The sequence below is a fragment of the Centruroides vittatus genome, unplaced genomic scaffold (assembly GCF_030686945.1).
Source record: "Centruroides vittatus isolate TY-2023 unplaced genomic scaffold, ASM3068694v2 contig_1159, whole genome shotgun sequence".
In the NCBI taxonomy this organism is placed as follows: Eukaryota; Metazoa; Arthropoda; class Arachnida; order Scorpiones; family Buthidae; genus Centruroides; species Centruroides vittatus.
The window spans coordinates 361303-477811 of NW_027120745.1; the positions used below are offsets into that span (position 1 = coordinate 361303).

At 29.5% G+C, this 116509-nt stretch overlaps 3 protein-coding genes across 4 annotated transcripts; 1 reads left to right on the plus strand and 2 right to left on the minus strand.

The window, feature by feature from the left end:
- Positions 1 to 3890: 3890 nt before the first annotated feature.
- On the minus strand, positions 3891 to 71591 carry wds (WD repeat-containing protein wds). The gene is made up of 14 exons (XM_067276371.1): positions 71334 to 71591; positions 63883 to 64054; positions 62956 to 63052; positions 52864 to 52937; positions 44239 to 44328; positions 44078 to 44167; positions 39803 to 39886; positions 32166 to 32221; positions 31213 to 31259; positions 25815 to 25890; positions 20686 to 20719; positions 14424 to 14498; positions 5688 to 5775; positions 3891 to 4696 (listed from the first exon to the last, which is right to left on the minus strand). Exons 2-14 carry the CDS (start codon positions 64018 to 64020, stop codon positions 4596 to 4598), a joined length of 1050 nt encoding a protein of 349 aa, XP_067132472.1. The 5' UTR covers positions 64021 to 64054; positions 71334 to 71591; the 3' UTR covers positions 3891 to 4595.
- A 4765-nt stretch (positions 71592 to 76356) lies between these two features.
- Positions 76357 to 105522, plus strand: LOC136980265 (DNA-directed RNA polymerase I subunit RPA49-like). 2 transcript variants are annotated; one of them, XM_067276354.1, is made up of 12 exons: positions 76357 to 76487; positions 78393 to 78508; positions 80306 to 80382; positions 83575 to 83666; positions 86812 to 86852; positions 90350 to 90491; positions 90573 to 90674; positions 91277 to 91367; positions 94518 to 94657; positions 96390 to 96480; positions 103713 to 103835; positions 105312 to 105522. In XM_067276354.1, exons 1-12 carry the CDS (start codon positions 76427 to 76429, stop codon positions 105448 to 105450), a joined length of 1215 nt encoding a protein of 404 aa, XP_067132455.1. In that variant the 5' UTR covers positions 76357 to 76426; the 3' UTR covers positions 105451 to 105522. The 2 variants fall into 2 exon arrangements, with proteins under 2 accessions (XP_067132455.1, XP_067132462.1); XM_067276361.1 differs by lacking the exon at positions 76357 to 76487 and adding an exon at positions 80084 to 80216 and having other exon boundaries at positions 78391 to 78508.
- A 5308-nt stretch (positions 105523 to 110830) lies between these two features.
- Positions 110831 to 112830, minus strand: LOC136979896 (zinc transporter ZIP3-like). Its single transcript, XM_067275928.1, has one exon. It carries the CDS (start codon positions 112424 to 112426, stop codon positions 111377 to 111379), a length of 1050 nt encoding a protein of 349 aa, XP_067132029.1. The 5' UTR covers positions 112427 to 112830; the 3' UTR covers positions 110831 to 111376.
- Between the last annotated feature and the right edge of the window lie 3679 nt (positions 112831 to 116509).

Consider the following 116509-nt stretch of genomic DNA (forward strand, 5'->3'; position numbering starts at 1 on the left):
GGTGGTTTTAAAAGCGGCGTAAATGGAGAATTAAGTAATTTTTTCACAGAAGAAAACAAAATAATTTAGATATAAAGTCTCGTATAGGCTCGAGAACACGAAAAAAGTTTTGGAATTGGCCGATAACGGTGTACGAGTCGTACAATCGAGATATACTGATCGTCGAGTGGCCGTTTGGGAGAAAGTACGTGCGGATCACCGCGTCGAAAGCGGTAATTAACGAGGAAGTTGTTCGATGCGCACCACTATCGGCCGCCATGTCGGGACCAGATCGATAGGTCGGCGCGTAAAGCATCCAATTAGGCTATTTTAATCGAGAATCGCGCCTTATTTCTTGGGGTGGCGGATTGCATTTCGGGCCGATTTTCGTATAGTTTACACTTTAAACTTAATTCCAAACCATTTCCTGTATTTTCCGCCCGATTTTCAACGCTGGACTTTTTGGTACGAGACGTCATTGTCTAGTAGTTGGTCTTTCTTGCGAAACTTTAGGAATACCGAAATGTTAGGTAACGAATGGGGAAGAGTATGCAAATTCGTTAGCGAGTGTTATCGGAAGGAAAAGCCAAAATTTCCCTAAAAATGCATCAGGCCTATACAGTTTACGGATAGTTCCTAAGATGCGTCTCTTTACACCCGCCCTAGTTACGCTTTTACCGGACCTAGTTTCAAATGTTGACTGATTTAATAATAAATATTTCTTTTAAGAAATACCCGTAGTAGTAAGTAGGAGAGATTTAAGAAAACTAATATATTGTTACTGATGGAACTATCTTCGGGTGTAATATTTGTGACGTGAAGATGTCTGTTGATGAAAAGCGCAAATCAGAACGTGTACTTTTCGTCCTGGAAACGAGTAAACGGAGACGAATTAAATTAAAATAGCGAGAAAAAACAAACTTTTATGTCAAAATCTTTGACAGAAAGTAGTAACAGCGCCGCTTCCCGAAACGAATTCTTTTTATCTTTGGCTTCAGCATTCTTACGTTCTGGGGTTCCTCTAAGTAAAAGCAGCCATTCGAGTCTGAAAAGTTTTCGGAGAGAGGGACTGGCAAAAACGTTCCCGTTGAAAGTACTTTGTTTGAACATAACATTTTCTTAATCAGTAATGTAAAGGATATTATTGAATAATCCTGTTTTCTTTTTGTTTGGTGGACGAAACAAGGGAAAAAGTGTGATGCTACGCGCGCCATTTAATGATGCCCGCGTGAAGCCGTGGTCGGATGGCATTAAATACAAAGACCAGCTGCCCTAACAGAACCAGCCCCTAACTCGGCTTTCGGGAATTTAAAACCAATGTCTGTCAATTTGAATCTCATTTCACGCATAACAATGCCTTTCATTTGTTACGTGAATTAGTGTTTTGGGACATTTCCGAAATAAACGTGTTTACGTGCTAAATGAAAAAGTTTTAAAGGCGGCTCCAGCAAAAGTCGCTGTGTACTATGAAGTACAGCATTTTCCCTGCCATTTGATGCGGTCGTCACAAGGCGGGGAGAGTGGATAAAGCCCGATATTTTCTATTGCGAAAATTTTGATTCTGTTGCAATTGGTCAAATTAGGAACTTACTTGTTCTCGAACACTAGCGTCCAAACTATCCCGTGTGTGTTCATACAAATTCGTTGTTGATACAATCGCCGAATTAGAAAGCATCTTCAAAAAGAAAAGCGGTGGAAACTGTTTTCCTCAGTAAGAGATGATTGATAGATTCGACAAACAAAAACTCGAAGTGTCTCGCTAACGATAGACTTAAAAACGACGGAGGAATTTATTTTGAAAGATATAACGAATCTTTCAAAATAAATTCCACCATCTTTTTTAAGTCTATCGTTAGCGAGACACTTCGAGTTACATTTCTTCGAAGTAAATCACGTATCTATTCTAATCGCCGATTTAAAAAAATGATACGTACAGCGTATATCGGGTTTCGGAAAAATAAAATTGGGTATAACCGATGATGACTGAATTATTTTCTATGAGAACACACTATTCAAAATACAAAGTATAAAATAATCTTGCCTTGGTTTATATTTTTGTATACTATTTATATATACAGTACTCCGATAATCTGTCGGAAAGTCGTTCCATTAGGGACAGAGGAATATATATAACAAATATACGAAATCGAACGAGTAATTTATTGTGACATCGTCACGTCGGGCTGCAATTTTTAATCATAGTTTTTAGTTTAAAATATGTTCTCCACCTCAAATTAGTGGCGGCTTGCCCCTATATATTATACTTTTCCTTTAAGGCCAGGAACACACACGCGTAAAATTGTGTGGCAGAAAACTGAATCAGAAATCAGCTTTCAGTTCAGTTTGCTTTTATGCCAGAACACACATACGTAAAAATTCTGGCCGAATAGGAAACATCACTGCCACTAACAGTGCTAATTTTATTAATTTTTCCTCTCATATATCTATCCCTTTATACCTTCCATTTTTTCTCAGCTTCCTCTGCTATAATATAGAAAACTTAAATTAATACACTTGTATTCCGAATTCAAATAAAGAACGTGTGATCTAAACACTAGGCCTATATATCGATTCTACTAAACCTACCTGTTATTTAAAATTTTGCACCTATAACCATCCGCAAACGTTGTTTAAATACAGTGTCTTTATACGTGACACTGATGTGGTCGAACAGATTCAATAAACTCCTCTATTTAATTTATTTTTTGTTTTTTTTCGAAACCGTCGCAATTATAAGGTTAACCTCATCGCCGCCATTGTTAGAATAAAAACCACGTGTCGACTTTGACGTCACAGAAAAGACTTCTCTTTATTGGAGGAATTTTGGCGTAAAAAGTAGAGATATGCTCTACTCTTTTTTTCAGTTCTGTTTCAGCCAAAATTTCAGAAAAATTTTTACGCTTTGTTTTATGCTAGATTTTACGCCGAATTTTACGCAAGTGTGTTCCTGGCCTAACAATAGAGTGGTGCCCGTCATATAATACCTTTCGGGGGAGATTTTTGAATTGAAATAAACTAACTTCCAGTTTACATCGGTAGTTAGTTTATTTCAATTCAGTAATATATAGTGAAGAAGTTCGTATCCAGTTAATCTGGTCTCGGATTTCATCTAAGTCCGTTCTCGAGATTAAGGAAAGACAGACAAACAGACAACTACGGTGGGAATTCACGTCTACAATTTTTTTCAAATTGCGACCCAAGTATTCGGCTAATTCTTAGTTAACTGTACAAAAGTACACTTAACCAAAAAGTTTGCTTTATTTATAATTGCAAAATTAAATCGACAATTTTTCTATTAAATACTATTTTTATTAACATCATAAATTTGCTTAATTTTATAAACATTTTAAAAATTAAGACAGATCCATCAAATTTCAAGTACATTAATTTGAAATAAACATTCTTAAAATTAATCCTTAATGATTAAATATCCGTATTTAATTTTTTGGCTAAGTGTACTAATAGTAATTATTTTACCAAATTTAAATTAGAATAATATACATTTTTAACTGTAATAAAAGGTGAAAAATTATTTGTAGTATTGTTGATCCATCCGGTCGTCATTCGAAACATACAGCATTATTTACATATATTTTTTTCCCCATTAAAACTGAACAAGAATTAAATTAGATAACCTTTTCAATTATTTATCACTTTAAATAATGAATTATATCAACATAACAATGTTAAATGCACAAGCAAAGAGTTATCTGAAAACTTGTATCAAAATATATAAAAAATATTTAGATATTCTGCCTGAACAATGAATAGAACAAATAAAGGATGATATCCCTCCTCATTTTTGATTGAACAGTAATATATAGCGAAGAAATTTTTCTGACAAAACACTTATATGTAAAGCCTATTCGATAATTTTCCGCTTAAAATATTTTTAATTACGGCTTGTAGAGTTTTTGCAGGTAAGAAACTAAATTTTATTTATTTCAAAAATAAAAATCACTTATTTGAATTATGGACAAAATTGTACAACTTTAATGCAACATCACATTAGAAATGATTCTCACAATTTAAAAACTTTTTGGTGAAATTTGATTTTTTACAAAACTCGGGAGATTTTTTTTCCGGTCCAGTTCTTAAAATATTTATTATATGTATATTGTTCTTTTTTCGACAAACTAAAAAATGTACACTGAACCCCTTATTAATCCGAATCATTTAAAATATGTTAAATCTAAAATAACTTTTAATTATACATATATAATATATATTATTAAAGTTTATTTTCTATTCAGAGTACAGCAATAACCAGTTATGTGATTTAGATTAACCGAATTTAGTGTACTTCTTTCGAAATGTTTATACCGTGTCGTTTCGGTTTGTCGATTAACGATCGTTTAAAATTCTATCGTTTTTTTTTCCTATCCAAAAAGCACAAATATTGTGAATGAAGAATTGATTTATTCTATGTGCATTTCTTCAAAGTTGGTTTGATAAATCTTACATGAAAATACAATGTTCAAAATTATTTGGTGATTCTGTGTTGGTTTAAAATTAGAATTTTATTTCTCTTGTGATTGTCCTTGGCTTTAATTTATATTTTGCTCGGGGGCATATGAAAAATGATGAAATTTATGATTTTATTCCAAAATATTTAACTATGTGTCGCTCTTCCATAGTTTGATAGTTTTGTCGTTTTCCAGAGCAGCCGAGGCAATGATATTTTCTGTTGGATGGCAGGCGGTACACAAGACCACGTCTGCAATGTAAAATATTTAAATTATTAAATAATTGAATTAAAAATTTTTTATTTATTATATTGAAGAGATGCATCTTTGAATTTTTGATCTTATGTAACTTATCATCTATATAAAAGTTATAATATTACATAAGTGAATAGTCTCTAATCGTCGTCGGTAATGTCGCAGTACGTAGATCGTTAGTAACGTTACTTGAAATATGTAATACTTCGTTAAAAAATCATTTATGTTATTAATAGTTAAAACTCGGATCCTAGGAATCTTATGTATTAGAAACATTCGTATTCAAAAGTAAAATTATTCGGCTTTAATTGGCTAGTTTGCCAATTAAATTTAAAAACTGAATTAACACTAATCTTAAAGTTGAATTTGATATTATTGGCACATTCAAACTTAGATTTTAACCAGCAAAATTCCTTGATGTTAATTTTTAAGATTCTATAGTTTATTATAGAATCTTTATTGCAAGAGATGTCGTCTTATCGGCCTCGCCGAACACTGCACGGTATAAAATATTAAATATTTGAATAAGAGAAATAAAATAAGTTAAATTATTCATTTTATGAATATAAAACTGTTTATTTATTAGAAAACATTTAGTAAATTAACACTTTCTCAAATTTGGTATTAATAAAGATTTATTTAAAATTACTTTTTAAATCCTTTCCAGATTTCTATAAAATCAAAAAAATGTATTATTCTTCATAATGATACCTGATAGCATTTGTAATATCTAGTCAACAAGTGTTCAACATTACTAGAATTTGACAACCAAAACTAATTTTTTTAGCCTACAGGTCTTCAGAAATATTAAATCAAGGAGTAAATGACATCTTTCGCACACTTTCGTTATAATAAAGAATTTGGTGCTGGAATGTTTTAAGTTTTAAAAACAAACCTTGAAAACCAGAAACAAAAAAAGTTCCACTTTTCGAGGAAATGCATAAATCTTATTTAATAAAACAATAATGTTATAAAATATAAAAATACCTGTATGTCCTTGAAGTCTTTGTACAACTTCTTTTGTCTGAAGATTCCAAATATATACCATATTGTCCTCTGAACCAGAAACAATCCACTAAAAATATTTAAAAACTAACATTAATGCCAATATGAAAAATTTATATTTAAAAATCTAATATAACATTTAAAAATTAATTTCAGATAATAATGAATGGTATGCAAATTAAAAAATATAATAGATTACACATTAAACAATGACACTTTCAAACCATTCTTATTTCATGGTCTACATCAATACAAAAATTAAAAAAAAACTTATAAACTAAGTATTAATTGGCTAAAATTTAGTATCAAAACACCAAATTACCGATTCAAAAAACTTAATTAATTGACAGTTGTCCAATCATATGTTTAATTGTTTCAGTCAGTTATAATAAAAACAGTTTTAAATATTTCAATAAGTATTGTAAGTATGAAATTCCTCACTCATGATAAATTAAGTGCTTTAAATTAAGCCTTTTTAAAAAACTGGTAGACACAAGTCAGTTTTGGTTTTTCATAAAAACTAAGTTTAAAATAAAATTAACAATAATCTGAATAAATCAGATCAAAAATTCTAAATAAATGCATATAAAAAAAAAATGGACTGAAAAAGGAAAACAATTTTAAATGCTCTTAGTAAAAAGTGTTCAAAATAAAAAAATTTGATCATATATATCAGGGGTGGCCAACAAGTCGACCGCGGCGACCGGTCGACCGCAAAGGCTTTAAAAGTAGCCCGCGAAGCCAAAGTTGAACAATTTGTTCTAACTTAAATAAATGTTTGAAATTCTTAATTCTATAATTTAATCTTACAATAATAAATTATTTGTGAAACATACACATACTGTTTATATTTATCCTGATAAGATAAACAATGTAGTAATACTGAACGCGCTCTGTCGGCGCTAGTTGGTAGCTGTGTGGCCGCGTGTCTCAACTTGCTTTTTCTCTGTAGCGAACATAGACAGGGTGCATATCAGTATCAGTGTGTGTTAGAGAGTTAGATAGTAAAGTGACAGCCAGTGAAGTGACAGTCAGTGATAGCGAACAGAAGTAAGTATGTTAGTTATTGTTTTAAATATTCCGTAATAATATCTTTAGTAGGTAAATTCTAAAATAATATTTAACCCTATTATTTTAGAATGAATAATCCAAGTACAAGCCGGAAAAAAACGTATCATTATCACAGTAGATGGGAAGAAGATTATTTCTTTACTATGATGAAAGATAAATGTATCTGTTTTATTTGCAATGCAACAGTAGCTTTGTCTAAGAAAGAAAACGTTAAAAGACATTATCTAACAAATCATAAAAATTACGAAGAAGATTATCCACGTGGCACTGCGTTAAGAAAAACAAAAGTGCAACAACTGAAGGCACAAATAACTGCACAACAAAATAGTTTTTTAAAATACAATACAAATTCGAAGACAGCTACGATTGCTTCATTCAAAGTTGCTGAAACTTTGATTAAACACAACAAACCGTTTCAAGATGGGGAAATGTGGAAAGAGGCATTCATTAAAGCTGGAGAAGAATTGTTTCAGAATTTTAAAAATAAATCTGAAATAATGACATCAATCAAAAATATGTCGTTATCGCGAAATACAGTTATGCGTAGAACAGAAGGAATGAGCCGAAATCTTGAAGACATTTTACATGAAAACATTAATAAATGCGTTGTATTATCACTGCAGTTTGACGAATCTACGGACTATATCGGTACTGCACAATTATGTGTTTTTATTCGAATGGTTTTCGATGATATGTTGGTTACAGAAGAATTATTAACTATTATTCCAATGCATGATCGCACAAGAGGTCAAGATATCTTTGATTTATTTAAAAATTATATTGCACGAACAAATTTTCCAATCTGCAAGTTGGTATCAATAACCACTGACGGGGCTCCAGCAATGATTGGCAACAAAAGTGGCTTCGTTGCTTTGTGTAAAGGTGATGATGACATTCCAAATTTTATTGACTATCATTGTATCATACATACTCAAATATTATGTTCAAAAGTGTTAAAATTCAATCATGTTATGGATGTTGCATTTAAAATTGTAAATTCCATAAGATCTAAAAGTTTGTCACGTCGTCAGTTTCGCGCTTTGCTGAATGAATGCGGTGAAGAACACAATGAACTGTTACTTCATACTGATGTAAGATGGTTAAGTCGTGCTACATTTTTAGCAAGATTTAGAGAACTTCTGCCACAAATAACCTCATATTTACAATCTAAAGGTGATTCATATCCGCAATTAAATGATCAAGAATGGCTTCTCGATCTTGCTTTTTTCTGTGATGTTACTGAAAAATTAAACCAATTAAATCAGCAACTACAGGGTAAAGGTAAAACAATAATACATATGATTAGCATTTTGAAGTCATTTAAGGAAAAATTAAATATGCATGCAATGCAACTAAAGCGTCGTGATTTAAAACACTATCAAAATCTGGCAGATGAATCTAAAAATAACAAGACTGTTGCTTACGACAAATATGCTGATGTTATTGGAATGCTTCTAAATGAATTTGATAGAAGATTTCTCAAACTAAGTGAACTTGAAGATATTGCCTGTTTTTTATCTTACCCATTTAATGACATCGACGTTGAAAGTCTTGCTCAGAAACTTCACAATTTTCTTAATACTACAAATATAGCAGAATTAGAAGAAGAAATACTAAATATTAAATGCGATATAAATCTAAAATCAATGGTTTCAGATAGCAATTTTTGGAAACTAATAAGCAAAGATAAATATCCAAATATTTGGACAATTGTTGCTCGTTTCAATGCCTTCTTTGGCTCCACATATTTATGTGAATCCGCATTTTCTTATATGAATGCGATCAAAACAAAACAGCGATCGCAAATAACGGATCTACATTTAGAGTCATGCTTAAGAATTGCTTTAAGTTCATATGAGCCAAATTTTGAGAAACTTGCTGCTCTTATGCAATGCCAGGTTTCATCCAAATAAAAATTGTATGCTTAAAATTTGTTTTGTTCGTATTTATTTCTTGACATTGTACTTTTTTAAATTTTAATAAATATTGTTGGAATTCATAAAATAAAAAATATGTTTTGTTCGTATTTATTTCTTAACATTGTATTTTTTTAAATTTTAATAAATATTGTTGGAATTCATAAAATAAAAAATATATCGTAGGCTTAGATTGCAAACCTGCTAACTCATATTCAGCATATTTTGCACAACTTTCTTAAAACGCATAAATTTTTTGCTTGTCACGTGATTTCAATGAAATAGGTGCATAATAGCGGTGTTTCATAGCCAATGTAAGGTGTTTTTCTCTTTCTAATAGTGTGAAAATGTAATTTTTGACCAAAAGTGGAGGTTTGCAATTTAAATCGGCGATATAATGACTTCTTTAATTATCTTCTAAAATTTTAAAATTATTTGCCCATATCCATAGTCGACCGCAGACTATATTTTATGGAAAAAGTAGCCCCTAAAAGCTAAATGTTTGGCCACACCTGGTATAATACTTCATGTATCAAGAGAGCTACTGAAGAGATCAAAACTTATAGTACTCTTCCTAAACTTTTCTGGCAATGAAACAGAAATTTAAGAAAACCAGAAAGGAAATCTGATAATTTTCAATTATACTGCAATATAAAATTTATAACAACAAAAACTTAAAAGGAGTAATTTTATTTATATTTTGTAATATATTTTAAATAGGTTAATTTACCATAATTCAATTAATAACTTAAAAACAGACTAGTTTAATTCTTATAACATAGAACACCACATTAAAAAGCAATAATATGATTATTATTATTATAAGAAGAAAACAACAGGCATATTTGAGGTTTAAATGAGTTTAAAAAGTTGTAAATATCAATGAGTAAAATTTGCAGTCTCATCACATATGACATTACCCCATCTCCCCTCTTGATCTTTGACACTTACTCTGCTGACCCTGTGAACAGTTTCTTTCCTGTGTACTGGCTGATTTTCACTATTTTACAGTACATTCTCCTGATCATTACAAAAAATTGACTAAAGCAAGGCAAACAGTGAAAACAGTTTGATTTCTGTGACATTAAACAATATTTTTGTCAGTTTTGCAAACTGCGGGTTTCAATTTGTACGTATTATTACATTTAATCTTATGTGTGCATGTTTTACAGAGATAAAATGAAAAAAAATTTACCACCAAGATGAATTGATGAATTTATTCAACTCTTCAATAAGTTTGCACAATTCATCTTCATTATAATTACATGACATATCTAACTTTACTCACATAATTCTGAGTGTTTATACAATATATCTTGCAAAATATATTACAAAACTTCAAACATGCCAAATGGCTCCAAACAACCATTTCAAATTTAAAAGGAAATAATGCCATTTGGTGATAACAGACTATTTATCTACATCATGTTACAAATGTAATATTCCTTGGTTTAAAATGTAATATCTTGATATATCAAGAATATTAGGTCAGTTTAAAAACAATATGCAAATATAATATGCGAGATCCGAAATTTTATCGGATTTTTCTAAATTAATTCTAATGAAATGAACAACGGAGTTCGTGGGAATTTTTATAACCCTCCTTCCCAAAGATAAACATTCTCGTGCTGTAACGACTTAAAGTTTATACTTAATGTCCGAATTCGTCATTTGTTTTCGTCCCGGGAACACCTATAACCTTTTTCGCCTACAATAATCGATCACCTGACCAATTTTCCCAGCCTAAAGCTATAAAAGATGCTTCCCCCTCAGGGGAGTCTCTTATCGAAAGCCAGACTAACACCATCGCAGACAGTCCCGAAGAATCTACAAAGTCACCACTGCTCTGATCCTCAATTACTCGTGTCAAACACGTTCAGTCGCAAACTTTTATATCTGTGCAAGTCTTGGATATTCATGAACAATTATGGAATTATCTGTGTGCCGTTAAATGAACTCTAACCGACGAGAAAACCTAAGAGAGGTATGAACTGAACCAGTAAGCTCTTTCTCGAACCCCTGCGTGAATTAGGAAAATTAGTCAAAGCCAACGTATTTGTATTTGTCCATTCTGTTAATTCAAATAAACCTTGTTTTATTACTTAAAAGGTGTCCTCTTTGACTTGTATATCACTTTCGCCTTATTGTTGACCCCATCTCACCTCCTCTCACCACTCACCTGACATAAAGAAAAAGAGTCCCGACCCTCGGGACCATAAATCGTAAACTAGCCATCTTGACAAGTGAGCAGGTCAATGACCTGTTGCCGGAAAAGGAGGTGATGACTTCCTCCTACCTCCCCGGCAGTTCACAAATATTACATTCACTGCAAGTTGTGTTAATTAACGAAAATTGGTTAATGTAACTCTTGGTGCCAAGATGGAGGTGCTTCCGGTAATCTCCAATCCGAGTGTCGTGAGGTAATAGCAATAGAGGGAGCTATCATGTAATTTACTGACGTAATACCTAATGACATTTGACGTAACGTAAAAAAAGAATGTGAAAGATTATGCAAGTTTGTAAAATATGACGTGGTAGACAGTAGTTTTTTGTGGAAATATGCAAATTAACAAGTAGGTAGATGATACTGACAGTGTTGCATTGTATCTATAGTGGAATTTTTGATTTTTATTTTTTCAGTTTTTCCAAAAAAAGTTAAAAAGGTAAATATATTGTTCTTAACTGATAGTATTTGTGAATTTGATATAAATAACAACTAAAAATGTTAATTTTTCAATTTTTTTTGATAATTTTGTGTCTAGTAGTTATGCAGAAATTAGGTCCGGTGAATTTTTGTTAGGTCGAACTCTCCATAAATTCTAATAGACAGATGAAAATGAATATTTGAAATTAGCATGGGACAATGATATTCATAACAGCTTTAAATTTGCTTTAAAATTAGGACTACAACAAACTCATGCAAAGTGCTACTCGTGTGCTAAAACATGTAAATTATACTATAGAAGTGACTTAAAATCATGTTTTCTAAGATTTGTAAAAGTGGTAATAAGTATTCAGCATACGAAGGAAACATTCAAAAGCATATTTGGCAATGTCCATTTTGGTCGTATTTTGTCTTTCGTTTGCCCTCAAATTGTTTGAAATTTACGGCAAAATGGAATTACGGCTTTCGGCACTGTCCAAAGCATATGTCTGATCGAATAAGTATAAAGAAAACCAGGAGAGAGTTTCCAATTTTTCGCAAAACAATTGGTTGCGATGTGTCCAGAGACTGGAAAAACTCCGAAATGGTTTGATCTACAATATGTTCCGTCTGCACTACTTCCGAACTTTAATAAGAAGCAAATACTGAAAATAGAGAAGGAATAGGAAAAGGCAACAGCAAATGCGAATAAAAAGGCAGCCGAACACTCCTCTAAGGTTGTAGCAGAAACGACAACATTAGGGAAGAAAGGACATGCAAATATTGAAATTGGAATCTACCAAGCTAGGGAAAAAGTAGGATCAAATATTTAAAAAAAATCATTAACGTGAGTATGTTTTTTTTATTATCAATATTTTATCTTAGATTATTATATTTTCGGAGACACGTGATCTCCGATCAAAACAGCGCTAAACGTGCATTCTCCAGGCCAATCCAAGATGGCAACCGGAAGCGCCGCCATCTTGGCACCAAGGGTTACATTAACCCAAAAATTTAATAGCAGTGCCCCATATATAGAAATAACAATGCCAAATTTCAAAATTTTTGGTTCAACCAATTCTGAGAGATAATGCAAAGTAGACACCAATACATGCACAAATTTTTGTAAGTTTTTTTTACAATTTTTGGATTTCCTTTGAGTCCAAAGACTTAGAAATCAAAATTTGACCAATCACCATATTTCACTATTTTATATTCTATAACAGCTAGAAAAGTAAAAATTAAGGACCTAAAAAAAAAGCCATCCAAAATATTGAACTTATGTTATATTTAAATATGGCCAACAGTGAATCCCATAAAATATCAAAATTGACAGTCTCCCTGATTAGTCACCAGAAAAAGTCTTATGATAATACTGAAAGTAAATTCAAGTAATACAAGAAATCCTCATTAGTTCAAAATTTGAGGAATGAAAAAAATCACAACTTCAAATTATCAAGTTTTGAATTATCTGAAATTTACATATTTTTGTACAATATACCAAATGCCATTTAACTGACGTTTATTAAGAAAACAAAATACAGCTACATATACAGAATGTTATTTTTGTTCATATAAAAATATGAAGGTAAACAGCATGTGTCTTGTGAGAACCTCACAGGTTGCGAGATAAAGTTTTATAAAAGTAAAGTAGAATTCTTCAAAATGTAATCTATATTATTTTTAAACTGGCCCGAATAGTAGTAAATTGCACAAATGTAGTAGCCTAGAGCCCTTCAAATATCTCAATTTGCTACTTGAAGCCCAATCTTGCAATCCCAAAAAAACAGCTGTATTTTACAAGTGAAAAAAAAAGGATAGCCACGGATAAGGTGAACCCGAATATATGTTACCGTAAAAGCAAAGCCATATCGACCAGATTAGAGCTTTTCTTGGTCTACTGTTCTCTTATAGTAAGGAGGAACTTTGATCTAAATGAACGAGTTAACATACACATCAGAGTTTGAACAAAATTTTCACTTCAAATTTCAAAGTAGCTATATTTTGAACTAACCAAATTCCTTAACATGTAAATCTCTTCATCCTTGACCTAGACAAAAGTACAGTTATGAAGTAATGGGATTTTGAACTATCAGAGTTCAAATTAAAAGAATTTCCTGTAATGTCATTTTCCCGTGTACTAGTTTAAAATTGCGCAATTTTTATGCCATAATAATTTTATTATTGCTTTTTGTAACCATTTTAAAAGCAAATAATGTTTATGAAAAATGAATATTTTTAGACTAAATAAATAAATCCAATATCAGCAGTTTGTTATGACCAGTTAACAGGAAACAAATGTAGTGTGTATATTTACAGTACATACATGTATAATTTTTAATAAACCTTATTATCAATATATCTCTACCTTATTGGAAATAATAAATCATTTTCAACATTAATTTGTAAACTTTTTGGTAAACAGAATAATTTTGAATATTTCAGAGCCTAATGATTTCTATTTTTTCTGAGTTAGACATGTTCGTCGACTGATATGGAATTTTAGTCTAATTTAAGCAGTTCTGATAAATTTAAAAAAAAAACCAAAGTTTAATGGAATTAAAATTTTTTCTATGTATACCCATTTGCATTTAGAATTTAAATAAAGTATGAGAACTAAGTATATAATCATTCACATGCCTTAATTTTTTTCAATTTAATTAAAGTTTAAGAAATAAAATATCTATTATAATAATAAAACAAACTGGAATATATTTAAATACTTTTACTTAGATTTTTCTTTTTCCAAAGTAAAAAGTGAAAATATGGCCAATGGTATTTACAGTCTGCCATATTTTAACTTTTTATTTAATGTACTATTTTGTGAATTTTGGCAAGAATGCCAGAGGACACTGTTTTTTATTTTAGCATTTTATTGTGGAGGAAGAGCCTTAAAAGAAGTCATATCCATGTTTATGAATTTTTGTAGACTGTCACTGGTGTGTTAAAACAACAGATAAGAAATGGAAGAAAAGTTTTTTTGTATATATGTAATATTTTTATATTTATTTAAAAAAATCTTTCATGACAATTCTTGTTCTGCCATGAAAATTAAAATATTTAATAAATTGGCAATACAATTCATACCTTTCCTCCTGTAACAGAAAAATTTGCAAATATACAATACTTCTCATTCTTATGTCCAGTGTAAGTTTTCAAACACTACAAAAGCAAAAAAAGAAAAAAATTGTAAACAACATTAAATACCTATTTCAAAGCAATTAGTATTATTAAAGGTGAAGATTCTATATTAATTCATTGGATTAGTCACAAAAATAAAAAGAAATATTAAGATGTGTAAAATTTACATATTAAAAATTTAAATAACAACAATGTTTAAGAGGGAAGGAAAAAAAAGCTTTCAATATCAGTGAAAACTTTTTAGAAAGGAAAATGTTAAACAACTATTTTAATATAAGTATATATTTAAATAATTAAAATTTTACATTACAAAGAATTGAGTATAATAACTGATAGAATAAGAAAGATAAATATAGATTCAAATAAACCTTATTTGAATGGAATTCCATTTTATTGTTTATATAATACACAACTAACTATTGTTAAATCATTAATCCTTAAAGTAAAAATTTACAGGCAAATTAATGTTGATTAAATCCCAGTTGTCAGATTAAAAAAACAGTTACATTTCTATACAAAGTCAATTATTTGAATCTGAATGGATGTACTGCCTTATAAATTTTCCTATACAGAAAACAAACATTACATCATATCACACAAATTATGTAAGGCAATTGAGCTTCACACGATATTAACAGCAATAAATAGTTGATAATAAATACATTCAACATTTCTTTATTATTCTTATCAAATACTTAATGTAAACGAGTTGCTATACATACGATTTATTTGTAAATTTATTGCACTTAATTTACGGTACCTGTTTTCAATAGTTCTCACATAATCCAATTCCTATCTTAAGAACATGTTTTCAAAGTAAAACGCTTCATCTAATGATAAAATGTCTTTTTCAGAAACATTAGTGTTTTGATAAAATACAACTTCTATATTACACTGATAAATTTTTGTTATAACTTATTTTCTAGTTCTTCAATTAGTTTTTGACTTATTTATAAATTCTTTAAATTTAATATTCTCCAAAAGTTGAAATCTGATAGCCTGCAATCCAATGCAAATAGAATCAGATTCCTTTTGAATAAACACAGTCTCCAAAAATGTTTCCAATAATTTTATTGAAGATGAGTTGTCATATCTCCCTATCACTTTTAGTCTTCTATAACCTGTATTTTATATTTAATTAATCATGAAATTGTGCAAATTATCTTTACAATCTGAACAAAAGTATTATGCTAAAAAATTAGAGCATTTTTCCTCAAATTTTCCTTAAAATTTGTACAGATATCTCTTGTATAATATGATAGTTATGTTCCGAAGAAGCACCACATTATGCAAATCCATGCTATACAAAGCAAAGGACTAGTGCAAAACAGGATTAGGTTACAAAAGTTAACAAAACAGAATAGTATACTTTTGTTACTAAAAGAAATGTGTTTGTTAGTTAATTATTGATTACTTTAATAATCACAACTAAAAGTGCTATATTACACATTATTAATTTTCGTTAAATGAGGGCATTTTCTTTTTACAAAATGTCACCATCTGAGTTTTTTCATTGATTTTGGTCAAAAATATCAGCAAATGTCTTCATTTTTCTAATTTTTATCATAAAAAAAGTTATGGATAACAAAATAAATTGTTATTAATCAAAAATTTGTTCTAGTGAGTTGTATTTGTTCAGCTGAGTACTGACTGATGTTTTTCCAGAATTTATCACTAATACCAAACAGTTTGAGTTGGAAACAGTTTGATTACTGAGACACTGCTGTATTTCGTTCATTTTTACAAACGATTACAGTAGAGCGTCGATAAGTGGAACCAATTGGGGACTGGGGTCCTTCCAGTTAATGATTTGTTCCAGTTTCCGACTTTGTACGAAAAAATACATTAACCTGTCCAATGTTCAAATTTTTCTCCGTTGCGTATCACTTCCTGTTGAATTTTTCTCCGTTGCGTGTCGCTTCGTGTTGAATTTTTGTCGATTTTAAGCCTAACTAAAATTTTTATAATAATCATCGAGGCTATCGTATCGTTAAAAATTATTTCTGCATTTTGTACAAACAAAATAAATATATTAAAGAATATAAAAAACATGAAAATTATACTTTAGAAGTAAATTTAGTATCAAAAACATTCGATTCAGCACGACACAGTCCGACTGAAAATCATTCCACTTTCCGGCCATTCCACTTACCGACGTTCCACTTATCGACGCTCTACTGTACTTACCAACGGTCAAAAGAAGTTTAACAACACTTATCTAAACATGTTTAATCTTTGAATTTACTAAAGTTTATTTAATCTAAAAACAAAACATAATGACAGTTTTAAGGACTAAAGTCTAAAAGCAATGACAACACCAACTGGTTGATAGGAAAGCTAGGATAAGGAAAACAAATTGTACAATTAATTTTCATTAAAGTACATCTGACAAAAGGCATTAAACAAATTGAAAATTTCAATATTCTAGAATCCATGGGCAAATTTGAGACGACACTCATGCTCACTTGAAAAAAAATATCAAACAACAGTTTGCACTTAAATTTTGTATGGAGGATTTCCCAAATTCTCTAACCATGGCAGAGCAAAGCGAGAAAGCAGTGTTGTACTAGGGATACTTGTATTTGTTTCTTGACATGCAAAACTTTCATTTTAGGCTCAAAGATTGAAAATGCTCACTGAGTAGGAAAAGGACCAGAATGCATTGTGGCTTCACAGAAAAAGCTACAAGAAATTGTATCCCCTGTATAATCATGATGCATTCTATCATTTTAAAAAATGACAATGTGAAATTTGTGTAGTGATGAGTTAAAAATGACCACACACAGCAATCCAACAATGTAAGCATATCACAATGCACTGTTGCAGAAATATCATGAGGCACTTTATATCACATACATACATACAAAAATCTGCCATTTTATTCTTATTAAGAAAGAGTAAGTTAAATCAACACCAACTCTGTCATTCATCAATTCTGATCTGATGTCAGATTAGTGAACACATCTGAACTTTATCAATTAGGCACCAAAGAAAGCCAATTTGAGCAGTGAGTTTAGAACCAAGAACCAAGAACAAGAACTTCATTGATGTACACGATGAGCTCTCAAGTTCACTCAGTCTGAAATATAGTCTTGCAGTAGAGCTTTGTAGAGCAATTTTGGGAGATACTGCATGAATAAAAAAATCCAGCAATAAGTTGCTTAACTTTCCTGACATCATCTGTTAAAGTCTTTTTTAAATAAAATATGATACAGTAATACCTTGGTTTTCATTCACTTCGGTTATCGTCGGTTTTCAGTTTTCGTTGATTTTTTCACAAAAAATTTGTCTCAGTTTTCGTCGATTGTCTCATATTTCGTCAGGGTGTTCAAGTGACCTCACTGCTAATTTTGTGAAAACAAAGGGCAACCCAAGCATTTTCCGATGCAGTGTGGCATTATTTCTTGTTGTGTGAACATTACCACGTGACGGCCCACCATTGGCCAATGGTTCCATTTCCTGAACACTGAGAGTTCAATTGTGGGTTTGCACTTTGCCAGGGCAGACTTGCAATGTGAAGTTTTCTGGGTTTTCTCCATGTCTGTAACACCTGAATAGGGACCAGTTACCCTTAAATGGATTTCCCGGAAGGCATTATTTCCCTAGATACGACCATCATAAACACATTAAACTACTATTACATGACAATTACATCACACTTTACCACAGGGCAATATAGGCTAGAAGCTCATGTCCAACTAGCTTCTACAAGACAAGACATTACCCCACGTGTCTAGCCAAACAATTCCATTACTTTCATCTTAATGCTAATTAGTCTTTTATGTTAATTTCTTATTGCTTTTAGTATTTAACACTATATTAATTCTCTATAAAATGTGTTTCTGGTATGTATTTTGGAGTGTCTAGAATGAATTAATTGGATTTAAATTAATTCATATAGAAATAATTGCCTTGGTTTTCGTCAGTTTTGGATTTCACCGATTGTTTTCAGACAGATTATCGACAAAAACTGAGGTATCACTGTATATTATAAAATGGCGAAAAGCTCAATTTTCAGGGTAGGGATGGGTTTATAAAAGAAATTATAAATGCTAAGAACAAGTAAAATCATCATTAAGTCTGACCCTATTAATAGCATCGATCCCCCTAATAAACTTCCATGCAAAGTTTCAGAAATTTGACAAAAAGCATAGGAGTTAAGCTTCAAAGAGGTGAACAAAATCATGCCCCCCATACACTAACATCCATACATACAGCAAAAAAAATCATCCTTGAATTTTTTTTGCATTTTGACATTTCAAAATGTGCTGAGTCCAAAAATGTAAAAATCTTGGGGGGATCATTTTTTGACCAATTGTCATACTTTCCCTCTTATAACAGCCAGGAAAGTAAAAGTGCAAATGTCTTTCAAATGATTATTCCAACTGTAATTTTAAGTATTATTCCAACAGTTCCTGTAAAAATAACTGAGCTAGCCATTGTTCTTGATTATTTTGCATACATAATCATATCCAGAACTACCTGTTACCATAGAATAAATGATATGATTAATGAGTCAGTCATTTTTTAACAGTATATACACAAATTTCACATCATGGCATTTTTTAAGATGCTATAACATATCATAGCTCTTAATAAGCAACCAGGACAAAATTTCTCATTGTAACTGTTTCTGTAAAACCACAGTGCATTCTGGTCATTTTCCCCATTCATTGAGTGTTTTTGATATTTGAGCCTAACATACATGAAACATGAATCTAACAAACAGAAAATCCACACATTATAATCAAATTTTGAAAAATCCTTATCATTAAAACCTTATAGCTAAAATGACAGTAGAATATCAATCATCCAGCTGTGATTATCTGGCAAGATCAGCCATGACAGCTTTTTTTGGTATAAACAAAGTACAAGATTATTTTTATAATTCCTTTGCACTTTTTATTACAATACAGTACTATTAAATAATATTGTTGTGTAAAAATGTGATCACAAACATTTTCATAAAATTTATGGTTATTCTACTGATAATGTGTCATGGTAATTGCAGGCATCTTGCCAGCTTACTTTTGCTGAAAATTTTGTATCAAAACATTTTTATGGTACATGTGATACAGCTGAAAAGCAAATCACATAGGGAATGCACATGTGCTTGACCATACAGAAAATGTCTGATCTTTAATCTTTGTTATCTGGTTTTTCTTTCATCCAGCCATCTAGCTGCCACATTAAGCCAGATAATTACAAGTCAATTTCTATATTTTACATGATACAGTAATGATTAAGTTTTAAACTAAGACTCTTACTGAATCACACATTTTGAATTTTGCATAAATGTACAGAAGTTAAACTATAGCATGGACAGTTGATTTTCATAAAGAAATAAAGCTTGTTGTACTGGTCATTAAAAACCAAAATTTAATTAAAACATACAAATACAAGAATGTATAAGTGAGACCCAAAAAACCCAGAATTCTCTTCTGAATGGTGGGCTTCTTGTAGTACAAGCTTACCATGCTAGGTGAGTGTTCAATAAACCCATCTACCCAGTTTACCAGATGGCATTGTCGAAGCTACATTTTGCAACAAAACAACTTTTTCAATACTCTTTCCTATCTGTTCCTTTGATGTGAGAAACTGAATTCAGAAGTTGTTACTCCAAGTCAAATTATTAACCAGAGTTTTTATCTGAAAGTTTTGAGAAGGCTGCATGATTTTGGAAGAAGTGTCCCAAGTTGTGGCAAACAGGTGACTGCATTTTGCATCATGACAGTGCTCCTGCTCATATCAAGCTGAGTGTTCATCAAATTTTGGCCAAAAACAGAATGACCCTGTACTTCATCCTTCCTAGGATCTTGTCCCCATATAAACTAGTTTTGCTTTCCTCAGACAAAAGAAAGTCATCAAAGAGGAAAGATTTTCCAATGTGGAAGAAGTGAAAACTAAAGTAGCACTAAAATAAAGCATCAGAATTGATGAATTCAAAACCTGTTTTTAGCAGTAGAAAAAAGTGTCTTGATATGTGCATTACATCAGAGTACTTTGAAGATGACTAAAGTTTAAACAGTTATTTATAAAAAATTGTATTTATTCTTAAATTCATATTTTTTGTTCTCCCCTCATATGTTTTAAAATAAAGTTCTCTGTAAATAAAAGCAAACTTCAATTTCACTAATGACTAAAATACAGTTGAACTTATAACAGTTGTTAAAATAATATAAATGCCAAAACATAAATCAATACTTACTTTTCCTTTGCTGTAATCCCAAAGTTTCAAAGTACTGAAAAGTAAATAAGTAAATTATTTTTCTAAATTAACATAATCATCATATAATAAATATATTTTTTAATTTTATAAATTAACTATTCCATAATTTTATGAACTTTAAATAATTAAAAAAATAAATTCAATAAAGTTTCTTATTACATTAGATTACTATAAACTAATTTAATTATATTAATATTTTCCTATCATTAAGAAAGCAATAAAAGATTATGTATATAGTCTGATATCACAAGATTAAAATATAATTTATTTATAATCATGTAGTAGTAAATAAAAAATTGAAAGATCTATGTTTTGAAAAATACATAAAAGTCATCTTAAAATTTTTAAAAAATTTATGCATAATTGTGTGATAATTGTTTCAATATTAAAATGATTCTACTACAGTAGTAAACAAACATTCTTGTATTAAACTGTAATTTAACCACATTATAATAAAAATTACTTATATTAAAATCAACAAACTTAAAAATTACTTTTTGTATACTGTAGTTAATACATTTTATATAATTTTATTACTTTGGAATGGAAGCAGAATTTAGCAATAAATGCTTTGGTCCTATGATTAGTTAAATGATATAAAGTGACCAAATCTTGAAATAAAATGCAGGATGTCAAGCTGATGACTTGGACATGTCAGACGAGTCATGATTAATCAACACCAGGATTAGCCATCAGTAATTGGCTAATTAAGAAAATGTCTATTGTTAATCATTCTTGTGCATTCTAAACTATATGAATGTTTTTCAAAGTAAAGTTTTTATTCAATTTAGTACATATTTTTGCAGTAGATTCAATTAAACTTTAAAGTTAATGACATTAGCTTTGAACAGGTGAATGTATAATATTTGAAGTTTGGTATTCTTGTTTGAAGCAAATTTTGTTCTAAAGATGTTACAGGACATGCTTCTTCTCAAAGAAAAATGATGGGCACTGATCAGTTAAGGTGGAGCTCACTGGCTTATATTTTAATTCTTAACATAATATGTGAAATCTGGAAGTTAAACCCCTACATTTCTAAATTATTTCACTCCTGATATAAAACTGCTTAAATCAACAAAATTCCATAACCAAAAAAAATGTTGACCCTTGATGGGCAACTATCGTCCCCTATCTGTCAATAAGACGTTATTCCCTCGCAGCCGGTAGATCAACTTGCACGATAATTTACAGTTAGCATCCGAGCTTGTCGTTTGTTTTGAATCCTGGGAACACCTATGGCCCTAATTGCAATCCATTGTAGATCACGTGACTGGATTTCTCATCAAAAACCTATAAAAGATGCTTCCTTCCCCCCTAAAGGGCTCTCCGATCGTCTCTCCAGTACGACGTGCACTGCGCCATCGACCGGACCCAAAAAGTTTCTAAGTTTTTTTTTAGTGCCAGTGTCCAGACTCCAACTCCATTCACCGGAGTCAGTCTATTACGGAAGTTATAGAGGTATAAACAAATATTTGTAAACTCTCTCTCTCCGGACCCCCTTTTTGTATATGAGGGTAGAAGTGTAGTTTTGTTTGTTTCGATTTTAATAAATCTTGTTTTGTTATAAAATGGTGTCTTTCTTGACTGTCGGCTTCGTCTTATTGTCGACCCCATCCTTCCTCCTCCTCCTCCTCCACTCACGTGACACGTAATGCGCCGTCGATGTAACAGCCATCCTTGACAAGTGAGTCACTGGAAAGGGAGGTACGACTTCCTCTTACCTCCCTGGGGTCTCACATAATACGTCTTGATAAATTAATAACTATATTACCAATTATTTTAAAAATTTAACAACCTGTTTATGCACTAAGCTCCAGCACTCCAGATATTACTTGTACATTTATATTGGTTCCAAGTCTTTTTACTTTGTTAGAATGTAATAGTGCAGTTATCAAAGAGTCAGACATTTCTAGAACTGAGTAGGCAATGGGACAGACCACCTAAAAGTTGGACATCTGGTCACCTGAATTATTAGGAAATCATTGAAAAGAAACTGCCAGATTAATAATTCCACTTTTGATATTTATTAAACTAGTACAGTGGAACCTCGGTATACGTCTGCTTTAGAATACGTCCTGTTTGGAAGAAACAAATTTTGCTCAGTATACAACTTAATTCAATTATACGCACCATCTATGATCAAGTAGCACTATCGAGTGTACTAGACCAGACTAGACATTTGTGGTCTCATGGTTTATAACTTTGTTAAATTTCTTCTGATTTTAATTTGTAAGTGAAATTTTATTATTTTTATTAATCATGAATTGCAAAAAAGGCAAATGAAAAGCAACAGAAAACTAAAAAAATGACTAGAATTACAATAGAACTGAAAAAGATTGTTGAGAAATATGAAAGTGGCACAGGTGTTCGAGATTTAACTGTTGCATGCCGTATTCCGAGAACGACGATATCGACATTATTGTTAATCGTCTACTTGGACTTATTAATAAGTAAAGTCCAAGTAGACGATTAACAACAATATTAGAATTTAAGGACAGTAAGGCTTTTACAATTAGACGATATTGACAATTGCAAAAAATAGACATTATTAAATCTGCTAACGTTGCGAAAGGGATTTAATCAATTTCTAAACAGATTATTAGTATTAAGGAGAGTTTGATTTGATTTGATTTTGATTTAATGATTTAAATAATATAATACAATATACTGTAATAACTTTAAAAATCTATAATAAAATTTATTTTTTTATTAATGTGCTCAAACAGTGTTTAAATTATTTTACACTCCATTAATATATCATATCAAGAGGGTTTTTTTTTACATGAGAACGGATTAATCATTTTTACATTACTTCTTACGGGAAAGGTTGGTTCGGTATACGTCCTATTCGGTATAAGTCCAAACATCAGGAACAGATTAAGGTCGTATACCGAGGTTCCACTGTACTACTATCGTGCTTTTTCCAAAACAACATTTTGATTTAATTCTGCAAAGAACACTTTAGACTTAATATCAAAAGAAATTCAATATAATATTTGGGTTTTATTACATTACATATCACATTTTTCTAATATGGAAAGAAGCAAAATGACAAGTAGAATACATCTTTGAACACTCAAATCGAAATTTTATTGAAATCATTAAAACAAAACTAATCTAGTTTTTATAGAACTGAATTTTAAAGTTTAAAACATGTTTCTTATTTTATGAAAAAAAAAAATTTAACTTTTCTAAAAACTGTCAGATTTTGATAACAATTTTGAACTAAAATTCAAATATTTGTTAGTTGTTCATGTATTACTTTAATATAGCATTAAGACCAATGTCAATTCAACACTTTAAAAATTTTGGAACTTAAGTTTCCCGAAAATTAGAGGATCTCTCTTCATAATCTTATGATGACGATTTTGCATTTTGAGGAGAAACTTGAAATGAGGATAGTATGAAAAGCCAAGATTGGACATCTGAAAATGGAAGAGAGACTGCAATAGTGAAGCACAAAATGAAAAAATTTGCATAGTAGTAGTAGTACACATATAATATCACTTCAATTAGACATGTCCTACACAGTGTGGAAAGTGCTGCATAAAAAATAATTTTGCATTTTTATCCATACAAGATAGTCTAAAATCAAAAATATTTCTGACGATAAATGGAAAATTTTGCTTTGATATTCATAACTCAAATGATATGTGGTAATGATACCTAAGGCCGGAAAATAAGATTCATTTTCATTTGCGTGGTGATGTGAACACAACTTCCATATTTAGTCAAACAAAAATTCGTACATTAACAAGTTCTGTTGCACTCAAAGGTATGGTGTAGTTTCACAAATCATTTATCACCGGTCCTTATTTTTTGACAAAAACTATACATCTGAGCCAGTAACATGTTCTGCTGACGTCATTAGATACAAAAACCAAAACCATTCTCCAAAGCTGTCATTCCAACATTACTGTAGAGAAATAACTCTAGAATAATAGAAGAATAAACAGAATAGAACTTATAGAAATAAGAACTTATAGAAGAATAGAACTTATAGAAATAAACATTACTGTCTAAATACATTATCTTTATGCAAAATGGTGGACCCCACATATCTGCTTAAATGTGCAAGCCTTACAGCAACATTTTTCACACAAAGCAATTAGCCAATTATTTTCAATGTCACGGTCACCACAATCAACAGATCTGAACCACTGACTTTTGGTTATGGACCCACCTAGGGCCTCATTTATCAAGACAATACCCCTAACCTACTGTAGCTGTCTTAAAAAGACAATTTCAAAACATTCAACAAGTCCAAGCAAGTTAGTTGCATTCCAGCAAGTGTTGTGCACAGCAAATGATGTTTTTAGAGCATGAAAATGGAGAGCACAGAGCCATATTGATATAATATAACTGTCAATTCCACATTTCATATCTATAGCTGAAGTAAAATTATTGCATTTTGTTTTTTAAATCCTAAAATTCATTAGAAAACATATGTAATAAACACATTAAAAGGGATAGCAGTACCAAATTTTGTCTTAGCAGCTAAACTTTGAGGTAAAATTCTTTCCTGAAAATTGAAAAGGATTGCATTTGACTGAGATTTGGCAATGGTTCTTTCTACAGACTGAACACCTACTCTTTCATTATGATCATCTTGTATTTTATATAATGCCTATTTGCAATCCAATTTAAAAATCATGAAACAAAGCAAATCCACAAATTCTACCAAATACTTTCATTATAGGAGATAAAAATGTAAAAATCATATTTGATAAATTTTTGCAAGATTAACACATTCTGGAGTTCAAATGATCTGAAAGAATGAGGAACATTTTTGCATTATATGTAAAATTTTGTTTATAATATACAAGTGTGTGTATGAGTGAAATTGTTACATCAATCAATTGTATATTTGATCAACACATCCAAATCATTTTCAAATATCATCCAAATCATCTTTATAGCTTGTGTGATATTAATATACTTTTTTCAATCTATCAGCATCATAAATTGTCTCAAATGCATATTAATTTAACAACAGAAATAAACAACTATCATTTATATATATATATATAATGGAACATTTACTAAATTAACAGAATACTTATACACTAAAATGATATCTAGATGAACAAGGTGAAAAATTTACTTACTTATCTAAAGTTGCAGCCAAGATATATTTTCCATTTGGTGAAAACTTCACAAAAGATACAGGAGGATTATCATCATCTAAATAAAAGAAAATTATTTAGGCAGTCAATAATTTATCTCCAATAATAATAATTGATTATTCCATATTAAATAAATGTAAATTCCAAAATTATTTAAAATTATGAACTTAATTGTTATATTTTAATTATATTAGCAAAATAAAATTTTATCAAATAACCAAAAAGTTGTTCAGTGTTTTAATAAAATAAAAAAAAACACAACTTCAGAAATTTTCATGTGTTTTATTCAATAAAATAAATATCTTCACAATTCACAACTCTTCCCAATGAGATACAGGTTTGTAAATATTTCTTTATAAAACATTTTGTCTTTAGAAATAAAAACTTAGCAACCTCTACTTCAATATACAGTGGTGCCTCGTATAACGTACGCCGTGAACAACAGACTTTCTGTTTGGCCATTACGTGACTTGAGCAACGGACTGGCTGCGAACAACGGACTTCCCGGCATAATTGGTGACTGCTCCATGGGTGCGTTCTTTAATAGCGGTCGTTCTGCGTCTCCGCTACTATGGGAGTGCGCTGCTGTTTGTAGGCATTTAGGAACGACGGTGAAAGAAAGAAAGATGGCGGCGCCCGCACTATCGATAGTATCGTGATGGAGGAATCTGTTATTCTAAAATAAGAGCTTTAAAAGGCAAAAGAAGGGTCCCAATTGTAAAATTTAACCATAAAATGGATTATTTGTTGAAAGAGCATTCAAAATAGCCTCGAAAAAAAATTCGTAAAGACACTTACATCACCGCGTGCACTAACTCGCGCTTTCACAATTTCTAAATTCTCATTCATAAAACCACATAATGGACCCGGAAACGAAACTATCTGAGCCACGGAAGACGCCGTGTTGCTTTCCACCGTAAACTGCTGCTACAAGCGGCCGTTTTTGCCGTTCGACGGCGCGCACTCCCACCAGAATTTAGGAACGCGCTCCGCAGGAATTTTTAAACAAATGTCGTTACGCGGTGGAATAAAAGAACGCACCCCTTGTTCATTTTTTTTTATAATACAGTATGGTTATCTTATGCTGCGGAACGAATTAGATGTTTTAATATGTATTTCTATGGGAAAATGCGTTTCATATAATGGCAGTTTCACTTTACGGACGTGCACCTGGAACGGATTAAGTACATTATATGAGGCACCGCTGTATTTTATTGTAGAACTGTTTCATTTGTGATTGTATAACAAATAAAAGTAATAATCACTTGACAAAATGTCAGGAGAATATGGAAGATGAAGTATCTCCCATCCTAATGCACAAATCTTTTCATGGGTAAGTTTTGTAATATGAGAACTTGTGATGTCCTATAAAAAAAGCACTTCTGATTAATTGGTCTTGGTTGTTTCTGAAATAACACATCCTGCACAAGGTTAAGTTGCATCATGTAGATCTTGGCTGTAATTGTTTGGCCCATAGCAAAATCTCATGTGGACAATACTGGCCACAGTCTACCACACACAAAGCAAGTGGGGATGAAGCAGTGTATTTGAAGTGTGCAGTACTGAACCATTTGATAACAACCAATGATGAGTTTGCTTCCTATTAGAGTACATGATACACTTTTTTTTGTTACAAGTGAGCAAGTAATTCAAAAACAGCTTGTTTTTATGACAAGAAAGAAGTGAAGAACAAACTGATAATATTTGAAGTATATCATCATCTGATAATGATTACTGAACCCATTTGCTTAGCTTAGTTTCCACGATTTTTCTAGTTGTTGCAAGTGCAGATGAATTATTCCATCAATTTACATTAAACATTTTTGAAAGTTCTTGACATGTCAATGTAAAATTATTTTTAACAGCAGCATGTAATTTTTCATTATCAATAATGAAGTCTACCTGAATGTGGTGCTTCTGTGCAGTATATTCTGATACCTTTTCCAAATGCATCTTATAGGATACTTCTGCTGTCTTTGAACAAAGTTTAAATTTGTAAAGCAAAGAAGCCCAAATTATGCTAGGTTCAACCAACATTTTAAAAGAATTTAAAGTCTCAGAAACATACCAAATTAAAATGCACCAACTGATTGATTCATATCTGTGTGTTATGGCATGCAGAAAAAAATTCATTCTACAAACCACTACAAGTTGAAACAAGTCTTTGCTATGAACTCTAACATAAACAAAACAATCTTCTTTGATTACAAAACATATCAGGTAACCAACTTCAAACTAAGACAATAATTTGTAAATTTCAAATAGATATAGTTGTTACTTCCTTAATTTTAATAATTTTTAAACGTGTAATGATTTACAAAAGATGTTCATATCTTCAAATAAGCCCATCTTAACTCTTTAAGCACTAAAATTTTTGTTTTTACTATGTAATTGTAGACTGAATAGTTTTTACTCTAAGAATATACTTTAGTGGGGACATATGGTTTAGTTTCTTCCCAGTCGTGGAACAGTTCAAATATATTATTGAGGAGGTTGCCATTTGTAAAGTTTTGTGATACTTTGTTGCTATTTTAATGTCATTTAAAATTATGTTAATTTAAAAAAAAATTATGTTATCTTTTGTATATAATGAGAAATGCTCATTCTTTGCTTTATATATTTTTATGTTGCATTTTAAATACAATTATATTGATGTTTTTTATAGCTATTAATGTGATTTTTTTAAATACAAACTTAAAAATTGCTAACTTTTATATATATAATTCGAACATAATTAATAAATAATATTTATTATTGAAAATTTACTTTTTTGATTACTTAATAATAAATTTATAAAAGACGTTATTAATTTAAAAAATTAAAAAATCCTTTCATTAAATACGATAAGTTTCAATAAAACATTTCATATATAATTTAAAAATATCGTAAAAAACATTAAAATATATGCAAAAATGAATATAACATAATTAATGATATAAGGTAATTTGCATTATAACGATAAATAATATATTAAAAAAATAAGATTAATATAAAAATGATAAACAAAAAAAGTAAAAAAAAGTGTAAATAGCATTTCATTCAATACATTATTATTTAATCTATATAAAATATATACAAAACAACAAAGATTTTATAAACATAACCAACTGACATTCGATTTCACCCTTAAATGAAAATGAACTCAACCAAGCAGGAAGGGAGTAGACAAAATGTAAACAATTTGTAAAACGAAACCAGTAAAACAACTTTTTGTACGGCCGACTTCATCTCGAACCGATTAAGCCGATTTAGTCCGACTTCATGTTTTAAGAGTTAATACCGACAAATCTTTATCAGATGAAATTCTAAGTTATTTTGAAGTGTCACAATACAAATATCACATGTATGTCTGACATCCAGACTGGTCAGATCTCCATGATTTTACCTAAAATTTATATTTCATGTCAAGAACTTCAGAATTTACTTACAAAAATTACTTCAGAACAATTATGATAATCAAACATTAATGTCAAAATAAAATACTCCTATTTTTGCTATTATAAAATGGCAAAAAGCTCAATTTTGTGAGTAGGGATGGGTTTATAAAAAAAATTGTAAATGCTAGAGTAAAATCACGCCCTATTGGAGATACACATGACCCCCTTTAAAGGTCGAGAGGTGAGGAGATAATCAAAATTTAACAGCATCAATCCCTTTAACAAACAAACCTCCCCCCAAAATTTCAGAAATTTTTGACAAAAATCACAGGAGTTATTTGGCTTTAAAGAGGGTGAATGAAATTGTGCTCCCCCAACACACAAATTACCAAAATTTTTTCTTTGCATTTCTCTATGTTAAGATCCCAAGTCAGAAAATGTAAAAATCTAGGGAGGGGGTCATTTTTTGACCAACTGCCATACTTTCCTTCTGTTATATATAACAGCTGGAAAAGTAATATATAAATTGTTTTTAAAATTATATTAAAATTTTCTATTATACTTTTCTTGCGGAATCTCATTTTTGGGACCCCTGTCTCACCTTAGAGAATTTTACTATTTTTAAGCTACTTCTGTAAATTTAAGAAACTGTAAAGAAACTGTAACATCAAACAAAAGAATAATTTCCTTCTAACAAGTTAACAACTATATATATATATATATATACTAGCTGACCCGGCAAACGTTGTTTTGCCATATAAATTATTTCTAGGTAATTTCTAGTGTAGACAAAAAATAACTAACTTATTGTAAGTGTGTAAGGATGTGGTATATGCGTGAAATAGGCATGGAGCGTTGTGAACGATGAGGGAATATAAAAATAACAAATGCCAAACATTATTATTTTTAAGTTATTATAATTTATTTTTTAAAATTATATATCATTAATTAATTACGACAGCAACACTAACAAACAATATCAATTTCTTAATGCTATAGCGTGAACAATATTTTTTGTTAGCTCATCTTTAGCTAACACAAACAAACTGGATGGTTTACCCACTCGAGAGCATGCCACGTATAATTGTCCGTGTGAAAAACATGGCGTGCTCAAATCTAAGCCACAAATAGACATCGTTTGGCCTTGGGATTTGTTGATAGTCATTGCAAATGCCAATCTAATCGGAAACTGAATACAAAAAAGATGATAATTGATCAGTTATCGAGCGGAATGAAAAATGATTAAATTACTAAAATGGCTATTAAAAAATAGGGGTTGGTGATAAAAGGGTAAAAATTTAGGGTTGTATGTATTTTTTAATGCCACATTATAGAAAAATAAAAACAAAAAATTTTGTCCAAAAATTAAAAAAAAGGTTAAGGGTCAACAACCCTTATCACTTAGGGGTATGAAAAATAGATAGTAGCCGATTCTCAGACCTACTGAATATGCATATAAAATTTGGTAAAAATCGGTAAAGCCGTTTCGGAGGTAGTAAGGTAACTAACATTGTGACACGAGAATTTTATATATAAGATATATATAATAGCTAAATGAAGATTAAGTGAATTAAAAATGCTTATTTTAATTTACTCCTAATTTTATTTTAATGCCATCAGCACTTATAGAAATTCAATTTTTTTTTAAGTTCTGTCAAATATGCATGATTATAATATATATTCTTCAAGTCTATTCTGAAAGCACATTTTCTAATATGAAATTTCAAAACACGGTTTCAGTTTAATTAAAATAGTCACTATTGAACTGTTTGCAAAATATAATGAAAACTCAATCTCAAATCAATCATTTTTGTCAAAAAATTATTTTTCCATTTGCCTTTGTACTGTGAACTGAATTTTATAATTTTATATTATGCAAAATAATAAATTTATATAATATTGGCTATGTTCTTATAAACTAGTTTATTCAATATTTAATATATTTATATTAAAACAATAAAAATGAGAAATTATTTCTTATTTATTTCAAAATTTAAACTTACCTATCAGTGTTTTCAGACATTGTCCTGAAGCAGTATCCCATATACGGCTAAAAATAAAATATTTTTTCAGTATCGTCAATTACATTAATTTTCATTTAATTCAATAAAATGATTAAATTTGCATTAATAAAAATTGTTATATTCGGTAAATAAAAAAGATAAAGTTCAGTAGACAATTGTCAATTTTTATCTTAAATTTTTTAATCTTATCTTAGTTTAATTTGAATGCCAAGATAATTATATTCAGGAAATTGTCTTTACACTGATTTATATTTTGCTGATATAATGTCACGATATCAAAGACCAAACGGTTAAGGTGCTTAAGACATTAGCCTACTGTTCTGCGAGACCTGCAATTGAATCCAGGCAAGCAAATTCATGTCCCAGATACATCGAGCTCTATCCCTTACCACCTAACTGCCCTCAATTGTGGGTCTTTAATTACTATAAAAAGATTTCCAAGACATTACGATTTAATAAATTAGAGACTGTATATTGAGAAAGTCCGACGTGAGTATTTCTGAAGCATCTCTATTGTGCAATGATAATAAATTAGTGGATAAGGTTTTTAAATTAATGAAAAATTTTCAAATGTTCCACTTATTTATTACAGATGTTAAAGTGTGATCATATCAATATCCATGTGTTTCTATTGTTCTTATAAAAATTTTATAACATATGGCAAAAAGAATTTTTTAAAACTTGTAAAATTACATAAAAAATTGTTTGCATCAATAGTATATAAATGAAATGTTCGAAGTATAAATAATTTCATACGATTTCATAGATATACTCTTCGTAAAATTATACACGTTAAAGAATACACTTGATAGATATAAATAAAATTTATGCATGTGTCGACTCATCTGATCAGGACTTAATTTTGGAGAAAAGTTTTCATATAAATCTGAAAGCAAACTAGGAAATAAAATATTAAAAAATCATGAACTTACCATAAACCATCATAGCTACTTGAAACAATGAGGGATCCATCTCTATTAAAATGTACCTACAATGAATTACATGAAATCTTTAGCATACATAAAATAATCAAAATTACACTACTGATAGGAGTCAATGGGGGAGAACATTTTATGGAGGATAACAAAATATTAAAAGAGAATATTAATATCAGTACCTGATTGACGATTCTATATAATATATTTTTTTAAAAGATTATAATGATCAATTTCTTGTATACATCAGTGTGGTCCAACTCAAAGCCCGGGCCAGACCTAACCTTCAGCCAATCATTGCTGGCCTGCAAAATACTTTTTCTACAATATGCCAATACTTTTCTTAAACAAAACTGGCTCTCACCTTATGTTTGAAAACTGTATCCAGCCCTTTAAAAATATGGGCCACACTGGCATTTGTCATGCCCAAATAACCAGATAAACTTTCACTCCTAAATAACAAAATATATAGGAATTTGATCCTCAAAATTGGATGAAATTTTATCAAATGTGGGATAGATAAAATAATATTACTGACAATTGATGAAACCAAATCAAATGATAATTTAAAAAATTTCATCTAAAAATATCCTTTTTAGTAAAATAATCATATCTTGGTTTTTAATTTCATAAATCACAGTTGAATATTAAATGCATAATTTAGCTGCCAAAACAAAAAAATTAAGTTTCTCTGTAATTTTTAAATGATTAATAAAAGGGATTATAATAGTAAATCAACTAATGAATAATGTTTGAACTAAATTTAGTTCTTTAAATCACAGATTCATAATTATAAGAAAATATTTATGTGATATCTGTTAAAAATTTTATACACATTACTATACATGTAAACCAAGAATTTTTAATTATCATTTTCGCTAATAAATAAAACTGAGTATAAATAGATAATTTAAATTAGATAAATATAAATTATTCATATTTAAACTTACATAAAACAAAAATCTCATTTGAATCATCATCAATTTATAATCTATTAATGCATTATATACAAGTATATACACTATCATACTAATAAATTATATTATTTCTCCATGACAGTTAATAGATAATCTACTAATTCAATTCTAAAAAACAAATAAATGTAGTTTAAAGAAATTTATCAACACATTTTTCTTCCTTCTAGTTTTGAAAATTTCTAGTAGCAATTTTCATTAGAATGTTAAAACAACAATTTGTCAAATATCTATTTTATTCCAGATCTCATGAAATCATAATAGAAGCTCACATTTTCACATTGCTATAGTTATAAAAAAAAAAATTGAATTCATTTATATTTATAAACCGTTCAAGACTATCTAACGAATAGTTCATCTTATTGTAGTATTAATATTTGTTCTATTTTCTTTACTGTTTCTGTATCTGTATCTTAAGTTAATAATACCGCTTGATCCGACAGCGTTCTTTCTTATTCACAGTAAAATTATTTTAGCTACAGTAGGACCCCAATTACATAAGGTTCTGTCTTATCTGAGGCAAACCTGTAAAATGAATATTTACAAATTACAGTGTAAAACAACAATAATTTGATACATAATGATTTGTTTCTGCTATATTTTATCATTTAACTTCAATGTGAGAAACCATTCATACTAAAATGACAAATTATATTATTGCAGTTATTATGTATATTATATGGTACTTTGCACATTAAATTATTAATGGTCTCAAATAACTAACACATATCTGACTATTATACTAATATGCATTTTGATTATCATTTAAAGCTCTCTTCAATTGGCCTTTACTGGTCAAACTATAACTTACATAAAAATCCTATCACCACATCAATTACTACATAATTTTTTAATTTTAATTTATTTTATTTTTAATATACAATTTATAAAATTATACATTCTTTCACAAATTCTATGCATTATACAATCTCATTTGATGTCATCAAAATTAACATATCTTGTATAATAACTGGATACTGATGTTTTCAAAAGACTGTTTCTTACTTATTCAGCTTTTACAATATTCCTATTAACCCTGTATCTTACCATTGCATCTAATAATTAAATTACTTTTCATTTTTAGATATCACTATTTTGAAATAATGACAACCTAATTTTTTCCTATTATATCAATATCTTAACAAAATTCGACTGTTGCAATAGTTAACGTTTTTAAGTAAATTATAATATAAATCAAGAATATGAGAGGAAAATAATTATTTATATAATTGTGTTTCCTTTGAGTTTTCACACAGGTTATTTACTTTAATTTTTTCAATCAAAATGTTAATATAATAAAAAGAAAATTATATGATCTTTCCCAATTATTTCCATTGAATTGTTATTTCACAACTGTGTAATATTAATATAATATCTTTGATCATTATACATGTAGTTATTAGATAAATTATTAATAGTCTGAAATGTATAATATAGCCTACGATATTAAGTTACATAAATTAGTAACAATATACATAAGAATCAAGTTGTGTTAATAGTCAAAAACAATATTAAAATGGTTAACAAAATTACAATAATACAATAGTTTTAAGAACAAAAATGTATTAGGAATATTATAAATGTAAAAAAAAAAATTATTCTTATAAATAATTAAATTCACTAAAGAATGAAAAGAAGCTTAAAAATGCAGCATATAAATCTTATATTCATAATTTTAATTGGAAATGTCTAGCCATTTGTTTTATCCAGGTTTTCAGTTATCTCCATAGTGGCATCAAGTTCACATTACCTCAGATAATCAGGGTTCTACTGTATATGAAAACAAGAATTAACCATAGTAAAAAATTATTTATAAAGTTAACTGTGGTTCGACGTTCAGTCAAAACAAAATTTTCATACCATTAAGCACAGTAAGAAAATTTTTCTAACATTTTATTGAAATAATAAAAACATGCAATATTAATGGAAAGGAAAATGTTTTTTCAAAATATGCAAACAGATTTTTTTGTGATGCATACAAGGATACTACTACACCATGTTCTTAAATTTTATTGAATACATAACAAACTAACTAAAAATAATGTAATATATGGATATTTGCTATGTATTTTTACTAAATTACATCTATATCTTAAAAATATGTTACAAATTTGTTATATAATCAAATGAAATATTTCCTATTAGAAAATTAAATTAAGATGGTTAATCCCACTTATGTTTAATTATATTCCTAGATAGTGAAAAAGGCATTAAAGATATCAATTGTTACTTATTCTCCACATTTATAACTTTGTTTTCCATAATCTAAATGATTGACTTTTTAAACCTATCTTTCAAGAGAAAATTAAAATCTGGACTGACAGATGGCAAAATATATTCATCCAGAATATATTTGTTAAAACAAAATAAAACAATCATCAAAAATGGATGCAATTATTTATTCAGATTTCAGACCAATTTAAGCAGTCAAACATACATGAGAATTCAAACATCACCTTAAACAAAATGGAATAAATTATATTTCATTGGTGGAAAGTGCATTACAGACAACAGACTGGATAGCAAAGTCAATGAAAAATGGGTCTGCATCAAACAATAGGCTGTTCTCTTAACATGCAAATTAAGGAGTACTGTTATTCTATCCGAAAGGATTTGTCAGCCACAGCATTAGAGACATTTTACACCAAAAACAACTTACAAGTACTTATCAAGCCAGTCTCATACATCCAATTAGGGATGGGACCAATTCAAAACATCTGGAGAAACCAAAAATTTACAAAATTACTATTCAGAACACTACAATAAATTAGAGATGCTGAGATATTCTCTAAAGCATGGAGATCAGTGTTTGAAGTACACCCATAATTTAAATCTTAAGTTTAAAAAAATTAACATCAGTGTTTTCCACCAATGAAAGAATCATGCAATTTTGTTTAAAGTGATGTTCATATTTTCATTTGTGTTTGACTGTTTTTCAACCTGATAAAAATTTTCAACAAATTTAAATCACTTAGTACGGTATATTTGATGGATATTATCAGTGTTGTTTCGTTATTTGAACTGTAACAGGAAAAGGAAATGATTTAGAGAGACATTTAAATGCAGTCACAGATGCCTGAAATTGTTAAAGAACTAGGATTTTCTCATATGATAAGGAGTGTTCCAGGAATATACAAATGATAGCAAAAAACAAGCATCAGACAAAACTGCAAAGGCACCCAGTCTTGAATTATCTTGGGTTCCAGCAGTTGGCTCACATTGTATGTTCCCAGACATTATCTCAAATTGCTTTCCATTTGGATGCAGAGTCCAGCCAGACATCAATTTATAGTCTATGCAATGTACAGTACATTTCATTATTTCAGTTTCAGGAGCCAGAGATCAATGAGCATGTCACTGCATGACATTAAGCTCAATACTTTGCTAAGCTAAAGAACATTAAAATCAGACTATTGAGACTATTGATGATTGACAATGAGTAGTCTGAAGCAATGCATCTTAATTTAAACTTTATTGTGCTGACAGGAGACTGCAGATGTGGTGCCAATCCTATAAAACCATGATTCTGCATGTCAGGTCAGAACAAGACAAGGTGGTTGGCCTTGGAGTGTCTTCATGTGGATACTTTTGGGACCTTGGTATGTACCAACCACTCAATATATCTCTCAAATGGACCTCCAAGCCAACCATTTATGTCCATCCTGCATCCCTGTGAAATTAATATCTATAAACAAGACAACTATTCAATGCACAGGAGCCAGTCGGCTAAACAACATAATTTCAGAAGAATTCTGCTGACTTGGCAAATTCATTGTAGCAATCTAAAAGCCCTGATTTAACTAACATTGAAAATCTCTGAGGATACTGTAATGAACAGCATTAGGCCTGTAATCCATCCAAACCTGAACAAATTAAGGATAATTGTGGAAGAAGCATGGATCATCATACCTGTGAAACACTTTTGGAACCTTGGCATGTTACAAGGCGTGGACTCAACATCTAGGCCAGAGGGGCCCAACACATAACTGTGTAACTCACCCCTAATTCAATGGCACTTATTTTTATATAAATATATAACAAATTTGATTGATTTAATTTGATGCAAATTTTGAAAAAGCATTCAAATATCTTTATGATTACATTTAAAATACTGTTTAAAATAATCTGTTCCAAAATATTGGCAATATTGATAATTTACATTATAAAAATAGAGAATCAAATGGATTCCCTTAAGCAGTGGTCACACCATGTGATTTCCAGCCATGCAGGCAACCACAACTGCAACAAGCGCAAGTCACGCACATTTTCTCGTGGTCACACAATGTTCCCTGGCGTTACAACTTGGAAATACGTGATCCTATAATAAAATTACAGTAGCTTGTTTTAGACTTCTTTCGTGAGTTTAGCTATATTTAAAACAATATTGTCATTATCAAACTAAAAACAATCAACATTTTATATCCAGAAATCTAAAAATGGTACTTACAATCAATGCCGAGACTGTCACTTATCTCATGCCATGCCTGTGCTCTTTTATCCTTTCTTTGATAAAATGAAGAATTAAAAATCTCACCAGGCATTCGTGAGACTGAATTAGCTCAATTAATCTTGATTCTGTTAAACTATCCATCATCTTGCTTTCCGCCATTATATTCTAACTACAGTATTTTCAATGTTGCCATTGTATGACGTGGCAAATAGATGTTTGTTGATTGGATGCACGTTTGCAATTGGCATGAGTAGAACAAACTTTTTGTTTCTAGTTACGGTTCAGTCGTGCCGATTTTCAAAGGGAGTTTACTAGTTAACGAGAACAGCCGTTACGGTTGTAGTTGTTTGTGTGGCTGGAAATCGAATGGTGTGACCACGACTTTAGAAAAAAGTGTTACATATCAAACAAAAGCAACATTCTTGATACTAAAAATGGCTTTTGAGATTTCTTTATGTAAATTAATTTTATTCAGATGCTACAGAGCATTTAAAAATTTTTGGGATGATTTACTCTAAACCCTACTAGTGCAATCTAATGGTCATTGTTGATATGTACCAGAAGCATTTAGCAATTAAACAGTATATGTAATAAGTTAAAACTGTTCTAATTTTATATTAAATACTGTTATGCCCAATACATTGATATTCCAATGAAACCCATTCAAGTAAATTTATCAAAACAAACAAAACAGGATGTCTGTCATTATGGCATAATTAAACAGAGCAATATATGAAGAAACCAGAATGCATTTTTGTTTGTTAAAGAAGTCTCCATGGGCATTCAGACATGCATCCCACTTAGGGAAATAACACATACCATCCACATAGAATTGGTTGGTCATGAACCATTCAGTGACTGCTTCCTTGACTTCTGCATTAGTTAAACCATGTCATTTTTAAAGGTCCAATGAAATGGTGACAGATTGTGGGCTAGGAAGGGTGGTGCAGAACTTCCTAACCTTCTTGAATGCTGTGCAGGATGCTTTAGCACATATTAAATTAATCACAAATTTTATTTATATATTTATTTAATAATTTTGATGCACTACAATGCTCGACTGTATGTTGCAGTCAAGCATTATTGTGTATCAAAATCACACATGATAGGATGCCTGCCTGGTCTGCAGCTTGTCCAATGTTGGATTATAGCAGTTGGCATTTATGCTCATGTGATGGTCTTTAAAGTTCACCATTAAAGCCCATGCAATGTCAAAAAATGCAGTCATCATAACCTTACAGACAGAGAACTGACTTGAATGTGTGCATTGGTGAGCCAGGGTGTTCCATTGCATGCTCACTTGTCTACTGGATGGCTCAAAGTGGTGGCACCCTGTTTCAAACTTGGACAGATTCCAAATAACTATGCCCATGTTTTCACTACTCTACACCAAAAACAAAAATTTGTGAGACAACTGAACTTCTCCCCACATGTTCATTGATGTATGTTTATCATGCCTATGTGATATAATTTCCCCTAGCACCGGACCTCGTGACATGGCACAATTGGGCTTTAATTATATACTAAGATTGATTAAATGATTTTGTATCTTTATGTATTATAAGTGTTAGTGAAATTCCCTATTATAAAAATTTCTAACTATGAAAACATACATGAAAAATAAATGCATAAAATTTTATTACTGTATATTCTGATTTCATCAATTCAAGAAAATAGTTTTGCTAAGTATCAACCCATACAAACAATACAATCTAAAATATCTGATAAGTTTCTAAAGTTTTTTCCCATTTAGTACATAATCTAGTTATAAAATCAGTATAATTCAATATTGTATATTTTAGTTTTAACAAAAAAATTCAATATCAAAATAATTTTTAACTCAGATGAAAAATAAATATCATCTGAAATCTATAATGCCAGGAATACTTTTTTATTCTTTTTTTCTGTATATATTTTATAATTAATATCATTGTAAACTATATTTTCCTACATTAACACCTATTACAAATACATTAACCTATTTGAAAACAATTATACAACTACAAATTAGTACTTAATAATAACTACTATTAAATTAATTACACAATTGATATTAAATTTATGTCTATTTAACAGTGTTTTTAAAATTAATATTACTTAAACAAAGTATTTTAGTTTATGTTTATAATTAAATATTTTAAAAATAAGATTTTTATTGCTAAAATAATTATTTGAAATGACTATTCAAGAAATTAACAGAAAATACATACAGCTGAAACAGGATCTGAATGAGCTGGTAAAGTTTTCAAGCATTTTCCAGTCTTCACATCCCATATTCTAACACTTTCATCAAACTAAAAATAAAATTTTAATTTAACATTTGTGTAGTAGTTAATTTGTTTGTTGTTTCATGATAATTTTAAAAAATTATTCAAGTGGAACCGACTAACAAATGAATTTGCTTTAAAAAAATGTTTTTGTGAATTAATGCAAAGACTTCTAGTTAATTATGATGATTGCTTCTTCCTATTTTAAGTATGTTATAGATAAAAAGGAGAGAAAAAAACCTTCATTTAAGGACTTGTTACATCAAGGAGAATTAATGCACAAAAAACTAGAGGATGATAATCATTTTTCAGATATTTATTATAATGAATCTTAGGTTTTTAGGATTTCGGACTACTAACAGATTTGTTGCAATAAATATCTGAAAAATGATCATCATCCTCTAGTTTTTTGTGCATTAATTCTCCTTGATATAACGAGATCTTAAATGAAGTACGGTTCTCAAGAATGTTTAGAAAACTTAATATTTTTGAAGCTTTTCAATATTTTGTTCAATTGACAAATCAGGGTTAAAAATTAAAAATATCTGCTAATTGTCCAGCAGATAAATCAGACTTCTGGTTGTCCTACAATGAAACCAGTTGTATAAATTGAAAGATGCATTTTTTTTTGGTATTACAAAGTAGTTTATTTTTTTTTATGTAAATGCAATAGTTTTTATAAAGCATTTTTTATTGCTCACATACACTTTTCGTCGATTTATTAGTTATATTTTATATAATAGCGGATGGCCCAATGTTGCTCGAGCAAAAAAAATTACAGTAAAGATTAAGATCCAGTTTATTTCTTATTTCTAACCATTCTATTATATAATAATATTTGATTTATATAGCTATAAAGATTATCTTATGTAACGATTTATCACACAAAGTGACCAATCTAATGCATTTTAAACAAACATTCTTTAAATTATGTTTGGCTGAGGAATAAAGAATTTTTAAAATGTGTTAGATTGGTCACTCTGTTTGATAAACCTTTATGTAAGATAACCTTTGTAGTTATATTGTAGTATTTGATTCTTCAAATACTACAATATAACTACACTTGATTCTTTGGTACTTCAAAGAGTTAGAAACTGAAAATTTTTTCTCCCGCAATTTTAAAGTTTCTTTTTACTGTAATTCTAGTTCTTTGCTATAAGTGTCATATATTTTCTGAAAGCGTTTTTCATCCCAATCAGGAATATGTCAAGTTTGTAAAATTTGAATACATTTTTGTAAAATTATGCAATTTTGAAAATTACAATTTTTCGGGTTGGATTTTCCAGACCTTCTGGACCGATCAACCAAAACCTAACTTGGAGTTTATATTGCACTACCTATGTGAAAACACCTTTTAGAATTTGGGGTCTTAGGCCCATATTTAACGAGATATCAAGCCAAAAATAATCAGAAAAATAACCGAAAAATAACCAGACTTCTGGTTATTTTTCGGCGAGCTATAACTTCCTTCTGGTGGACCATTTTCGAAACATATTTGGGCAGTTCTTAGAAGACATCAAACATGAATTTTCCTGAAAATTTCATAGACTTAGCTTCAATAGATTATAAATTATTGCAGTTCTACTGTTCAAATATTTCCAAGTTCAAATATTTAAACTCTGAACCCTTGAAAAACCACTTAAATCATATTTTGTGCAGGCTGGTAACCCTGTATTATGCAATTTTCATATTTGGCAACACATTGTATTAACTACGTGAGATGTATGCTCTTGTAAATACTGCATTTATAGAAAAGTTATTGGGCTGCAATTTGAAAAAATCGTAGACTTATCAATTCCCACTATCATCCATCCGTTCATCACCATCCTTCCTTAATCTCGAGAATGGAGTTAGATAAAAGTTGAGACCAGATGTGGAAATCATGAGAGAAAGACCAGATTAACTGTATATGAACTTCAGATTTGTATTGTAAGTCACATTATTTCAATTCAAAAATTTTCCCCCAGAGTTAGATACATAACTAGCATGACTATTGCTAACAGAAAAAGTATGATGTACAGGGGAAAAACACTACTACACCCTACGCAGGCAAATGCTGTGCACTACCTGTCATAGTAATGGGGCATCTATTTTGCACTGTACCATTGTCGTAGTAATTAAGTGAATATGATATAAATTTTTGAAAATATATCCTTTTTGTAAGAATTATATTTAGTTAATTAAATTCGTTATTTGTTAAATTTTTTCCAATAGACAGTGCTACATGTAAAGACAGCAATCAAACATAGACAGAATTTAATCTATATGTAAAACCCAATCGATAATTTGAGGTGGAATGTACGACATTGATCTAAGTTAGAAGTATGAACATAAATGCCAAGTTTTGTCAAATGGACTAGGTGTGTATAACAAACAAACATCATAAATGAAGATGTTAGGTTTATACACATTTAAAAAATATATTGAACATTCCACAATCTACGAAGTGTTTATTTACAATAAGTGCCAACTTAGAAAAAGAGTGTCTAGATCCTTACTGGATATGTCCAAAATTTGTCAAAAAAAGACTTTAAATGTAATTTTACTTCATTAAAACAAAAACATTATGTTAAAAAATTATACAAATAAACTAAATGGTTATAGTATTAAAAACCACATCTATAATCATGCACTAAAAATGATTATTATTAAAAAATAAGTATGTACAGTACATAAAACTAATGACTAATTGAATATTGAATAAATGACTGAATAATGAATTAAAGAATTCAGGTGTTAGTTTTGCTTTAATGATTAATGGGTGCTGCTATTTATGAAATCTATGGCTTTTCTGTATTAAAAACACAGTACAACTTATTCAAAATGAATAACAAAAATTTGGCTATTTCAGAAAAATTATATTTAAGAGAAAAATTCTCTTATATGACTGAAAACAAAATTTAACACCACAAAATGTTTAATATTAAACATTTATTTTTAATTTAGTAATATGTTTCAGAAAATATTTTATTTTAGTCAAATTTATAATTTAAATGCTACAGAAAGTAAAAATTAATATGAGACAATATAAGTCTTCAAAGTTTATTATTAATTTAACAATCAATGTTCTACTGTCGATTTAATTCTATAATGTGGATAAAGTTAGGTTTTCTATTTATTTTTCCGTTATATTACACTTAAGCCTGACAAGTCAACAAAAATACTTTATCTTTATGAACCAATAAGTATGTCATGAATCACACTGCACAAGCTGTAAAGTGTAAAAACTGATTCTAATACTGTCTGAGTTACATATAACTCACAAACAGAAAAAAAAATTAAAAAAACAAATTTTTCATTAAATTAGAAAGGATTGTTATTTTATTTTTTGTAATAAAAACACACCAGTCCTCAAGGAAAAACTTTCTAATGTAAGGTATAGTATGATAGTAACAGCAATATATTTACAAGTGCTTATTGTTTATTGCAGGGGTCATATCACAGAACCAGTCAAACAGATGTATATCAGACGCAAGCTATATGCATTATTATTCAGTAAATCAAAAACATACTGTAATAATAATAATAATAATAATAATAAACTAATAGAAGGCCCTTTTGTTGCCAGATCTTTATGACTTTTAAATGGATGCGGGGATTAAAACAAAAATTCAAACAAGATGTCAAACATTAATTTTTATAAAAGAAATCAATATCGTGGGCTGGATATTAAGCCTTAATGAGCCGTATCCAGCCCAACAGTTTGAGACCCAATTTAATGTAATAAAATATGCATAAAGCACAAAAAAATTAAGAAAAAGAATAAGGTTGCAGACCAGACAACTTTTCAAATACAGTTAGTACTCCAAATAAAATTTTGGTTGCCTGGGACAACTAAACAACTGTTAATTTTCAACAATGCAAATGATTATTTTATCCTAAAAATAATGATTATGATCTATCATTTGCAGGCTTCAAATGTAAATCAGATTATTAACATTTTTAATGTGCAGAGCTATATAAAAAAACTGTATTAGTCTTGATAATATCCATAGATATTTACATATCATTTAGCAAAACAATGTTATTGATAAATATCGATAATTTTATGACAATGTATCAAATAATGAAATAAAAAAGTAGTATAAAAAAACTTTTATTTGGAGATAATTTTAGTATCTCCAAATGAATCCTGATAGAAAACAAATAATAATATTTTATTTCTCAAAAATAATAAATAAGAAATTTAGTTACAAAATTTACAAAATGTTTACTTACAGATCCAGACACAATAAGATTTGATTGAGGATTGAAGTTACAACAAAATACATAATTGCTATGACCTTTCAGTGTTTTCAAACATCTTGCCTATAAAAATAATAATTCACACTGTAGTTTAATAAATATTATTTTTAACAAACTTCTAAAAGTGTACTTACTGAACTGACTTCCCATATTTTTAAAGTTTTGTCATCTGAAGCACTGACCAACAACCTGCTATCACTTGACCATGCAACATCAGATATACCCTATAAAATAAATTAACATTCAGATATTAATTTATCATTTTAAATAATTTTATTTAATATGATAAAACCAAACTTAAAAATTAATCTTTCAGTAATAATTGAAGAAAAACCTTTTTAATCTAAGCAATAAAAAAAATTTTCAATTATTTCAATATTTCTAAAAAGATATATTTTTACAAATCAACTTTTCTTAATCTTAAACTACTTGTTCATGATTACAACCCTCATTTTATACAGTTTTGGTTTAACAGTGAAAAAAATACACACTTCATTTTACATGACAGTGCATTATTTTAAAATCATCTTCAGTATTTTAATTTTATCAATGAATATTTAATAATTACAATATCATAATAATTAACATAGCCTAATCACATCACTGTTACTTTCAACCGAGAAAAGATTCTCCGTTTTGTATTACGTTACTTTTTTATGGTTACAGTGAACCTAAAAATATACACTGTGTGTGGCATTAACAGTTTATTTCACTAGCACGATTTCAATAAACTTATGTTCTTCATCTTCAGGTGAATGAAATTACAAATAAAAAGTACATTCTATTTTTAAATTTCATTTGCCTTATGACGATAAGTTTATTTTCACTAGTGCTTTCAACAAACTGTTAACGCTGCACTCGCAGTATATTTTCTTTGTTTTTGTGTGATATTTGGGTGAGGTTAAAGTTATATCGTGTTCACTGTAACCATTGAACTTACCTGTTAAATTAAATAGACTGTCTTGTATTAATAAAATTTATCAATCAACATATGTGGTAAAAAAGCTGATCTCAGAAGTTATTAATGGAGTAATGGAAAATTTTTTAATAAAAAGAAATGAACCAAGGAAGCAAGCTCTCATGCTATTCATCTCAATGTAAAATGGAGATTAATATTTATATGGATTTCAATTTTAAATACAACCAATCTACCATGTAAGTCAAGGGTGTGTATTTCATAATACAAAGTTTTTTATAGTAAAAATATTGCATACATAAAATATTGTTTCAACACATGATAATTCTTTTTTGTTTCTATATTTATTAATAATTGTTTAATTCAAAAAATTACTACTGCTTTCACTGAAAATAAAACATATTTGAAGTAGATATTTAAAAAAATTGCACTCTTTTTTAATATTCCTTTGTGAATCCTGATTTGTCAGTTTTACTTCCAGATGATGTTCTTTTACTAACCCCTCTCTGTACAGACTTGGAACTGGACAAAATCACAAGCACAGATAGATAAAAATTATTACTTTAACCCTAAACTGATTCCAAAATGTTTAATGTGTTAATTGATATTTGAAAATTCAAATATCAATTATCATAGTTTTTGCTTTGTAAGATGCACTTTTTTTGTACGTAATATTTATAGGGCCCATCATAATTTTCAGATAAGCCAAATGCATCTTATACTGTAAAAAAATTTTTTAGGAGGGGGGAAAAAAATATATCAATGTAAAAGATATGATGAATACAATACAATGGTGCATCTTATAAGGTTAAAAATACAGCAAATATGGCAATTAGACCACTTATTTCTTTAAGTTGATTTTTATTTGTTTTAAGAATAGTAAGAATAGATCTTATTTAAAATCATTTATCCATATGACAATTGTAAAAGCAAGATATTTGTTGCCTATTTCAGGAATATGAAAAGATTTTGTTGTAACGTTAATAATCAACTATATAATAATTAGCAGATTTGTGTACCCTGGATTAGCCAATTCTTTTGTTTTTCTGCACTTGAAATATATAAATAATATATATATTTATTATTATTCTGCGACTCAGGTACAACACACTCCAGGCAGAAAACATATGCTACAATTTTAAAAAATATTGTTGACATATAAATGAAATCAGAGTAACAGTTAATAAATCCTTTAAAAAAAAAAAAAAAATGACAATTTTTAATTGTCTACTCACAATTTCTGTGATTTCTGTAAATAAAAATAAAAAGATCCAAAGTAGTTAATTATATTGCCTTGCAAATTAAAAGATAATTTTATAAATTTCCTGGGATTTCTGAAGAGAATGGTTACAGACCATAAAATGCATTTCCACTATAATATTTATCATTTCCAAATGTAAATATTTATGTAAATGATTCTTCCATGTGCAGTTAACTGCTTTGTGATGACCCCCACACACACAAAATCTGTAATGCTTATTCTGTACACTGCAGAAGGATTTCACACATTTTTGAAGAAACTTTCAAATAGAACATCTTTTACATGACAGTTTAATGCAGACAGCACTTAGTAGACTCAAAGCAGAATAGTCACAAGCACTAGTAGCAAATTGGCTTAATGTTAGCTCATCCATAGTTCATAGGCTTTAGCATCACTTCCCAGAGACTTATAATGTTTCCAAACCTTCAAGGAGTCATCTCAAGCTACAACAGCAAATAAAGACTAATATCTGTGCCTAGCCATTCTACAACAATGCCAGATTACATTCCCTTAATCATATGCAGAAGGTTTCATAAAATGTCCTTTTCAACCTTGCAAACCTGTACATTGAACATCCTTCTCAGCACAGGATAGTATGATTAAACTTGTCAAGAGAACAAGTTAACTGAACTGAGGATCAATGATGCACTGTATTCTACAGACAAGTCCAAATTTGCTTTGAGACATGACATTAGATGTAGTGATTTGAATAGTAGTAGTATTTAGTACAAGGTGCCATCTTTCAAACATAATTGGGATTGGCTCTTACAGAGAAGACAGAACTATGGTATAGGCAGAAGTATCCTCAAGCAGTCATACTGATCTCTATGTGGTTTCGGCAGGTTGTATAACAACTTGGAGGTACAAGGACAAGATCTTCACAGACCAATTGTCTGACCACATGCCTATATAGCAGGCAAAAGTTTCATTTTATAGGACAAGACAACTCCATAGAGCCTAGTACTTGGAAGAAAATGTGTTAACCCAGCGTTTTCCAATCTGTGGAGTGAGAGAGTATTGCAAGGAGGATGCACAACTTTTACCAAATTATCATTTTTTAATACAAAGTCATATCAATGTTGAAAAAATGAGTCAGCAAAACAGTTATGCCTAATTCTCATCCCTCATCCGAACAACTCGTGTATGACTGCTAAAAATCCATCCACACTCTTGCTGAAACGTCTCAACAAGAGTTGAGCCCCAGCAAACAATATGAGTTACTTTATTTAGTAAGGTATATTTTTTGTAAGCCATTAAATAAATTATAAGGACATTATTTATAAAATTAAATTGTTACAAAAATTGAGGAATGCAACAATTATTTTTTGGAAAAAGAGGGGCAGAGATACAGAAAGTTTGGAAACCATTGCATTAATATTTTATGGAGAATTGATGGAGATAATGAAAGATACTGATGGAAGTGTTAACAACAATTATATATAGATCTGCCAGCATCTTTGTCTTCTGTATCCACTCAGCATGTAAACAAGATGATTTATCACATTGTCCTGTAAAAAAGTGACAAAAGTACAATTAAGAGGTTACTAACATGACAAAAAATTTTTTTTGAGTAACTGTACTGTGTAAAAAAATTGTCATAGATTCAAGACAGCAGCCTGTAATCTGCACTATCAAATTTGAAAGGCTTTTTAGCACAGTCCAGATTTTATGTACTGTAATTTCCTGCACATACATACAATAAAAAACTTTAAAATATTAATTGAAACGTAAATAATTATACATTTTATGACATCACACTTCCATAAATAATACAAAAAAAGAAAAAAAATCCATAATTCAAGTAAAGGAAGATATCTATTAAAATATTTCCTTTTTAATTTTCCGAATATTCTGATGAAAATTTTAAACCATTTTTTTTATTAATTTTACTTATTAACTAAATATAATTGTTTATTATATTACTACCACTACATAAAAAGAATTTGAAACAAAAAATTTCTTTCATTATTTTACTTAAATTATTTATGTTTTTTATAAATTTCAGTTAATAATATTTTAAGTTATCTTTGTGTTCACATTTACTGAGTTATTCAAATAATCAACATGCAAAATGCACATTGAATAATTTTAAATAACACATGTTAATAATAATTTTAATTCTTGTTACTATTCATTCATCTTTGATGCATTAATTAAGTAAATAACAAAACAGCAGAATGATTCAATATAAATTTAAAAAATTGTATGGAAATAAAACCTTCAAAACAAAATGTGTAAAAAAACTTCTAATTAATAAAATCCAGTAAAAAATTACTTAACCAGTCTGGACAGTTGTCATATGGACAGGAAGATTTATCATCATCTGTCCATATCATATATATATATAACTGTCACATATTTTTTGTGGAATTTTTAAAATAATTGTCATCCAGGCTGGTTACCTACTTTTTTACTAGTTTTTATTAATTAATATACATATGTATGATTTAGCCATCTCTGAAAGACATTTTATCGTACATGTTTTACATATTGAGATAAATAAGAGCCTGCAATTAAAGGTTGACTCTTCTGTAAGACTTTTGTTCCCAAAGAATCAGAATCATATAAGAAGAAAGATTAACATTTTACGATTTTGACAGTTAATTTTAATTAAATTTAATTGTTCACAATAACTTAAAGTTTAATTTTTTGATTTTAAATCAAAAAATAAGGTTACATCATATGTAATAGAAATAAACACACAAATTATCTATATTTATACATTGCTCATGCACACATATATAAAAATTATTATTATTATGTATATAAATTGCTGATTTTATATAAAATCAATATCAACAAAATCAACAATTAACCCAACTAATAAATCAAAAATAAACTTAGTTCAATCAAGAAATGTAACATATCGGTATAAAAAGAAAAGTCTTGTTCTAATTCACACCATAAGTTGCCTTGGTATGGCCTGTATGAATGGACATTCTGCTGATTACAATGTGTACTATAAAACTTGTGATCTGTTATTTTTAAATTAGAACTTGAGTCAGACTGCCATGTTATATATATATACTGGACCAATGTTCATCACCTCCCAGATTTGATCACAGTGGTAGAGTGATTTTGAACTGCTTTTGTTATCCAACCAGTGATATAAATTCCTGGGCCAAAATTTGATAACAGACTTGACACTGCTTAGTACCCAAAGAATGGAAAGAATTTTAGAAAATCCTGTAAATACTGCAGGCCATGTCAAATTTTAAATGACTCAATTTCATCTCAATTTCAAAATTATAAATAAACGTTACTATTACATTATTTTAACAATCATTTATTAAAAGCTCTTGGCAAATTATCTTTACTTTAAAATTACAATCTAATAATATAAGCCATCGATCACATATCAGTTTATCTGTAACAGTATGCCTAGAACGGCCACTAGGGGCACCACTAGCTATTATTTAAATTAACAATAAATTCAGTTTTTTGCATAACAATATTAAAATAATAATAAATGCGGATTTTTGCATTTTTGACTGCATTTTAGTAGGGTATGCCACGAGAATGCACATTAAGAAAAGATTTTTAAAAATTCCTCCCCCGGGAGAGAGGGTTAAGGATTGCCCTGAAGAACTCTGCTTCTACTGTACTATTTTAGATGCAGTTTGTGTTTTTGACTGTGTTTTAGTAGGATACATCATGAGAAATTTAGTATATTATTATTTTTATTTGTATTATGAATTTATTATTTATACCACAGAATAACACCACTGCTGCTAGAATGCCCACTAGGAGGCATCCCGGGCTACCAGTTACTATATAATGATTGCAAAATTGAGGATTTTGAAATATTACAATGTAATCTCAACACCAACATGTTTTTGCTGTGATAGTATTGAGGTGTCAGTGTTGAGATAATATGATTACAATTAAAGCGTGGAGGTTTTTCGGTGAATGATCTAAACCTAATCAGAGAACAAGTATGTACTGATCAAACAATGACTATTTTATCCTAAACAAAAAAACAAGACTTGTTTTAGAGGAATCATGATTCAGTGACAAGGTTAATAAGAGAAACCAATTCTGCTTTTACATTTTATAAGGATTTTTATACAAACAGTTAACAATTTACTTTAATGTGTGGTTTACATAATTCCCAATAAAATCACTTTCATTTCAAATAAAAGAATTTCTAATTCAGTTTCATTTCCATTCAAGCAAAAAATAGTTGTGTCTGTTAAGCATGCATTTTCATACACTGATGATAATGGTTTAAAAACTAAAAAATTAAAACATAGCAAATATTGCTAAACAATAACAATTTATTGAAACATTAACAATTTTTCTTCATTTGTTGAATAATGCTATAATTTCTTCTTAAAAAAAAGTTTAATTCCTAACAGACAAACTATTACGAAAACCTCATCATTGACCTATAATGACCGCTTTTAAGAAAAGTAGTTTTTGCATTGACCCATTATGTACACAGTACTGTGTGTGTGTGTGTGTGTGTGTGTGTGTGTGTGTGTGTGTGTTGTGTGTGTGTGTGTGTGTGTGTGTGTGTATTTATTAAAAATTATATATTTTTATACTTGAAACATTTTGAGAAAGAATTTTTTAAACTTGTAAATGACTGGATTTATTAAATAATATTAAAATACTCTATTGTATATGTCTGTATGATATGTACATAATTTGCTCATAGACACTTTTTCAAACTTTCATTGACCCCATTGGGAAATCAACCTATACAAAAATGCATATAAATTGGAAGAAAGGTTTAAAAATGATTTTGATATGTGGTCTACATACATAGATGTACTTATGTATGAAATTAAAATTATGTGAAATTTGCATCTTTAAAAATATTTAATGTGTACAAAAACCAACCATTCAATTATTCAGATATGAACATCAATACATAAAATAGAAGGATTTTAGTTTTACTTACCGTCTCTTTCCACAATTTTATTAGAATTCATTTTTACAAAACAAAACAGAACATTCAAAATAAATTACATAATATTGGGTTGGCCAATAAATTCATACAGTTTTTTGCTGATAGCTAGTTAAAGTTAGCTCTGAAAAGCAATTATTAGTAGTTTTAACATTGAAAAAACATTTGTTTCACAACTGATATTTCACTGACACTTGTCAAAAATAAAGCCTGATGATTAGTTGTTTTGTGTGTTTGTCAGTATTCCAAAGATGAGTGAACAAAAACGTGCATTATTGACACATTATGTTTTTTATTTTAAGTCAAAAACACAGTGCAAACCTGCAGAAAAATGCAATGTGTATGGTAAGGATGCCATGAAAGAACGTGTGTGCCATAAGTGATTTGCAAGATTTCATTCAAGATGCACCACAATCAGGTTAGCCAGTTGAGATCGACGGTGATCAAATAAAAGAATTAGTCGGCAGTAATCCACACTATATGATGCGAGAGATATGATTATTTCAATATTTGAAAAATATCTGCAGTGTGTGGAAAATCATCTGCACCAACTTGGATACACCCAGCAAGCCTGATGTTTGGATTCCACACAAACTTAGTGAAGATAATCACACCACTCACATTTCCATCTGCAATTTGCTCAAAAAGACATGAGGAAAGTGATCCATTTCTGCAGCAAATAGTGATGAGGGATGAAAAGTGGATTATTTACATCAACATCAATCACAAAAGATCATCAAGAAACACAGCAAACTGCCACAAACCACTTCAAAAGCTGTACTTCATCAAAGCAATGTCATGCTCTCGATTTGGAGGGACTGGAAAGGTGTTTTGTTTTATGAACTGCTTCCAAAAAAACAAAACCATCAATTCCAACTTATAGTGTGACCAGCTGGACAAATTAAATGCAGCAATTCAGGAAAAGCATCCAGAATTGGTGAATTGCAAAGGTGTCATCTTCCACCGTGATAACTGCCCACATATTGTAAACCTGGCAAAAATTGTTGGGAGCTTAGATGGGATTAGCTCAGCCTCCATATTCACCTAATCCTGTCCCTTCTGATTACCACTTGTTTCGCTCCCTTCAAATTTTTTAAAAACAAACAGTTCTTTGTTTCTAATGACATAAAACAGTACATGAAACAGTTTTCATCCCCCTCAAAAAAAAGACGACAAAAAGGTACTCAATAAAAATAGTGAATATATTATTGAATAAAATTATTTTCTAAAGAAAAATGACTTATTTTCACCAAAAAAAACCACACGAACTGGCCACCCTATAGTTCATTATGGGTATTACTTATTAATCTTAAAACTCACTAAGAATAATCTTGTATCACAAAATTCAATGTAAACTAAATAATGGCAATAAAATACTGATAATGCCTCAAACAGAAACACATAATGAGAGCAGAGTAACCCTCTACTTGCACTTTTATTTTACTAGTGGAACTAACTTTTCACAAATTTCACCTCAAAGTAATTTGTAATACCAGGATTTGGATATTGCAATTGGTGCTAAAGAACATTTTTTTTTTTTTTTGGAAACCAAGTTTGGATTAAAAAATTATGAGAAGCATTGCTGGCTTCATTAAAATTATATTTATAAAAGAATCATCTCAACAGAAATGTTATAAAAGAAGAAAAATGTTTAAAGATGAATATCTTACCAGTTTATGTCCAGAAATAGTTTTTTCAAATTTTCCATCATAGGCACCCCATATCTTGATTAATTTGTCAGCCGCTGAAATACAAAATATATACAATATAAATAACATTGAATTTTAAGCAAGAAGAAAATTGTTAACGAAACTTTTTAACCTTTTAATACTCCTTTTGTTGAGTCAAGTGTTGAACAGAATTCTTTTCTCACTCTATTGCTTGATACACAGATTGGACAGAGGATTTATCAAGGCAAACAGAGGATTAATTGTGGTTTCTGTTCATTGAAAAAAATTTTGAACTGAAAATACATGGCTATCTTAAGGTCGATTACGATAATTTTTTGCAGATTACATTTCCTATTATAATCCTCATTTATTTACACAGTGAAATTTGTTTTATTCTGTAATCTTTATAACAGAACTTTAATAAATCGAAAGATCTTAAACTAAAAACAACTAACGTATGAATTCGGGACTACAATTAAACTGTACTGTTCTAAAATTTCTGTAGGAAGAAAAAAGATCTATGTACATGCTTTCAAAAATTTGTAGTTTTATAAAAATAATCACATGAAAAAAAATTTTATGATAAAAATTCTAAAGTCACATCCAATGAAAAACTGTTGTCATCAATAAAACAATTAGAAAAGTACAAATAATTATCAGTTTTTAGATATCTAAAAAAGTAGTTCATGTAACATTTTTATGATTTTTATATTTATCTGCAATCTGATAAACAAACAAAAAAGATGCAAACCATCAACAAAGTGTCAAATTAAAAAAATACGTTAAAAATTGGCAGTGAAAACTTTCAAAATCAAGTTAAGATTATATGTATGCATATGTAAAATTAAGGATTAAGTTTTATATATATAGAAACCATTTAAAAAAGTTTAAAGTACTGTACATAAGATTTCTTAAGTATTTCAGAAATGAAAATATCAGCATGGATCAACCCTAAAATCTATCAAGATATGTTCAAGCAATAATCTCAAGTATATTTGCTTAAATTTGAGACAAGAATTTCATATATTTACAAACACATTATTGTTATAGATAGAAAAGAAGTTATAAACATGCAAAGGGAAGAATCTTCATACAAATGATAGTAGCATCATAAATAAGATAACTGGAAAGATTTGAATACAAAATGGGAGATTGGTGAAGAAGAAAAATAAAAATAATTACACTTTACTACATTGTTACATTAAAAGCCCATTTTTATATTTATTATTATTATTTCACTATGCCAATTACAAATTACTGCAAATTATATAGTATATTAATAAGAATATATATTTTATATCGTTAAAGAATCATTTTTGTTTTTACTAACATAATTCTTGGATGTGCTGTACTTCTTTGTTAAAATTTGTTTTAATTTTAATCAGCCAACTTAAGAAAATTTTAAAATTCTAAACAATCCATTTTTATACTAACATTTTGGACAACTGATGACTAGCTTAGTATTGATTGTTGAATGTTTTCTACAACCCATAATTCTATTAACAAGTAAACATCTTTTTCCAATGCTATACTTGTTCAAGAAAGCGTATATTCAAAACATGTTATATATGGTGATATAAAAACGTAACTTATATACCGAATGTCACAAGATTACATTAATTTTTATAGTAAAATCATTTACATATGTAAAAAATTATTATTAGGTTTAATCCAAATTAATTCAACTAAATGTGGTGTATTCAAATACAAGAATTGAAAATTATTTGACTGCAAAAAGTTCTTATTCCCACAAATTCATGCTAAATATTCAAACACTGCTTGGATATGATCCTTATCAGCTCACACGATAGCAAACAAGCCAATTTAATTACCAACAACCAGACTCATTCTGCCATCAGAAATTCTAACTAATACAGAGATCAAGTAATTGTGATCTAGCTTTGAGGAATTTTAATACTTTGTGTACTTCAATTCTTCCAACAACATTTTAATATACTTATTCTCAAATGCTTGGTTCTACTTAATTACTAACTATTCCATACAAGACAAATTGGCAGCACTGTATAGGAAACAGAAGCTACAAATTATATTTGTTTCTTATTCTTAAGAATTCAATGCTCAAACAGTATTCCTGAGAGTTCAATTCTTAAAAGTATTTGATCCTGTCCCTGATTAATTCTAACAAAGACTAATATTAAAAGACCTGTGTCTATATGTCCCCTTGTCATGTGATCTTTGTTTCTCTGAAAAGTTTGAAATCATTCTCAGAATATAGTTATGCTTTGAAATGACCATTATACCTAGTCTTACTGTACAAAATCCTTGAAGTTTATACAAGCTTGACAAATTACAAGCAAAATGTGTTGTTACAAAAACATTATTCATGTTACTGGTCATAAGCAATTTTGATGATTACGTAAAGTTACTTATAATCAGTAACAAGCTACAAGTATTATAAATCATAGCTTTTTAACTTAACAGGTATCTAAAGAAGTGATTTCACTTATTTGTCTACAAAAATGGAATTTTAAATTTTCCATTTTATCCAGGTTAAGTTCCATTCTTTACAATCAAAAACCCTCTTCCATTTCTATGTTGAACCAGATCTGCTTATAGTAAAATTTAACAAAAAATTTGTTATGAAGATTTTAGTCAAGTTTCTATTTTATTCGGGATCCATTTTCGACAAGTTTTACTATAACTGCATGCATCAACAATAATATTCTGTTATAATTATTTTAAGGTTTAGTTTTTCAATTTTTTCGTCACAGCATATTCATTTAAGAAAATGAATTCAAAAAATAATTTGCTCTCAAAATTTTTGCAACCTATTTCATATGTTCAAGCATCATTTGACTCTGGAGTTCTAGAAAATCAAAAACATTATTATTGAACCAGAAAGAAACTAACTAAAATTTATAAATTAAAAAATAATTCATAAAAATTTGCTATTTTCTCAAAAATAGCACAAATGATTGTTCCAAAAGGCATTCATAGGGACATCAGAACAATGTTCTAAAATGTAATTGCCTTAAATCATGAAGAACACCAATGAGAAAACAAGGTATTTAATTTACCAATGGATTAATATAAATTAAATACATTGTTCTCATATTAGCATTACAGTAGGGTTTTACTGTTTATTACTGTAGAACTTTACAGCAAGCATTTTAAATAAAAATTATCAAATTTTATTATGATTTATAACTTTCATATCAATGAATAAAACAGTGGGTGAAGTTGAAAAAATACTAATATTTACAACCCAGTTAACGGCATCTTCAGATGTGAACAGAAAAATTAACCAAGTCAAAAGTGTTCCTTCAAGTTTCCCAACTGTTAATCCTGAATTAATAAATACAGTCTTTTAACTACAATGGCCAGTTTATCCTTGATGTATCAAAAAATATAATTTCCAATTTTAAAAAAAAGTCAATATATTTAACAATTATTTGTCACATATTTTAGCTTATATCTGTCCTATAAGACGACCCCCAAACTATCAATGGCCTATGAATTTAGTGTAGATCAGCAATCATCATCTGGGTAATACGGTAGAGAGTCGTTTATCCGAATCAATTGGGGACTGGGATTGTTCGGATAACTTATTTTTCGGATAACCGATTATGTACGAAAAAATATATTAACCAGTCCGATGTTGAAATTTTTCTCCGTTGCGTGTCGCTTCGTGTTGAATTTTCGCCGATTTTAAGCCTAACAAAAATTTTTATAATAATATCGAGGCTATCGTATCGTTAAAAATTATTTCTTTATTTTGTACAAACAAAATAAATATATTGAAGAATATAAAACATAAAAATTATACTTTAGAAGTAAATCTAGTATCAAAAACGTTCGATTCGGCATGACACAGTCCGACCGAAAAGCTTTCGGATAACCGGTATTTGGATAAACGACTCTACTGTAATACTATATAGCGTATACGGAATTATGTCCTATTCATAATTTTTCGAATGAACAAATTTTTTCTGCCTTGCTATTGTTGCAAACGTTCACACTGATTCAGGAATTTGGGTAATGACCTTGACTATTCACAAAAATGTTGTATGAGCTATTCTATTTTGTGGACACGCCCTACTCTCTACTAGTAAATAATTACGGTTTGTCCATTTTTTTATAATGGTTTTAATTTATATAAATTTCAATCTAATTTTTTTGTATCTGTCCTATAAGACAACCCCAGATTTTGGGGGCTATTTTTTATGATTCAACTATCGTCTTATCTGAGGAAATATACAGTATATGCATAGTTTTCTTAATCATTCTTACAATATTACCAACTTTGAAAGGATCTATATAGCAGGTTTTTAGAACTATAAAAATGGATGCATTTTAAAATAGAAAAGCACGAAAGTGGTATACATGCGGAGAATCTGGCAGCCATGTTTAAGATGCCAAAGTCCTTGTTCAACAAGGACTAACAAGAAGCAATAAAAGCAGCAAATATAGCTAAAGGTGTGAATGTTGACCTCCAGGAGATTGCAAGTTACTGAGATAGAGAAATCCTAGTTTGGATAAATGAGAAGCAATTATCTGGTAATGATAATATCTCCAAGCAGATTATTTGTGAGAAAGCCAAGCAGCTGCTTAGTGACCTTAAGAAATGGGACTTCACCATGCCTCACTAAAGTACGATAAATGCAATTTTCATTTTATTACACACTATTTACATATTTTATTTATTTTCATGTTTTAATTTATTATTTAGGACATTTAATTGTGTTATTTTTACCTTAAATTCTGTGTGTTTGCTATTTTAAGTTTATCAAAATGGGTATTATTTAGGGTCTGGAATTAATTCACTTTCCATTATTTCTAAAATGGAAAAAAATTAATTTAGACTTTGAACAATTCAGAGTTTGAATGGCCTTCTGGAACAAATTAAATTTGAAACACAAGGAACTGCTGTATTGGATGATTCTCATAAAAATCATTACTTAATTAAATGTAATTTTCTAATGTCACTGTTTCTAATTGGTAAATTACAATATTAAAACATTTGAATTATACTTTGTAGAATTTAAATATTTCTTTTAAAATTAATGAGCAATTGTTGTGATATCATCACAATGCTGAGCTGCAATTTTTTGTCATAATGCTCTTGATTTTAGTAGTGTCCTGCCCCTGTACATCATACTTTTCCCATTAACAATAGTCATGCCAGTCATCAACTATTCTGAAGAAAATTTTTGAATTGAAATAACACACCTTTCAGTTTGAACTGAAAGTTCATATATAGTTAAAATTGGGCCTCCTGTCATAAGCTTTCCATCTGGTCTTGACTTTCATCTAATTTCCATTCAAGATTAAGGAAGGATACAGATACCAATGGAAATTTATAGATCTGCAATTTAAAAATTGCAGCCCAAAAACAGCCTAACAACAAATCCTGAACTTTATAACAATAAAATCATTAACCGCCAGATTAATTTTGGTTTAAAACTTGGTTACCTTTAGATCAAATTACTTGGATTAATATTAATAGCAAAGTTTTAGCTCAAAATCAATCAGACAAACTTTTTAATTATAATTATAGAATCATTAAGAAATTTTATATACTTTTGTCCACATTTTGATAAAATATGATCATTAATGCTAGTACAAAAACCATATATTTTATTATTGTTTTTCTTGCTTTTTCAAACTTTACCATTTTTTAAAAAATAAGCATATGAAATTAAATTTGAGGCACTTCAAATTAAATTTAAGGGTCATCTGAAGAAATGAAGTCTATGATAAGTCATGGTTTAAATCTGCCTCTGCTCAGATCTAAACCATGACTTTTAATATGATGAATATTGCCTAACAGTCCCTTTGCCTATGACAAAAATAGTGGTATAGAGTTTAACATAATTAATGACTTAGGTTAACCTTGTTTCTTCAATCAACCCAAAACTTTAACTTATAAAATTTTAAAAATCAGTTCAAATGTAAGTTACAACTTGTATTCTAAAGACAACATAACAAGAAAATAAAATTTTAAAAAATTGCTTTACTGGAGCATTAAACTTAGAAATAATTCAAATTCAAGTAATTTTGGACTTTGCTTATCTTCAAAATACGCTTAGAACACCATTACCATAGTAATAAAAAATTAAAATACTAAACAAAATTTTTCGTTTTGTATTATTTTAATAATTAGTTAAACAAATTAATAAAAAATTAAAACATGAAAACAAAATTGGAATACTGTTACTATGGAAATGCATAACAACAACCTTCTCACAACAGTAGCATTTAAGCATTTCCTGAAGATGGATAAAAAACTCAGAAACAAGTCAGTAAAAAAAAGTTTTTTTGCTCCAGTAAAAACAATATATATAAATATATATGTCTGAAGTTTTATAATCTAATTAAAATAATTTAATCAGTTAATGTATGAATGATAAAATTAAAGGTTTGATTGATACATCTCTGCAAAAACAATTCTTTGTTTATTATTACAGTGGAACCCCGATATAACACTCACGTCGGGTGGGAAACAACACCCGCATTACAAGGTGAACCGCGTTATACCGAGCGGCGCGGTGTAACGCAGTTCACCTCTTTACTTTAGCAATATTGTCAAGCTTCTCTTTTACTCATCATTCATACAATAATTAAACACTATTCAAAATATATTCAGGAACTCAATACGCAGAAACAATAAAATGCGCTACTCACTAACGACGCACGGACACGTATAAATGTGTTTGAGCTTATCACGACGCAAACATCGCCCGCGCTATAACCGAGCGCGTAGTATAGCGAGCAGCACTATAATGAGGGTCCACTGTACTAACATATGAAATTGAAACAATTCAAACTTTGCAGATTTAATTTTTCTAAATGAGTTGTTAGTTATAATCATATAAGATCAGACTTTAGTACAGATTTGAAAAATAATTATGCCATATTAAATTATTAAACTTTTCTCTAAATGATTTTGCTAGTACTATCAAATTTAACAATTAATAAAAAAAATGCATTAAAAACAGTTTTACAGCACTCTTTGTATTAGTTCAGCAAATAATTTGTATTGTATTTATTATCACTGAATTCATTTATTATACAAACAAATATATTTTAAGTTTACTTATTTAATGTAGAATAATAAGATCTATATGAATAATTTCATAACATTTGTTGTTAGTTTTTTATAAAAATATAATAGCTTAGTTTAACATAATATAAAAACAGTATTTTATTAATAAAATATTTTAAAGTTTGATTAAATTAAAGAGAGTTCAATTATTACATCATTCATTCCTACTTCTACATATAGAAACGAATATTGATATAAAGTCAAATCATTTAAATATGTAATAAAATCTTCCATAAATATTTAATTTATGCACCATATTTTACATAGCAAGGTTATCTGAAATCAATATCTCTACATTTTTGGTTTTGAAATTTGAGACTTAATTTTTATTTTATTTGATCCATTAATTTCATAATTATATTGTGTAATTTTTTCAATTCAAAGAATTTAAAATTTTATAGTTTTAAATCTCCATTATAGATTTCAGACACCTTATTCTATTTGCCTTAATAAAAAACAAACAATATATATGTATTATTCCACAGAAATATTAAATATATTACAATACATTAAAATGAAAGATTCTTATAAAAATATTTAACCAAATAATAAACTATGCTAAACAAAAAAGTTATTTATTTTAAAAATGATGTCATTAGAAATATTTGAAAAGAAATATTTTCACACACCATTAAAAAAAATAATAAAAATTTAATTCTTAATTTGTTTTTTTAAAAGCAACAAGAATTTTAATATATCATTTTTGCAATTACACAATCAAATGTAATGATGCAGCTAAAATAATTTAATTATATATATAATTTATAATTATAAAGTATATCATTGTATATAACAATTATCTAAATGCTAGAATCTTTAGTTTATAATTTGACTAAACTTTATCAAAACACATAATTTGGCCTAAAGGTAGTTAATATTCACACGCAAGATGACGACTTAACAATTAAATTAATTTAGAATATTCTGGAAGAAAAGTTTCAAATTACAATAATAAAAAAACCTTACATATCTTAATGAATTATTTTTTTAACAATCAGAATATGTAAACTTCAAATTTTTTTTAATTGAATTTATTTTAACCATTTCTATTCTTACTAATTCATCAATGAAATTAAGCATCAAATTTTATACAAGAACATTACAACAAGAACAAGAATTTAATACAAGAAATTTTAATATATAAAAAAAAAGCTATATCAATTCTCGCATCTTTATCTTGCATTAGCAACAGTAAATTATGTAATTAGAAATTTTTCCCCTCCAGTAGCTTATATAGGATATATTTGTGAAGTCAAATATATTAATTAAATGAAAATGAAATAATTTTTCAAAACATGCTGACAAATGTGTACAAAATGGTTATGGAAGTACACTTCTAATTACTGTAATTGGTCTTTACAAAATCAGACTTCCGACTACATACACAAATGTCCAGTTAATATAAAAAACATGCAAAATACCAGTTATAGGTTGTAGGGTAATACAGAGTGATTGAAAATTTACCCAACTCAGAGTGATTTACATTATTCCATATATGTCATGAAATTTCAGAGTTTAATTTTCCTGCCACCAGGATGTACAGATGGTATCAATAGATTTGTCATGTGCATAACTGGTAACAGTGACTGTATGAAAAGTAAAATGTGGAAGTAAACCAGGTGAGGACACAATGGTGTTCAATCTCAATGTATCTTCGTCGTTAAACATTACAAGTTGAGATACACCGCCACTATCAGAAATTTACAGATACAATGATAATGTGACACAAAACACAACTATCAAATGCCTTTACAAGTTCAATGCAAGAGGGAATCTTGCAGAATGCAAGAGAAGCAGCACCCAAGTACACTCATGGAAGAGAAAGTAAGATGTGCAGGCAATAATGTTGAACAACCTGAAAGTTTCTCCAGAGACTTACTAGCCAGAGCAGATTATTTACATAAGGCTACTTGAGCACTTCTGTACAAGTATTGAAACTGCATCAATACAAAATTAGCATGGTGAACAGAGACTAAATTAAACAGTTAAGAACTGTGTGTATTGTTTCAAACAATATTGTGAAAAATATTTATCATCACAATTTTACCCAAATCACTTGGGATAACTTTGACAACCTGTTTATTGCATAGGGGGAAAAAATTATTCATTAGAAATATTTATCATCACAAACAATTTTTAATCTTTCAATAAACAATTTTATTTTTTTTGGTTTTATATATTTCTGGTAATAATAAACTTTTTGACATGATGTAGAATGTAGAAAATTGATTTTCAAGAACAGAGCAATAAAATAAAATGAAGAAATGGCTATCTTAATTTTCAAGCCAATATTTTTCAATAGACTCCATTGCACTTGTGTGCACCATATTTTTTCATTTCTGCTCTAATTCCAAAGTAATACCTTTCTTAAAAAATAAAAATTACATGTTTATAAAATTTTGTCTTCTAGGTAAAATTTATTATATAGGATATTTTATTTCACTCTCTGCATCTCATAATTCTGCAATTTCACTCCCTACATTTTCTATACACTGTCACAAACCTCTCAGTCTCTGAAGTTTTCTTCTATAGCTTATACCAATTAATAAAAATTAATTGTATTTATAGATTATAAGCAAGAGCAATACTTTTAATACAACTATGTATATTTTTGCAACCAAAAGAAAGAAAAGTAAGTATCACACATTTCATACACCACTCAATTTCTTGACTCTCAATAGGAACACAGATAGTGTAAAATGTTCTATACCTCCAGCTTTAGCATCAGATTACATCACAGGATATTGGTATCTACCTCACAAATGAATTTTAAAATGGATGTAAACCTATATTCAAAATATGTCATGCTAGTGAAATGTCAAAGATTCCCCTGAAGTCACAAAGTAACCCCAACATACAGTAATTAAATTTTTAACAGCAGCCTTTCAAAATCTTTTATTTAATAAATTTTTACCACCACTCTCATTTTTGATCTTAGAAGTAACTTAAACATTGCAAGTAAAAACATTTATATCTATATTAAATTTAATTCTCATAATAATCCAAATATGAGTAGAATAACTTACAAGAACTTGTCAACCATTCACCATTGGGACTAAACTTCACTGATGAAACTGCTTTGGTATGTCCAGCAAGAGTAAACTTTAAAACATAGTTTGGTTTCTAAAGAAAAATAATTTTATAAACTAAGATAATTTCTTAATGTAATAAATTTGGATAAAAGTTTGTCTTAAGTTTCTAATTTTAACATTTTTTGAAACAAAATTTTTAAAAAATTATATGAATTAGCTCATTCTATTACTATTTATTTGAAGTTTTTGACAACTATGTAAGGGTAAGTTTAACTCATTGATGATCTAATTTATTTTTACTTTATATTTTAAAAATAACGATACATTAAGAAGCAAACTGATGTAAAATGATGACAGATAAGTAATAAACAATAGCAATGCAATAAGTTTAGGCAATCGAGTTGCTGATCTTTCTTCTTTGGTGATTATGCAACTTACCATTTCTCTGAATGTTCTTAAACTATTGAACTAAAAGGGTTTGTTTGTGTTTGCACACATCAATTATTGATTACGTCAAATTGATAGTTGATTTATTTGAAGTTTGTTTGTCAACTTTAGGCTACAAGTCTTTTAGAACACTTAAAATGAATAATTTCAAAAACAATGTTTTAAGAGCTGAACAGATATGTCACATATTTTAAAATTAATATTTACAAACAATATATATTTTTTCAAAAATGTAATATAAAAAAAAGGAGGACAAAAAAAAACACTTTAAATACATGACTATTTTTTTTTGACTAATGGTGACTAAAGAATAATAATAAAAAGGCATTATGTAATACTTTACAACTATCAAATAATGTTATATGAAACTTATCAGTTTAATGCTGAATCATTCTACGTCTCTTTTCAGATAAGCTTTTCTACTCAACTATATGCTATGATGATTCATAAAATGTAGGATGATAAAATATTTACCAGTTTTGATGAACTTGAATCTCCTATTTTGTTAGCATTATTAGAAGTAGCCGAAGTGCTATTTGCTTGGCCCGATTGTGGAGAATGTGTAGCAACTTTGGAGTTATCTTGGCTGGTTTTACTTTCTTCTGTAGCCATTTCAATTTTTCTTGTTTCAATAAATCAAATCAATCTGTAAAACATGTTTAGTTTTATTTTTTGTAAAGAAAGAAATCTTATTGAATCTGAAACAAAAATCATCAAACAGATTGAGAAAAGTGATATTTGTCTAATTCAAATATTAATCAGATCTTGAATATTTGAATAACCCAAATACTTTTAATATTAAATAAATTTAATAAAGTTCATATGTTAAATAATTACATTATACAACATATTAAATTAAACAACACAAGGAGAAAAAAAAGGTAAAGAGAATTTACTTAATGTTGAATGAGAGTTTTAAAGCAGCTTTTTAGACTAAGACTTTTATCTCAACTGCAATACAAATTAACCAATAATTCTCATTCTCATCTACTGCAGATTTTTATATTTTTTAAGAAAATAAGAATTTGAAAACATTCAGGCTGTAGTTTGCTTTTCTTATCAAAAATTAAATCATTAGGTACTGAAGAATGACTATTTGTACACAGTGGTGGCTACAAGAGGGATACCGCCGACAAAAAAAAAAAAAATAATTATTTGTTTAAACTTCAAAAACTTGTTTTTAAAAACATTTATGATAGCAAATACAATTAATTGAACCATCCACAATACAATTGTCAGGTCCATATTAATACAAAAAGGTAGGCTTGCTTACTAATTATTCAAATACTTTTAATTTTTGAGTTAATCCTCCCTTTGAGTACTTCTGGGATCCACTACTATGTATAGGATGATATTAAATTCAAATATTTCAAATTCTTTTATTTTTTTATCAATGTAATGTTAAAGATTTCTTTTAAGACAACTAAAAAGCTCTGGTTTGCTTAGATATTTGAAAAATCAGAACTTAATTTTTGTAAATTCCATTTAACTCTAATACTTTACATTCTTCAGATAATTTTTTTCCATCAAAAATCATCTAATGTTCCAAGAATCTGTTATATCACAAATAATGGATTTCTTGCACACCAAGGTAAACATGTTTCAAAAAATTTGCTTAACCCTTACATATAAGAAAAACCTATACTTGAAATTATTCATTCAGTCTCTTGAAATCTCTATATGTATTTCTATAGAATAAAGTGTTAAGATAGTATATTATGCTGTACATGTTTACAACAAAACAGATGGAAACTATATATACTGAAACTATATAAGAAAACTGCATAAGCTCGTTAACACTGAAGTCTTACATGCTAACATAAGCCATACATCTAATATCAAGCAGTTTATTTTATTCAATAGTCAAAAAAATCATCAGAACAAACTAAAATGGATGGTTTTTTAACAGATCATTTCTGATTTGTTCAAAAACGGAATAGAATGGATCACACTAGGAAAGGGTTTTTCTCCAGTAGAACTCCACCTGAAGAAGGTTTAAGGTGGAACAAAAACATTTGTGATATAATGCCTTGCAGATATTTTTAACATAAGGTTAGTGTGATATAAACTCGTTCATCTTAAAAAAGATGAACGAGTTTATATAGATGATATATTACTAGCATGGGATAGAACCTTTTTCAAACTTTTGCAATTATTCCAGATATATACAGTAGAGTGTCGTTTATCCGAACACCGGTTATATGAAACGTCGGTTATCCGAACACTTTCCAGCCGGACTGTGTCGTGCCAAATCGAACTTTTTTGATACTAGATTTACTTCTAAAGTATAATTTTTATGTTTTTATATTTTTCAATATATTTATTTTGTTTGTACAAAATAAAGAAATAATTTTTTAACGATACAATAGCCTCGATTATTATAATAAAAATTTTCATTAGGCTTAAAAATCGACGAAAATTCAACACGAAGCGACACACAATGGAGAAAAATCTCAACATTGGACAGGTTAATATATTTTTTCGTACATAAATCGGTTATCCGAGCAACCCCAGTCCCCAACTGATTCGGATAAACGACTCTCTACTGTACTTCAATCAATTTTACTGTAGAGGTAAAAAAAGATAGTATCATTGGTTTCCTAGATCTCCTAATACAAAAAACAGCCAAAAGGAATTTGTTTCAGTCTATCTATGTTCTCACATTATACCAGCCACTTCATTCCAATTGCCTGGCTACATAAATAACACCATAGAGCCTACATATTAACATCATCACAGCATTTCGTACAAAAAGAGTTACAATTTATTAATATGGCAATGCATAGGGCAGGAAATACTTATGCTAAATTCAAGTGCATTCACACTGAAGTGCGAAAATCCCTCTTTCCACCATCAAAATTAGAAATAATAAAAAAAGGATTGTACGAAGGCTATTTTTTAAATAAGGTCCGTTTTTTAATAAAAAGAAAAATATTGTAAATATCATTAAAATATATTTTTTTCCATATTCTACATACTTTTATCTACTTTTCTACATAATTTCCATTTTGTTTAAACATTTGTCATACCGCTCAACAATTTTTTGAATTCCGACTTCAAAGAAATATGCCGCCTGTCAAGAAGCCCAATCCACGACTGCAGTTTTCACTTCTTCGTCGTTGAAATGTTGACCACCAAGGAACTCCTTTAAGTATCGAAACATGTGAAAATCACTGGGTGCAAGGTCTGGACTGTGTGGATGATCGTATCGAGTCAAAACGATAAAGCACTGTTTAATCTTTTTGTTTTGTGATCGTCAGAAAGCAGTCTTGGAACGCACCGAGAAAACAATTTTCGATAATTCAGTTTCTCCGAAACAATGGTATACAAAACTGATCTTGAAATCTGTGGAAATTCAATTGATAACGTTGAAATCGTGAATCGTCGGTCCTCTCGAATTTTGTTATCCACATCACGAATCAAATCTTCAGAAATCAGAGAAGGTCGGCCAGGGCGTGGCTCATCATGCACATTAACTCGCCCATCCTTGAACATTCTTACCCATTTTCGAACTTTACTGTCACTCATAGCATTATCACCGTAAACTTCACAAATCTGACGGTGAATTTCCGCTGCTGCCAAGTTTCTTGCATTCAAGAATCGAATAACAGATCGTATCTCACAGTCGGCGGGAGACTCAATTTTCTTAAACATTTTAAACTTCTACAGCTCAGCATACAGACAGACGATATGGCTGCAAATGGCGTCAAAACGCGCGCCAAGCTTGCTCGGAGCAGAAGCGCATGCATACTGCCGTGATTGCGCATTATTCTCACTTTCATTCACAAACGGACCTTATTTAAAAAATAGCCCTCGTATTTATATAAGCCCTTTCATCCTGTTTCTTGGATCTGTATGCCTTATCAGAAAGTTTCAAAAATCAAGATTTAACAGTCCAATAAAACCACAGCTACCCTTAGGCAGAATACTATGTAACAACAGGGACAAATTAACAATGTTAGAAAAATCAGGCATTTATTTGTAATTCCCTTACATCAAAACAACAATGAAAAAATGATATATATAGTAGAAAATTATCTTCAAGAGAGAATGTCTATGTCACAAGCCAGTTATTGATTAGAGGAGTGATGATCCCTCAGATGTAAATAAATGTTTAGTCAAATATGATTCTGGATGATTTTCAAAAGATTTTTTTGTCTTCCAGAGATAAAAAGATTGTCATCTTTCAAAATCAGTCTTTCATCTGTAATCTCTATTTCACCATATCAAATACAGACAACTAGATGCTACTCTTACTATACAATTGTATTAAAGAAAATGCCCATCTCAAGAAAGAATACTACTTTATATTTCACTCAGGAATGCAACTGACTCCATTTTTTAATGATTCTACATCAATTACTGAACCATTGAATATGCCATTAACATTATATGTTACTTTCATTTGTCTCCAAGTATTTTTCAAAATCGTGTCATTTATTTTTCCCTTAACTACATAAGCTAGTTAGTAACGTAGAAATTTTAGGGAAGCTTGTGTATTTGTTAAGAGATAACATTACCCAAAACATTTTAGCATTACAATCCATAAAATCATTATAAAAAACAAAATGTCTTTGTCAAACCATGTACTTTATTAAAACCTCACCACTTCCCTTAACACATGCCCTATAATTTTGTATTTTTGAAAATTTTACAATTTCATTGGTTAATTTTTTGCCATGTTGTACATGCAGATAACACAAACATGTATAAAATAACCTAGTAGAACCATAATGTCAACAAAAAAGATGAAGTTATTATGAATGACAAGAATCATCTTTGACTCCAGAAGACAAGTTTGTCTCATTTTCACATCATTTGTCTCTGAAAAAAGAAACAAGTGAATATGGTCCGATTTCTAATGATTTTGGTCAACAGCCTTACTGTTCCTTTTTCTTTTCCAACCAAAAGGAGTTAAAAACAATAAGTATTGTTGGAATTTTAGAATATTAAAATGTTTTTTCTCAGTTTTGTTAAATTTACTTGCATCTCAAATCTTTAAAAGATTAGAATGGAAAAACACCACAAAGCTCCTGTTAATGAAAAATTCAATCATTTAAAAAAGTGATGGGAGTTGATAAGTTTTTATAATGTTTCAATGGAAAAAAAAAAAAACTATTTTATGGATTATTCAATGCATCTGATTTTATAGACATTACTTTTATTGCAATGTAATATAATATTAATTTTAAATGATAGATCATAGGATTAGTATACAAATGCAGTTCTGAATGAGGCAGTTAGAACCTTAAATCTGTACACTTACCCATAGGAGTAAAAAAAACAGATTAGACAATCTGTTTTTTTTTACTCCTATGGGTAAGTGTACAGATTTAATCCCATGTGATCTTTTGCAAGATATTTTGGGGCTATAAGCCTGATAAACACAATAGGTTTAATAGAGCATGGAGTGTGATTTTGATCACATCCCAGAATTAGTCAGTACAATGGCATTTCTCATATTTTATGATTTTTCAAGACATCTCCAGTAAAGTGAAGAACAGTTTATTTTTTTAACATTGTTTCAAGAAATAGTTCCAAATTTTTTTCATTTTTAAACTTTGCTCTATACCTCTAAAATGAGGGCAAACTTTAAAAATGCCAGATATAGCCACCAGAAAATAGCCTATCTCGATTATTTAATCACTATTCATGTTTATGATGAAAGAATTCACCAGGAAAACAAGTTTTGCTGAAGAAAACTAATCATATAACGAACACAGTAGTAATTTACTATGCACACTTTATTATACAAGGAAGTGCATTTTGGACATTCTGCCCCACATCAGTCCTCTATTACATATCTACTTAAACAATAAAGTCTATATATAAAATTATATAGAGGATGGAATTCAAGATTTTGATGTTGAGTTTAAATACTTTGATTTTTGGATTTTCAGTATAAATATTTATATTACGAAACATGTCTGTTTCCAGTAACTGGTAAATTCCAATGTTAAAAAGAAAATATTTAAGAAATACTCAATAGATACATAGGAAAAGTAGATAAGTGGAAAGAGGACTATATGATGAACAGGTATTTAGATTCTTTAAATTTTACATTATATTAAATACATATGTTTCCTTATATTAAAAAGTTAGTATTAGATTGCCCACTACATAAAATTACAACATCACATAAAATACAGTTAAGTTGATTAGTAATTTTTCAAGAAACAGATGTATGAAACACAACCAATGTACACAGAAAATATATGTCAATATTACATTTATTAATGTTTTTTTTCTACATGAATTATTTTAACAGGTATAAAAAAAATTTAAATATGTAGAAATAAATGAAAATAAGATTAGTCGTAATATGGTATGCAAAAAGATTGGCATAGGTATGACATCATTAAACCAGAATTTAAAATCAGACTTAAAGCACATGTCACAGCAATCAATTATACAGTGGATAGCATTAATGGAAAAACTTCACTTTCCTTGTAAAAATTGGTGATAGAAGGCACAGAATTTGTGCACAGGAAGAAACCCTTGGATTATGCAATTATATTTTATTTGTAACTTTTATAATAGTTGATGACCAAAACCACCAAATTTGCACATAGGAAGACTCCGTTGAATGATATTAAAATAAAAAAAATTTGTTTGATTAAGTCATATATATTTGTTATAATTTATATTTTATCCATAATTATTAATACTGCCTGGCACCGAAGAGGGGTAATCACCAAAATGCATTTGCCAGATTAATAAAACATTTTAGTAAAAAGTTGTCAGTTGTCTCCTCTACTAGACACAAACATCAGAATATAAGTATTTATAATATTAAACTTTCAGTGTAAGCTGCTATCAAATTGCTATATATATAATTCTAATACGCAATACCAAATGCATGATGTTTTTTTCGACTAAATTTTCAAAAAATGTGTAATTTACTTTACTTATTAGTCAAAAGGTTATTTATCCAATGGTAAATATAACACTGGGTGAGTTTATAAATACAAACGTTATTCATCTAGTGAATAAACTTAGTCTTGTGTTAATTTTATTTTAGTTTATCAATGTAATGATAAAATTTTAAAAAATTAAAAAAGAAAACAAAAATAGGGATGTACCTTTATAAATTTGAAAACTAAGTAAAATGTTTACTTATAAGTTTTTTGAAAAATGCAATGTAATTCTAATACACAATATTAAATACACAAAACATTTATTGCTTAAGTTTAATAGATCCGTAACAAAGAACCGACACGAGCAGAAGACTCATTACCTCGTATAATAAAGTTTGCATAGCCAATTACCGGCGCATTCCTCGCACGATTTAGTTCCTTTTGGCAAAATTTACACTTATCACCAAAGAATATCACAGAGCATCACACGTAGTAAAAACGTAGAGAGAATCGACAGTCACCCACCGTACGAATGCGGTCGACGGCTCCGACGAGGTCTCGACCGCCTCGTCCGGAGCCGCACTCGTACCTTAAAATCATCTTAACGTATACGTATCATTCGTACAAAATCAAAACACTTTCAAAATTAGGAAAAAAAGAAAACAGCATGCAAATTTTAAAAAATTAGTAAATAACTTTTAACCTGTAAAAACTTGTATATCGAGAATAAATATAACTTCTTGTGTTAAAACAAAGACTGAAATTTTATCAAATTCGAAAAATAATATACAATTACGGTATAAAATTTCATATTGACGATTGATTACTTTTTCGAGAATTTTATTTCTAGCTCTTAGCATAAATAGTTTATTCTCGATTAAACTATTTATTTAATTAAATATACTTTTACATTTAATAAAACTTCGCCATAAACCGAGATACGATGTCGATGAAATTCGAACTTAGAATCGAATTCTAATTGCCACGACGAAAATCGGCGTTACATTTACACGTATCGAGTTAATAAATGTATAAAAATGAATAAATGCGTTACACAATTGTACTTACAAGACAATTATTCTTATGTTGTGAACTCTACTTTTACCCTAATGTACTGTACATCAATTTGCAGCCTTCTTAAAAACGCCACCTATTAAATGTACGATAATGTCTTGTACAGATGCAAATACAGAATTATAACCCTTTCGATCTAAAATTAAAGAAATTATTAGCAATTTTCTATCAGAAAAATAAATCGTTTCTTATAGCTAAGTTAAAACTTCTCCATTTGTATCTGATTGCAGTGTTTCAATTTTATTATTCAAAATCGCATTCAGTGTTGCCAAGTATTCGGCAGTTCGAAACGTAAAATACGTGTTATAAGTCAAATGATCTGCTTTGATAAATTTAAAAATTATCAATACAAATGAATTTGACAAATCGAGATTATAATTATTTACAAAAACTAATTTATAGAGTAGATTAATTAACTAATCACTTTACTATTTGTTTCTTTACTCTTCATTTTGTAGACTTTTTTTCTTCGTGTTCGACTTTTTCTGCCCTGTGGGAATTTGACGGCGGATGGCCGAGCGGTTAAGGTGGCAGCTTATCGCTCTGGGGGACCCGGGATCGAATCTGAACGGATCGAATAATCCCCAGGAATTTTTCGTGAGGTAGTCAGACCGGAAGGTCGGCCCCATCCCTCACCTCCCGGCCGCCCCATTGTGGGCCTGGCCGAATCCATAATGAGCTTGCTTAAAGAGGCCCTCTTAGTGCCCACAGGGCGGAAAGAGTTAGAAACAGCGAAAGTAGTCTTGTAACATTAAGACTGCCTTTTTCTCAAATCTATCGCGAATTTGACAAAACCCACTTTGGAGAGAAACGAGGCTCGACATAACCGCCCATAAAAAACTCTTGGAATTATCTGCCCGGATTCGATTCTAAGTCTCCCAGAGCGGAAAAATGAGGCATTAACCGCCTCATCATCGATGCAAATAATTACACTTTTTCTATTGCTAGCATTATCATCAATTTCCTCGTATTACTGTTCCAGGTCCTCAATGATAATCAATCTCCATATATATAAAATTACTTGTCCTGACTGACTGATTCATCATCGCCCAGGGCAAACCGCTGAACCTAAAGAGGTATAATTTGGTACACAGTTAGGGTACGTCATGAAAGCGCACACTAGAAGGGATTTTTCGAAATTTCCCCGCGGGGAGAGAAGGAAAGCATTAAGGCTTAACCTGAAGAACGGCTTCTACTGTACTATTTTAGATGCGATTTTTTGTTTCCAATTACATTTAGTCTTTATTGAGTACTTAGGGGTATTAAATTGATAACATTTCAGACGTTAAAATTTTTTATACATTTCGATTTTTTAACCAAATGTTCGAACCGTTTTAAATTCGGATTTGTTATTGCATATTGGTTCGATTATAGAACGATTGTAAACGTTCCAGAAAATTGATCAAATTGAAAACAGTTCGTTTGATTCTCGGCAATTCTCATCATTCCTAGCGGTAGGTGTTATATAACAACTACTATGGTTGTTGAAATACTGAATATAAATCGCGTTTTCTTGCAATACCCGGGCGGGCGAAGTCGCGACTAGTACAACAGTATAACAACTAGTATCAATATAAAATTGCTTCAATATTTTCATTTAATCCGTGTAAATGAAAATACTTTTATACAATTTTTAACAATTATAGTTTCAACGTATCCAGATTGAAAGTATGTCAGCAGCAATTTACACTATATTATGGATATTTCAGCATAATTCACTTTAATTGCCGGCAGATTTGAATGCGAATTTAAACGAGAAAAGACACTATCTTCTTGATATTGTAGATTCCCAAACGTTTGCGGACAACTGAAATTTGTATTGTCCTACTACTTTATTTATCAAGTTGTTGTCATTCATAATTTGCAAAACAGAATTTGTAATCATTTTTGACGTTCTACCGCGAAACAAAACCTAAATCCAAAATTTTGGTTTAAATTGCTTGCTGGCAGTTAAAGTATTAACGTGATTTAAAGCATCTGAATACAGGATAATAAATCGAACGTTTTCTAATTTATTCTTTAACCGAGGTAGGAAATGTAGCTGAAATATATATACAGTGTATATAAAAGGAACTATACTTCATGTGCGAAAGAGTCAGCCTGTGCCAGAAGGGTCTATATCAATATCGGATGAAAGGAACGGAAAGAAACGTGAATTGATATATAGATCTTATCTCTTTCAGCTATTTTATTTTTTCTACATTTTTAAAATGTTTTTGTTGTATTTTTGCCGTAATTGTTAAATAATTTTTATTGTTTTACTTTTCTTTTTCTACAGATTTTATTACTTGCATGTGATGCACGTGCCAACTTCCACATTTCTCCTTCCATCCATTTCATTTGACATAGACCCTTTTCGCTCAAGCTGACTCATGTCTACTCTTTCATTGTTGGCCCATCAGTGGCCAAGAGGTTCCGTTCCTCGAACACTGGGAGTTCGGTCGTGGGTTCGCGCCTCGCCCCGACGGGCCGACCACGTGGAGTTTTCCGGGTTTTCTCCACGTCTGTAACGCCTGAATATGGGCCAGTTACCCTTAAAAAGACCTCCCGGAAGGAATCCCCCGAAGGCAGATCGCCCAAGTGTTGCGTTGCCGTAACTTAAGTTTCGAATGCGAAGCGTGCGTCTGGTGCTTTTATTTTAGTGTGCGGTCAACCGTAAAACTGAATTGTTTGTTTTTTTTTTAAATTTCTAATGCGAAATAGATAAATTTGTGAAAAAACGAAGTGAGCCATCTACATCCAGTGAATCGGTTGGTAAAAATACAAGGTTGTACAGTACAATGACAGTTATTTAAATTATGGTTTCACCTCATTGGATGGAAAGCCACGGTGCGTTGTTTGCTCTCAAGTTCTCTCCCACGAAAACACGAAGCCATCAAAATTAGTTCGACACTCGGAAACTAAACATCCCGCTCATAAAAACAAACCCTTGGAATTTTTCGAAAGAAAATTACATACCTCGAGAAATCAACAAACTTCTATTTGTAAATTAAGCCATACTGATAAAAGTGTACTCGAAGCATTTTATCTCGTAGCATTAACAAAACAAACTTTCGCTGCTTCGGACTTTAACTAGTGCAAGCCTTATTGTGGAAATCGTACTGCAAAAAAGTAGGAAAAATTCTTAAACTTGCTGTTGCTATTGCTTGTGTTGTTACTTCATGTTTCTCTAATTAAATAAGTCTAGAAATGACATTCCGTCCACCAGAAGAAATTGAAAAGTTTACATTGCACATTTTACCCAATTTTAGATATATTTTATTTTGATAAATTTGAATTATTTGGAAACTGTTATTAAATCCATAAGCTCCTTTTTTAACTTCCAGCTGGCCGATGCGATTAATTAAGGGATCTACCTACTGCTCTGGATACTTGGAATCGAATCCGGGAGTCAACCTTCAAAAATTTTTCACATAGTGTCTGTCCCGAATAGAATATGTTGAACTCCATTCTTTATCATCCGACAGATCCATTATAAGTCTGGCAGAGATCAAAATAAGCCTGGAAAAAGTCTTGTGGGGAACGTTACCCTCCACATCTTAACAGTCGTAACGAACCCCAGGTGGTAAGAGTTATTACTTCCTGGAACGGGACCGGACTCACCCTATGGGACCTTTTGGTCAGCCAGTTGCCTTTTGTTAGCCACATCGTCGAGTCATGTAACTGTTACGCGAGCAGAAAATAAACATAGTTTTGTTACTGTTCGTTTCATTCGTTTTTTTAATCGCGCGCAGTGACGAGAAGCAAAATTAATAGCAGTAAAAACACTACAGTCTTATTGGTGTCTACTTAATTAAAAAAAAATAAGAAAATCTATGTCATAGCGTAAAAGAAATTAATTTTATTATGTGAATATAAGAATAATTTAATAATACGAATAAAATAATTTCAGCATTTGTCCATAACATATGCACTAAAATGATCGGTTAGCCAAGCGGTTAAAGTAGCTGTAAAAGCCTTACTGTCCTTAAATTCTAATATTATTGTTAATCGTCTACTTGGACTTTACTTATTAATAGGACTTTATACTGGTGTTTGAAGATTGGCACAGTAATGAGAATTAGTTCAGGAAGGAACAAAATTTCTTTATTATATCACGTGTAGTAATAATTTCTGTGCAGAAATTATTACTACAGGTGATATTAGGTTAAAATAGCTGCTTACCTCTTGTCGGGATACGGAAACGAATCTGCGCCGGTCGAAAAATACAAATAAAATTTTTCGGGGTTGATTCCCTGGAATATATCGGCCCTACTCTACCACCCGACCACCCTAGTGTGTTGGCGGACCAGTCAAGGTGGCAGCCTACAGCTCTGGGGATCTGGGATCGAATCCGGACAGATCGAATAAACCCCAGGAATTTTTCGGTGGTGGTCCGACCATATATGTTGGTCCCCATCTCTGTGTCTCATTTTGGGCTTGGTTAAAGCCCGTAATGAGCTTGATAAAAAGACACCCTCTTAGTACCCACAGGGCAAAAAGAGAAATAAATAAAAGCACCAAATGTGTAATACAAAAAGGAATTTATTTACGTTGTCAAATTCAGATTCAAATTAACAGAGAATAAACACAAAACCAAGCTGAAAAATATAAATGTTTATACTTTATTTTCATAAAGGTTGAATTTATAATATTTACTTATTTTTATCGCAAAATATTTTTATTACCTATTTTAAACAATTTTAAAATAATACCTATTAAATATTTTTATTATATACCTTTTAATCATCAAATTATAGATCAGATTAGGTTCGATAATAATAATTTTAATTTCTTTTGATTAGGTGGCGTGACAGTTTCTTCACATGTTTTGGAGCATGTGGGTTCTGTGGTTTGTTCATAAACTGTTTTCATAAAACATATATTTTAAACATTCAATTATAACATATCTTTAAGCTATATTTTTATGTCTCTCCGCCAATAATTAAAGACATACGTTAAAACTATGTCTTCAATTTTTGGCGGAGATATTGTTAATAATTAAGTATTCATATCTGTAATATATACAGTTATGCCATATAATTCATTTAAATTTCATATTTCAGCTACAAAAATTAAGGGGGAGAAATTAATGAACTTTAAAGAAAATGGACGATACTTGTACAATAAAGCTAGAATCTACCAAGGAAGACAATAAAGCACTCTTAGGTTTGTTTGAATTTTGTCATTATTTCAGTTTTATGAATGATGAAAACGGAAATATATTATTTATACGATACATAATTTATTTTCATATATTTTGATGGTTTTAACTAGTCATGTTCCCAATATTTTACTTTATATTACACATTTGACTTTTAACAAACTACTCAAAACTGAAATTGCAACACCAAGAAGGATGGATGGCTACAAATGAACTTACAATTAGGGCTACAAATTTTCTGACTTTTTTATTACTGGTAAATTACCAGTAAATTATTATAATTGACTCCAAATGCAAAAATTATTACATTAGTGATTGTTTAATTGCCAACTTATCAGTAAGTTGGCAACTAAACAGTCTTTAAGAGAATCCATACGTTTCTATATTCAACGGTTGACTTGATGGTGAAAATGACATTTCTAAATGAATCATTGAATTCTCTGTTGAGACTATTGATGTCGGTGCTGTTTTACCGTTGAGCTTGATGGTCTCGACGATCTGAAAGACTGTCGAGTATTGAACAAACTAACATGTTGGCTTCCATGAAAAAGTAAATTTCGCTTATAGAAACTATCCATTTGCTCTTGCTCTGGATGCTATTAGCGGACAGATTAATGAACGATCTGTATATGATAAAACATGTGATTGCATGATTATGTTGGATAATTTGGTCAATATTGAAATATTAAGCTTTTTTTCATAAACAAACTACCTCCACAAATTGGTCCAAAATTGATTACGACCGATATTTGGCTTTCTTTAAGTCGTCCTAATGATATAAATATTCAAGAAATTCAAATTATTGAAGAAAGACCCAGTATACAAGAAAATGATACAGATAAGAGTTCATTTGAATCAAAAGATTTATTCAAATAATGGTTAAGCAAGTTACTTTAATTATTTAGCAAAACAGTTACTATCGTTGCCTTCTCTGTAATTAAAATCGGCTATCATGAAAAGTGTTCTTTTGACGGAAACATTTCTTTTTTCTACAAACTGTGATGTCGGATTGTTCAACAGAGGGACTCGACAGAAAATTCACTGTTGAGTCAACCGTTAAATATAGAAATGAAAGGAATGCTGTAATTTTTTAGTTGCTTCGAATAAGACGTAGCCAGTGAAAATGCTTTTTAAGTAAATGTATTCCATTTTGTTAATTAAAATCATTGCTGTGCTTTGGACATTATGGGTTAAGATATAAATTACCAAACTGTCCAGCTTGGTGCTGTAATATGATAATTTAAAACTTGCAAGGAACTGTAAAGTAATAATTTGTAAGGTAAATGATGTAAACTATTTTTACAGTTTAAGTAAATACATTTGCCACTTCTATTTTTAATGTATAAAAATTATAAATATTCATGAAAAGGTGAACAGATAAATATTTGGTGGCTTCAAAAATTATATGTTTGTATTTTTTGCCAAATTTTACTTATTTTTTTTTTAACCTGATTACTCGTAAAGCAGTAAACTATTTACTGGTAATGCAATCCCTATCTGCAGTAGCAGATGTTTTAAATTAAATAGATTAAAGATATGATTAAAAATTGCAGCTCAGCATTGTGACAATGTCACAATAAATAATTGCTTGTTAGAAAAATAAAATTCTATAAGATAAAATAGCTGAATTAAAAATGATTAGAAGGCTTTGGAAAGTGTTGTTATATTATAATGTTTTATCTATATAATTTTTATATACTTTTGTATGTGAAGTAGGTAATTGTAAATCAATTTAATATTTTAGCATTAATTTTTTTAAAAATTTTTACATATAGCATATTAGGAGAAGTAAAAATTCCACTGACTATATTCAATTTTTCAATATTTTCAGAATTTGTTTATTAAGTTATCAAAACTTATTATTACTACTTAACTATACATTTATTTACATTTTCTTTTTGTTATTTCAGTGTCATTCAGCAATGGCCAAATAAAAAATAAGCTTTCTAAAAAAGTGAAAATCCAGCAATTTAAAAACACAAAAACTGGGGATGGATTGCAAAGAAAACGACCTCGAAAAATTTTGGTAAAAGATAAATAAAAATTTTGAAATATCGATATACTTAATTTATTGTAATTTTTATGTATTTAACTTTTCTTTATGCTTTATCAGGAATCTTAAAGATATTTTTTATTTTAATCTTAATGGCCAATATTAGTTTGAAATCATTTGAAACAATTGCTGAAATGAATATAATCTTAGAAAATATTTTAATCAGAATATTCTAGTTCCAATTGAATTGTTTGTAACAGAATTCATTGGAAATTTAATATTTATTCTTATATTTTTGATATTATAAGAATGTTTTAATAAAGGGAACAGTTCACTTTTAACTCTTTAATATCGTAAAATTTCTTCTTTCTCTGTATTGGAGATGAAATTGATTTTACTCTTCAGGCTACAAAGGTAACTAGTGTAACAAAACAAGTCAAACAATTTTCCATTTTGGTGATTTTGTCTCGAATAGATTAAGCTGATTTTGGCCAATTTCATTTTTTAAAAAGTTAAGAATATCACAGTTTGTGGAAGCAGTGCTTTTCTGCAAAATATTACTCACTATTGAAGGTGAATTGTTTGTTTTATTAAGTTAATTTTAGAGCTAACCAGCAGAACCTTGCTTAATGAGCACCTCTCATAATGAGTAATTCGCATAATGAGCAAAACAAATTGTAAAAAATTGACTTACTTAATGAGTGACGTTTCACATAATGAGTGATGAGAAAAGGGAAAGTCCCGGATTGTGCACACGTTACATCAGTCTGTGTTTAGCACTCGTTCCCCTAGCATTTCTGTGTTGTTTGTGATCACACATTTTTCCAAACTTGTGTTTCAGATGTATTACATAAATTTCAATAACCATTGTCTGTTATATAATTAAAGATGCCAAATGATACGCCAAATTCTTGGGTTATGTAAAGGCTATAATTAAATATTAGAAATTAATTAATTTGATGAGAGATAGGCATTATGCTATCATCTTGTATTAAATTTTATGACCAATTCCAAATTAAATTTTAAAAATGTTTAAATTAAAACTTAATTATTTGTAATTATTAAATTTAATATGAGATGGAAGCATAATGCCTACCTCTTATCAAATTAATTAATTTCTAATATTTAATTATAGCCTTCACATAGCCCAAGGATTTGGCATAGCGTTTGGGTTGTTTATCAGACATTATCTGTGATTTTTTTTTTTTTGATTTTTGCAAATTGAATTTGCATTTCAGGTTGGTTCATTCCCTGCTAGAAGAAAAGATGATGATGATTTACGCTCCTTAACAATGTATATTGTATAATTTTCTTTAAATAAACGTTATACATAAAATATTTGAGTATTTTTTTTGGCATGGAACGTATTATCGTATTTTACATTAATTTATATGGTAAAAACTGTTTTGTTTAATGAGTTTTTCGCATTTTGAGTAAAATTCTGGAATGAATTATGATCATTAAGCAAGGTTCCACTGTAGTTTGAAGAATATCAGAAATATATTATAAAATTAAATAAAAATTTAAAATTTTCCTTTCATTTAATTTACTGATTATTGACTCCATAATTTTTTATAAAGCAAAATTTATCTTGCTACATGATTAAAGAAGTCATTTCTGTTCTCTGCTCTCAATTAAATGGATTCAATCAATTTGAACTGTTCTGAAGATGAGATGAGGATATCATGAAAATTGAAAAAGGAACAGACAATAGAAGTAACTTCTTCAAACATATAGTGAGGTAAATTTTGCTTTAATTTAATTTTATAAATAAATAAAAAAATTTTAAAATTAATAGTGGCTAAATGACAATTTTGATCTTTATTGTAGGCAGTAAAAACAAAGAGAATGGAATATGTTGGCTATAACTTTGGTCCTGAAGCTCCCAGAGTATCCAGTTTATGCCAGTAATGTTTTAAAATATTAGTGAGATTGCGGCCAAAGTTTTCAACACGAAAACATGAATGAGGGACGTTCAGTACCACCTTCCTGTAAGCCTAGAAGTTTGACAATGGCGTTTGGAACGCCGAGAATGATGTTCCAAATGCCATTGTCAGACTTCTAGGCTTACAGGAAGGTGGTGCTGAACGTTCCTCGTTCATGTTTTCGCATTGAAAACTTCAGCCGCAACCTCGTTATTATATGAATTTTTTTATATTTCTTCTACTTAATACACTCAAACTGGCTAATTTGAAGCTAAAGGGACCAACAAAAAATTCAAATTAGATAAGTTTATAATGGGTAGTAAAAATATCTATAGTTCAGTAATGGATTATTTTGTAATTTGAAGTGGTTGTAATTGTAACAGTCACAAGAAAGGAAGAAATTATCTTCCTTTCTTGCTCAAACAAAAGATTGGAGTCACTTCAAATCAAACAAAAAAGTTTGAATTACGTGTATTTTGTTTTTGCATGTTTTTAATAGAGAATTTAAGGGATCAGGAAATATTCAAATTAACCATGAATTTCAATTAAACAAGTTCAAATTAGCCAAGTTTGATACCAAGTATTATAGAAAATACAAGTAGAAAAAGAAAGTACAGGTAGGCCTCTTACAATGCGGTAGATACATTCCTTGAAAATACCACATTATGGGAAATCGCATTATAGGAAACACCAACTTAATACAAAAACTGGGATTCAGTTCTAAAAAGAGAAAAACTGCCTTTTATAATGTAAGATTTTCATCATTTTTTAAATTTATTTACATAAAAAGCTTAAATAAAATTCAACATCGTATAAAAACTAAAAGGATTATGATTTCAAGTCAAAATCAAAAAGAAACATATTGTTATGATCACAAATTCAGTCCTCGTCGTCACTTATTGTAGTTGTTCGAGAATGTTTGACTGGCCTTATTTCAAGATCTGAGCTTGTTTCATCAAGTTCCACTGCACTTATGTGATCCGTCGCGATTTTTCTGTTATATGAAAGATAATTCATTTCTAAATACCCTAAACCGCGTCGTAAGAAAATGTTCACGCTTTTCCAACCGCGTCGGAGCGAAAACGCATTATAACGGTACCGCGTTGTAGGAGGCCTACCTGTACTGTATTATGAGAAATAAATTGAAAATAAAAATATAAAATAAAAGTATTAGCAAGAGTATATTGAAAATATGATTTGAAAAATGATCATATTTGAAAATTACAAAAATATAAAGTAAAAGTGTTAAAAAGTAAATAGCTTTATAATATAAAAAAACTAAAAAGAAAATGAACAAATTAGTGGCCTTTAAGACTTTTCACAATAGCTGTAGGACCCTGCTTTCACATTTTAATTTTTGAAATTTATCAGATATTTTTATATACTTTATAAAAATCTAATATTTTCTAAACATTCAATCTGTGCATCTTGTGTCACTTAGGTCACAGTTTTGTCATAACTGGCATAAATCCTCAGAGAGAATATCATTCAACTTTTATGCAGTGTATAATATTTAAGTGTAACATACCTGTATATTTATTTCAAAGTTTGATTAAGATGAAAACTAAACAGTTTCTGTTTATGAAAAATTTTAGGAAAATAAAAGTTATTATTTTGTCAACATTTTTGCCATCTATTATGATTCAAAGTATGCTTAATAGATAGCATTATTAGTTGTAACTCAAAATATCACAGCAGCATATCTACAAATTGCAAAAGTAGAGCACTTTTTGTATATTGAATCATTTAATGAATAATTAACAGTTCAAATCGTCAACCAGATTCTGATGTCAAAAATTTTTTATCGACAATCTAAGTCTGCTCTCTTTATAAGTGAATTATTTGCCAGCTAAATTCAGTTTGCATTTGATAATCCAGAATAAATATTTTTTTTTATCTTACTGTTCTTCCTGAGTCAGGATTCCAATACTGGACAAACTTTTAATACCAATCTTTGGTAGTAGGATTTTGGAATTTCCATAGTTTCTGGAAAACCTAGTAATACTAGTATTTTCTCTTTATTAGGAAGTTGTTTCAGACAAACCAAACTATAGGAAAGTGAAAAAAATTCTAATTCTAAGATATATTGATCTTTATATTTTAATATATTTAAGCAGTAATCTGATAGCAAATAATACTAATAAAATGAAAGGAAAACAAAAATGCTTTACTATATAAAAATAAAAACTCTGAGAACTAAGAATAGTGAACAGTTATGTGTTTTTATTTATAAAATATGACTTTAAGATACAAATTATCAATGTTCTTATCTGATAACACAGCAGATTTTTGTTGCTTGCTGCTTAGATGCAGAAAAGACTTTAATAAATATTATCAGAATCCTAATCTTAATATCACTGTATTAGAATCCTTATCCACCATAGTATGTGAATAAATGTTAATTAAATTATTATACAACAATGGTATTACAACAAATATTGAACTAATTATTCTAAATATTAACATTATTAATATTTGAAATGATTTATAGTAAAAAATCTTTGCATTTACAGATATCCATTACATCATCAACTGCCGTAAATAATCGGACTATAAACGATTACAGATTATAAATAAATTTGGCACTTGAGGTAGGCGTTAGGTGCCATCTCTTATTAAAATTAATAATTATAATAATTTAAATAAATTTAGATTAAACTGGAAGAAAAGAATTGGCCCGAAGCGGGACTCAAACCCGCAACTCCCGCTTACCGTGCGGCCGCGTTGCCAGTTATGCTACCCGGACCTTCGGTCTGATCTCTTCCAGTACATATAAGCCAAAGGCATAACCATCGACGGCTATTGCTGGACGTCGGCACGGAGTTGTCCCCAGTCGGCGCCGTAATAGCCATCGAAGGTTATGTCTTTGGCTTAAATGTACTGGAAGAGGAGATCAGACCGAAGGTCCGGGTAGCATAACTGGCAACGCGGCCGCACGGTAAGCGGGAGTTGCGGGTTTGAGTCCCGCTTCGGGCCAATTCTTTTCTTCCAGTTTAATCTAAATTTATTTAAATTATTATAATTATTAATTTTAATAAGAGATGGCACCTAACGCCTACCTCAAGTGCCAAATTTATTTATAATCTGTAATCGTTTATAGTCCGATTATTTACGGCAGTTGATGATGTAATGGATTAATGTTATCGGGTTTGTTGAGTGTTTATTTATTTACAGATACTTTGTTGGAGTGTTAAACAAAAAAACAAAATGTATGAAATTACATAAAACTCAATTATTTAACTTACGACCAGTGATAGAAGTTGCAGGTATGATATTCAACATACTTTTTTTATTTAACAGTTTTTTATACATCCAACATATTAAATTTGTAACATTTAAATAATATGATAAAATTCAAAATATCGTAAATAAATAATAATTTAAATTGTAAAAATAACTCATGATTGAATTGTATTAAATAGTATTTACAATATTACATCATATAAATTGAATTATATATATTTCAAATGGCTTTTCTGAAATTGATTTTTTTCTCATTTTTTCCTGACAGTCTAACAAGCTTAATTTAAATCTGTGATAACCAGTTATAAGATAATTTATTCTCAATATATAGGTAACTTTGAATTAACTTCTCAGGCAAATTAATTTGTTGTGAGAAGTTAATTTCTGTTTTGTGTGAATTTGTTCTAGTGTTTTACATTTTTAAGCTTTGTCTTACTTAAAAAATAAATATATTATTATGAGACTAAATTTCAAGGATCATTTAAAATTATTTATGTCTTTTAAAAACACATTTTTATTCTGCAGCTTTGCATTTTTTTGTAATTTATTTATATAATAGCTGATGACTGAGGCAATTAAGACACCAGCCTACTGCTCTTAAGAGATCTGGAATTGATTCTGGGCAAGTGAAATCTCCAAGAATTTTTTATGGTGGGACCATCCCAGATGTTATGATCTGTCTTTCACCACCTGGTTGACTCCATTGTAGTTGGCCTACTGAACTCAGTGGGTATAGAAAAAAGACCTCTTAGTATTCATAGGTGAAAAGAATCAAAAATGAAAAAAAAAATATGAAAAAAAAAATATATATATATATATATAATAAATTATTGAAAGAATTGTATCATCAGGATTTATGACACTACAATTTTCTGTTATTTTCAGCAATCTTAGAAAATACACTTCAATAATAAATGACATCAAAAGTGAATAAGGCCCTGGTCATGCAGATGTGAGAATAGTACTGAATGAGCAGTTTTTAATAATATCACTTCTGCAAAAAAAATCGTGCTCAAGCAAAAAATAGAATCTCTTGCTTGCGGAATGGAAAATTTTGCTTTCACAGATGGCATTGTTTGATTTTTATTTTGGTTTAAAGTTCTTGCTTAATACTGCACTTGTGCATCAGATTCTTACCTCATTTTCAGTATGCGTATGATTCAAACATGGCTTCTTCAGTATATATAGGCACAAAGAAGAAAAATAATCAAAGTTTTATTCAGAACTGGCTAAAATTTAATTTGGCTAATTTGGCTATATTTTAGTCAACAAACTTTCTAGCCTTCCATTTATAGACTGCCCAGAAGTTGCACATGTTTACCTAGGTTTCCCTAATTTCTATAAATGCATTGAATATTTCAATTGGATATACACTTATAAATATTTTAATGGTCTACTTTCATTTCAATGTATTTACCTTCACATCCCCTCTTAATGTTACTATTAAATATTTTTTTACCGCTATCGGAAAGCAGCCGTAAAAATCGAAGATAAACTTCATATCAAATTCACTAAATTTAAGGCTGTTTCCAAAAAAATGCTTTATTATATTTAATTGTTTTATTCCTTTTGTTTTATCACATTTTTTTTTTTTTTTCATTTTACTGGGTCTTTTGTATCATTGTTGTATAGGATAGCAACCATTGTCTGAACAACATTGCCAGTAATATTGTAAAATAAAAAGTTTTCTAGAAAGAAATTAATTAATTCAGTTATGGCTTATCCTGAGATATGGAATAAATGATTAAAAAGTCATCAAAATGGAGAGAATAAATGTCATCATTGATCCATTTTCTCTCTCAATAAAGGGGGAAAATTTATACTATTGCATGACAATGTTAGCAAGAATGAGAAACAAGAAAGCTAGAAATGCCATAACCTGATGTTACATTCTCTCATTTGTTAACATCAGGCTAGAATAATTGCTCATTTGCATTTGCATGGCCATAAGATAAGAATAAGGCAGAAAGTTTCCTTTTAAATGCTACTTATACTTATGCTACTTAAGATCTTATGTATTTTTTTGCCTAATATATCAATATGTAAGCAAAAATAATTTAAACAGTTGATTTTATTTTAATTCAAATATTATAAATTGTTAATTTACATAAGCATAGAATTTGCTTATATAATATGTTTATAAACTGTCCAAATATTAAAAAAAGATCAGGCAAATAGAAAATGTATTTTGAATAAATCTTTAACATACAACTTTTCTAAATCAGAAATTTACTTTTTTTTATTTGTTTAAATTTTTTGATGATTTGGAATAAAAGAGCAAAATATATCATATTGAAATGAACAACTTTTAATAACATATTCAATTTAATGGTAAGATTTGAATTCTATTTAAAATAAATTAGAAATCAAAAGAATATATTTAATATAAAAGCAAAATGTATTTTTCTGTTGCTTGAAGACAATTATGACAACTTTCTGTATAAAAACAGAAAAATATTAAGTTACTAAAAATTTTATTTTAATCGTTATTTATTTTATTATGTACAATGTTATTACGGTAGAGCGTCGTTTATCCGAAAGCCGATCGACCGAAACATCGGTTAATCAAAAGCTTTCCGGTTTGTGCCGAATCGAACATTTTTTGATACTAGATTAACTTCTAAAGTGTAATTTTTTGTTTTATATTTTTCAATATATTTATTTTATTTGTACAAAATAAAGAAATCGTTTTTAACGATACAATAGCCTCTATTATTATTATAAAAATTTTCGTTAGGCTTAAAATCGACGAAAATTCGACGCGAAGCGACACGCAACGGAGAAAAATTTCAACACGGGATAGGTTTATATATTTTTTCGTACGTGATCGGTTATCCAAAAAATAAGTTATCCGAACAACCCCGGTCTCCAATTGATTCGGATAAGTGACGCTCTACTGTAGATTGTTAAAACATCAAGTTAATTTTTTTTTTATATTTAAATATACCATATTTTTAACTTTTATAAGATGTATCACTGTATTGGCCACTTCATATTTTTATGTCGAGTTTTTAGGAAAAACTTCGCATTTAGCTTATAGGATGCATTCTAATTTTCAGATAAATTTTAGATATAAAAATGTGTATCTTATAAAGAAAAAATATGGTAACTTTTAAAAATATTAATTAAAAACAATATTTGATTTTAAACAATTTAAAATTTTTATAGAAAAAGAATCAAAAGAAAATGAAACAACTTACAGAGAAAAGGTTAACTTTTTCTTATTTTTGTTTAAGTTTTGGAGTTGAGATATAGACTATTATATTAAGTGTCAGTCAGTTTTGATGGCAGAAATAAAATATTTAATTTACTGTTTTTTTTTAATGAATATAGAATAACAAAAAGTATATTTATTAATAATAGAGATTAATATATATTTTATAGTTTTAAATTTCCATGTTCCATCTCTTAAGTTAGATAAATATAAAAATAAAGAAGGTTTGTGTAATGTTAATGAAGGTAACTCAACTGGGTCTTGCCATTCAATTTTGACTTGGATTCCTTCCAAGTCAATATTTTAGATAACTCTGTACAATTTGAATACAATATGCACAAAATATTGAACATTGATAATTTTAAATATTTTTAATAGTGATAATATCATGAGATGTATCTTTAAATCTGTTAAATTATACATTTCTAAAATGCTTTTTCATTTACAGTAAAATGTACTTATTGTAATTATGAATATTGTTATCACTCACTTAATGTTATCAGGATTAGCATATCTTGAAACATTAAAGTTATGTAAAACTTTGTTTGTGTTATCAGAATTTTGGTTATAATTACCATTAACTTGAAGTAGTTACAGATTCAGAATAATTCAAAAAGTTTAAAATATTTGAATAATGATAAATCCTTTTATTAATAATGTAAGATGATTATATTATGGATGGTCTGATAAACCATATTTTCCATCGTAAATGTTTTTAAAACCAATGTTCTAAGTTTGAACAAATAAATTAAAATATTTTTTTGTCAATGGGGCAGGCTTATATACCTGTAGTCTTTGTGGATCTGTTCCTGACCTAAGGTAAACAATTATCTTTAAACTGTCTTTTCACACTACTAGTCTCAGCCATACCAAGACTAGTAGTGTGAAGATTATGTAATCATTATGTAATAATTATCAATGTGAATTGTGTGCTTTAAATATTAAATGTTTATGTGGGGCTTACCCTCTTATACTTGTTGCCAAATGTGATTAAACTCAGAAATTTCTGACAACAGGTAGGTTACACTGACTAATTGAGTTTTAAGTATTGGAGATGGCAACAATATGGTCTTGTAAGACAGACTAGGAGTAAGAGGATGAAAAGAAATGACAAGATTCAGTTGGAGTTACTCAACACAATGAAACAATGAACTACTCTTAAAACATTTATTAGATGGCATTAAAGTTTGTACAGTATGTTACACATATAAGTAAGACATAGTATTCATGTTACAGAATTATAATTTCAGAGAGAAAGTTTATAATCTACAAATAACTTTGAATTCTGACAAATAATTTCCACATTTCTGATGAACAGATTTCACATTGGATATGCTGAGTAGGTTATTGGGAAACTGTTCTTGATAAGATCAAACTTGAAGAGTTTGGAAATGTAAGTCTGAGTAGGGAAGCACACAAACACAGATCTTGATGGCTTGAAGAGTGGATGGCAACTCTTTGAAATCATCCAGAATCTATTATATTCAAAGATGAAATTGTCCAAAGCTGTGACTAATCTGAAGTTGAGGAAAACATGTCATAACTTTCTTACAATCGACTGTGGGAAAATGTCAGTTTAGGAAGTTAACATATTCTGGCTCCTGATGAGATCATATTCATATCGAAGTTGCAATATTAGGTTTAGTGATAATTATTAAAAGGTTCTTCTCCCTCCCCATTTTTGATCCTCACATTTATCATATTAATTGTTATTTGCTTGGAGTGCAGTAATATAAATTACTTGAACTTTCTTATTTTAATTATGCAATAAGTGAATTACTATTAATTAACAATAAATGTAATTAATTAATGCTTAATTAAGTTATAAATTTTTAAATTATTTTAACACATCCTTCTCATATCAGCGTCAGTAAAATGCAAGAATTTTTACTAATTATAGTGTTATTTACTTATGTAAATGACACTATAACATTACTGACTGATAACATTACTCATGTAATGTTCGGTCAGTCAGTTTTTATTATCAGGATTGCAGTGTCTCACTAGATTGTGCTCTGCCCACCTGATTTTACTTACTATTCAGCTGACTAATTTGATGAAATGAAGCTCTGTTTTATAATTGTATGTGGTACCATCTGTTATGAGATTTTGTTATAAAAAAACATTTTATATTTTTAATTACTATAAAAATGGCAAAAAGCTTAATTTTGAAGGTAGGGGTGAGTTTTATAAAAAAAAGTATAAATCAGGGACACAGACTAAAACCTTTCACAGTGTTGTATGCGATAGAGAACCAACTAACGTTTTCAGCCTCCACCAAGGCCTTCATCTGGTTGAGAACTAAAAGTCATCCCCACCAGACCACCAGAATGGTGTTGCCCGCAAAATGGTTGGTTCTCTATCGTATACAACACTGTGAAAAGTTTTAATCTGTGTCTCTGTGTTATGCACTACAGTGTTATTAAAAGAAGTTGTTTATTGTGTTAAAAGTATAAATGTTAATAATGAGTAAAATTGTCATTAAGTCTAATCCTACTGAAATACACACGACCTCTTTATCTCCCTACCTCCTCAACCTTTAACCATCAAAATTTAATAGCATCAATGTCCTTCATATACAAGCCACCATGCCAAATTTCATTACTTAATCTCTATCCCATCCTGAGATATTAAGTGAAATAGATGCCCACACACAAACGCCCATACCAACCCACTGAATTTTCTTGCCATTTTTTTGACTTTTTGGATTCAGCAGGTCTCAAAATGTAGAGATTTGCAAAAAACTTTGAAGGTCAAATTTGACACGATTCCAATACTTTCCCTTGTTATGTATACATAACAACTGGGAAAGTAAAAGTGGGACGCTAGGCAGGGCATTTTGATATGTCAGATGAGTCACATGATCAATTCCAGATTAGTCATTGATTTTATAGCTTTCTGACATCATTAATGACAGATATTACAAGCAACCAATGAACATTTTACTTATCCATATAGTCTTGTCTTGTTTACAAAATAATGATCTACAGCAATAGTGTCAATGAACAATTTATTATGGTTCTGAGTGTAGCTTTGTTTGCTTTAACTGCCTCTTTTTTTTTAACTCAAATAATTAGCAAAAAGCATCAACTCTTTTTTATAATTGATCCACATAATTGAATATTAAAAGTTTTTACACTATAACTTATATGCAATTCATCTTTGACTTACATTTCATACAATGAACATTGGCTATTTTTGAATATAACTATGAAACAGTCCAGAAGCAAAACATTTTTCAAATCAAGATGGCATATTGAAAAGCAGGACCATCCTGCTAATTCTGGACATCTGATCACTTTAACATGTTTTAAAAGAAGCTTAATTTTATGAGTATTGAAAGTTGTTGGAACTGCATTAGCTGAATCAATTATTTATTATAAATTTTGTTTGATGTAAATGATGATTTATAATTTTTAACATCATATTTATAACATATTCTATACATAGAATGAAAGGAGATATAAATAAATATGATGATTTAATTTTTAGGTTGATCAATTAACAAAGAAATTTGGCAGTAAAATAAAAAAAGGACAGCTAGAATCACGATTACAACATTCAATTGGAACAGATGATATGGAAATTGTAGCTGCAAAGGCTATAGAAGAAGCAAAGGAAGAATCTTTAAATAGTAATATTTATTCTATTCGTATATAAACTAACAATATTATATATGTAAACTTAAAATTATATAAACTTGCCTTTTTTCCAGAGAGTAATTCATTAGAAGAGAAAGAAGCAACTTACTCTGAAATTATTCCACCTCAGGATAGAAATGCCTTTGTAGCTAAAAATGTATATAAAATTCAAGATAGTATCCTTAAATATAGCATTTATTAATAATATACAATAAGAAACATTATTTATATTGATCATAATTTGATTTAATTTTAATATATTCCAAATATAAAATATTGGATTATTTTTAAGTTCGTATATAAATATCTTAAAACCCGAAGATTATTATATTAAAGCCAAATAATTACCAGATTAAATTGGGCTAAATTACCACTATAAATAATTATTAAATACTGAATAATTTGCACTAGAGGTAGGCATTAGGAGTTATCTCTTATTAAATTTAATAATTATAATTAAATTAATATTTATTAAATAGTTTAGAAAATTCTGGTTAAATAGTTACACTATCTGGACCTCCACCCAATTCCTCACTTCCAGACATTTAATTTTGATATAACCATTGTTTGAACATTTCATTCGGATCATTTAGCAAATTTTATGATATAAATCTACAATATTGTGTTTAAAATCATATTTTTGATTAAATATTTTTATTCAATTACTTGAAAAATAATTTCTAATTTAAAAATTTATTACAATTATTGTTGAAGGATTTATCATTTGTTTTATAAAAAATATTTTAAAAGTAAGTTTAAGTTATCCTTAATTTTTAAGTTATTTCTGATGCAGAATATAATGCTATAGAACCTGATATTTTTTTGAATGCTTCAAAAGATCAAATAACAGAGTGGCAGCAACAAGCAACGTAAGCTGAAGTTTTGCAATAACTTACTGAAATTATACACAAAAAGTAGCTGGACTAATTTAAATTAATTCTAATACTAACTCAGAAATGTCTAGGGAGAAATCTGTTTGAAATCAAACTTTTAATTCTTGTGGCCTAGGCTATATCAGTTAGGCTGTTCAAAAATTGTAATCTAGGATTTCTTCATTATGGATCTTTATTTAATTTCTTTTTACTCTGCAAGTTTAATCCAGAATAATCCAGTAAGAGTTTGCTTGATAATTTGACAGCATAACTAATATGTTTGCCTAGTTTGCAGGAATTATGAGTTCAGTTCTGCTGTAAGCAGATGTTTCTAAACAATTAAGATCACCATTTATTAATAATTTTAATTATCTATTATAAATGAAGACCCAGATGGATGAAGGTGTTATGTTAAAATTATTCAAAACCCGATAGTCCTGTATGGATAAATGTTTAACATAACAATCTCTCACATACCACCATCCTTGAAATTAAATGACACTGTAATGCTACTCTGCAACATATTATTTTGTGAATATATTTGCATTGAAATAATTACATAATAAAAACTTGAACATCAATTCATTCAAAACTTTGATTTTTCTAATATAACAACCTTCATCCAGTCATGTCTCCAAATGATAGTCTTATAATTACTTTCTTAAAACTAGAATTAATTATATTTTAATTGATTGTTTCCTTTTTGAGTTTTTATTTTACTTTAAAATATTTATATTTTTATTTCTGCTTTCTATCTGAATTTTTTATAAGTTTTTAATATACAGCTTTGTAAAATTTATGATTTTTATTTTTCATGGTAAAAGTCAAGTTAATATTGCAAAATGTAGATAAATTTACTTCTGATGTCCAAAGTTTATTTGTGAAACTTGTTAAATATTTTCCAGATTTCATGTTTTGTCTTCGGATATAATAAACAAAAAATAAATATATTAAAATTCAGAAACAAATAATAATTAAATTCAGAAAATAAATAAAAGCATTTTAGTCAAAAAAAAAAAATGCAAAATGAACAATCAAAAATGTTTTTTATTTATTTTATTCTTTCTTCACTCTCTAAGGTCGCGATTCCACTAGCGTAAAAATGGCCGTAAAACCCCTCGCCGTAAAAGCTTTTAATCGTGTGACCGTGACATTTTACGCCCGAGCGGGTCGTAAAACAAATGTAAAAGTGAGTCGAGCAGTGTTCAATTTTTGAAGTGAATATGACCATAAAACGGTACCATCCACCAATCAGAAGTTGGGGGAAATCTAGGTCATTGTGATACGGTGCAAAAATGGCAGAAAACGAGCTTTTGTGTACATTCTTTCGTGGCTGCTTGGAAAAGAACTAGAATAGATCCAGAAAGATTTATCAAAAACATCCAAAAGTATTTATATATCTACGACAAGAGGTATCCCCATTATAATAATGAATGCCTAAAACACGAGATATGGACGGCCAAAGGAAAATCCTTCATTTAGAGGAGTATATAATAAAAAACCTAAGAAAAAAAATTTTTTTTTTAATTGTTGAATTTTGTCTTTAGGTAATTTTTTTAATTTAATCAAAGAAGACACAAAAAGTTTTAAAGTTAATTCATCACCAGCGGGACACCATTAAAATCTACATAAAACAGCATTCTCTAAGTGGATATAAAAGTCTAGAAGTCCCTTACTGGATAGGATAAAAACCTGAAGATGTCTGTAAGATCTGCCAGTTCCAAAAATTATTTACTCTTGTTTTAATTTTGGTGTTTTTTATGTGCTTTTTAAAGGAACGATTTTTACCTGGCGACCTAGCAGCCTCAAAGGGAAGGTCCGGTCGTCGAAAGGTGTTCTGGAACACTTAATAAGAAATAAATGGTGGATTCTAAACTATTTTTGAACAGACTGTGTCGTCCTTGATTAAATTTAAAAAAATTACCTAAAGACGAAATTCAACAATTAAAAAATAAAAAAAAATTTTAAAGTTAATTCGTCACCAGAGGGACATTGTCGAAAAAAAAACCTAAGCTTATAAGTGCTGTATATTATCTTAATAATACAATAATAAAAGCTAATATATGAAAGTAAAGATATTATTTTCACTACATTTGTAATTATAGTACAGAATAAACTCGTAGAATATAATCATTGTCTTTATATCGATATATCACGTAAAGCTGCGTTCCTTTATGCAGTGCTCAAGAAGCGCTTTACAGCAAACACTCTGAAACCTGTTTCTAAATGCAGCGCTGCAATGTAGCGAACTGTTTCTAAATGTTTGCTGCAAGAGATCGCTGCAGCAAAGATAAAGCAGCTTTTACATCCGCTACACGTGTAAAGCAAAATGGACGCTTGTGTGTATAATACAATATTATGCTGTAAAAATTAAAAAGTCGAAGTCATTGTTGATAAAAATATTATGTAAAGATTAAGAAGAATTAGATTTTAGAAAATGACTCAAGTTATCTAAAGAATAAGAAAATACTATATTTTAAATATAATTATACATCTCCTATCTCTTTACTTTGTTCACATTTTCGGAAAGAGAAATGCTCAATTCTTTATATCTCTTTATTTAAATATTGTAATTCTTTAACTAAAGCACTACTTTTGGCTGTAACTGGAATTAAAGGATAGATTACGGCGTCCATGTTTCGCTCGAATGGGAAGCATTTCTAAACTATGATGCAGCGACGTGTAGCAATAGCTGCTTGTGACGTCATTTTCGCTGCATAAAGAAACACGGCCTATACAACTGTAATAGTACCATCGCCGTAAAAAGCTTCGCTAGCCGGACCTCCATCGCAATCCGAGCACGAACGCAAATAGGTCACGTAATTAAAAGCTTTTACGGCGAGGGGTTTTACAGCCATTTTCACACTAGTGGAGTTGCGGCCTAAGCTTTGAAAATTACTTCTTTCAGTTAATGTAGAGACAAAATTGTTTTTACCCCTCAGGCTACTAGGGAAATTTCTGTAGCAAAAACAATCAAACAACTTGCTCTTCAGCTGATTTCTCAAACAGACAGATTAAGACAATTTTGGCCAATCTCTTGTTTAAAAAATTATTGACATTCAACATGACAATGTTGAATATTATTTATATATAATTCTTTATGCATGAGGAGAAAATTTTATAATTATGTTTGCTTTCTTATTCTAGTTATGGAGTTTATATAATTGACAAATTAAAAACTTTGCCAATAAAAGAGGACGTACGAAAGCATAAAGCAAAATTATTAACATACTTTTACTTTATGATGCAATTAGCAAATTTAAAAGCAAGAGAACTAAAGAGAAAAGGTAAGAAAATAAGTAACATACTGATGAAAAAGTATACTTTATATAATATTTATAATTTTACTTAAATTTTAATGTTTTATAATATATTATTTACTTGAAGAATCTTGAAATTAATAGTTTTTTATTTCATATGAATTGCTAAATTTATTACCAATTTGTAAATATAGATGTAATTAAAATCGTTGATTTGTCGATAATAATATATATATTTGTTTTATTCGATTATTACATATTTAATTTTTTCATTTTATAACACTAAATGAATTAAGTTACTAAATTAATTTCATTATGGATATTAGTGCAAGATATTTCAAAATGGAAAATTTATTTTGAAAACTTACTAATTCAGCAAACTTCTTTAATCTAATTTAATATTTTTAGCTATTTCCAAAATTGATTCCTTAGGTTACAAGCAAATTAACCTCTAAACAGAAACATTGATCTGTGAGACTGTTACTGCTATATTATGCTACAATGTGTTAGCACTTTTTGAGCTTTGTCTCGTATCTATAGTATGTTATTATCGACTGCTTGCCTACACTATGCATATTATACTGTTCAGTTTGTGACCCGTTAGAAGATACATATAGCTTTTTAAAAACATGAAGGTCTTACTGACTGGGTATTTAGTATTATATATTAAATGCAAAGGTATTAAGATTGTATACTTTTCATAGTTTTTGATTGCTAATTTGTTGCCTTATGATAAGGTTTTTCTTAATTTTAGAATACTATATTATGGATATTCCATTAGCAAATACTAATAAATCATCAAGAGTTTACTTTATTTGTGCTATTGTTAAAATCCAGTCATCAAAATATTTCAGTTTTGTTAAAGGCTTGGTTCACTCTCTGTTGGATATACATATCAAAAGACAGCTCAGTATTTCTAATCTGCCTAGAGATGTTAGGACATTGTATGGAAAACAATACAGTAATATGAAATACTGCTGCAGGAGATAAAGTTTCAAGTGACAAGCTTGGGAAGAGGAAGACCTATTCAAAGTGTTCATTCTTTTAGGTCAGAAAGCCTTCCTACAAGTGTATCAAATGTAACAATTCAATTAGTCTGAAGTGCTGCAGAAAAGTTTGCATCATGTGTACAATAACAAATGACTAAAAGTTAGAATTTATTCAAAAATTTTCTTAGTTTCTCTACTATGTCATTAGTTTTCAATAAATATGAATTTACTAATCGTAATTTTGCTTTTTTATGGCCCAAGAAAACATCAGAAATCTTTCGTATAGTAACAAATGTGCGAAATGTGACGTTACAAAAATACAAGGTCTCTCAAACTGATGTTTCCAGTTATATAGTAAAGACCTATGTTTCAGTTTAAAGCTTAAACAGTAGATAAAAAGACACTGTTTACGATACTTTTTACTAGCTTATTGATGAAATTTAGCTTTTAATCTGAAAGTTTTAAAAATATCTTGTTATTGTATTGTTTATTCAGAATATACAAAATTAGATTTGTTGTTTAGAAGAACTTTAATTTGTAATGTTTTAACTTAATAAGGTACAATCTAAGTACCTTATTAAGGTTAGTAATAGTGATAAGATTTATTAATAATAATTTTTCAATATTCTAATTTTTTCTTAAATTTTCAAAAAACATTATTAATTTTTTTTCAATTCATTTAACAAATTAATTCATATTTTTTTAAACATCATGAAGTAGAAATTCAAAAGATATAAAATATTAACTTAATGTCTTTTTATTACTTTAAGATCCTTTACCCTCGGTTCCCACATTATTTAAAGAAAAGATACTTGATAAATTCACATCAAAATCGACAAATCAATCTGGGAAATTAGACAGGTGAGATGTATAATTATTAATATACTTATTTTCATCATACTGCTATTTATTTTTAATTTTTATTTTAACTCATCTAGTAATTCTGCTTATATCTGAACACATACTTTTTTGATACATAATGCATCTTCAAGAAATAGTCAACTTTCAAACAAAGTCACCTCTGAACAATGGCTACTTTTATGTTCAGAAGTTTGACTGTATATTGTTTTTATATATTGATTATTTATTTATCTTCTTTTTATGATATAACAATGTTTTTTATTATTACTACTGGGTATCCAGTTAATTAAAACTAAAAGTAATAATTAAAACTCTGGCCTTTACACCAAGACCAAAAATAAAACTAAAGTTAAAAATAAAAATAATATATACAGATAGTTTTTATTAGAAACATAATATTTTGGAAATTGTGGACAAAGTACTTGTTGTCCATCTTGATTGATTTGGTTATATTTTATCTTGGCAGTCAGAGTTGAGTCTCTATTTATAGCACTTCTTTGTAAAGTGTTAATTTTGGTTTCAGGTGATGGAACATTTTGCTTTTAATACATATATACGAGGGTCATCCAATAAGTAATTCACATAATTTTATTTCTTGGCTGCCTTTTGTTGGAATTGAACGAAACTTTGCATAACGTATTTTTAACAATTGTTGTATAACGTACGAAGTTTCCATTAATTCCGTTAGATGGTTATAGTGTAGTTTAGTTTTAAAATGGCAGCTGCTCATGAGACACATACAAAGCAGAGAGCTGTGATTGAATTTCTTTTTGCGGAGCATGAGACCATCTCAAACATTCACAGACTGTTACAACATGTCTATGGGGGTTGAAGCAGTGGATAGGAGTACTGTCGGTCGTTGGGTTAGCAGAGGGTCAATGACAGAACAAGGTAAAGTGAGACTATCAGATCTTCCACGCTTGGGATGGCCACGCACTTCTGTGACTCCAGAGACAGTTCAATATGCCAATAGGCTTATTTGAGATGACGGGCGAGTAGCAACCAAACAACTTGCTGCTCAACTAGGCATCTCTGTGGGTAGTGCTAACACAATTATCCACTGCTTAGGGATCCACTTGGCACAAACTTTTGAATAACCTAAGTGTCTAACTGAAAACAATAAGGAGCAAAGAAGGACCATTTGTGCAGAGTTGCTTTAACATGATTAAGCTGATGAAGATTTCTTATCCAAGGTTTTCACAGGAGATGAGACATAGTTATGACAATAATGAGTAAATCATAGGAAACGTCAGGAAGTGGCTCAGAGAGAGATCAGCTGAGTTGTACTGCAGAACTGGCATACAGGCTTTGGCATCTAGGTGGCATAGGGCCATAGATTTAAATGGAGACTATGTGGAATAAGGGTACTTGTAGCCAATTAATTGGGGAATAATGTAGTATATTTGGATTTGTAAAAAAAGTAAACCTTGAGTAAGAAAAATACCTATATGCATTACTTTTTGAATGTCCTAGAAATATATTTTTTTATTTAAAAATATAAAATAAAATTATTTTTTTGCTGAAGGTTTTTGTTAAATTTTAGACTATTATTACAGATACAAACACTATTGCAAATCATGATAAATGATTTTACAGTTGCCATATTTATGGATTATTTTAAAATTTTACAAACAACACTACAAAAACACTACTACCTGATACAACATATTACTAAAGCCAACCACTGCCTTATGCTTTCAGGCTATATAATAGCTATAATAATAATAAATTACCAAACAATTTGACACTAGAGGGACTTGGCAATGCATCCGCACGGTAAGCAGCAGTTGCAGGTTTGAGTCCCCTCCAGGCTGATTTTTTTTTCTTTCAGTTTAATCTTAGTTATTTAATTAAAATTATAATTATTAAATTTAATATGAGATGGTACCTGATGCCTCCCTTTAGTGTCAAATTGTTTGATAATTTATTATTAATATAGCCATTATATAGCCCGATGGCCTACAGCAGTGGTTGGCTTTAGTTTAAAATTTTATTAACTACAATGTAACAAAGTCAATGCATTTTGTATTAAGTTCTTTTACAAAGAATGAAAACCTTATTGGTTTGACTTAGTTGTTGTGATTGGATTCTAATTACATAAATTTATAAAATATGGGTATTAATTACAATTCATTATGATTAATTAATGGAAAACAATTTAACAAAAGAGAAACTCAACCAATAGTCTTGAGCTTCTTTCATTTACAACATAACAAATCTAAAATAATAAATTATTTATAATTGATAAGTGTGGTTGAGTAAATCAGTCAGTCACTTTTATAATTTTTTTATTTACATGTTATTAACATTGTAATTCATTTGTATAATTTTATACTTTTTATGTATAAAAAATATTTGCTGTTATATTTCACTAATTAAATTCACAAATGTTTATATATAAGTTTAGTAATATATATAATACATAAAACATTCTTCAATTAAATCACAAATTCATCACCCTTAGCTTTAATTTTGTAAATTAATAACTATAAATTGTTACATGCTCAGGAAAAGTTCAAATAGTAACTGAGATGTAACAAACTAAGTAAAAAAGTCAAATATTATGGAAATATACAAATAATATAAATAATAAAGTGTAATAATTATTTTGCTTTTTTACAATTGTATTTATTTGTCTCTCTATTTGGATTAATGTAATTTTTTACATACTTAAAATAGTTAAGTATATATTATGTGGTGATTTAGACCAGTATTTCTCTTTATGTATGAACTAAATATATTGTTTTTCCCACTTTAATTCCCTTTTTTTTAATTATGTCAAATAAAGGTTATCTTATCTGCTTTATCTGTAATTTAGTACCCAATGCCATTCATTTTGGAACTTAATTGTTTTACCAAGAATTGGCAAAGAATAAATAAATATTTAATTTTATATGTTACAAAATGAAAATTTAATATGTCAACTATTTCTGAGAGTGTAAAAGACATTATTACTGAAAGGTATTAAAAATAGTGCATTTGTATGAAAATTGCACTATTTTTGTGCAATTTTCATACAAATGCACTATTGAAAAATTGAAAGAATATCAATTTCTAAGTAACATTTAACTATGTAAATTGTATTTCAAATATTGTCTATAAGAATCATTTTAAAAGAAACACGGACGAATATTGTGTTATAAAAGTCATAGTCAATGTAATGTCGAATATGAAATATTTAAGTTTAATGCAGTTGCCAAGTTCGATATATAAATGCTTCATTTAACTAAATTAATTTGAACACTTAAACAGTACATCAAAAATTAATGCATTCCATTTCACTTGAAATTTAATATAAAATTTCTAATAATAATTTTGAAAATCTGTTGTTTTAAAATTTATTAAAGTAACCATCTAATTAAGACCTCATATTTCTTAAAGTTTAGTAATGGATCTCATTTTTTTTTTTTTTACGTTCTTCAAAGTTGCATTTCAGTAAATGCAATTTAGGATGTTTTTAATACATAATTTAGCTCTCTGTTTTGTTTTTTTCATTAAATTTTTCCACAATTATAAACATATATTTTAAGAAACCAATGTTAAAAATTAAGTTAAATATTATACATCTTTACTATAAGTTTCATGTACAGAGTGGTTAAATTAAAGTGGCACTACTCACCAATTTATGGAGCAGATATTAATAAATACAGGATGGTCGGGAAGTAATTTGACCAATTAGTGGCAATCTCAAGAGCACGGAAAGCAGGAACTCATTGAAACTTTTGCAGAATACAGTTAATGCAACTGTATGTCAAAAATTTTCAATAGAAACACCATGAATTCATAGTGTCAAGAGAGTCTGTATGATGGAAAAAAGTGTAAGGTGTTATAATGGTGTATGTACAATAAAAAACAACAGAGATTTTGGTGTTTGAACAATTTGAAAGAGACAGGTTATATGTCAATTTTAAATTCCAATTATGTGTTAAAGTTGATTCACATTGGTTGCGTTTACTTATGAGCTAATAGTGCTACTTCTGAACACTGGAAGTGACGTCATTAGCATGTGTATTTGTGCTTACGTGTCCAGTATAAAGGTAAACATGAACGCTAACAAGAAATATGGCAGTTTCCTGCAAATAATATTGTCAAAGCTGCTATTTTAAATGTTACATTACAGATAGAACTACTTGATTCTGAATCGGACGAGGATGATCTTATTGTGGATGTAATTGTAGAAAAAATGAAAGAAGAATAAAGAAAAGTAAGGTCAAATAAAAAAGATAGAAACTTTTATTGGAGAGACACTACTTTTTTATAAGCCAGCTGATTTTAAACAACCTTAGACTTACAAGAGAATGTTTTGAAAGTCTCCTTTAAAAAATAAGACCAATTATAGACACAGAAAAATTACTTCCTCTGGAAGATGACTTGTGTCTCCTCAAAAGTAGCTTTTATGCTGCCTATGGACATTGGCAAATCAAGAATTATTCAGGTTTGTTTATACAAAGTAATAGCGAGGTTGAGGCCGAAGTTTTAAATGCAAAAATGTGTACGTTGGACGTTTGGCGCCACTTTCCTGTAAGCCTAGAAGTTTGACAATGGCATTTGGAATGTCTAGCATGATTCCACCGACTTCCAAATACCATTGTCAAACTTCTAGGCTTACAGGAAAGCAGTGCCGAATGTCCGACATACACGTTTTTGCATTTAAAACTTTGGCCTCAACCTCACTAATATATGAAATCAGATGCAGTATGTAAGAGAATAGAAGATTATACATATAATACATATATAATGCAATTGTTTTACCCAGCGAATGGATGTGACATTGTTCTTTTGTGGTGTAACTAAACTGAGTTTAAAATTAACAAATAATTGATATTAAATACAAAACATATTTTTTTCTGTCTTTCTTTTCTCTAAGGGTATTGGCGATCGTTTTAATATGTCTAGACAGACTGCGTGGATTATTTTAAATAAGGTTGTTAATTCTCTCTTACAAGTTAATGTTAAATGAAAATGAAAAACTAATCTCTTGGCCATCACAGGGCAGGATGATGTAAGAATAATGAATTTTTTATACCCAGTCTGACTTTCCTGTAATTAGAGGCTCTATTGATGAAAAGCATATGGCTATTAAGACATCAACTGAAGAAGCAGCAGCTTATTTCAATGGAAATAAGTATTACTCTGTCATCATATAAGTTTAGTTTGTAATGAGAAAATGGTATTCAAATGATACAATTTCTTGAGAAGTCATTTCCCATGTGTAAGTGAAAATTCGTTCGAGTATACAAACTTATGTAATTTTGGATTATTATTAATGCTGTTCATTTCTTTATGATTTATTTAATGCTCTGAACATAACACTTCTGAAGATTCCAAACACACGTAAGGTAAACTTCACTTTTAATCATAAACAATGAATCAAACTTAATTTTTTTCACATTAACTCTCTGTTTATGAAAAAAGTCATCTAGAGCTATCGAACGTTATACTGAAAAAGATCATTGTAAACATTTTACACAACAAATAATTGAAATTTACCAATAAAAATACTTTCTGCTGTTTATTTTTCCAAATCTAATTCCATTTTCATTACTTTGTACAGAAAGTAATTTTTTCATGGGAGCAGCCATATTGAATTGGCACAAAGTTTGACAACTAACTAGCTAGCACTTTGAGCTTACCAATTTCGCTAAACATGACGTCACCTAGCAGTAAAGTAAACGTCAACGAGCGTGGAGCTCGGACGAAAGTATACAGGCCGAGCGTGCCGACAGTAAAATTAGCTCAGAAGTAAACGCATCCATAATATCAGTGGCTGGTGGCAGGTATGTTCCCAAAAACCCACCAAATTGACAATCTCTTTTCACATATTCACAAGAAATGACACCAAGTGTTTAACTATGCTCTCCACAGTTTTTACAATCCTGGCCTATTTTGATGGATTAAGATTTAACTTTTTAATAAATACTTACAATTAAGATACAGTTTATTTAATCTTCAGTTTAATATAAACTACAAGAAGCCAAAAAGAATTAAATTATCTCAAATCTCACAGAACAAGAAAAAAATGTGAGATAGGTTTTGAGATATAAAGATTCCTACACAGTAATAGATTTGATTGGAAGTATGGTACTTTATTAATACAATAGCAACTATAGTATAAACATGGATAAAGTAGAAATAAAACATTTCTAACATACCTTAAAAGAAATAGTTGTCAATAGTTTCTGACACGTGACTTTCTTCAACCAATAAGGTATAAGCCAAACTTGTAGCCAATCAGAGAAAAGCATTGTTAATTGCAACTGTGTACTGTATTGCAAGAGATGGTTGTCAAATACAGTTTGTGCTATCAAAATGTAGTTGCTGAGCTTTGAATTTGTAATCAACACTCCAGTCCATAATTTGAGACTTAGAGGTTTTGGAGAAAATTATCTAAGACAAACATGGAAAATATATAGCAGGGGCAGGCAAGCAAGGGTTCGGTGGGAGCCGAAACGTAGGTTTTGCAAAATGCACGGGAGCCGTAGTTCTGTACCGTCGTGGTGGATAGTATGGTAAGGTGCGCGATTTTATTATATAATATAAAACAAATATTGAATTTTTCTAATAAACATATTTTCACAAAATTATAAAAATAAAATTGTAAAAATAATAATAAAAAACAGAAATTAATACTTTCGGCAAGAGCCGCACGTAACTCAAAAAAGAGCCGCATTTGCCCGTGCCCGATATATAGAATTTAGGCCGAAAATGCAGGGGAAAAAATAAATTTCAAGATAAAGGGGTTTTCGAGATAGACGAATTCAACCGTATATCTTCTGATTTGGCAATATTAAAATCGACACTAAGTAATTATGTAGTAGTTCTGATCATAGTGGCAGCATTTAATGAATAAAACATTATAAAGTGAACATAAAAATGAGTGTTAATTTTAATATTTTTAGGCTTTATCAGTTTTTATAGACTGGAAATTCCTTCTTGTCCATTAAAAATTGATGAAGCTGAAATATCTAGGTGAAAGCTTTTTTTATGTATAGATTTTGGATTTTATAGTCTTTTTTCCTTAAGCATTTTCTCTGAGATTAGAATTATGATTATTTAGGATACTCTATGTATCCTAAATAATCATAATTCTAATATATAAGAATTTTATCATTATCTTTATTCATTTGTCTTGGATCTCTTTTGACTAATGATGGAATTATTTTAATTTTATATTATGTTACATAAATATTATTCCTAAGTTTAGTAATGTTGAATTTTTATTATTATTTCAGATCCTTTCCTAATAAAATGAAAGATAAATTAGCTGCTCATGCATTGGTTCTTGCTTTATTTGTGGATGAATTTGAAGTGAATTTAAATCAAATTCAACCAGACCTGAAGATACCTATAAATAGGTTTGTATTTAATAATAAATATTTATAGAAGAATATGATATCTATAAAACAATTATGAGGAAATAACATAATATATACTTTTATTAATAATTGTTTTTTTCTTTTATAATTTTTATATTTATTAGACTTAAATTTATCAGTGATATTAAAATCGTATAAAACTACTAAAGTTTACTAATAATAATTTTTAAAAAATTTATAGATAATCATTTTATATATAACTGATATATAATACTTTTAATTTTTCATATACTATTGAAAAATGTAAATCAATATTATTACATGCTATTAAAAATGTTATTAAACATATTATTATTTCTTCATATATGCAGTAACAATGTGGTTATATTTAAAGGACAATCACAACACGGGTCGTAGGTTGACCTACTGTTATTCCTCATTCTATATTTCATTTTTTCTCCAAAATGTACATTTCAGACTTAAAAGTCCTTCAGTTGGAATAAGTGCTACCACAGGGAAGAAAAGGTTTTTTTCCACTATATTACATTATAAAAGAGAAAAAATATATTTTTTTAAGAACAAGAGTTTACTTACATTATAGTACAGAACAAATATCAAGCAATGGTGTTCATACTTCAGCAATTAAAAAGATTTAAAAAAAACACACTTACATCAAACAATACAATACAGTTCACAAAGATAAGATATATTGAGTTTTGCCAGCACATTGTTATCTCAGAAGGTAAAAAAAGAAACATTAAATATATCTGTTTACATTTATAATTATGTCATAAAATTAGCTAAAAGATCAAAGACCCCGTCGGCCATAACAAGTGTTTTCCGATTGAATTTCCGAATCACGAGCAACAATACGCACGGGTGGGAATTGTGAAATCTTAAAAAATTACGACAGGCTATTTAAAACAAATCGTCGGATCTAAAGAGCATCGGCATTGTGTTTCTTTACGATAATGCACGACCACGCATTGCCACTCAAACGAGCCTATTGCCGAACAATTCTGGTGGAAAATATTCTATCGACTGCTCTGTAGCCTCAACATCGCATCCACCGACTTCCACCTGGTTCTACATTTGGAAGATTTTTAGTGGGACAGTCCAATAGCAATGAAGATATGACTAATCGTGCAAAATTAAGAATATGGCGGCAGACTTCTTTAATGAGGAATAAAAACGACCTGTATGACGATATGCAAAGTTTCTCAATCTTGGAAGTGACTATGTTGAAAAGTAGATAAATATATGTGTAAATTTTTGATGACAAAAAATGTTCAAAATGTTTCTTTTTATCAATGAGAACCCACTTTCCAAATACCCTTCATACTTTATTTGTTCTCTGAAATAAAGTATTTATATATACAATTTGTTAAAAATGACAAAATCATGAAATTGAACTTGTGACGTATATGAGTAAAATATTTTTTCCCTAATTTTCTATTTCTATTTTTATTATTAAGAATATTTTATATTAATATGTAATTCAAAATTTTTTTATAGGTTAGCCACTTTGGCAGGAGCCCTTGGATGTAAAGTTGTTATTCACAAAGACCAGCTAACAAAAAGGATAACAAAAACTGCAATTTTGACTATTCCATTGTATGTATTAAGTGAAAAGACACAAAAAAGAAGAACTTAAAAGTTATATAAATGAATAAATTTGATATGTAAATTTGTTATAAATAAATAAATTACGATTCATTGCCGAGGATCTTTTTCTGTTAAGAGTTTAAATAAAAATTTATAGCAGATACTAAAAACAAAAATGGAACCAATAATTGGCTATAAGTCTATTGTTCTCAAGAAGTGTTATAGAAAAATCTTTGATCCAATGTATTTTTTTGACAGAAGGATCGATAACTTTTAAAATCCTAAAAAAAATTTATATTTTTAAATCATCATCATCCAAAAAAACTGATATAAATTTATATCTTTCTTCCTGTTCTTTAGTTTTTAATGTATTAATAATAAAATAAGATAAATATGGTTAATGTTGTTCATCTTACTGGTAAGCACATAACTAAGAATGAATTTTATGAAGAATATTATCGTTTATGTGCATAATTATAAACAAAAATAAATTAGGAGCATGTCTTTATAATAATTATAATTATTATTCTTTGTTTCCATAGTACTATATTTCCTCAATTCTAAGACGTGCGGGTTTGATATGGAATTTTAAATTTTTTCTTATAAAATAAAAATTTTTAAATAAGTTTTGTTAATTAACAAGTTAGAATAACTACAAATAATATGAAATAGATAATATTTGGCAGTTCTATTTCTATGCTCTTCTGCCTATATAAATGCAATAAAATACATTATAAACGTAAAAAGGAGTTTAAATTGATGCTCGTTACTGGCAAAATTCATTCGAACCGATATGACCGTCGAGCAATATAGGCAAAAACGTCTGTTAATGGTTCCTAATGCACCATTTCGTCTATCTGCAATGACTTCTGATTGTTGGTTTGGAAAAAATAAACACCTTAAATTACTCCAGCAAGTATTATTTAATGAACAAAAATGTTTTAGACCCAGTTGATGAGCCTTCATCAGTTGAATACTCAATGGTCATTGAATTTTTGTATGTTCAATGACCATTGAGTATTCAACAACTGATGAAATCCATCAACTTGGTCAAAAACATTTTTTGTTCATTATATAATCCTTGATAGAATAATTTCAGGTGAGGGTTTTTTATCTTGAAGTTCTTCCTAGAGTTCCTTATTAATTTCATTATGTTTTGAACAAATGAAAATGGATTTAAAAAAGTAAGTCTTAGAATTTTGGAAGTACAGATGTAATACATGGAGGAAATATTTTTAACAGTTAATGCCAAATTTGATTTATTTGAAATTTTATAGTGTTAGTAATCAATATTAATTTTTAAAATAATAACTATCGAAGACTTTATTTCCATATGGACGTATATTAGGAAATGCAAACTTTATAAAAAGGCAATAAATATTCTTTCCAGCTAACACGATTAGAGTTGCAAACTCAGTTTTTTGGATGCTTCACTATGGATATAAAATGAAAACTAAATTCAATATGGATACTTTAGGGGTCCCTAGGATACCTAAAGTATCCATAATGAATTCAGAAAATTTACGTCGTACGGAACGGGTCGCCAAACTACGGCCGCCGGGCCGGAGCCGGCCCGCCGCCGCGCCGTACCACAAATGAGGTAAAATGTAATTATTTATATGGAAATATCGTAGCTTGTAGATAAACTTACTATGATTAAAAAATTAGAATAATTGTAAGTATAAATGCCAGAAGTCCAGTCTGATTTTTGCATCTGACAATAATAATTCTTAGGAAAATCGGCGAAATAAAAGTTTCGGCGACTTTTTGTGACTTTAGGTATCAGAGTGCTTTTTGTAAAAGTACCTGCAATGAAGTTTGCTGCAGCAATCGTGTTTATATATTGGTAAATAAATATGTTGGTTCTTTATTTTTTGTTTATTTGGTGTACTATATGGAACAAAATGGTTATGCGGCCCATACTCGTCATTCTCTCGGTTATCTGTTCTGCCGTGAAAAAAGTTTGGTGACCTCTGATATAGAACATGAGAAATGAAGGGATAAACGTTTGGAAATACATCTTTATGGCTCTAAATTCAGCTTTTAGACTTCACTTTTATGGTCTGTTCATCTCAAATCTCAGAATATTTAAAACTAATTTCAATTTGCTTTAATAATATTGTAGATTCTTAACTTACTTCATTACTGTTTTTCTGCTGTCACAGCATACACTGCTGTGACAATTAAGATTTTTTAAAATGGAATATGATAATGTTTACATGCAGTTTTCTCTTACTTTGTTCTAGGCTAATGCTAATGTTAAAATAAGCAAATGAAACATGTGCTAACACAAACTTTTTCATATAACACAATGTTTTAACACAAATTCATATTAACTTTAAAATATTTTTATCTTTCAACTGTACCATTACTGTGTTACTGGGATTTTTCTAAACTATTTAAAAAATTCCCTATGGCAAAATGATACAAATGTGTTCAAATATACTTATCCTGTATGAATTAGTCACAGTATATTCAAACTCCATTAGTGTCAGCTTTTCTAGATCTTTCCAGTGGCCGAGTTCAAACAAAGGAAAGAATTGTGGTATATCTCTGCACAGATTATTATGAAAGTGGATTATGTCATCATTAGATAATATATATACTCCACAAAAACTAGTACCAGTAGATTTGTTTTTTATAGTTACAAGAAATCTGTGGGGTGGTTTGAAACCTTTCATAATCATCAGAATTTTCCTTCAGTTTTTTCCACTTGATGGGATTTCTTTTCATTTTTCTACTTTTTCCTTCTTTAGAAAGTATTACTGCTTTGTCTTCTGAATTACGAGTATCCATTACTATATAAAAATACCATATTTAAATAATACTTATGAATAGTTTAAGAATAATCATCCAATCATTAGATAGAACAAGTAACAAACAAATAAACAGCAGAAAATTTATGTTAATGTTCCCAGATATTAGTGCTTGGGATGCAGTCAAATGTTTCTTTATAAAACATAAGTTTATGTAAAATATTCAGGTTCCTTATAGCAATAGCATGGCATTGTTTTTGTTTCAGTTTAACCATCAAGAACAGTTCCCTACTATTTTACTGTATGATACTGACAGTGATATTGTCACAAAGACACCATATAAATGAAAGGAAAAATTATTGAAAGGCTAAAAGTAGGCCAGTCTCAGATTTAGATGTGTCCACATTCAGAATGTATCAGATTCTTATATCCAGGCTTTTAGCCAGATTTCAATAAACAGGATGTTGGATATCAACCAGTAAGAGGATGTCCAAGAATTGCTATTCCTCATCAGGATCCCTATTTAATGTTAACAGCACATTATAACAGAGGAATGTCTGATAGGTAGTTCTCTGCAGAGCTGTCTACAGCCACTGGTATTAAGAGTTTTACAACAAACTGTATACAGAAAGCTTCAGGTAAATGTCAGAAGCCCAGTGTGTTGTGTTCTATTGGCTGTTGTGCACAGAAGACCATGTTTAAGATGGTGTCAAGAACATTGACATTGGACTTTGAATGAATGGGACAATGTTCTGTTCATTGAGAAGTTCAGGTACAGTCAGTCTACAGAACAATTCTCATTGATTTAGAATTGTCGATTGAATTATCATGGCCTGTAGTGGTATTAAGCATAATGAGTCGTGATACTATAAACCAGTCCAATTACTACAAAAATGTTTGGCTAAACTGAGTTACATATTTGTTGTGAAGAATGCCATTACTGCAATAAGGTACAGACAAAATTTTGGAATTCCAAGTGAGACTTTTTCAAGGTGCTGTGGATGCAGATTTCACTTTAATGAATGATAATGACCATGAATATAAGACTAAGCATGTCACTGTTGTTTATTGACAATGAAGATATTTGTCACATGGGCAAGCAAGATCTCTGGACCTAACTCCTGTAGAACTTGTGGGATGCTCTAGGGAGTTGCATCCCATCAGCTTCCTCCAAGAACATTTCAGAACAGAGCTGATAAACATTATAACCAACAATCATTGTGCAATATGTGTGCATTTAGGAGTCAACCACATGCATATTAATCATTTTCTGTGTAAAGATTTACAACAATGCTTAGTAATTTTTATTTTTGAATTGATGTAATTTAAATTGTTTTGTTGCATAAAGAATACAATGTTCTGCTTGTATGTTAAGTTTCACGTTCTTTCATTAGTTCCCGACATACGTCAAATAATGGTTATGCTTACTTTTTGAACACGAGTGCACTCACTACTTACTGCTTAATATATATATAAAGCAATTAGAACCTATAACCGGTGTGATATAAAAAAATAAAAATTAAAGAATGCTAATCACCACAAACGTTTTTGAACTGCTGGGAGTTCTTCTTCAGGTGTGAGACTGAATTACTAATGGGACAGAGCACACCTGAAAGAACTCCCAGCAGTTCAAAAACGTTTGTGGTGATTAGCATTCTTTAATTTTTATTTTTTATATCACACCGGTTATAGGTTCTAAGGGTGAAGTATTTTACACATCCTGATGTTCTCCAGTGCAGTTCAGTTGAAACACTTTTTATATTATTGTAAAAATCAGTAGATGCTATGTAAATTCTTACAACACCAATATTAATTATAAAGTTTATTTATAAATGTATGACATACATATATGGATTTTTTTTTCTAGATTTAATATTATAATTCAAAATGAGAGTAACTACAGTTTATTCTGTTAATTAACTGTATACTTCTGGCCCGGAAACGATAAAAAAAATTTTGCATTGCTTTCATCAGCAGTAGTAAAGAACAAATTAAGACATTATTAACTGGTAATATATCAATGATATTTTCTGCAAAATTCTCTCAATAGTATTTTGTCATTTTTATGCAAATTTAAGCTATACCTGTGTCGAGTACACTGCTACTAGGTGCAAGATGACAATGGAAGTGATCATATTGAGATGTTTTATTGCTAACACTTAGCCAACATTATTATTGCTAAGTTTTACAATAATAATTACTATTTTAAATTATTAGCAAGTTAACACAACTATCTAAACAATTGTAGATCTTAGCTTTTGGGTTGACTTAATAAAGGAGGCTTTATGGCAATAAAGTTGTAATAATTATACTTGTTTATTTTAGTTAATTAATTAAAAATCACCCAACCCAAGATTTGTTCCTGGATATTGTATATTATATAATTAATTATTCAATGGTTATTAACACAAATTACAACTAAATGCAATTTAAGGTCAATCTTAAGTAATCTATAAATGAAGGTCAAGGAAATAATGTAATTACTTAAGGTACATATTCATTTTATGTACCTTTATTTTATTGCGAAACAGATTATCGTCTTCTTTTTTATATGTAAATAATGTATTGTCAGCTATTTTATATTTTAACAGAAAATAATTTACTTAAAATTAATTATATACAAACAATGATGTGAAAGCATTAAATAAACACAGCTTTTCGTAACTAGGAAAAAATCTTTAATATGAAACAAAGTGTAAATATCTCAAAACTTAACAAATTTTTTACATACTGTACAAGGAATGCCAGTATCTATATACACATTTACAATACATAAAATTTCATAAAATACATTACTGGCCATTAATGTAAACTTAGTTTTTGGAATGACATATTTATAATACTGAATGTTTTGTACTCTAAAAAAATTACTTCACTACAGCTACAGCATTTACAAACACTGATATGTATACTTATTGCATACATGACTACAGTTAAAACAAACACAGCTAAGTTACAGATACTGACAGCAATAGTAATGAGATAAAATATTTTAAAATGATCTTTATTGTATAGATCTTTACTAAATGTATTCTCTAATTATTAATAATTTTAAAACTAACATGCAAAACTTCATCTACTACAAGATCTAAATTTTAATAAAATCCACCCAACAATAAATATGTTAACAAATTAAATGGCAACGAAATGTTATTTCGTTAAAATAAATATTTCTCAATTACGCTCACAATATAACGTGCATTAATTTTAATTAAATATTCAACGATCATTTATCAATACTATTACGCCAGTCAAAATTGCAAAACCGAGGAAGAAAAACAGGACTTTGAGCATTCTATCTTTCTTATTCGAAAGTTCTACCGGGAGAAAATCTTGAAAGATTACGTGTAAAAAGATTCCGGCCGCAAAACCCTGAAAAAACGCGGACACGGCTCGACCCGTCAGACCCGGGGCGTGACCTATAGACACTCCCAACAGCACGCCCAGGGGGACGGTGGCGGCAAAAGCGATGGCAAACTTGACGTTTTTTCTCGTCGACAGCTGCACGGAGGCAGAATTTACGCCCAACGCCGCCGCCACCAAGCACTCGTGTATCAGCACGGCCACAAAAAGATGTAACGCCCGAGAAATATTATTTTGCAAGCCTAACGCTATTCCTTCGAATATGGAATGCATACTGATTGCCAGCAACAAGAGGAAGAATCTCATGCCGCTATTCTCTTCCAGCAAAACGGGCAGATGCGAATGACCGCCCGGAGCGACCACCACCTCCGTCTGGGTTCCGTAACTTTTTATTTCTTCGGGAACCAGTTCCAAATGCACGTCTCCGTTACGGGGTTTGTCGGAATATTCGAGGGCACTGATCGTAGACAATTCCGTATCGCCGTAATTATCCATTTCCTTTTCGTCCAGGAGCGTCTGCACCTCGTCTTTCTCGTCTTCGTTATTTGACAGTTTCCTCTCTTTCCAGCAGACTAATAACTGTTCTAGAGTGAGAGCGAAGAAGAAACCCAACACCACTACACATTCTCCGACAGAAACATGCCAATTCCAATGAAATTCGTGCAATATTTCGCGAAAATCATCTCGGACGTTAGGAATAAGCCCGAGGAAGCACATGGCAAGGAAGATACCCGCAGCTACACAATTACAAAGACTAATGATACGTCTAGTCATATGATTTGGATCCAGCTTCATCACCTGGCCCGACATCCACCAGTTGGAAACGAACACCGGACCCAGATAACATATCAGAGTAAGGATGTAGAGAGATAAAACAAATATTATACGCCAACTTCTCAGCAACATCTCGCATCTCACTGGTTTCTCGTCATCCCGTTTGAATCTTCGTCTTCGATCGGACGACAGCGACGGCCACCGTGCATTAGCCCGAATTTCGCCTAACAAAATATCGATTTTCCTCTAATGTCTGATTATAAAGCACGCAATTGTTTCCCGATAAATGATAAATAATAAACCTTTTATATAAGTGTTTTATTGTCTGTTATACGTTTGTTTAACTTCCTACGTAATAATTCGTCTCAGAACAATACGAGACGTAATCAGATATTAATAAGGGCGGGAATTATGAAAAAAATAAGCGCGTATTTAGATTTAAATATAAATTAAAGATTTGTTAGAAGCAAATGCAAATAATAAACAACGATATCCGCAAATAAAACGATAAGATTTAATCGTTAATAACGCAAATTTGCTAAAATCTTAGATTTTATGACCTTTAAAATCGATAAATCGTTCAGTTCGATTCAATCGATTATCAATGGCTAATTACGAGAGATTTTTATTTAGGTATTGCCAACGCATACAATAAAGTTTTTAAGTGGAAAATCGAGAAATTTTTTAAAATATTTTCGTTTTTTCTTACAAATAATTACAGTCGTTATAACAATAATGACGGTGTGTTATTTGTGATTTAAACTTATCGTTTTGAGACAATGCAATGCGCTTCTCACTTTAGCTTAACAGCAATCATAAATCAAAAATTGATCTTTAAATATCGAAATTTCAAAATTAATTCTGTGTAAATATATGATATATTTGCCGATGCCATAGGATGATTCCCGATGATGCTCGACGGGAAAGCCAATAATTTTTACAGAGGAAATACCTAACTAGATGCTCAAATATTCATTGATACGTGTAAATATCTCTTACAGATAGGCCAGGGTGTCTGTTTGCCCGATGGCAAATGCTCTCTTAATTAAATATTAGACCGTATGTTAAAAATGTTAACGATTTTTTCAGTAGCTAAAAAATATCAGTTCGAATATTATTACTAGATGCAAATGACATTTCCGTTGTATTACTAAATTATTTTTCGACGATACTTAGTGGGAATCGTGACGTGCGGCCGGAGTCAACTTTGCAAAGACGGTAAATGGCCTATTATCAATTGTGCTCTGGTCGAATTTCGCTATCTGAGAGAGCGAAATTATTATCTCATTTCAAAGCGTGCGCACCACGTCTTCCATTGTTTGTTCTCCTACTAAATTTCCCGAAATTAAACGCTCTAAAATATTTAATGTGTTTATTTCGCACTTCTTGGGCCTCTTCTGTCGTTTGGCCTATGGACGAATATTGCTTTACTAATTACCAAGCGTATTTTATATATAATTCTGCAGTTACTTTTCAGTAATTTTCGAATAAGTTTGTGTCCATTTCGTATCCGCATGCCGTGGCTATTAAAATAATATTTAATCTTAAACTTAAATTTTCGTCGACTCCGGTAATTTCAGATGTTACGGCAGCATTTCCTAAAACGTGTCCCAAAACCAGGTTTATGCGCAGCAATTAAAAGTCCCTTCTCTACGAAATTTATCCTGAACTTCCCTTTTCTTTGCTTTTACTCTCTCTGCCAGTTTGTCTAATTGGCCATTTTCTGACGTCAAGCCTATAGACAACATACACTGACCGACTGTATCTGCCAACCAGCTGTAAATTTTCCATCTATCATTGTTAAAATTAGCTTGGGAGAACAAATAATAGAATTTTGGCTGCAATTGGAAAAAATTGTAAACCTATAAATTTTCGCTGTCTGTCTTTGCTTGATCTTGAGAATCGAGTTACGTAGTTGAAAGCCGAAACCATATATAGAAACCTTAGGGGCGGGAGGCCCCGATTAACTTTATATGAATTATTTCAATTCAAAAATTTTCCCCTGAAAAGTGTTAGATGACTGGCACGACTCTATTGTTAAAGGAAAAGTATGATGTACAGGGGCAAGCCACTACTAATAATGAAGGTGGATAGCATATATTTTAAATTAAATAAATTAAAAATATGATAAAATTGCAGCCCGCCATTGTGAATGTAGTTTATAGTGAAGTTTATAGCAGGCCCGGTGAGAACCACCTCTTTTTCCACACTACTCTATCCTGCACTCTTGCCTTTAGTTCCTTATAACTACCCTCTTTAAAGTCATCCACCATTTTAATTGTTCTTCATTTCTTTCTGCTTGCAACCATTCCTTCCCTAACCCTTTCTGTCGGATCACGCGTCCCATCCAATTAGCTTTTCGCCTCTTTATTGTCTCCAATATGCTCCCTTTTTTCACCCATTCTTAGGACCGTTTCTCGCCTTGTCGTTCCGTCCGACTTTAATATAATTTGTGATTATTATTCATATAGCAATTTATTGTTATATGAGAAAAGAGACTAATTTTTGTATTCTACACTATCATATCTGGTCACTTTAAATTAAAGAACACAAGTTTCCAAAATCTTAGATTCACATGTTTGTCTTTATTCATTGAAAGAAAAATCAACACTTCTTGATGATAATTTATGTTGTGTAATAGACAAAAAAAAATCATGCTATTAGATAGGATCATCATCAAGTTATTTTCTACTTTGGTTTTTGTTTTAACTGTAAAACATAAAACTCAGAAAATTAAGCGTGCATATAGATTTTATGAAAAGCCATGCTTGAAAAATATAAAAGGTGTTGAATTTAGCTTCTAAAGAAATTAAGAAAAATTAATCTACTCATGACAACTACCATATTTTATGGCATAGGCCTATAAGATGCACTCCCATTTTAGCTTAGAATATTTAAGAAAAAAGTAGTGTATATAAATTATCCTGCTGCACCTTTGGTACTTGGCTCCAAAGTTTTTACTGTATTCTGGTTAAAAAGTAAAATTAAAATGCACTTTTATCAGGAAAAATTAATAGTTTAAAAAAAGTCATTTACAGTTAAAATATTCTACATGAAAGCATGCAAATCTGTTTAGCTATAGCAATAATAATAATAATGTTTTGAATATAAATGTTATTGTTTAGAGTCGGACTAGGTAGAAGTTACTCGTAACCACCGAAGGCCATTTTCCTAAATATAAGAAAATTCGTGAACCTACGAGAGATCGTTAGTTCGCATTTAAGATACGGCAATTTTTCGGACGTTGTCGGATAAAAACCGCATCTTATATACCGTAAAACACGGTATTAAGTAGATTTAAATTTACTACGTACGGTTATTATACAGTTTACCGTGTTCTTAATGTTTAAAATAAACAAATACTTATACTATACTAGTCATAGCAGCTCCTGCTTTGTGACCTAATCGATTTATCAGATTTCACATTATAACAGATCAATACTAGTTGTGTAAAAAACTATGAAAATATTTGTTTTTTTAAACAGAAGTCTAATGTTTTAATTGAAGAATGTGATGAAAATTTGACATCAATTAATGGGAATAAGATTAATCTTCTCAATGAATCGATAAGATTTTCGGTGATAAAATTAAGAACTAAGAAAATTATTAAAAAATTGAAATATGTTTGCCAAAGTAGGGCAATTAAAATAGACCAATTACAAGCTTTAAATACTACCTCAACAATCAATATATCCAGCTATCCAAATACAAATAGAACAGCATTAATTTTTAACAAGGATTAGTTTTGTTTTCTTTAACTTAACAAGGAATATACATAATAGTCTTCACGGTGTGATTACAATCCATAAATGGAATTTGCTAGGCTTCCTATAAACTAATATAACCATTAAAAAATATGAAGTTCAGATATTTTTATCTTAATCAATTGAACTTTATGAGAAAATTTTTAAAAAGTATTTTGTTTCTACACAAACAAGTTAACAAGTAACCCAAAATATATAATTTACAGAAATGTCAATACAAAAATGTCTATTTGATAAAATGTTCTCTTTTCCTATCGTAAAATTATTATTTAATATTGTTCCAACGTACGTAAAACTGCTCCAAAAGTTATAAAAAATCATTTTTTTAAAAATATTATATCGAAAATCCTTCCATACTCGTTATATATTAAACAATACATAATTAAGTGGAATAAACATATGTATGGATTAAGTATTTCAAAAATTAAAATTTAATTTCATCTTTTAAATT

Bases quoted from the DNA above. Each gene is read 5' to 3' on its own strand.
- wds (XM_067276371.1), bottom strand. From the start codon at position 64,020: ATGGCTACAGAAGAAAGTAAAACCAGCCAAGATAACTCCAAAGTTGCT. The intron at 52,938-62,955 runs GTAAGTTATTCT...TTTGTATTTCAG, and splicing joins TGAATGGTTGACAAGTTCTT to CGGCTGACAAATTAATCAAG. The intron at 44,168-44,238 runs GTAAGTACACTT...TTATTTTTATAG, and splicing joins AAATATGGGAAGTCAGTTCA to GCAAGATGTTTGAAAACACT.
- LOC136980265 (XM_067276354.1), top strand. From the start codon at position 76,427: ATGGACGATACTTGTACAATAAAGCTAGAATCTACCAAGGAAGACAAT. The intron at 96,481-103,712 runs GTGAGATGTATA...TTATTATTTCAG, and splicing joins CAATCTGGGAAATTAGACAG to ATCCTTTCCTAATAAAATGA. The intron at 103,836-105,311 runs GTTTGTATTTAA...ATTTTTTTATAG, and splicing joins CTGAAGATACCTATAAATAG to GTTAGCCACTTTGGCAGGAG.
- LOC136979896 (XM_067275928.1), bottom strand. From the start codon at position 112,426: ATGTTGCTGAGAAGTTGGCGTATAATATTTGTTTTATCTCTCTACATC.